The sequence below is a fragment of the Microplitis demolitor genome, chromosome 7 (genome assembly GCF_026212275.2).
Source record: "Microplitis demolitor isolate Queensland-Clemson2020A chromosome 7, iyMicDemo2.1a, whole genome shotgun sequence".
Classification (NCBI taxonomy): domain Eukaryota; kingdom Metazoa; phylum Arthropoda; class Insecta; order Hymenoptera; family Braconidae; genus Microplitis; species Microplitis demolitor.
In genome coordinates this window covers 21300250-21406187 of record NC_068551.1, presented here as the reverse complement: position 1 = coordinate 21406187, position 105938 = coordinate 21300250, and the positions used below count along the sequence as shown (strand labels likewise).

At 29.7% G+C, this 105938-nt stretch overlaps 6 protein-coding genes across 6 annotated transcripts; 4 read left to right on the top strand and 2 right to left on the bottom strand.

The window, feature by feature from the left end:
• The first annotated feature begins 462 nt into the window (after nt 1–462).
• On the top strand, nt 463–49037 carry LOC103579599 (protein eva-1). The gene is made up of 11 exons (XM_053740754.1): nt 463–849; nt 2510–2708; nt 26664–26890; nt 28781–28919; nt 30590–30739; nt 30887–31030; nt 41751–41972; nt 44271–44339; nt 45447–45678; nt 46211–46317; nt 46402–49037. Exons 2-11 carry the CDS (start codon nt 2639–2641, stop codon nt 46548–46550), a joined length of 1509 nt encoding a protein of 502 aa, XP_053596729.1. The 5' UTR covers nt 463–849; nt 2510–2638; the 3' UTR covers nt 46551–49037.
• A 10496-nt stretch (nt 49038–59533) lies between these two features.
• LOC103579587 (protein tipE) lies at nt 59534–64500 on the bottom strand. Its single transcript, XM_053740657.1, has 4 exons — nt 64468–64500; nt 63942–64338; nt 63032–63359; nt 59534–59814 (listed from the first exon to the last, which is right to left on the bottom strand). Exons 1-4 carry the CDS (start codon nt 64498–64500, stop codon nt 59733–59735), a joined length of 840 nt encoding a protein of 279 aa, XP_053596632.1. The 3' UTR covers nt 59534–59732.
• Nucleotides 64501–67088: 2588 nt separating this feature from the next.
• On the top strand, nt 67089–70374 carry LOC103579588 (85/88 kDa calcium-independent phospholipase A2). The gene is made up of 2 exons (XM_008561018.3): nt 67089–67291; nt 67495–70374. Exon 2 carries the CDS (start codon nt 67624–67626, stop codon nt 70000–70002), a length of 2379 nt encoding a protein of 792 aa, XP_008559240.1. The 5' UTR covers nt 67089–67291; nt 67495–67623; the 3' UTR covers nt 70003–70374.
• A 946-nt stretch (nt 70375–71320) lies between these two features.
• LOC103579589 (sex-determining region Y protein) lies at nt 71321–75144 on the bottom strand. Its single transcript, XM_008561019.2, has 4 exons — nt 74941–75144; nt 72464–72641; nt 72072–72159; nt 71321–72008 (listed from the first exon to the last, which is right to left on the bottom strand). Exons 1-4 carry the CDS (start codon nt 75035–75037, stop codon nt 71406–71408), a joined length of 966 nt encoding a protein of 321 aa, XP_008559241.1. The 5' UTR covers nt 75038–75144; the 3' UTR covers nt 71321–71405.
• Nucleotides 75145–76292: 1148 nt separating this feature from the next.
• On the top strand, nt 76293–79266 carry LOC103579590 (myrosinase 1). The gene is made up of 7 exons (XM_008561022.1): nt 76293–76365; nt 76440–76707; nt 77492–77625; nt 77804–78061; nt 78132–78312; nt 78381–78778; nt 78855–79266. Exons 2-7 carry the CDS (start codon nt 76482–76484, stop codon nt 79254–79256), a joined length of 1599 nt encoding a protein of 532 aa, XP_008559244.1. The 5' UTR covers nt 76293–76365; nt 76440–76481; the 3' UTR covers nt 79257–79266.
• A 3732-nt stretch (nt 79267–82998) lies between these two features.
• Nucleotides 82999–93838, top strand: LOC103579591 (transcription factor Sox-8). The gene is made up of 5 exons (XM_008561023.2): nt 82999–83801; nt 86113–86259; nt 91066–91483; nt 92080–92384; nt 92518–93838. Exons 1-5 carry the CDS (start codon nt 83557–83559, stop codon nt 92774–92776), a joined length of 1374 nt encoding a protein of 457 aa, XP_008559245.1. The 5' UTR covers nt 82999–83556; the 3' UTR covers nt 92777–93838.
• The last annotated feature ends 12100 nt before the right edge of the window (nt 93839–105938 follow it).

Below are 105938 nucleotides of genomic sequence, written 5' to 3'. Positions count from 1 at the left end.
AGAGCAAATTTCGAAAAGGGAATCATGATAAATAACTTGGGGTTCCCCGTAAATTTGATATTTTCAGAGTGAAAATAAAAATGAATTTTGAAAAAAAATGAAAATTTGTAGTTAAATGTTTTAAAAATAATTCAACATTCCTTACATATTTATTGTCACATAAGTTTGGATGATTTAACGCATAAGATGGGGGTTCGAAAGATAGATAATCGAGTGTAAAAGTCTGAGTGGAATGTGCGGTTGTGGAAAACGCGTAAAAGCTAGTGGTATAAGTTTTCTTAGCTACATTTCTCAACTTTGCTGTATATGTACTTATATTTGTACATATATATATATATATATATATACATATATGAGGTTTTATTCGTTACAGCGCGCGCTGATTCTCGTTCCCGACAGACGTGACGTCACGCGTTGCCAGGTTTGAAAGATCCGGCGCCCGAACTAGTCTCTCACCGACTGCCGCACGGTTCGGTCCACATCTCAGCTTATAAAAAAAGTTTATTTGTCACATAAACAATAGTCTTTCTAAACAACAACCCCGTATTTACCATCGATCCACTCACATTAATTTTTTTTTCACAATAATAATTAGTGTTATTATTATTATCACACTTGACAATAGTGAGAAAAAAAAATGGTGGTAAAATAAATAAAAAGTAACTTTTTGAAAATTACAGTGTGTGTTGTGTTTCAAGTGTATTTGTTAATTATTTTTAAAAAAATTAATGAATTACAAGAATAAAACTAACGAGTGACTATTTCGAGTGATTTTTGTGAATTTTTTAATTATTTTTATTTGTGATAGTGATTTGAATTTTTTATTTTATTTCTAATCAAAGTATAGAGGTTCGTAATTCCATATATTTGTACATAGATAAAGTTTTTTTTTTTTTATGGATAAAGTTATTCACGTAACTCCAAATTTCGGTAGTTCAATATCGTGTGCATGTATCGATAGCAAAAGTTATTTGGATATATGGATCAAATATAAAAAATAAATTCACATAAAAAAAAAAAATAATAAATGGAATAAGTTTTTTTTTTATTTTTTATACTTTTCTAATAAAAAATAACGAATGGAGCAGAAATGAATAATTCTCTAATGGATTTATTTTTAACTGATAGTAATGTCCACTCAATATGAATGTATATTGTGAATATACTGTTTGGATCATAGATATATGGATACTTTGATAAATTAATTTCAACGCACATTTATATTAATTAAATATCAAATTTTGAATCCAACCGTTCCGAGCAAGTAACTGCTATTTTATTTTCAATAATTGAAAATTATTAATTAAATATATTTTGGAACATATGAAATTATCACGGTTTCAAAATTAGTTGATAATTAAATCCTCATAATTATAACAAAAAAGTACGAGCTGGTCGTAACGTAAAATATATTAAAGTAGCATTAATTATTTAAATTTATTATAGAATTTATGGAATTTCCAATAACTCTAAATTAGTTGATAATTAAATATTTGTACGATATAATATAATTAGAGTCAAGAATTTATTTATTGAGAAGCTACGATTCAAATCTTCAATAATTTTCCGACAGATTTATTTCAAAAATTCATGCTATCAAAATTTACTAGCAAAGAATCGAGAAATTATTTTGGCAATTTTAATTTATTATTTATTAAAAAGTTTACATTAATTACAAAAGTTATTGAATTAACATTATAAATCAAAACTATATATTTTTGGTCATTATACATTTTTTGGCAGCAATATAAATTTTATAAAAAAATTTTCAATCACCATAACAACCTCTAGTGGAAAAATTGAACCTCTGTAGCGCAGAAACGCAAATAAGAGCTACATAGAGGTTCAAATTAACTTCTAGAGTATTTAGTAGCAGCCCAAAATTTAAGATTAAAATCGCGGTTCAATTTTTCGACAAATTTTTCATCAAACAAGAATTTTAACAAAAATATTCTTATACTGACATACTAATAGTCATATAAATTACTCAAATAGTTGAAATTTATTCCATAATGAAATTTGGTCATTATACATTTATTGACAGCAATATAAGTGTAAAAAAAACTATTTGCTAATCACTCATACAAATATTATTAATCAATTTATATAAAGTCATCAAAGCCTCTGTTGATTTTCGTAACATCAATTAATATTATACATTTGCCGACTACGTATTATATAAATTTGCCATAGAAATCGTGGATTCACTTAAATTATTATATAGATTTCGTTTGCATAAGTATAATAAGCAACAAGCAAATAACGCATCCCTTTCATCAATACGGATTCTCTCTAGAGCGCAAACACTGAAAATCTCGACGATAATAATTTACGCTAATTTATGAAGCTCTTTCATCATTAAACAGATTCATTTATTGTTAGTATTTAATAATTAATAATTAATAATAATTATAATAATAATAACAGAACGGTTCAATTGATCATCATAATTGTGATTATTATTGAATGTAAATTAATAATTTAATAACAAAGTAAAAATTTTGTACAGTTGACTTTGCGGAAAACTCGTAAAGGCAGAGCGATGAATGGGTCCCGTGGGTCTGGATGATAATTTGAGAAGCTTCCAGCGGCTACAAAGCTAGACGCTAGACCAAATACCACCAGCTAGTATCCAACCATGTCTGAACTACTTCTTGTGTTCCTCATATTTGGCCTCCAGCTGGCAGCTGCTTACGCAGATAATTTAGGTAATTATTCTATGTACATTATTTCTTGTTACTATTATACTCTACCTTCGTCTTCATCTCTATCTCCATTTCCATCATCATCACAGACCTTACGTTTAGCTAATCATAAATTATTATATTCGGTTAAAATGAACATGCGGAAATGGTAATGGGCTAAAATACTGCCGCCGTTGGGGAAAATTAAAGAAATTTAGAAGATGAATGAACATTTTTATTAGTAATGAATAGGGGGAAGAAATGGGTTAATTTTTTATTGTGTATGACATTAAATAAGTGAACAGTTATTTTTAATGAATATTCAAATGAAAAAGGCCTGGAAAAGTTTGAAAACAAAGTTCTAAACAATGAAAACATTCGTTATGAATTTTTTAATAACTCGTGGCTTTCTTTGGTTATAAAAAAGTTAAATCACTTGTGTATTTAATTCGTTAGTCGCTTTTGCGAATAAACGAGCGTTAAATTTATTTTAAATGGCCAATAATTTATTTTCGTTGCATTACAAGTTGATGAGCCAGAGCTGTAATAAATAATGACGCTGAGAAATAATTAATTTTTTATTTCTTTTTAAACTAAATTTTACAACATAAATATTGTTATTCTTTTCAATAAAATTTATTCAGGCTCCGTAAATAATTTTAGTAAAAAATTTCATTTCTAAAATTTTCATTAAAATTTTAAAAAATTATTAAAAAAAAATTTCGTGAGTGAAAACAAAATTTTTGATAAATTTCACTTTTAAAAATTTTTTTTATCAACGAATTTTTTCATTGGCTAAAAATTTCTAAAAATCATAACAGAATTTCACTCCACAATTTTAAATTAAAAATTATAGTCATTCAACCCCTCAGTTATTCAAAAATCGTATCCCACAGATAACAGATCGACAAATCACCCGAAAAGTTCATTGTACCAAAAACCACAGTTCCCACCACCCGTCATATAAACTCAGCAAAATCTCATTTCATCCGTTTCAAACTCTCCCACTAAAATAACAAATTTCACAACGATAAAACCTACAAAAATATTAGCACTCTCATTCATTCAAAAGTATCATCTGACCCTCTACTCGGCAAATCGCAATCCCAATAACTTATTTCCGTGGGAAAGCTCCCAAACAAGTATCCTTCATAATTCGAAGAGACATTTTTCAACGGATTTATTCTTCAAACTTAAACCCACTCTAAACTATATATCTTCCCAAGCTATCCTGCCACTTTACTTACTTCAACTAATTTTTTTTTTCTCAAATCCCTCAGCCCTCAGCCCTTAGCCCTCAAACCCTCATGCTTCTACACTAACCAACACGTATCGCTGTTTTTATAACCTCCGTTTATTCGAGTTCACCCGGCACCAGATAGTGCACTAGTCTATTTTCCTACCCTGACTACATACATACATACATATATACATATATACATATATATGTACTCTATAAACCGAAGTCCGTTCGACTTGAATGTTATTTGAACTGATATCTAAAAGTTATATGTCATTGACACAAACTTTCTCTACACCTACGGTCTCCACTATCTTCCAATCATCATTTGCTGTTTGTATTCCAAAATTAACCGCCAACAAACATCCATTTGTTTTATCGCGAATATCATATATACCAAAGATCCAACGATACAATACCGTTACAACAAAAAGATCAAATATACGTCTCTATTCAGTTTCTTCTCTCAGCTGACATGTCGTTCAATCAACAGTTGATCAGCTAAAATTGCCAAAGGATTAACTCTTTTCTTCTTTTTTCTTTTCTATGTTCATAGTTAATTTAAAAAAAAATGAACATGAACAAAAGTTAATTAAATAAGCGAGAGGACATGAGCTTTTTTATTCTCTTTAATGGGATGTCGATTTATTTTCGTTCCTTAATAAACCGATTTTAAAATGATGGTGCGTCAAACGGTGTAAAGCCTGAATTTGACAAAGAGATGAGTTTATCCGGTGGGAATGGGAAACTGGGTGAGTTTGTACGGCACACCTAGCCGTTAATCCGTCGTCTTTGCAGCTCGTCAACGTGATCAACTGCAGCAGGGTATCGCACACCGACAAAGTCGTTAACACCGATAAGTACTTTGTAGGTGCGGCTAAAGAGTTGTGAGCGATATTGTGATGGAATATTGTTATTATATTATTTTTTATTAAATTATAATATATATATATATATATATATATATATATATATATATATATATATATATATATATATTGTGATATGGTATATATTTAGGATACGGTATTTATAGAGACGTCGAGTAGAGGGTCGACGGAGGCTAACGGTCTTAATTATTTAGCTTTTCGGTACTTGTCTGCCGGGTCTGTTGATCTATTTACTGATAAGCAGAGCACTTTAATGGCTTATATCCATGAGGAGTCCTTAACTGAGCCATAAATTTCCTTATTACCTGGATATTAATATCATCGATCGGCGTCTTGAAGATTGGGAACCGCGTCGTGGATATGTCGGTCGTGAATGGCTCTATGGTATGAAGATGAAATTCAGTAAGTGCACAAACTGAATCAACGAGTTCAACAAAGTTATCGGATAAAATTACATCTAGGTTTCTTTCGTGGGGAAAATATTATCTGATGCTGTATAATCCACTTTCGTCGCTTTTTTACTTTTTGAGGAAAAGTTTTTTTGTCATTTCTTTTCTTGTGGCAAAAGTGAGCGAAGCGTAATGGAGTAGTTTTTAAATTTTGTAAGACAAAATGTCATGTTTTTAGTGCATGTTACTTATCAATTTGGAAAATGTTTTCCTAATTTTTTTAGGAACTTAAATGGTAGAGTTTTTGAAGAAGATTGGAATAGGGTTTAGATGAATAGTTTTTTTGTGGTCAGTGGGATTTTTCGGAAAATATTATTTTGGGCGAGGGCTGGGCAACATTGGAGACCGTGAAAAATAAAAAATTTCGGTGCATTTTATTTATGTTTTTGGGTAGAGGTACTTTTGAATACTTAGCGTTTGAAATTTGAAACCTTTGATTTGGGTAAAGAAAATTTGAGCGAACAAAAAATTATTAGAATAATCGGGATTATTTTTCATGCTTTGAAGGCTCTTGAAAAAAAATTCTGGCTACAGAATTTTGAAAAAATTTCATGCAATAGTACCTGAAAAAAATCATGAATTTTCTATTAAGTACATGATCTGATAAAAAATATTTATATATATTCATATATATTTCTGTTTGAGTGCAAAATTCCATTCTATTAAAGATCAATTTTTTTTTAATTGAAAAATAAAATTCATAAATTTATTATTTTATTGTTTTATTAAATTCTTGCAAATCCATGCATTCAAAAAATATATATTAATTCCATTCAACCAAAATAAATATTTTGAAAAATGTTTCAATATTCTTCATCAGAAATGAAAGCCCAATCGCCACAATGCCCTAATTTTTTAAAAGCATATCCTTCATAAAAAACTTTCAAACAAAAATTATTAAATTCACTGAAATAGCATTCATCGAAAAATTTTAGTTCTGATTCTTTGTTTTCGCCGGCTCCAAAAATTAGTGATTCGCATTCTCCAAAGGGTGTATCTATTTTCTCAATCCATTTTCCAAAAAAAAAAAAATGCCCATTATTTCATAGTAACGCCGACTATTGTTAGAAAAATTTTTATTAAAAAAAGAAAATAAAGTTCCCTGTACTTAACTCCTTGACTGTACCCTCAACGTCTCGATCTAGTTACGCTTTAAATTTAAAAAAAACTTTCCAGCTTAAAAGTTTATCTTTCAATGTTATGCATGATACTCGAGCCAGTCTTCTTAGAACTGAGGTCACGTTAAAACTTTCAATATAATATAATATAATAGTCGTGCATACTGCGATAGCACATATGCACACATATACACATACATATACATATGCATACTAGGCTATGCACGGCTTAACTTGAAACACATGTCGGCAAACTAAGCGTTCCATAAGAATCCGTGAGCACGTTGTCCAGCTCCCAAGCATTATTACTTAAATTTTAACGATTCGCTCAAGGTCCAGTCTAAGTCTCAAATTTCTCAAAGGACCTCGACATTTCCACACAATACTTTTCTTTCCTCTACTGAAATATATAAAACCCCTTATCTGGCCACATGTTGAAAATAATTCTTTAAAAAAATTAAACATCTCTGTGATGTGAGTAAATTTATAACCCGGAAAGCTTATAAATTTTCCGCTTTATAAAACAAGAGCCTGAGTGACAGTTAAAAATTAAAATCCAAACAGATTTTTATTTTTACTGAAAAAAATTCCCGGAGTTAATAAGAAACATTATTTATTTACTTTTGACCGAAAATTACTACGGGTTTTATTTACGAGCTCCGATCGGAGAGATTATTTTGCGGTTTTATTTATATATTTTTGATTTATTGGTAGCAATTTTACGAGGACTATCATAGTAATTTTAACCTCAATTTAATGCCAATATTACAGGAGTTATTATTTATAATTTATTGATTTAAATACACGTGATTGTTTGTAGTTGTGATTATATTTCATTTCCGATGGCAGCAATTTCAACAAAGTGTACATTAACACAGTATTTATATAAATAAATAAATGTAAATACTAATCGTCATTTAATTATTTGACAAATATTAATGAATATTTGTTTATCTTGTCCATAAGCGCAATCATTATTAAACAAATTTTAGGCCAGTAAAAAAAAAATTGATTATTTAAAAAAAAAATGTTTACGTCCGACTTGCCGGAAAAATATTTAAGAAATTATTTAGTAGGTTATTTTTTTGGAAATCACTTGAAATTTTTATGATACGCAAAAAAAAGGATTTCTTCGAGCAAAAAATGTTTCCTTGTTTCTAGAAAATTTTTCGATTGTAAATTGCAAAAAGTTTTCTTGGGGCGAAAAAAAATTCTTAGGTCAAGAAATTTTGTCTTTTATTCAAAATGAAAAATATTTCTTGCATCAAAAATCCTTTTTATTGTGTAGAGGGCGTGTACTCAGTCTCTATTTCAAATTTTTAAGACATAATAATACTTGTAGTATTTATCCGGGAAAAAATAATTCAGATCTACGTAGATCCACCCCTGCAGATTTACATAGTTCCAGAATTTGGAGTAGATCTCAGATCTGTGATGATTATAGCAGATCATCTATGGTGATCTCAAAAGATCTCTACTGATCTCACCAGATTTTCCAAGAAATCAATAGAGATCTATTTAAATTCTACAGATCTACTTAGATCCTCAATATATAGACATCAATTTTTGTTATTCCGCCTACAGAGATCGTCGAACTCCGACAGCATCCGTGAATTTCCCCAAATCTTTATAGATCTCTTGAATAAAAATCCCTGACAACTATGATCTAGATCTCCGTAGCTCAGCTAATTTTTTATTAAATAATATTTTCAAGATGAATTTTTATAGATCTAGTGATGTCAGATCTAAATTATTTTTTCCGACATCACTCTTCAGTTACTTATCACGCCGCGTAGTAACAAAACTGTACTTGGAATCACGGAGCTTCTAGAAAGCTTCGAGACAAAAAAAGAACATATACAAATTTATTTATACTGGTGCTCATAAGTCATCACTTATCAGCTATCGTCCAGCTTGTTTGTTTTTGTTGTTTAAATAATATTTTTTCAACCATTTTATCATCGAGCTTGGGCAAATGAAAAGCACTGCTCGGTTTTCCTCTCAGCCACGTCATTTGAATATTGGATTGTTCAATGGCTAACAATAGTTCGTCTAACTGTCGGACTTGAATTTGCACCGACCGACTCACCTATACCCTGACGAGCGCTTGTTGTGTTCGACCAAAAAAAAAAAACATCCATGCAAAAAAAAAAAAAAAAATTATTGTATGCGCATGCAAACGCCACTTGTGTATTGACGCAAACTGCTATATTTCGTAGCACAGTTAATGATATAAAATGCGTATGTCGTATGAAACTATGCAAAAATCACTGATCAACAAATTGCATTCATGTTTTTTGACCGCACACACAACTAATGCTGAAAGTCAATCACAAGGATCGTTTACTCCCTTCAACATTTCATTTTTATTGGAACATTGCATTAAAAAAAAAAAAAAAAAAAAAAAAAAAAAAAAAAAAAAAAAAAAAAAAAAAAAAAAAAAAAAAAAACCTCTGTCAGAACAAAAGTAAACAATCTCGTATCCTCGTCCGTTATGTTTCGTGCCGAGCCGAGTTTCGGGTAATCGAGTAATGCCTCGTATGTACGTCCCTCGGAGCACAAGTAGCGGAACAACTGCTTGGTAATTCATAGGACGTACTGCAAGTACTACACATGTACACTTACATATTTCATGTATGAAGTATTACATAACCTATTATTTCGAATTAAGATATAAAAAAGTAAAATATGTGCATTTGTCGGAACTCTTTCTACGATTCATTTCCTTTTATAATCTTTTTTTTTTCTTTTGGTTCCAGTCTCATTTCCTGGAGAGATTGCTATCTAAAGATATCAAAGTGAACTAAAAAAGATTTATTTGTTACGTTTTGTAAGGATCTTTTGTTTTTGTTTTTTTTTTTTTTTTGTAAAAAAAAAATCTTGAATATTGTGTTTATCTAAGTGGAATAATTAATGGAACTTTAACAACGCTTTGTCTATTCCTGTGCTGCGTTGGTACTTTATTTTCCAATAGATGTTTCCTTGTTAAGGATATTTTTAAATTATTTTACATTGCTCACATTCCAGTCATTCATTGAGTTTTCTTTGCGATTTCATTATTAATAGTCTTGCAATTATTATTACCACTGTATTTTCTTAAGTCAAGTTTCCTTTTCGGATCTAAAGACATTACGCTATTTATTAGCTATTTTTTTTTTTCATTTTATTTCAAACTTTAATTGGCCGTTTGAAAATTTGGAAATATAGAAATTTTGGTTAAAAATTTTTTTCATGATTTCATGTCTCATAACAATCGTATTTTTTTCAAGTAAGTCATTTTATTGAAAAAATTTCATAGAAAATATTGAAAATAATTTTTTTTATTGACTATTGGGAAATTTGACAAGATCGAAATTTTAATTAAAAATTTTTTTTTGTGACTTGGTAACTCATGACGATTGTATTTTTTTCAAATTTGAAGTGTCATTTTAGTGAAAAAATTTCATAGAAAATATTGAACATACATTTTTTGGAGTAACTCCATTTTCCCTGATGTTTTTTTTTTTTATTCAAATAAGTGTATTATTTGTAGAAGCATATAAATCTTGTAAAACATGTGTTTTTATGTTCTCTTATTACAGCAATAAATTTTTTCGGGCCATATGCTAGAAAAACATAATAAATTTTCAACAGAATCGGTCAGTCATAAAAATATTTTTTTTTCTCCTCGGGAATTGAAATTTTCAGAATTTTGGGCTTTTGATAGGGATTAAAAAAATGTGGGCGGTGGGTATAAAAGCTAGCCCATTTTACCCCACCCCTTTAATTTTTTCAAAAAAATGTACGAGAGTGTTTTCGAAGATAAAAAAAAATCAACTTATTCTTTATATTTTTTTATTAAATATTAAATTAATTACTAACTTGATACTGAAAAAAAGCAGGTGATATTCCACGAATATTGAAAAAAGAAAATATTTTAAATTAATAATATTTTCACACAATTGTCAATTTAGTAGAGTGAAAATTGCTCAGTGACATGAATTTATTATTTTTTTTTTATTCAGAATATTAAAAATTTTTGCCTTTATTTTAAAACCACCTGATTTGCAGCCGGAAATTTATGTAAATTACCGAGAAATAAGCATTACGTGCTATCAGTCAATTTATTAGTTCGCTCTATATTTTTATTTCGAGATTGAATCGTACAGCGAGCCAATCAATAATCAGAAAAAAATAGACTGTATTAAAATTTTCGTTGGCTTTTCAAATAACAGATTTTAAAAATTCATTACAGTATTTAATTATTAATCAAACATAAATATTAATATTCATATCACTCATAAACGAACTCTTGATATTGTAATCCACTGAATTATTTTTTAAATTATTTTGTTCAATTTTAATAATTTATGACCAAAATCATTATTTATGATAAAGAAAGCTACTGAAAAATTATTTTTTAAAATATTCATTACAATTAATATTCTATTATTAAAAAAAGTTTAGATCTACGCCCATCTCTATAGATCTATTGATCGAAAACTATTCAAAAATTTTATTTTTCCATTTCGAAATTTTTTAAAAAATAAAAATTTGAAATTTTTCATTCAAATTTTTTTCCAGCATTTTCATAATTTCTTTCCATGTTCCCCAATTTCCATAGATCTAGATCTACAACTTAGATCCTAATTTTTTTTAATCTTCGGAATTTTTTCAATATCAAAATTCGGATCTTTTATTTCAATATGTTGCCTTTTTGCCGATCTCTAGATCGTCACATCTGTATATATCTCAAAAAATTTTCTTAAGTCTGTTCATCTAGATCTCGATCTTCATAAATAGAAACTTTTCCAAATAATAATTTTTTTAATTAAAAAAAAAAAAAAACTAAATAAATAAACTCAAGTTCTCTAACGATCCACTTCGCCCCGCCTCAGTCTGCATAAATAAAATTTTCTCAGTCAACGTCGTTAAATTACGATATCCAGCCTCGCCTCGTTTATTTAAAAAAAACATTTCTTAAAAAACCATAACCGGCAATTTCCTCTCCGAGTTTATGCTCACACACCCTTTCATCAACTAATTAACGACTTACCCTTTGTCGATATTACTTCTAAAAGAATAGTGGTCACGAGCCACTGAACATATCTAACAGTCGGATTCCCAGCTACCGCCACAATTTACGCCCGACCGTACCCACACATACATTTAACAATAGTTATTATAATTATCATAATAATAACTATAACAATAACAATTAAACCCCCTTCCCCCCCCCCCCCACACACACACACACACACACAACGTAATTTATTAAACCATAAGTTAATAAAATTAATAATGATTAATTTTCACCCAACAGAAATAGCTTCAGAGCAATGAATAATTAACGTAAATTTTGAGTGATGTTACGTTCAAAATTAATGTCACTATTTAAATTGTTTTAAAAAGACCGAAAAGACATTTGATAAACGTGACAAAAAAAAGTGCCAAGTGATCGCTTATTCTTCGTGATATTCTTAGCCAACGGAATGTCACGCCAGCGCGGAAGTAAAGACTTTTTAATAATAACTATTTTTTTTTTTAAATCTTTTTGTTATAGAGTTTTTTAAACTTCTATATCCGGGCTGCTTATTCTTTTAACTGTCACCGAAGTTTTTAGAAATAATGGTTGCCGTGACAGGTTGAATCTAATCAATTCACAAATTCCTATTTTCAGTTCGTTGATTCGCTCGTCGTGTGACATTTTTGTGTGCGTGTTTATGTGTGCGGGGGTGGGGGGTGTGGGTGTGGGTTTCGGGGGTAGATAGGCGGATCTAAAAGTGTAGATGTGAGATAGAATATATAATAGTATATAATAGTAGAGAAGGCATTATATAGCGGTGATGGTTTGAGAGTACAATGAGTTTGCAGCAGAATATTTCATCACATCTCTTCATCAGAATTTACGTCGTAAATGCCATTTTCTCTTCTCTATACACACTAAACTAGACTACAATATATGCGAATCAGCATTCATGGAATCGGGTGTACCACTTGCATATGTAATTGCTCTACATGACGATACTTAGTGATTCGCTGTGATTTAACAAGTGATTAATAACGAAAAAAATTTCAAATGGAGACGCACTGAGGGAAAATCTTAATTGAGAGAGAAATAAAATAAATTATATAAACAGTGTGCTATGTAATTTTAATTGTGGAATTTATTTTATGATGGTCAATTACGCATTAAAAATTGAGGCGCCCGGAAATTACAGACTGCGGCTGCAATTAATGTGCGGGCATTTATTTTGAATTAAATAACTACCGAGTAATTATTTTTTAATGTATTTAATATTCGAGGTGGAAGTATGCGGAAAAAATTTTATGACAATTATATTATGTTTTATATTAAAATAGAGCCGGCTATGAAAATCAATATTATGAATGTTAATGTTTTAATAATCCGAGTATTTATGGTGATGAATTTTTAGTGAGAGTATGAATAGTTTTAGTTTGTTATTATTTTTAATTATTTATTTTTGAATATTTGACATGGTGATAAGAGATGACGGATAAGTGAAATGGCGATGGAAAAAATTTTTAAAAAAGCGGGAAAAAATTTTTAAGTCCGATAGAGAATTTTTAGTAGGAGATAAAACGAAAAATTACTGATGAGGTGATACAAAAAAAATTCTTTTAAAAATAATAAATTTGTTATCTCACTTTTAGTGTCATCACTCGGAAAATCAAAAGTTTTATCGTATAAATAATTTTTTAAAAAATATTTAAAATAATAAGAAACAAAAAATATTAAATATCCGAATTTAAAAAATTATTGGGTATCAAAGCATTTATATTTTAGCTTGTGAATGAAAAACATTTTGTTGGATAGTTTCGTATTTGATATATCTTGCATTATTGATTACGGAAGAGAATTTATTAATTGTTATGGATTAAATTAAAAATAGAAATGGGTATGAAGATCAATATTATAAATATTATGTCGGATGATGGAGTATTTATGACGATAAAATTTTGATAAATTATTTTTTATAAAATATTTATGCCGAGTGATGACGCAAGATGATGATAATTATCATCGAGCAGCAAAGACTCTGAATGAAGGAACTGAATAACCTACTGAATGATGAAGTAAAAGACCGGCTGGATAATTTAAAACTTTTATTTTATACATTCTTCGCTACAATTTTGTATGGACGAGTGTCTATTACTTGCTGTCAATTATCTCAACATAGTTTATCTAATTAAAACCCACCAATTATTCAAGTGACTACAATCTGTTGTATTTAGATTATCTTACTTTTTTTTAAAACCCACATTAAACTTTTTTTTCCTTATTTACCTCGTGTGATATTTTTATATTCACTCACGTGTATCGAGTATTTGATTCACTTTCCCACTTATATTTTTTGATTTATTCATATCTACACTTTTGGTCGATGTTTCATAGTGTGTAGATCATTAAAACTATCACGCTCATAAAAATGATTGTTATAACTGTGTATTTCAATATCAATAATGGCACTCGATAGATATTGCTCACTGAAAATTTAACGATCATTCTCATCGCTCCACACCAATTTTTAATGAATACTGCACAACGCTTTTGAACTCCAGTGTCATATCATTAAATATAATCTTCGGGAATCAGCTCTTAAAATAATTATACAGCAACTCTGAACCAACAATCACTTGTATTATTCATATAAATATTTATAATCAACTCGACATCATTTCCTCAGGATTCATGTTATAAAATTACTCATTTATTCAATCACCTCAATATTTAAAACTATTTTTTTTTTACGGGAAAATTCATTTAGAATTTTACTGGCGCATTTTTCTCCGCAAGATTTTATTTAAAATTTATTCTCCAAATTGCCGCCATTTATTGTCCGAGTAAAATTTAGTGACAAAAATTATTTAAAAAAAAAAAAAAACCAAGTTGGTGATTCATTTTTAAAAATAAATTTAAACGATAATTTTTATATCTCAACTCACTCATTTGAAATGAAAAATTTCTGTCCTGTTTCCCTTGGCCTTTAATCAGTTAACATTAATCATTAAAACAGAATATTAAAAGCCATCGATCATATGAAATCTATTCCAACCCAGAAAAAAATATTCCGGATAAACTTTTTTTTGTTCTAGATGAATAGACAAAAATCATATCTAATATAAAAATTTTCTCATACATATATATATATATTGAAAATTCTAAGACATATTGAATTTTAATAATTCCATTTGAAATTTCATAATACTTATTTGAAAATTCAAATGCTTCTATAAAAAATTTCTGCGCATGACGTGCTGAGCGTTTGGTAATCAAGGATACACTGTTAAAAAAATTGTTTGAATTTTCAAAACATTGTATATAACGCAATAAACATATACATTTGTGTTTCGAATTTCATTACTTATTTCATATAGAATTTAAAATACACGTTTTTTAATTTTCAAATTAGTACTTTGGATTTTCAAATACTTTTTTTTTAATTTTCAAATAAACGCTTCAGATTTTCAAATACATCTATTTGAAAATTAAAAAAAAAGTATTTGAAAATCCAAAGTACTAATTTGAAAATTAAAAAACGTGTATTTTAAATTCTATATGAAATAAGTAATGAAATTCGAAACACAAATGTATATGTTTATTGCGTTATATACAATGTTTTGAAAATTCAAACAATTTTTTTAACAGTGTAGGTCGAGCAAATGTTTAAAAGTAAAACTTTAGAATAAAGCCCGACGATCTCAACTCATTTCATTTTCCGTTGATAATCTCTCCCTCGTCAAAACTTGCAGATAGCTAACGTAAGTTTCAGTATAGTAAGGAATTTCACCGTCTGTTTGAAAACCCTGACACTTTTAATTACGCTATTATTAACTCAAATATTTTGTACCCTTCGGAGCATCACCAAAACTGTACATGTACACTCGAAACTGCTAAATATCATCCAGCGTTAGATGACATATATATACATATATATTTATATATGTCCTGTGTATGGCGCAGTACAGTCTCCTATCTCACATTATATATAAAGTATTTAACTCAGCATCAAAATGCTCTCGCATTGTCTCAGTTCCTTTTCCGCTTTTGTGTTCCTGCATTCCTCAAAGTTACCGGAGTAGAGCTTGAACTCAAGCTCAAGTGAATAAGTCGTTATAAAATCCATACTGCGTATCAAACAATGAGACAAACTTGCCAGCAGTTAACGCCGATTACGAAACGTAAATCTGATGAGAGTTTAAGAGCCATTAGTGCTGATTCTAAAGCTGAGTTATGAACAAGAGTATCAGCAAGAATCACAGGGATACTGAGATCCCTCGCGAATCGCCAACCTTTTATTTATTCAGCTAAAACTTTTTAAATTTAATCCTCATGCTCCAGGAATATCTTCTCTTGAGAATAAGTATAAATACATAAGTATGGAAAATAAAAATAAAAAAACATGAGATTGTTATTTTTATTGTTACTTTTTATACTATATAAAAAATTTTTTTGTCTAACTTCAGCTGATTATTTTTTCACGGCAATTAATTCGGGGTATAATGAGACGCCATTTTTTTTACTGATAATTTTAAAATTTCTATTCACCAGACCAGTCAACTTGCCCCGTATTTTTTTTCAAAGTCGTAACCAAGAATTTTTAAACAAAAATTTTTTTCGGTAAAATTGTGTCCCATTTTATTCTATGGCCGCTTAATACTTCTCAATATTCGGTAATAATTTTTGGTTGACGTTTGAGTTATTTCAAGTTTGTAGATAATAAGAACAGAAGTCAAAATCGTAGATCAGGACGAGGAAAATAATTTTCGATTTAATCGTAGAGATTATTTCTTAACGCGGACTATGTGCGCTTAAAACATATGAGTAGATATTGGTTATGGATGGACGGACAGAGGATAGAGGATTGGAAACAGGAGCTGAGAGGGTCGATGAATAGATGGATGCATCGCACAGCTAGTCGGGATATCGCGATAGCCGTCGATAATCGAACTGAAATACCAATGACAAATGGCACTCGCTACTGTGCGCATTTAGAGCTTGGAAACGCTAAGGAAATCCGCAAACAATTCGCTCCCAGTCGATTTAACCGTAGGCGTTATCAATACTATCCTATAGCTACTCCTCACTTGATCGGACTTTTGCTGATTGACGACTATTTAATTTATTGTAAGCTTCGGGAAGATAGCGAGAGACCAAACTCTTTTTTTAGCTTAATGATGGGTATTCAATTGGATTCTAATTATTAATGATTTCGTGTCAAGGTTCAAATTAATGAGAAACGCGATGGGGATTGGGAGTAAAATTATTCTATGGGATGAAAATTTAATGCTTAAGAAATGGTTAGTTTTAAAATGGCACTGGTGAACGAGGTAAAAAAACCAACCCTTGAAAACGCGAGGTACGATATGTGAATTTAAATTAAGGAGAAAGAAAGCCGTGAGGTTAAGAAGATATCGTATTTTGTATTAAAGTCTGATTACTTTTATGTAAAGTGTTACATGCACATTTTATTTCATGGGTTTTAAAGTGTTTTGTAAAGTTTTACAGATTTTAAATTGTCTTTGAATTTGTTACTGTGACAGACAGGTAATTTTTCGGTGACGATTAATTTTAGTTTGGACGTGTGGTAATTTTTAAAATGCCGAAATATTTTTTTAAATAGATATAAATTTATAAAATATAAAAAGGGCTGGATAAAATGGATAATTCGATTATGGTTATTTATAATTTAAAAAAAAAAATTTTGTAAAAAATACGTAGAGAAGGGGAAGGGGCAAATGGGCCCATGAAGAAGAAGTTTTAATATTTGTTTTTCTTAACCTATTTAACTTTTTTAGTCTTCTGTCATGTATTCGCAATAATATGCTCCAAAATTAATAAATTTCAATTTGGGGCAAAATGGACCTCCAAGAAATCTACTAAAATTCGGCTATTATTTTATTTTATCTTAATAGTATATTACACATCAAGGGTGGAAAGTAGCGAATTCCAAACCGAGTATAATTACCTACCCAAGCCGAAGGCAAGGTTCGCAATAACTCGAATCAGGCTTTTCTACATTCCACCGTGTGTGTATACGATTTTTCACCAGATCTACACTTGAAAGTTTAAATTTTTGCCTCTGTTTGTAGGAAGAACTGCGCATGAAGTATTTTCTATCATTCGTTTTCTCATAAAAGAAAAGAATGACTAATTTTTGAAGGGCCCATTTTGCCCCCAGATATTTCAAGGCATCCAAAATTTTAAGCACCCCATTTTTCCCCCTCTCCTCTACTTATTTTTTATTTTTTGATGATACCCCATTTGCCCTCATTGTGAAAAAAAAAAATTAAATGCTCGGTTCTTCGCATCTAATTGCAAAAGAAGCATAATATAAATCTGGAACTCGAAAAAAATGCCTCAGTAAAATTATTACACTGCGAACTGTAACAATAAATATCGACAATTATTATAAAATTATTGGCTCCGTAAATAGAATTCTCTTTAGGGACTAAATAGAAACGTCATTAAATATATCATGCATTTAAACGAATTAATGTACTTTAACTCCCTAACCGCGGAGTAAAAACCACAAAAGTACATTTGCACAGTAGTGTAAACATCAAGTGTTACGCATGGATGTTTTTACATGCAATCCAAAATCACGATTTAACATTTCCAAGAGAAAGAAGAAGTATTTATATTACTCTATTTGTAAATGCAACTGGCATACACCTGGTAAACATACGGTATCCATGTGTCTTCTCGCACACTCACAAAAATATATGTCTGCATACATACATATATACATATATATATGTATATGTATTATATAAACTAAAGGTACAAGACTTTGTCTCTTATAAAATTCGATTCCCTGCTGAGAGTGCTGTTATATGCACTACATGACTACCTAGTTTTCCACGTGAAAAAATTCACTGGACCATATGTGATCCTCAGTAAAAACTATTTTTATTTTTTTTTTATTTTTTTACATAATGTTGTACAAATAAATCCAAAGCCGTATTTATACCTGGCTTAAAAATTTTTTTAAAAATTGATTATTCAACAAATTTACATACTTTTGTAATCTGCATGTATATAAATATCTACAATTACTCACAATAATTTTTGCTGAATCCGCAATATCCAAAATTTTGCTTAAAGTTAATAATATTGGTTAGCTGACGTCTTATAATTTTTGGATTTAAAAAAAAAATGATAAATTACACAAAAAAAATATTTTCAAAAATTGCACCTATAGTTTTTTAAATTTTCTACCTGTGCATATTTTTATTTTTTTTTTTTTTTCATAATTAATTTGTTAAAAAAAAATCCGAAAATTTTTAATTGTCCATCAACTTCAGAATCATTAAAATAAATTTTCAAATTTCAATCCACTATTCTCAATAATTATGAATTATTTAAAATCTTGAAATTAAAAAAACAATTCATTTTTTTTTTTTTGACGAAATTTTGGTCTGTAAAAAAAAGTTTTTCCCAGCAAATAAAAATTTGTTTTATTTATTCTGAGTTGAAGTAAAACGAGGAAGATTTTGTGTATTCGAGTTTACGAAAGTCCATTATTTTCTCAGTCTTCACTTTACCCGCACCTCCCCCCCCACATATACAAATATATACATATATATTTGTCGAGATTAAAATGTAAATGTAAACTTGCAACGTAATCAACTAGAGTAGATAAGTAAAGAAAATCAAGTTTGTTATTGTACACTCACGTTAAACATCTTCCATACAATAGATTGTCACTAAAAATCAATACCTTTTATTGCCGGATAAAATAGTCGTCTCCATTAACAGAAATGGAGCAAATTTTTTTTTCAAATTCAATAAATATTGTAAACATTATTAACGTGATGATGTTGGCAAGCAAAGCTGGTATACTTGTACAGCAAGTTAAAATCAAGTAAAGTCTAAGTGGTTTACCAGCAGCACCGAGTTTCGCCCGGTTGCAGCGACTTTGTAGTATAAGTAGGTATAGAACTAAACCGGGACGGGCGCATATGGGCGTCCATACCAGCTGCGGTAGAATTGCTCGACTCGAGTCAAACAATTAAGCTGAGGATAGTTTATAAAACACTTAAATAATATTGTTCGCAATGGGTAATGGGTAATTCAAAGAATATTGTACATCATGTGAATATTTTAAATACTTATAATTATTTTAATTTATTTGGATGCCTCCGTCAAAATCCAAGGCATATTTTCAACCTAAATAAGCATTTAAATCCATTGTGAAATGGATCTACTTAGACTTACAAAGGCATGAATTAGACTTACCAAGGCATAAATCATGAAACGAACGTAACTAGAGTTAACAGAAGGAAGAACTTGAAAGAACACTACGAAAAGTTAAAATTGAAAAATTCGCAGACTACTGATTGATGCAAGTGATCACGCTATCTCTCCAGAGGGCTAATGTCACTCAAGGGTAGATTTGGTCCCACTGGCAGTCTGGGTCTAAGAGAGGCTCGATTTTAAAAATTTTAAGGCTAATAAAAAATTGCTGAAAGTTATCCAGCTTATCAATAGATTAATGACATCTAGGAGTGGAATAGGACCTAGAAGCAGACCGGGACTAATAGTGAGTCGATTTAAAAAATTCTTAGTTTGTTCGTTTCACAAATTATGTCTTTGCAGATCTAATTCATGTCTTTGTAAGTCTAAGTAGGTTCAATTCAAACCTTGGTAAGTCTAAGTAAGATTTAATTCAAGCTTTTGTTAGTCGAAGTTGATTCATTTCAAGCTTTTACAATGATTATTTTCTCATAAGTCTAATGTTTATTTCGGTTCAAAGTATGCCTTAGATTTCGAAACGGGTAAAAATATCCAATTGATTTGACGTAAAAGTCATGAGCGTCTTTTACAGCCGGTCAATTGTCTCAGATAGAAGAGACGTCGAACAAACGAGCAGTCATATCGGATCAATGGGAGGCTGCTTGTTGCAGTCTCTTGTCTTAAAAACATATTTTTTCTTTTTAGTCTTCAATGTTTCTTTACAATCGTGACTTAACTCAAGTAGTGGAGTAGTCGAGACCAGCTAAGCGATCGGTTCTCTTGAGGCAGATGTTTCACCATCTACAAAATGCGATACTTTTACTGTCTGTTTTTTATGTGTACACATATATATCTATAAATATCTTTTAAAACTTACGTATTGCTACCCTAAATATAAGTTGAGAGTTATTTCTGACTTATTTTTCAATAACTTTAACGTTTAGTTTTATTCATTTTACAAATCTCTCAGGAAATTATTCTTAAAAACTATGATTGAGTATTTAAATAATATATCTGCATACTAACGCAGTACTTATAAATTTACTTTAAAATTTCTTATTAACGTCACTCATTTTTTCTTTACTTTTATTTCTACTCATAAACGCGGATATTTATTTTTTTTTTTTGCGATCAGAAAGTAGACGTCTTGGAGGGCCGGTAAAAAAATACTGACTCGATAATTTTACTGACTTTAATATCCTACGCTGATAATCGGTTTTTAATTCGGCGCCGCGGGCTCGAAACCTCGATCTGCGTCAAAGTCAGTAAAAATATTAAAAACAATAATACATATTTAATTTTTTTATTAGATTCCACTCTTCTGATTAAGAATTCAAAGATTTTAATTTATTTTTCAAAACCAAAATTCTATCTTGCCGTAAAACAACAGACTAAATTCTACTAGCGGAAGAAGTTGCGCCAAATTGCCACCTAGCGGCGATTTTAAAAACTAATCCAAAATATTAGTTCCTAAAATTTCACTAGGGCGCGAATTTTTCAAAATTTGTCCATAAGTAGAATTCTACATTTTTTGGCCTCACGAATATTTTTTTTTTTTTTTAGAAAATGAAATTTAATTCAAACAATTAAAATAATAAATTTTTTATTGTTAGATATGACTTTTTTTTTTTATAAAACAATTAATCAGTGACAGAGATTTCACTCTCAGCATTTCTTCGACAATAAATTTTCCTTCATTTATCTTTTTTTTAAATTTTTTTTAGGTCATTTATTTAAAATATTTTCTGCACGAATTATCTCACACCCGGCAAATAAATTTAAATAATTTATTATCAAAAATAAACAAATTAAAGAACAACTATTAATATTAAGCCGTATTTTAGATAAAACTCATGAAAATCCGATGATATAAAATTATTTAACCGATTGGATCGATACTTTTTATACACTTAGCTAGAATAATGAATAAGAAGTAGTGAGTTTGAGTTTTTTCGTGATTTATATTCGTCGCTGATTCAAACAGAGTTTAGGCAACAAACTTTGTCTTTTACTCTACAACATACTTTATGGACAAAAGGATTTATTTTATCTATAACTATTGTATTTAAATTACAAAAGGATTAACAAATTGCTACTTTAAAGAAACAGGACATGAACAATAATAACAACAACAACAACAACAACGATTAAAGTTAAAACAACGGAATATATATGAAAATAATCTCTCGAAAAATTTAAAAAATAATCATGTTATCGAAACATACTCTGCGCTGTCAAAAATTTTACACGTGCGAGCGAAGCCATTAGAAATTTAATTTAAGGTCAATATTATGAAAATTAATTAATTTTTTTTTAATCGCAACAGTTCCTGTCACATAACAAAAAAACAAATTATACTGAACGTAATTTCGATTAGAGAATTTTACTAAAGGGCAAAATAAGTCACCAGAATTTTTCAAACTATATACAGGGCAATACGGAGCTCAAGGGGTAATTTGAACCGCCTTCAATTCTCCCGTTATTAAAAAAAATCAACAAAAAAATTTTTGTTCGAGCAAATAAATTTTTTCAATTTTTTGGGTGGGTCCATTTTGCCCCATAGTAAAAAAATTTTTTTGTGGCTGGGGTATGTCGGTATCGAATATTTGCCTGGTGTTAAATTAAAATAAAATGAGGTAATAAAAAATGAAGTTTTGTAAATTTTATAGGCGGGTTCAGATTTAAATTATTTATGGCGGGCAAATTAATGCTCAGTACTTCGATAGGGACACAATAATAATTGTCGTATCGATCTGATAACCCTTTACGCCGAGTGATTTTAATAAAGCCCAGATACTCTTAGGGTCGAGCACTTGAAATAAATCACAAATTCATTCAAAATTTTTCACAGAGATGAATCCAGATAATTCATAAGAACGATAAGAAACTTAAGCACTGTATAAACTTCCAATTTATCAGAATTTTTATTTATTTATACTTCTTGAAAATAAATTAAATTTCTCATTACCAAAAAATATTAATTTCCAAACCGAGTTGCCTCACAGTAATTTTTTTTTATCCACCCATCTTCTCAAAAAAAAGTATAATTCAAAATTAACGTCAGCTTAAAACCCTGAAAATTTTCGTACAAAATAACCAGCCAACCCCATCAGCCCCAATAAATTTCTGCCAAAAAAAAAAATTTATTAATAAAATGCATAAATGTACGTACTACAAATTAGATATTATCGATGCCTGGAGATAAATCTTCTACCGATAGTTTTTAATGTAATATAATGACATCGTGATAACGTAAGTAATGCGCCATCCGGGCTCACTAATCCGGCTTATACCCTACTACATCTACACATCTATATCTATATATGTATATAAATTTATAAACGTATAGAATAGTTAACTACGTAATATGTAGGTTGTGCATGTAGCTAATTAATTACCTTAGTAATGGCTCAAAGGTTAATACAAGTACTTACAACAAAGACAAAGCCAAAACTAATAATAAATTGTAGTCGGAAAATTTAATTTATTACTCTGTGGTAAAAAATATACCTGATTAATTGTGATGCTTTTAAATCTTGGATTAGTCTAGATTGTTTACCAGGGTTTATCTTATTGTTTCAAATTGAATTCACTATCATCTATCTGGTTATATATATATATAGATACAAGAAACAGATTTTCCAAGCAGCTCCAACGATCTTATTGTTGGTAATTTAATTTTATTTTTTAAAAAATCCGTATCTGAGGTTATAATTTATTTTTTTTTATGATCATGTAGAAAAAGCTCATTGCAGTTGAATCAGATGTTTGCCTTGGTAGGATTAAACGATAAAACGTTTTCGAGATGTAAAAGAGAGTTGGAAGTTAAGTATTTGAATGGGAATGGTAAGAAAATGGTTGGGATATTAAAAATATGTAAGAGGCCAAAGACCGATAGAGGGAAGAGGAGTAAGAGTATACGTCGGAGTTGCAGGAGTTTATGGTGGAGCAAAAGAATGAGCTAAGAGAGTTCGTGAGACAGAGAAACTTGGCATCAGATCCAGATTTTAGTTGTCCAACTTGGAGAATGCAGGAACAAGTTGTAGAATTGGCACACGAAGAAGAAGAGGAAGAGGAAGAAGAAGAAGAAGAAGAAGAAGAAGAAGAAGAAGAAGAAGAAGAAGAAGAAGGAGTTGTCGAAGGAGCAGAGGCAAAGGCAAGTTTAAAGGGATGTGAGACAGGACAGAAGATAGTATTCCTGTCTGTCGTAAAGGAGGTCGGGCCTCAGCACGTCTTCCGGTTTCCGTTCTGTTCCGGCACAAACGAACATTGATCGGATCTTTCTCACTACTTTGCTTCTGCATACTCCATCTACATCTTAGTCTTTCATATATTTATATATATACATGTGGATAGATATATATTTTAGTGTAGATACGTGTAGAGCCACTCTGATATTTTGAGCCCACATGTATTTATGGAATAGATTTTTACCCTTAGGACGATCAATATTCAATACTGATGACAAGCGCACTCTGAATGAGTACTGTGGGATTGCTTTTTGAATTATGCTTTATATTATGTTGGACGTGTGCATAAGAGCTGTTTGGGCGCACGTTTTATTTAGTGGGTACTAGAACCAAGGCTCGAGTTATTTTTTATATACGTTATTTAAAATTATTTATGTGGAGATGGTGAGCCCGGGAAACTTGAGACGTTGAGGGAATAATTCACTTTAATGCGCAAGATTTTTCACTCTTAACTTGTATTTGAGGAAAAAATATATTTATTTTACGACATTTGTGAAAAATTTCGAGCACAATTCGGTGACTCTAAAAAGTTGATTTTTTTTTTTTTCATTTACGATGAAATTTTGTCACGGAAGTGATTTAGGATTAATTTTAATGAGAAATTTCATTTTTTATTGCTGTTGATGATAAGCAAGGAAAAAATTCCGTAGCCTAGGGTGACGTATTCAGTCCGCGATTTTTCAAGATTTTGTCTAAAAAATTTTCAAAAATTTTTTATGGATTTTTGATTAATTAAACTACTTTGACAGTTGTAGTTATTTATGAAATATATTAAAATATAAAAATAAGAAAGTTTGCAGCAGAATAGCAGCATTCAGCTTTACTGGCAATAAATCCATCTAGTGAGTAAAATGAATAATTACCTGTCTTGTAAACATTTTAACAATTTAAAAAAAAAAATTAGGTGTTCCATTTTGCCTGACGTTAAAATTTTTTTTCTATTTTTTTTACGGTGATGAATCTTGTCAATCGTTGAATTTAAATACGGAAGAATGAAATTTTTATGGACTGGAATAAAAATTTGGAAAGGAAGTAGAGTAATACAGAAAAACAAATAGAAAAACAATAAATCTCACAAATTGTCAAGTCAGTTTAAATTTTTTCAATAAAATATCAAATTAATTTTTTTTTATGCCAAATAATTTATTTACTACTCGTAATCTTTTTAAGTTCAAAAATAAATTTTTAATTTTAACTTTAGTCATAATTTCAATGTCTCAATAATTTAGTCGAAGTTTGAAAAATTGAAACAAAAATTTTTTTTCAAACAAAATTACAAAGTGGAAAAAAAAAATTTTTCTCAAAGCGAGTAAAAATATTTCGCGCCAAAAAAATTTTTTTTATATAGAGCAGATTATAAAAAAAAAAAAGTCGTCTCAGAATTTACAGCTGATGCAAATAAAAATCAGAATAAATTTAATGGCACCGTAATAATTCGTATACTAAATAAAAGTATAAAAAAAAATAGTTGCTGCCTTATTTGCGTCAAGTTTAGCCCTCACATTTCAGGATTTGTTGCCAGACAAATTAAACCGGATGATAACAATAGTCGATTATTATTACTACGAGTAAATCCAATGAATAATTACCTCAAGCGCATTATTTAATATATATTTACCTTTTCGGAGCTCGCAGCCACTGGAATGTATCATTAAATATACATCCATTTTTTTGTTCACCTTAAAATGCTTTGTTGTGAGGCAGCAATAATCGTGATTAATGCGGGAGCAATAAATAAACTGAGTTAAAATTAAACTTTACTCTCAACTCTGTTCCCACGTTCATTTTATTATCACTCGAGTTATGATTTTTGTTGCAGTTAATTCTAAAGTACCCTTGGAATTGTTTATCATGCAGAGAAAATAACTCGAGGATAATGTGCCGGGTCTTATTAAAATTAAAGTGCGTTAAGCACCTACTTGACTACTTCACACGTACACACTTTTTTTTTAATGATCAATTATTTTAACAACTTTACAAGTCTATACTGTGGTTATCTAGCGGATATTTTGATCCGCTAGCGTCTCTGATAAAAAAAAATAACAAAGATAACAATAAGATTACGGGGGATTTTTTCAAGATGGATGACGATAGAAATTTTCTTGGTTAGGGCTTCTGAGGAGAATCCTCTCCAGGGAATTTCATGATAATCATTATTATTTTCAAGTTATAAAACAAGACTTACAGCTGGTCATTACTGAAAAGTATTATCGTTAAAAAGAGTGACGGCATTTATTATCGAATAATTTTTTTAGGCGCCACTTAACATCATTAGTTTTTCATTATTTTTTAAGTCTAATGATCCCCTAATTTATTATTCATAACCACAACAATCAAACCTAATTTAAATATTAATTACCGCCCGCAGCTAATTAATTGACTGGAAAATTAATTAAATAAAATTACGTCATTGAAAAAATGTGGTCCTGAGTTTTCCGGCCCAAAAATTTACTTCTAATGATTAAAAAAAAAAAAATAAGCTCTGGTATTTTGGAGCGTAAAAGAAAAACAAACTTTAAAAGAACGAATTTTTTTTTTAATCAAAATTGTGAGATGTTCCGGTAATTTTAAAAATTAACTCATTTTCTGTCTAAAAATATTAAAAATATTTTTTTGTTTATGAAAAAAGAGTTTCACCCCAAAAAATCGGAAGTGAATTTGGAGTGAATTCAAATTTTATTTAAATTCGAATTCATAGACTGAGCAGATCGAGATGTTTTTTCATCAAAGTGACTTCGGAGTGATTTCATATATACTTGTATAATTAATAAAGACAACTATTGTGATTACAGGGTTATTATCAGGTACTTTGAAGATGTACCAACGAGCTGCATGCGACGAGGAAACAATGTCTCTGCGCTGCCCGCCTGGTACTTCAATCTCAATTACCTTTGCGCGTTACGGCAGAGTCAACGACGCCACGGGAAAATGCGCCTCTGATAAATTCCACCCTTCTTATGACTCGAGTGGTTCTAGTACATCAGTTAATGAGACATGTCTCCTCACCCGCGCCCTCCAGGTATGTAAACAGGTTAATCGAATTCTTTTGAACCTCGTTCTATTTTTTTCCATTTTTTTTTCTTTTCTTTTTACCCTTCAAGTAAAGAATCTCTTCCGTATTCTTTTTTAATCACATAAGAAACCACAAAGCCGTGCTGCCCGTTCCAGAGACAACCTACACTCTACAAAGTAGATATATATATATATATATATATATATATATATATATACATATATATAAACTATACAATTGTATAAAAAATAATCCCAAGAAGAATTGTTTCTCATCTGGAAGCTTTGTCAGTGTTATCATTATTATCATTATCATTTTTTTAGCCATCTATCTGGAGACATTTGAACGAGCTTTTATCTTTTCTCGCTCGTGAGCTGAATTAACGAGCGTTTTTCGGGTCAGCTACCATTCGCGAATAGGAAAAGACATTTAAACGATGAGAGAAGAGAGATTTTCAGAATGTGCCAAGTGTTTTCCTTTCGGTCGCGCTTTTAAGCTTTGCTTGCCTACCTAACGTTATACCATAGTCGTTGTCACAGTCGTCGTTGAGGAAATGTATCAACCGACCCAGAAAAACCTAAATTATTATATTTTTTTCATCATATACTTGCTCACCTTAAGTAAATGAGTTCACGGGTGGTTAATTAAAATTCAAATACTTGAGCGAAACCGAAATTCACCCGCTCAAAGACTTCAGTGCTGGAATTTTCAGTGAAAAATTTCATTTCATCTCTTCATGTTTTAAGTCTATCAACTGCGCTATAGCTTACTTTTGAGGCTGAGTAATTTTTTAGTTAGAAAAATAATTAGATATTTATATTTAAACTGACACAAATTGGGCCGTAATGATATTTGTTTAAGATCACAAATTTAAAACGAAAAAATAAAATTTCCATGTGTCAAATTTTTTTTTTTAATTTCATTAGTCCATTTGCAATAGCAATTAAAAAAAAAACCCTCTAGGGGCAAAGTGGACCGTCTAAAAAAATTTCCGGTCAGTAACCTCATTATCAATAAAAAGAAATTATCATCAAGTTATTAAAATAAAAATTTTGAGTCCATTTTAAATTTTTTGTTAAAAATTTTTGTGGCCCAATTTGCCCCGACAGATATTTTACTTTCTCGTAAAATTCAGAAAAATTTTTACTTGGTTGCTGTGGCCCAACTTACCCTTCTGATCGCAATATGTCTATTTGATTAAAAAAATCACTAATCAAAAAAAATACAGAGCAAATAAATTTTTTTCAACCCATAATTGATTTTGCAACAATTGATATACTTTTCAACAAAACTCACACTTGGCACCCAAATACAGTTTTATATTTCAGAAATAACATAAATTAAAAAGTTGTTTCATGACTTTATTTATTTATACTCTATTGAACATACATTTATATAAATATCTATATCTATTCATATTTATATATAGTAAATAAATTCAAATTCAATACTAATACGATACATAAACACGATGAATGGTTAGCACAATTTCTTCAGCTCTCAATATAAAATTGAAATGAATTTCCCGCGAACTCTAGGTGAACCTCAATAGATTCAAATTATTAAAAAAAAAAAAAAGTAATAATAAAAACTCTGGTTAAAAATATTCAATGTACTCCAATACTGTATTGCATCTAAAATTTTTTGTTATACTCGACAATTTTTTTTTTTCCACTTTTTAAAAATGATGTGAAACTAAAATTAAACTTTATATCCATCGAAACTTTATAACAAAACTTTTATGTACCACTAGCCATTGAACTATAAATTTATAGTTGATACAATGAAAAATAATAATAATAAATTTTCCGTTGGTAAATTTTTTTTACTTCCAATTTATTAATTAACAATAAAATGCCCGTTAGCGAAGAACAGTTTGCTTTAATGACCCGATAGTATTCACTGTTGCAGACTGTCGTGGAAATTTGCCAGAAGAAGAGGAACTGCAAATTCAATACAAACCCGAAAAATTTTCAGTACGATCCGTGTCCGCAGTTGCCAAAATATACTGAGGTCGCTTACAAATGTCGTCCGTGTAAGTTTTCATTTGATTATTTTTTACCCATTTTAATCATCAAAATTGCTTCTGTTGAACTGAAAAATAAATAAAGTTTAAAAGATTTTTGTTTGACAATGTGAGTCCATTTTTGCCCGTACATCGCGTGACAGATGTCATGAGGGCGTGTTCTGTCAAAAAATACAGACAAAAAATGATAAAGGTATAAAAATTTTTTTCGTGTCCGTTGATATATATTTTTCATTCAAAAGTAGACATATCAATATAGAAATTTTTTTTTTATTTTTATTTTACACCCTTATGATACCGAAGTTAATAACGGGAACCATGATAGCGTGCAATTTTTTTTTTTTAGTCAAAACATTTAATCAAAAATGGAAAACATTTTAATTTTGTCACTTTTTTACAACTTTTTTATTTCAACCCAAAAATAGAGTAAACGTATCGTTTGTGGCCACTGTTCCATTTTTTGAAATTTAATACTTTATTATAATTAATGAAAAATTATAAAATTAAATTGCTATTGTAACAGTGAGATAGAAGTATCTTTGTACAGGTTTGAGAAATAAATTACAGTCGAAGCCTGGTCCGTTTAGTTTTGTCCCCTACTACCCGTTATAAGTCTGTTTTATTTTATACACTGTAAAAAATCGGGAGTGAATTCGGAATAATTTCGGATTTTATTCAAATCCGCATTCACTCCGCAAATTTTTTACAGTTTAATAATCGGTTGTTGGAGATAACTCGCCATTTATTTTAATACTTTAGTATAATAGCGTAATACAGCCGACTACTTGTCATAAGTCTGGTCTAGGGAACGCAGGGTAAATTTTTCTTGGAATTTTAGTCTTCCCGCGATCTTGTGTTTAGTTTTATCCTCGACTACCCGTTATAAGCCTGTTTTATTTTATATGATTTTAAACGTTACATTTACGTTTTGTTACAATCTCCGGTATCCCGATTTTTCTGGTGCTCATATTGTTGAAATAAATACTTATTTTTTTACACTAATAATAATTGCAATGAAATAAATTACAACGATAGCGGTATTAATTACAGTAATAATAATAACAATTTTATTGATGAACATAACGCTCATTAAAACTTTTGAATTGTAACCGAAGCTTTAAATGTAATTTATAATTACAATTATGAACCATAAATTACATTTTACTTAAAACTGATTAAATTATTCCCCGCGAAACATAGATAGTAAATTTTGATCATTATTTTGCCCTATTCTTGGGTTATAATTTTGACTATTTTTACGGAGGCTTATAACGGACTGTCTGGTACGAGACTCAAAATAATGGTCAAGTAGGGGAAGCTGTTTGAACTCAGTAACTGTCGATTTAGGGGAATAGGCTTATTACGGGCAGGCTTATGACGGGTAGTCGACTGTATTTAAATTTTTCAAGTGTCCAAAACTGGCCTTGAAGTGCCCAATAAATAAATATATAAAAATAAATATAATTACAATATATAAATATTGCCTGAAAAAAAAAATTAAATTCTTAATTCTATTGAAAGAAAAAATTTGGTAATTTTGAAAAGAAAATACAGTAACAAAGAGATTTATTTATTAACCCGTTCAATTGAAGTATTTCCAGAAAAAAAGTTAAATTTTATTTTCATAATTTTCCAACAAGTTTTGAATAACAATAATAATAAGATAAAATATTTATTAGATGAATTTCGGAGCAAAATATCATGCGAACACGACGCAGTTAATTTAGTATGCTATCCGGGTAAACGTGTAGCTATTCTGAGTGCATCCTTCGGAAGAACTGAGTACGAATCCTTACAGTGTCCTCAACCGCACGGAGTCAAAGAAGAAAGTAAGATATTAATTCATATTATTATTATTATGAATGAGTGTATATATATATATATATATAAATATAAATTATATCAAGGAAATTTGTCGTATAAATTTTCAGCAGTTTATAGTTAAATAATAACAATAATAATAATAATTTTGATAGCATGCACAACGCCACACGCAACGGAAATAGTAATTCAATTGTGTCATGGAAAAAGAAAGTGCTCAGTAACCGCAAATGGAACCACATTTGGCGACTTGTGTAAACCAGACACTCGACCATATTTGAAAATAATTTATACATGTGGTAAGTGCTTTTCATATATATTTTAGGTTATACATATATAGCGTTACTTAATTTCGAAAGGAAATTTTTTTATTACCAATCGTTTTGGAGATTTTAAAACTAAAATTTGAAAAAGTAAAAAAAAAAAAATATTTTGAAAGCCAAAACACCGTATAATTTAAGTCATATATTCTTTTGGCTTTCAAATTTTTAGATTCAAAATAAGTCGCCAAAACGATTGACAATGATAAGAAAATTTACGCCCTTTTGGATTTAGAAAACTTCTTGAAGCCAAAAGGGCGTATAAAATTATGAGCCGTTTTTAGAATTAGTAACGCGATGTGAGTTATTCTATTCATTGAAAAAAAAAATTAGTTTTATAAAAAAAATTAATTCTGTATCCAAGAAATTACTGTTTTTTTAGTAGTGAGGTAGCCCCTATACCCGCTCACTTTTCATTGGAGTGAGATTAAATCACTCAATATAAATTAATAAATAAAATGAAAAACCATAATTTTTTTTTTATAGTTTTTTTTTTTGAAGATTCGAGTATTAGAATAAAATTTAAGTTTGAAGAATAATGTTGACAATTAATTATTATTAATTTTTTAAATAAGGTCCTTGAGTGTACCCATAGTCGCTCAAAGACAATATCAATTAAACTACGATAAGTTTATTGATTTGGACAAATAATTTATAAATTATACTACTTAATTATTTCATAATATAAAATTTCATGAATTTTAAAAATGTATTTAATAAGATATAGTTGTAACAATTCTTAAAAAATTTCACGTAACCTAAATTTAATCTAACGAATGAACGTTAAAATGAAAAATGCCCGGCTATGCGCGATTTTGAAAACAGTCATTTAATTTAAATTTATAATCTATTATAAAATAATTTGATACATCATATTTTAATATATTTAGATTCACAAATAATTATTTATCAATAATAATATTTTTAATTGTAATTTTTTTTTATAAAAATTATAAAAAAACGTCTTAAACAGTCAAAGTGAGCGACTAATGGTATTGAGCGAGTATAGGGGCTTTTACCTTAATTTTTTTTTTTTTTTACTAATTCCAAAAAGACTTATATTATACCCCCATGTATTAATTTTTGATTTGCCGTTAATGATGATAAATTAATTGATGATGGTTAATTTAATTTAGTAATGGGATAAGTGAAGTTGAGCTTAAATATTATGTGATAACGAATAAGTATTTAACAATGAAAGGAAGTGTAATTGCGGGCGCTTTAATTAAATTAAAATTATTATCCTTTGGCTACGAGCTCATTTGAATAATTTTATGAATTTCTCAAAATTTAATTATTAAATTCAAAGTTTTTAATGTGTATTCCAAGTTATTGACGCCATTTGATTAAATGTCGCGGTGATAACTTTTTGACGTTTAATTCGTTGAATGACAATGGGATTTAGTGGTGCACTGCAATTAAATTAACCGCGAATGTGAAATGTTAAATTTTGATTAATATTAAATTCGTTGGATGATTGGATTGGAGATAACGACTAAGCATGAGTTCAATTGTCCACTTTTTCAATATACCAACTTTTTTTTTTTATTTATTTGTTTGTGGCGGGACGAAATAGTCGGTTCAAATACAACCACAAAGGAGTAGATTAAATTATTGAAAATATTTTCGATATCGATCCAATTATTTGGAGCCAACTGGAAATTACAAAGAACGGCAGTAAATTTAGTTGGGGTAAAATGGTCAGTTGAAATTTTCAGTGTTAGATTTAAAAATTGTTTTTATGAAGTTTCGTAATTTTTTATAAATTAGATAATTTTTATAATTTAGTGGACAAAATGGTCACCCCAAAATTTTTTAGCCTCAACTTTTTAAATTTTAATATCAAATTTCGTAATTTTTGAAAGCTGCATAATACATTTTTTTATTTTAGTGGAGCAAATAAGCCACCCCAAAAATTATAATAGAAAATTTTCGTTTCACCTGAAAATGGACTTTAAAATGTCACAATTACTTGAAACCAAAATAATAATAATAATGTTCTAAACAAAATATCTCATAAATTCCTGAATAAATATTACATTTATACACGGAGAGAAAAGAATAGCTCTGGTTCCTATGCTAGCATAGTAACCATTACTATGTTACATAGAAACGAAGATTTTTGTGAAAATCCTGAATGAATTTGCTGGGAAAAATCTTTAGAATTGTGGTAAAAATATAAATGATAGGTCAGACTTTTTTCAGAAATTTTCTCCTCTTTAACGATCTTTTTTTAGATTTTCGATATCGCTTATAGTTATTGAGTTATTAACCAAAAGCTAAAATGCTGTAATTTGTTTATGTTTTTTGTTAATAAAAAACTGTAATTTTGATAAATAAAAAAAATAAAAAACAAATTTTGCTCAAAATTTCATTCCGCATCGAATGAGCTATCATTTTTATTCTTGCCACAATTCTAAAGATTTTTCCCAGCAAATTCATTCAGGATTTTCACAAAAATTTTCATTTCATACAACATAGTAATGGTTACTATGCTAGCATAGGAATCAGAGCTATTTTTTTCTCTCCGTGTATCCTCAAGATATTGCTTTAGCCGACAATTAAAAGTTAATCTCGATCTACCATCAATCCCAATCGTCGACGAATTAATTAATAGCCCGAAGATTTATTAACAATCGTCAGATAAACAAAGTACGGGTCGTTGGAAGCAGTGACAGATCGAAACCTGTTATTGCGCGCGTCAGAGCGTTAACTTGAGCAGAGGGTAGACAAGAGATAGTTAGATTGCTGTTATGTTATATTTATACGACTATTATTTAACCTACAATCTATATAACGCCTTGTAAATTACAACTCGCATAAACATTTGCATAAATTTGTGTCCCCGTGGCCATTTGCCGTAAAGTATTTTGCAGGATTTAATTTAACCAAAAGTAATCAAGTTTCTCTCGCTATAATTTCGAGTCCGACTCAAACTTGTAATGCAACATTACTTAGCCTTTCTTGTAGCGTCACACAACCTGTATGCCGTCTTTAGACGGCTTTAATGTAAATGATACTAAGACCAGAACCTTATACGGTATTCAAGTAGTCAGCAAGCTCAGCCAGTTAACCAGTTAACCAACCAGCCAACCACCCAGTGCCATTCAGGTTCAGCTCTTCTCCTCTTCATCCTCGTCCACCTCATCCTCATCTTCACCTCCACCCCCGTTCCTCATCGCCCTCTTGCTCACTCAAATAAACTTTCTCTCAAATAGCGCACTGACCTGGAATAATTGCAAAGCGCTCACGGATGATAATCTAATCTCAAGCGACTTCCATGAGAAGGGGTCCCAAGCTTTGAACCATTCGCCGACTCATTCAGATTCATTTATAAATGAGCAATTTAATTTATAAATTATACTTTACCACTTGGCTTTTTAAATTTTTTAAATATATATAAATGTCTTTTTTTAATTAATTTCAAATGTTTGACCATTAGATAGCCGATGGAAGAATAACACTTGGAATTTTTTTAAAAAAAAACTTTATCGGTTTTATGAAGTTTATATTGTGCATACTTTGAATTGCAGAGCGATATGAAGTATCTGGGGCATTATGGGTAATGGAAAAAATTTTTTAGATAAATTATCTTAAGAATTCTTTAGTTGGGGGCTTCGTGGTGCGAAAATAAATTAGAGAATTTAGGGGAAAATGGGACACAGAAAAAAATTTTTTTACTAAAAATATTACTAAATTTTTATAGATTGAATATATATGAGTAAAATGAAAGTATGTCCAGTAACATCAGAAAAAAAAATAAAACAAAATTTTTTTTTAAAATTCAATTATGCCGCGAAAAATTTAAAAATTTAAAACTGTTTTGAAATAGCGACTACAGTAATTAATTACTTGAGAAATGTCATGGTGGCCGGTCCACTTGATTTTAAATAAAATAACGCTAAAGTCAAGTCAGGTGGCAAAAATAATAAAATTTTTTTTTGAGGAACAAAAAAAAGTGTGCAGGTTATTCGGACATCGGTAGTTTTTTAGCCATTTGGTAGGTTGCGATCAATAAATCGTCCGGAAATTTATGGACAGAGTTTTCGACTCGTTGTACAATGTGGTGGCCGATGACTAGATACTCAGCAGCGCGCATGCGTCTGCGTTATCCGCGAACAGATTTACTCGTAGAGTTAGAGAAGAATAGAATAGAGCGAGACGGTTGCGGTAGAAGTAAAAGCTACTTTCTTACCACGGGACGCGGGATGTCGAGCAAGTAAAAAGTCTTATCCATATACATGGAGCTAAGAGATGAGATTTTGTAGAAAAAAAAGAAAAAAAAAATAACTAAAAAAGGAAGAATAGGGTCGCGAAATTAGTTCGCAATATGCTCGAGTGAAATGTTTAAGTTAGAGGAAAATATGCATATAAAATAAAAATAAAAAATTATGCTAATAATAACAGAGAGGAGTTATTAAAAAATATAAGACGAGGGCGGTAACTTTTTTTAGTACAACAGCGATACGACAAGCATCAAAATTCCTACAGAATTCGAGCATTGAGGTGCGCTCTTGCGATAAATTCTATCACGTTTATGTGGAAATTGAATTCTTTAGTGCTTCTCATTTTGTTCGAAACACGGTGACGTTGTCTTCAAAATGCTTTATCGTGTGAAATTTAGACAATATCGCACTCTATGGGAATTTATTGAGCTTTTTTTTTCGTGAAAATACATTTTTTTCAACTGAAAATTCGATAAAAAAAATCACCCGCATATTTTATTAAACATCAGAGATAGATGTTCACTTGATACTCTCACACGAAGGAAAAATTCATTGTCCGAAGGTATGTTCGTATAGAATACGTCAAATCCAATTGTTGAAAAGTCACGGGCGCTTAAGCAATTAGGAAATTTTTGAAAGTTTGTTACTTTTCGACGACTCCAAGTGTGGGTCTCAGAAACTATTGATCTAATGGAATTTTTACCGAGACCAAAGTTGTAGGCAATTAAATTTCCTTTCCAATGACCAGTGCAAAAGTTTATTTATCTTAATTAGTAATTAAGATACTGGCAATTTAAGATAAATATTTATTATTGTCAAAGTAGAGCTTAACTTAAATTCTGTTACTTTATTTTTATTATTTATTTTTTTCATGTCATGAAATGAAATTCAGCATTTAAAAATATACATACGTATATATTTTATTCAAAAGTTCTATTCGCGTAATGGTTCGTTTCTCCTCGATGCACTCGGTTAATCCATCAGCATATTTCACTTTATGTCCACGTGGCTGCCATAGCAAAAGGGTTTTCTTGTGCCGTGGATACTGAGTTTTTTTTTTTTTTATCAGGACTGAATGATCACATGGTCAGCGCTGAGTTTTTTCAAGCTTGATCAAAGTGAATATTACTTTAGCTAACGCTTATTTATCCCCCATTAATGGATATAATGAGTCAAGCCGACGTACGATGAGTTATGTGTAAAGGATAATGAACGCGTTTGAGCATGTAATTTTTCTACCGGTGTGCTACGATACATTAGTATTATACTTATAAATTTCTATATATATCAACAACTAGGGTGATGACCTCGTTATTTTTATCACACATGGAAAATTTATCTCCGTTTATTTTTGTTAAATATATAAAAATATATTTTATATAAATAGGTAAATTAATTAATTATTATTATAAAAATAGAAATAAAGTTAGGGGTGAAATGGATATAGAAAAGTATCAGAATTTTATGAAAGTTCTGAAAATTATGAATTTTATTTTTGAAATATTAAATTTTTTTTTTTGTACACGATAAAAATTTTAAGTAGAGGTAAAATGGGCCAGGTCAAAAAAAATTTTTCTATTTTTATTTTAAATATTAAATTTGATCTTCATATATTTTAAATAAATTTTTGTCAGTAAAAAAAAAAATTATTTTGTTTCTATACAAAAATGAGGTTTCAAAATTATAAGAAAAAGAAAATTATCCATATTTTTTAAAAAGTTTAAAATAAGTTTTAAAATTGAAAAAAAAATTTTTAAATAAGTTACAGATACAGAAAACGGCTACTCAATTTCAAAACACAGTAACTGACAAATTTTTAAAAATCAATTTTTTAGTATTTTTAGTTCCAATGAAGTCTCGTGAACTTGATTCAATGCATATTTCAAAAATTTTTTTTTTGTCAGTTACTGTGTTTTGAAATTAGGCAGCTGAAAATTGCTTGCATGTAATTATAAGAATATTAAATTACAATTCGAAATTATGTGAAACAAAATTTTCATACTTCATTTTGCCCCGTATTCTCTATACAAAATATGTCAGTAAATTTATATGATCTACTTTGTATCCATTTTTGAGTGATGTTAATTATTACCTATTCTACTTAATTTAAATAAATTTTCTGTATAAAATGGATTAAATTTATCGTTAAAAATTACAATGAATATCGTAACAATAGCAATTAAGTTTGAATTACGTTATTATATAACTTGATTATACATACTGCGAAGTCAATCACTGAAAAACACAATGCACTCGCATAATACATGAAGAAATAGAAATATTAATCAAGCCTTACAAAAATTCATATTGTTATTTTATAGTGTGAAATAAAATCGCACATAGGCAGCTAAAAAATAAAAAAAAAATAAAGGTATGAAATATGAATCGATGCCAAGATGTCCATAGGTCAGTCTCATAAATAATCCCATAAATTTCTTTTAAAATATATTTTTATCAATAAAAGTCGATTTCGCTTTTCAAGTATCGATTTATTAAAATCGGAAAATCTATATAAATTTGAAAAATTTTAAATTTTTATTTCCTCACGCAAAATTTTATTTGAACCTAATTTATTTTAATTAACTCTGCGCAGCCTTTCGCTACTATTAATAATAATGACAATATTATAAATATTTGTGGTGTGCCAGTAATTTTTTTTTCAGCCTTGACGTAAAATTAAAAGTTTCTCTAGACTTTTTTTTATTTAAAATTAATTAAATCGCGCAATGAACAAAATTAATTAATAAAAATATTTTAACTCGAGGCTGAATGAAATCCTGTCTTTAATGGGTCTCTATGAGACAGTTCATGTCAAATCTATAAACTAGCTTAAATGGGTGGTGTAAGCCAACAATTATGAGACGTGTGTAGGATCGAGTGGAAATCGGAGGACGAATTTAGGCAGAGTCAACGACCACGTGACATATCGGAACTCAAGCCTCGTTAATGTGTTATGGTCGCGTGCGTTAGTGGCCTCAAACCTAATCCAGGAAGGAGGTCGTTTGCCAGCCAGGAATTCACTCTTGCCAGTTGGCACCAACTACTGCCCAACACATATATCAGGCTGTTGATGCCCGATGGCTCGCTAACCTGTGCTTCCATTCTCGCCCTCACTCTCCCATTCTCTCACTCAAACTCACCCTATACTACTCGAGGTGGTTCAATGATACTACTATACCATTCTATATGTAATATCGCCTCTAGACACTTATGCATTCATCACTTTGAACACGATAATAACGACCCACTGACGCAATTTGCCTGCACTCGCTTGCGTCTATGAGATACGTTTGTCACGTAAAATTGTATTCCTCTAACTCTACATACTCTAAACTCACTATACATATCTTTGTACTTTGTACAAATACCTTCTCTATACATATCACTATATACATATATATAGATATATATATATAAATATACAGGGGTTGGAGGGCAAAACGGACTCCTTTAGGAAATACTTTTGAGGGCTCGAATACGTTAAATTTTTTTTTTCTAACGATGCTCAAAGTGAATAGAAAAAATTTTCATTTTTCACGAGCAAAACTTCGTCCACCCCTTACCCTGTCATAAGCTTAGCCTAGGGGATGTAAGGGAAATTTTTCATAGAATTTCAGTCTCCCCACTATCGTACGTTTAGTTTTGTCCCTGACTACCTGTTATAAGTCTGTTTTATTTTATACACTGTAAAAAATCGGGAGTGAATTCGGAATAATTTCGGATTTTATTCAAATCCGCATTCACTCCGCAAATTTTTTACAGTTTAATAATCGGTTATTGGAGATAACTCGCCACTTATTTTAATACTTTAGTATGATAGCGTAATACAGCCGACTACTTGTCATAAGTCTGGTCTAGGGAACGCGGGGTAAATTTTTCTTGGAATTTCAGTCTCCCCCCGATCTTGCGTTTAGTTTTATCCTCGACTACCCGTTATAAGCCTGTTTTATTTTATATGATTTTAAACGTTACATTTACGTTTTGTTACAATCTCCGGTATCCCGATTTTTCTGGTGCTCATGTTGTTGAAATAAATACTTATTTTTTTACACTAATAATAATTGCAATGAAATAAATTACAACGATAGCGGTATTAATTACAGTAATAATAATAATAATTTTATTGATAAACATAACGCTCATTAAAACTTTTGAATTGTAACCGAAGCTTTAAATGTAATTAGTAATTACAATTATGAACCATAAATTACATTTTACTTAAAACTGATTAAATTATTCCCCGCGAAACATAGATAGTAAATTTTGATCATTATTTTGCCCTATTCTTGGGTTATAATTTTGACTATTTTTACGGAGGCTTATAACGGACTGTCTGGTACGAGACTCAAAATAATGATTAAGTAGGGGAAGCTGTTTGGACTCAGTAACTGTCGATTTAAAGGAATAGGCTTATTCCGGGCAGGCTTATGGGTAGTCGACTGAATATATCCTGGGGTATAATGAGGTAGACTCAAAAAATTTTGTATTACTGGCCAAATTTTTTTTATTGTGTTGCGAAATGAAAATATGTAGTATTTGTTTTTCATATAATAATAATTCTACACCCGGAAATTATTTTATTGTTTACTCAAATTGAAGGATAATATTTATTTTTCATTGGTAAAAAATTCTATTTATTGAATAGATTTTTACAAATAAAAAATTGATGAATTTTTTATGGCGAGATTTAATTAAATTTATTTTAATAAAAGGGTTTCTATGGAAGTATGATCTCGGACGCGTTTATGTAAAATTGAAAATTTATTTTAATTATTCAATTTAATTAATTAGCTTAATAATTCATTTAATTAAATAACAAATGCACAATTTACCTCTTGTTTTTGAAAGGAAAATTTTATTTTAATTGAAAGCACTCGCAGTGTAGGGAAATTGCTGCAACAAAATCGACATATCAAAATTTCGCGCAAACATTTTGTCCCACCGAAATTTTATTTTCTAAACCGTCTCATTTTATCCCAGCTGTTCTACATTTGTACTTAAATTATAAAATGATATTTAAATTTTCAATAAATGTTTATTTTGAGTTAATTAATACAAAAAATAATTTATCTCAAATATCTTTTATGATTCAAAAATATACAGAATTTCATAACTGATATTAAATAAATATTTATATTCCTCTATATAATAGAGGAAGGGGGAGGACAAAAGGGGGTAGGGTAGGTAAAACGGGGTACCTCTAAGATTTTATATTTAAAATGTTTTTTAAACATTTCAAAATCACTTTTGTAAACATAATAGAGTATTATTTAAAATTTTTTTTTGTTAAACTTTTTCAAAAATCGAGTTTCAGTCAAACAATGCTGATGGCTTTTGATTTATGATAAAAACCAGTAAATTTTCTTTTTCTTCTTTTACATCCAATAATTGTGTAAAATGTAATGTTTTTCAATGTAAATTGCTCACAAAAAAATTTAATTTGATCAATTTTATTTGATATGCAGAAGTTTTTTTTTCGCCTTTTTTAGGGGATACCTCATTTTGCCCACCAAAGAAATTTTTCTTTCCCCCTTCTCCTGAATATTTTTTATACGGATAATTTTCTTCAAATAAAATAATTTCATTTTTTATAATTCCTCACCAGAAAAACACAAAAACATCAAAATGTCAAAAACAGACACGATCCTTCTGCAGTCAGTAATTATCCTGCTACTTAATGATCCATAACTCGAGAGCTTTGTCTCAAGAAATCAAAATCCATCATATTGTTACACAAATTTCTAAAACTGTCTAAAGTATGTCAGCGAATCTAGAAACTGTCTAATTATCATAAAGTTTCAAAACATTCCATCAAATCAAGATCCTATCAATGATCAAAAATTAATTGTCAAGATCAAAATTTTTTTTTTTTTATTAAAAACAAAATGTAATTTTTTGACTGCCGACATTTCTCACAATAAAATAATGGCAGGTAATTAAGCTATCGATAGTTGTATATAATATAATCCTCAATTGACTGCACAGTCGCCAGTAAAGCGAAGAATAATTTAAATTAGCAGGAATAATTTTTGTTTTGTATAAAAAAATACGAACTCTGGAATAAAATAATAAGTTGAGTCAATGAAAGTTAAAAAAAACTTTGTTAATTAGAGATAGTTTATTATTAAACAAAAAAAAAAAATTTAAAACTGATTACAGCTGTTTAACTTGGAATTTAATTAAGCGATCCGTGCTTATAAATTTAAAAACTTGTCCATTTTATCTAATCCGTTTTGTTTATTTATTTCAGTTTCTCTCCGCACAAATAACAAATTTTTTTCTCATGTAATATTTAAAATAAAATTAATTAATATTAATATATAGACAAAGTAATGTCGGAGAAACGTGGAGTTTATTAATGTAAGCGAGTAAAACAGCTCGAGGCTTCAGAAAGTATAGGTCGCAGCTGGATTAATATTAACTTTTTAATAATGACTGGCCGATAAATAAAACAATAACTTTGTTTTGTGTAGTGCCCCGAGGCGTGTTAAGAGAGCAATTTGTCGGCGACATTGAGCCGGATGAAGTGGATCTTGTACCGGAGTTTGACGAAGGCTTCGACCGAACGGACTTCAAAACGGAATTTAGTCCAAGTCCAAATTTAGAAAATCCTGAACCGCCGCCCAGAACCAATGAAACTCTTGATGCGACAACTGTTGACTCAACTTTACCTCGGGCACGGACTAATAATGATCGTAAGTTTTATTATGTATGCATTTTATTAGTTAATTAATTAATTAATTAATTAATTAATTAATTAATTAATTGGTTAATTGATTGACTTAGCTATTAGCGATGGAAATTTTGATTACTTGTAGTGCTTGATAATTAATGGCTCGTTTATTATTTACTGGTTTGATGATAATGCATGAATGGAAGTTATGGCAGTTCAGCGAAATGAAATTTTTTTTTTTTTTTTTTTTTGTCAAAATTTTTATTTGTGGTCTGAAAGTGGGTGGAAAAGTTGACTCCATATATTGGGGTTACTCAAAATTTTTTTGATGTTTGACAGTTGAGTTATTTTCCAAAATTAGGAAAATCAAAACAGATTTAAATTTATTGAAGCCTGTTTCGACAAAAAAATCCAGGGAAACATAATTAAGATCTATGTAGATCTCAAATTTAGAATAGATCTCACTGACCTACGGAGGTCATCGGAGACCGATGATTTTTGTTAATCTTCCCAAATTTTCGTCGATATCTCGATAAGAAAGCCCTGGCAACAATAAAGTCTATGTTGATCTCCATAGATCTGCTAAAAGTAACATAGATCTAATTTTTTGAAAAATCTTAATTATTTTTTCCCGCGTAGTAAAGTTTTTTTAAAGGTTTCATTTTACCCAAGACGGAATTTGTTTTCATTGCCAAAATTTCCGATGGTTTAAAAAAAAAAAAAATTATTAACGAATATTAAAATTTTTTTTTTACTAAAAATTAATTAATTAATTAATTTTTTACTATTTTAATATTCATATATATAAATATAAATAATATTTATATATACTTAAATGGTTCAACATCCGTTTAATAACACTGATTGGCACATCAATTAGTTTATTATTTAATTACGTGTACCTACAATGAATTAATATCAATTTATTTCCTCAATGGACTTTTTTTTTTAACTTTTTATTATAAAATAATAAATAGAGAACTGTTAAAAGGTTCTCTAGTTCATTGTAGTATTTCATTTAATTAATAATATTATTAAATATTTTCAATTGAACAACTACAATTTTTTTTTTTTATTATAATTTCTGAGTGCACCCATTAAATTAAAAAATAATAATTTCCGTTAACGATTATTACGCGTACGAATTGCCATTTAAATTTATCAGTTCCAATAAAATTTTAATAAAACGTAATTGGATTGAAGACATATACTGAAAAATTTTAATTCATTATTTATTATCTTTATTAAACAATTAATTTAAAAGTAAATGAAAATAAAGGAACAAAGTGGATTCAGTTAATAATTAGCAAATATTTTCATAATGATAATTAATAATGAGTACTCAGGATAACAGCAATAATTCAAATTTATTTGGCTTTGCTTTAAATTACCGGGATTTCAAAAATATTAACAGCAAATATTAACACTATTATATTATTATTTTTAAAAAAAAAAAATTTAATTCCACAATGTTAAATTTTCAATTTAATTATTAAAATTATTTTTTTTTTTAATTTAATCTAAAATATTTCAAAATAATTATTCTAATAAATTAATTAAATTAATTAAATAATAAATTACTAGTAAAATTCAACAACTAGAGGAAAATTATTAAACTCCAATCTAAGTATTAAATTTTTTTTTTAATTATCAAAATTATTTATTTGCATACAAAACCGTTAGTTTTAATTAATAATTATCTTAATTAAATTTATCCGACAATTAAACTATCAATTAATTTATATATATATATATATAAGAGCGGCAATTAATTTTTTCAAATTTAAATGTCCGAGCGTAGTAACAAGGGAGTAAAAAAAAATATTTTCCTTCAATTCCTTAGAGAATGGAAATTAAATAAAATAAAAAAAAAAATTTAAGTCATACTCTGGCACTGACGTGACCTAAATTTTTAGTGCTCGCTAATGCTGTCCCTTATAATCACTTGCATTAATTACATGTATGCATCTCTATCTTGGTAGAGTAGTCTCTAGATAAGAGGAATGAGCAACGAGGAATGAGGAATGAGGAATTCTTGATATGCATGCGTTATATTTTAGCTCCGTCGGTAGGTACGACGAACTAAGCAGCGTTTCTTCTTGTCAACGGACGTTACTAAATATTTTTATTGAAATAACTTTTACTGATAAATGATAAATTGCAATGAGATAGCGGGAATAAGTTTAAATTTAAATTTAAATAAATTATTTTATTTATTGGGAAATTTTTAAAAATTAATTTATCTTGATACAAGTATCAATGATGATGAAAAAAAAAAAAATATATATATATATATATTACAAGAAGATGATCTTGGCAGTTGCAGAAGAGGATCTTGTGATGGTCGGCTATCTCAATGAATGGATTAATGCATACTCATTTATCACAAGTAAGTTTATTTTAGTTACAGATAACTAAGTTGTCAGATATATGTATATGTAAATATATATATGTGAGTAAAGGGTAAGCCAAAAAAAATTATTTCATTTTTTTCCTCTCTTGTCCTTCAGAAAATTAGTAAATAGAAAAAAGTCTGAGCTTAAAAATTCAAATTTTAAACTTGCCAAAAATTTGAAAATTTTGAGCGAAAATTCAAAATTTATTACATGGCGAAATGTTTAGATTTTTTTCCAGTATCAAAAAAAAAAAAATTGAGAGACAAAAATTAAATCTTTTAATATTTTATATATTTTGAAAATTACGAGCCAGCTCTCAAATTTTGGTTTTTTTTTCTTCTTTTACTGTATAGTAAATTATGAAGGGCTGTAACGAAAAAAATCAAATTTTATTTTTGAGCAATCCAACATATATATGTGTAAATGTTTGTGTATTTATATATATGTATATATATATCTATTATTGATCGGTGGGTATTTTCGTATTTAAAACGTTATCATATCGACACATTTTAGTTATCTACAAAATAGTTATCGACAGTATTTGGATGATTTATATTCAAAAAGTAGTATATCATAATTTATATACTAAAAAATATGTAAAATGATATATTGATTAATGAATATGATGTTTATTGCTTACGATTGCATGCATGTTGTTTGTAAACAGTTATTTACCGATAAATTTATTTATAAATTTATATACCTTTCATATATTTGAATGCTCTGTCTATTTAAATTTACTCTCTAAAAAAAACCTGCGTATCAATAACTGACAGTAATGTTTTGTTTATTGAAATTTCCCAATTTCAAAAGGCTCAATCCCCGACCCACCCACCCCCTCCCCCTACCCTACAAATAAATTATATTGAGTCCATTAAAAAAAATTTATTTGCCCGCTAAAAATTTTCGCTCGGATAAATAATTTTTTTGATTGAAAAAAATTTAAAATTATTTTTATTGATAATAATTATAATGATACGTAAAAGTATAAAAGTTGAATTGAATAATTCAAAGAGCGAAACGAAATAGAATGAGAAAAAATAAATTGGGCAAGTGGCCTTGCCTTAAATATAAAAGTTTGTTGTATTTTTCGACAGGAAATCAAGAAAAGTTCTACCTCTACATAACAATTTCGGTGGCGGGTGGGGTGATGCTTTTCCTAGGTCTTGTTATCGGGCGACTACTAATTAGTCGGCATCGAGCTAAACGGGAGACTAAATTCCAGGAGAATAACGAAACTTTGCCGAATGGATTTACTGATGAAATTTCCGAGATTGATGCGGATATCGATCTGTCAACCCCCGTTCCAGTTCCGATGCCCGAGACAAGGTAAATATCTATTATGCAGTTAAATATCCTCTCGGATCTTAAACAAGACAACACAATCATCTCAGCCCTCACTTTACTCGATAATTAATTTTATTGGAAATGCTAATTTTTATCTGAAAAATTTTTTAATTATAAATTATACAACTAAAGAATGATCGGAAAGTAAGATTGGGAATTTTCAGTGGGAAAAGTAATTATTCGAGAATTCAAATTTGAAATTTTAATGTTAAACAGGAGTTTAATCACTAGGCGGAATAAACTTAAGATTTTTAATGGAAGATTTAAATTTTTTAATGAAATTTCAAATTTTATAAAAATTTAAATGAATTATTTTTAATTAAAAATTCAAATCTTTATTAATAATTATAATTTTGGTTTCGTTTTAGTCAAAATTTTATTTTTTATTTAAAATTATAAGTTTTTCTCGGAAAATAAATTTAAAAAAAAATTATCAAAAATCAATTTATTTACAAAATCAAAATTTCCCATTTTCTGATTATTTTTCTTAAATAACAAAAAATTTTTATTTCAGAATACCAGAAACGCAACTTTCAGAACGACTACATTGTTCAGGTACAGATTGTTATTATACCGACCCGCGAATGCCGATGCCTTCGATGATAGTCAGCGGGGGAATGGGTGGGGGTGGGGGTGGCGGTGGCGTAGGCCTAGGGGGAGTTTCTGGAGTAGGTGGAGTTACTGGAATGGGTGGCGGTGTCGGAGTACCAATGCATCACCAAATGTCAATCCATCATCCCGGAGTTCGTGTCGATCTCGGTAATCACATGATCGGCGCTGACAGCCTTCACACAATTTTATCAACCGAAAACTTGCGAAATATACCGACGAACAAGAGCTACTATTACGGCTGACAAGAAGACGGGGATGTTCCTCTCCAGCATCAGGGACATCCCCTCTCTCTTAGCCACGTCCACCAAGTCAGCACCCGAAAGTATTGTTTTTAAATAGTAAATAATTTATTAATTAATTAATTAAATAAAATTAATACATACACTGTAAAAAATTACGGGGTGAGTGGAGTCGACTTTTTATTTATTTAATTCCCTCGGAGTTCATTTTACTCCGAAGGGAAGTTTCGGAAAATATTAATTATAAAAAAAATTACTAATACATAGTGAGCTCAGGTCTTTGATATTTTGACATTTATATCGAGTACGGAAATAATTACGAGTTTCCTATCCATATATTCACGCGAAATTATTTTTAAAAATTATAAGCAGCTGATAATAAAACTTTAATAAATATAATTCCACTGAGTCACAAACTGTCTTATGACTTACATCAACTATACCACGAGATAACATTTCATATTGTACCGAAATATAAAATATTCCCATAAAAACTATGTCACTATAGCTATTCAATAATTTAATATTTTCACTATGTATTATATATATGAAATTATAATTTAGTGAGTTACTAAAACATTTTATAAATTAAAAACATAATATTTTAAGTTTAATTATTAATATCTGAACGAATTATTTATTGAAATAATTATGTTTCTAATTAACAGCTGTTTCTATTAAATAAAAATTTATTCAAGTATTAAAACTCCGGACCGAAGTGAATTCAGATTGAAATAAAATCCGTATTCACCCCCGATTTTTTACAGTGTAGTACATAATTAACATCTAATAAAGTAAAAAAAAAATACTTTTATTTTTATCTCAAAAGCCACAAGAGCACCTGGTTATGCGACAGTGTAAATATATGCAAGTATGCGTGCCTGATTTACGTGAGATTTAAATTTAAAAAAATAATAATAATAATAATAATGTGTATAGAAATATTGTAATTTGCATTGTTATGTATATCAATGTGTTGTCTATTGCTACTTGAAGTTAATTTTATTGTAATATGACCGGCAATATTTATAATTTATAAATATATGTAAATATTGTCACTCATAACACACACAGACACATCTATCACACAATCATGTTATGTATGTTATCGAGATACGATGGATTAATCAGGGTAGTTGCTATAAAAAAAAAAAATAAATAAATAAAAAAAAATCGTATCGATCTATATGACTGTACATTTACTGCCAGAAATATTTTTTTTTTTTTTAACTTTAAAAAAACGTTTGTACAGAAAGGGCTACTTAAAATGTAAATGTGAGATTGTAAATAATAATAATTATTATTATAATTATCAAATAAAAATTATAAAGCTAATTGTATAACGGAGTATGCGAAGAAAAAAAAACTGACTATAAATTGATAATTATATTTATGGATTCGATTAGTTTATATTTTTTGAGATGTACGATCTAAGCTTTCTTATACTTATGACTGAGAAAAAATAAATTTTTAATTTTAATATTAAAGTATGATGGGAATTTGTAGTCGATAGGTCTTTAGCCTGTCGGGTGTGTCCGGAAAATAATATTTTTTGGCACCTGCGCAGAAGTTAATTCCTGACCTGTTTTGTCATTCGAGGTTAAATTTTTTTTGCTAATGAGGGAAAGTATGCAAATTAAATTTACGTATGGATCAAAACTTGGATGAACGATAGTAAAATTTTTAATTTTTCGGGTGCAAATTTGGAAAAAGTGCCAGTCAATCCACGTGTTCTGATCCCGCCTTCGGCTCGGAAAATTTTACGCGTAGGTCAGAAGGTTATAATTTTTTCCGTTGGTGTGCAATGGCTCTGGTAGCAATTTTGAGAAATGTTTTATGTATAAATGAAGTTTTTGGAGCGATTTGCTCCAAATTTTATCAAAATTCTTACCAGGGTATTAATTAAGAGATCAAAATTAATTCCACAGGCCGGAAAGGAAGTGGAAAAATTATGTTTTCAATGCAAAAATTGAACTCTTGTATAATAAACTTCAAGTATTTTATAGTTTGCGCTGCCATTCACGGAAAAAAATAATCAGTAGTATCTACCGATGGACAATGGGTAGCAGCTACCGACTATTTTTCCGTGGCTGCTACCGAAATAATCGGTAGCAGCTACTGAAAATTAATTGGTTGCAGCCACCGATTATTTTGATACCCGATATCGGTAATTACGATTGTAGACGCCATCTTTTACAGTTTCTAATGTACAAGAAAATCTATTTACTATTAAGAACTAAAAAAAAGTCTTGTATGTAACTATAATGTCTCAAAAATAATATCATTGTTACATTTTTCCAGTAGAGGGGCTTTGTTGAGATTTAAAACTGTAATTGTCCCACTATATTTTTTCCGTGGTTTCTTTAAAAAATCGGTACTTGAAAATATTTTTTCATAATTATTTTGAATGATATATTATTTGTACAATTGTAGTAGTGACTGATTCAATTTCACAATTCCAAATTTAACGAATTTATAACTTATCGTTTTTTAATCTTCACTCATATATTTTTTATGTAATTAGTTGCTTTTAAATTTTTAAAAAATAAAATGAGGATTAAGAATATTATTAAACTATGTTTTAACAACTTTAATTAAAGTTTAATATGGAAAGTTTAAATTTGTTCGAACAAAATTAGGTATAATGCGATGTAACATTATAACATATTTTTTAAAAGAAATAAGCAGCTTTCCGATATCGGCGTTCGAATAAATTATCGAAAGTTTTATGTTTTATAATATTTAATGAACCTGTAGAAGTTTATCGTTTTCTGAAGGGCTTATTGATAAATTAAAAGTTAAATAGCTTAGATTGTACATTTCAATTATGTATATTTAATAAGTACACTTCCATACTACTGTATTAAAAGAAGTATTATCTGCGGAGTGCCTGATATTTTGACGGTGTGACGAAAGTTTTAACGATTTATTTTTTTTTTTTTTTTTATATGGAGAAGAAAATTTGAGGTTAATTTTTTTTGGAGTTGGATTAGCGAAACTTTGAGTTTCAGATCTGAAACGCAGTCTCGCTAATTAAACTATAGAGGCATTTGGGGTAAGTGGGCGCACGATTACTCACAACGCACACTTGCCCCACATGACTACTGCAATTTGAATTTGAATTATTTGTTTGTTATGAGAAAATGGACGGTCTTAAAAAAATTTAAAAGTGAGGCAACGCAAATTCGAGCGAAATGGAGGAATCAGAAAAAAAAATAATTTAATTGAGTTGTCAGACAGTTAATCTGGGTAACTTTTGATTGGTCTAATATTGTCTGCACAAAAAAAAAAAAGACATGATCTAAATAATTTTTTTTACATCCATGTAATTAACAGGCGGCTTGAAATTTTTGGCGCCTTCAAATGTAAGAAAAAGTTTGTTTGTTAAACGAGAGAGGAGGGGGTAAATTTGGCCAAAGATACTCAGGTTCACTGTATATATATATATATATATATTATTTATATTATTAACATGATAAAATTTTTTTGGACCACTGAGCAGTTTTTTTAAATTTTAACAGACAGAATTTTTTTTGTCATCAACTTTTGAAATATTCTCGGATTAATTTAAATTATAAAAAATAATTTATTTTATTTGTACTGAGTCAGAAAAATGGCAGTGGCCATTTTTACGGTCATCTAATTTTTATGTAAAAAAAAAATGGAAATCTCGATTGTAAATTGCAAAAAAAACCCAAGCAATTTTTTATATTTTATGAAGATTTGAAAGCCAAAAACAAAAATTTTTCAAAAAAAAAATTTGAACATTATTATTTTAAGATTTTCTATAACCAAAAAATTAAAACTACTGATGTAAAATTAACACAGACCTCTATACTGCATTTAAATTAAAATTTTTTACAAAAAAAAAAGTAACCAAAATAGACTTAATTAATAAAAATTTTTTTTTTATTAATTAAAAAAAAATGACCCAATTTAAATTGTAAATATAATTTAAAATATTAAATTATCAATTACTTAATAAAATATTTAGTTACATAGTCAACTGCATCACTAATTTAAGTACTCGCATAATTTTATTTTTATAACTAATTAATAAACTTAATTAATTACTTTTAACAGATAATTAATATAAATTGTCACACTGTCATACTTATAAGTATAATGATAAATAAAATTACTAAGTGATCTTTTTTATGAATATAATTTTAAAATAAAAATCACAATCGAAATTAGTGACAAAAAAAAAATTTTATTTTACTCATTTTTTATAATAAAGTGACAAGAAATATTTATGTCTACTTAAAATATATGAATGAAAGGATAGTAAATAAAGTAACTAAGTGATCTCAAAGTAAATTTAAAATAAATATATATATATTAAAATGTAATATGTAATAAAATTTAAGCTGGTGCTCAATCACAATTATGTCGATGACGTGAAGCAATACTATATAAACAGTTAATTCATACTCATTCTATCATAATTATATCACTGGATCATCACTCATTAATAACACTATTGTCATATTACACACGATGATTGATTGATCAGCTGTTATATTTAAAAAAAAAATTATAATAAAAAAAATGAGATTATTGATATATAACACGATTCATTTTTTTACTGCAGTTTTTTTAAATTTTATTTTTCCCGTTGTTGCAAGATGGATGGCGATTGAAAGCACAGTGCAATAAGATGGATGATAATTGAGGCTATCAGCTGGCGGAATTAAATTTGAGTACAGAGTGAGCTAAAAGTCAGTTACAAAAAATTCTATTTCAGTTTTTATTTTTATTAATTTATTATTATTTGATATTTACTAATTATTGGACACTTTAATATTTATTTATTCAAACTACTTGGGTATGAAATTTATTTTTGCCATAAAAAATGGCCTGATTAATTTTTTGAGAGAAGAAAAAAAAATTTTAGCTGCGATGCCAATTTTTTTTTTTTTTTTATTGGAAAAAAAAATTACTGATGGAACTAATTTCGCTTTAGGGGAAACTGGTAGCTGAGTTGTGCAGCAGGAATCATTGAGTCTATTACAGCTTTCATACATCGACACAATCTAGTAGCAATCAATTACTAACAGACTAGCCAACGGTTTGCACTCGCCCTTTTTTCAAAAAATTATTTTTTTGTGATTGAACTGATTTCGCCTTAGGGGACACTTTGATAGCTCGATTTTGCAGCAGGAATAAAGAGAGGCAGGAAAAATTCTCTATTCATTTTGAACAAAGTATCGACAGTTTGGTCTCGCACTTTTTCGTCAACACTAAGCGAGGATAGATTAACCGCTTTTGTACCTTTCAAGAACTTATTTTGAACATTTTGGAAATTTTCATATGATTTATACAATATAAAAAAATATTACAGATGCCTTCATTGTATTCAAAGGCACTTTCAATTAGATATAATTTAAAAAAGTTATTACTTAAACTAATGACATTGCCATAAAATTTAATTATATTATTTAAAATTTCCGTTGCCGTAAGATGGATTCAAAAATGTATAACAACGTTAAATATACTTGGTGCATATATTTTTAAAATAAGTATCTAGATCTACAGTAGTCTAGATACTGGATAAAATTTGGGTAAAAATCCTTAATTTTTTTTTCGCCGTAAGATGGATTATAAATTTAAATTTGCGCGTCACTAGATTTAGCGCACGCGCGTTGAGTTTGATCGGAAAACTTCAGTCTGCGTCATCCATCTCTAAATTTACTACACTTCAAAATACATTTCGCCGTAAGATGGATTATAGATTTAAATTTGTGTGCCAGTAGAATCAGCACGTGCGATTTGATTTTGATCGGAAATCTTCAGTCTGCGTTATCTGTCTGTAAGCTTACTAATTTACTATATTTCAAATCGTATTTTGCCGTAAGATGGATTGTAAATTTAAATTTACGTATTAAATAGACTAACGCATGTGCTTGGAGCCTAATCGGCAAACGTCGGCTCTGTTTTACCCGACTAAAAAAATGATCAACTTACCATACCTCAAAATACCTATTTTGCCGTAAGATGGATAGTAAATTCAAATTTACTCTACGGAGTTGGTACTCAAATTAAATGACATAAAAATTGTTGAATGTTTAACTCACTACAAATTTATGAATTCCACAGATTTCAAAATAATTTTTCTGCCGTAAGATGGAAGTTGGGTCACGTCGTCCAGTTCATGATAAATATAATTGTGTGATATTAACTTCCGAGTATTTAGGATTTGCTGAGCAAAGAAAAAATGTAATACAATCTCTTACTACAATATCTTTTTCTTCTTTTATCAAACCTACAATTTAATAATTCAACAATCGGTGAACTATATTTTTTCAAAGATTCGATAAACTGTTATCTGTTCTATTGTTTTCGTTGCTAAACTCAGCAGTAGAGTAATCAGGTCACAACCTATATTTCATAAGCTCAAGATACGATCTTGATAAAAATGATAATAAAAAAAAATAAAAAAAAAAAAAAAAAAAGTAGCCTCAATTGGGAAAAATAAAGAAAAACGATAACAATGAAAATTTTAAGCACGGTCAGATAAATAAAACAAAGGGATAAAGATAAACATATATATATGGAATAGAAACAATAATAATTTGTATAACAATAAGAAATTCAAGAAATATTTATATATGTAAATATGTTACAATATGGTCAATAATTAGCCTGATTCTCACTTAAATTTTTATGAAAAAAAATTATCCTCATAAAAGCTCGAGTTTCTTCTTTTACAACTTTTTTTTTTTTTTATTGTTATTTTTATTTTTTTCCATTCGCGTCACGACACCTCGGGTAATGAGCGATGCAATTAGTCAGAAGATACATCGCTGTTGTGTTTGTACCTGCACGTACTCTTCGCGTGTAACATTTCTATTGTCTGGTTTTTTTTTTTTTCATCATACGAAAAAATATGTTGAAGTAAATTAAATAAATGCTTGATACATAAGCAGAATTTTATTAATAATTAAATCACTTGCTTTGACATTTCAATTATATATTTTTTATCGCTCATTCATGAGTTAATTTTACAGTATTTACATTTTTTTTTTTTTTACATGAAATTATTTTCAAAAATATTTAAATAAATTCGTGTAAAAAAAAGACCTAGACGTAATTAATTTTTGTAATTTTACTGAGGAAATTAATTTTTTTTCAAGATGAAAAAATTTAATTCAAAGGGTTGCAAAAGTTAACACTTTAATTTAAATAAAAATCACAAGTGAATTTTTTTTTTAATTAAAAAAAAAATTAAAATTAATAAATAATTAATTTAAATTGATTAAATAAAAATGTGTACTGAGATTAAATTTATTTTATGACCGCAAAAAATTTTAATGAGCTTAAAGAAACTATGGATTATAATTAACATTAAAAAATTTATTTGAAATGAAAATTTTCATAAAATACTAAAATAAATAAAATTTTTAAAAATTACATACCAATTAAGTTGACCGAGTGGTAGCTACAAAATGAATGTCAAAATTACGAGTAAAATAAATTTATCAAAAGTCGGTCTGAACTGAAATATCAAATCGCCTGCAGGAAAATTAATTAAAACAAGGCCTAGAGTGGAATAAATATTTAAAAAGTACTCGAGGATAATTAATATTTAAAATACCAAATTAATTAAATTACAAGTTTAAATTACAGTCGACCATTAATCTGGAAAGGGTGACATTGAAACCAAGACCGCTGCAATACAACCACCTAATTTTTTTAGCTTACCCAAGTGCGGAAAAAAAAGAAAAAGCAATCTGTTAAAATCCATATTAACATAATTGAGCTGAGCTTAACACTTGGGGAACTTAACATCAGCGATAATACCAACAAACAACTATAAGCCCTGGAGTGAAATAGTTGCCAGCTGGGCCGCGACATACCACCCGCGGATCGATACCTTCACCGATCTAACCGGCAAATGTGTGCGTGATACAACGGTTTTATGTGTACTTGAAAAACTAGAGCATCGAACTGACGATAATATATTTGAAAACTAAAAAATATATATGTTTTTAAATCGATATTCAGATTCCGCGGATCAGTCCGCAGATTCTATTCACTCCGCGGTCTCGGGATCCTACGGAGTATCAAATCATTTTTTTCTGGGAGTGGGAAAATTTCAATGGGTGGAGATGAAAAAAAAAATGAATGGTAAATTAGCATAAACAATAACTGGGATCTCATTATTCCCAATGCGGGGTAGCATGGCTTGATGAGCGTGACAACTATCCGAATTCAAAGTAGTCCGCTGACGTGATATCTTCTCATTCTCCATAATGTGTTGTAACTCGCCCTTTACTTCTCCAGCCCCTTTATTCTTGTTTGTATATATATGTAGGCATGTTGGTATAAATGTATGTATGTAGGTAGAGACGGATGCATGTATATGACAAGTAAATATTCAACGCATACATACGAAATAACCACACAACACTGATAACGGTCGATTTTACAAGCTTTAATACTAATGCTGAATAATCGAGGTCAAAGTTGATGGTAACAGTGACAATAGAGTTTCTCGGTCATTTTGACGCGCCTTGTAAAAAAAAAATAAAAACTACTTATTTTTTTTTTTATTGGTTTTTAATAATTAATGATGGTGGAGAAATGGTAAAATCTGATATGAGGTTTTATTAAATTTTAATCGAAGCCATTGTAGTTTTAAATCCTATTTAATGAATTAAAATCATTTTTGAAATGTATATATGATTATTTTTAGAAGAAGACTTAAAATGGATGTATCTGTTAAACTATTGATTTTAGGGTCTTTTTTAAGGAGACCAAAGTTATAGGAAATTTAATTTTCTATAATTTTTGTTGATATAAAAAATAGTGTGGGATGAGCCGTTCAAAAGTTACAGCCGTTTTAAAAATTTTGAATTTCAAAATTGCGTATTTATTTCCAAAAATTTTAAACTGCTATATCTTGTAAAGTATTGATCCTAGAGTATTTTTTATAGATACAAAAAATGTTGTAAATTTAATTTTCTACAAGTTTTGTTCTTATAAAAAAAAGCGTAGACCCAGTAGTTTAAAAGTTATAGCCATTTGAAGTATGTAAAAATTTTTATGTATATAATTATGCTCAGACTTAAATTCGATATGTATATATATTATAATCTATCAGTCAGGGAGAATTTTTTAATCTAAACTCAAATCATAAAAAATAAAATTTCCTTTCCGTTGTCCATCCCCAGCGTGAAATTATTTTAAATGGACTCAAGGGAGCTATCAATCAAAACTTACCTTTCTAGTCGAAAATTTTTTATCATAAATCATCAGAAAAAAAGTTAATAAAAATAATTTGGGTCATAAAATAAATAAAAATATTTCACTTCCACCCATAAAACAAAAATTAAATCGAAATGAAAATAATAAGCCAGTGGGTTAAATAAATTAATTATATATTCCTGCAATATAAATATGCAAATTGATATTAAGGGATTTTAATATAAATTAATAAGCTTTGGTAATTAAATGTTATAAAAATAATATTTGTAAGACTGTGGGTACAAAGCTTGGGAAGGATGAGTAGGAGGAAAAGAAAAGGTGGAATAGCATTAAATATTACCGAGTCAGTGTCACATATTTCCTGCAGTACTTCACTCAGCTTGCAGTACTCTAATAAATTACTGTAAAGCGACGTGTTACCCTTAATTCATTCCTATTCACTGAATGATCAATGTCATCCTTTGAGCATTGTTCTTACATGACAAATTCTTCTTCCGTCAACTTCTTAATAAAGAAAGAAAAAAAAAATAATAAGAGCTTTGAATTTTTTTCTTATTAAATAATTTAATTTCAAGGGCATCTATAAATAATCGATTAAAATTATTAATCATTATCGCTTTAGTAAAAAAAAAAATACTGATTTAATAATTGGGGTAAAATGGGACAGCTAATTTATTTAAAAAATTTTTTTTGCCAAATTTTATTTAAATCAAAATTTACTCCGTTATGAAATTTCGGAGTTAAAAAAAATAAACAGCATAGGAAGTAAATAGGGATTTTTTTTTTAGCGGAATGATCTGGATTTTAATTAAATTCGCATTCAATTCTATCCAAAATTTTGATGTTCAAATATATTTCCCTTTTATAATGAATTTTACTACAAGTGTGAATAGAGCAGATATCGGGCAAATTTAAAATTAAAGATAAATAGACTAAATGATAAAAAAAAAATATTTATAAAAAATGCACTTATTAATTTCAAAATTTTTTAAATGCCCATTTTTTAAAAATTTAATTTTAGTAATTATTTACTCTATTTATTAATGATTTTAAATTTGTCTGATGTATGCTATGTTCACACTTATAATTTTATTTTCTCCGAATTTACTTCGCGGACACTGATTATTTTTTACAATGCAAATATATAAGAAACATATTATCTAAAATATTTCAAGAAACAAAAAAAAATTTTTAGTCAAATAATTAACATGCCTTAATTTAGTGAATGAATAAATAAATAAATAACAAGATTGATTAATTTAAAAAATTAAATTTTTTATTCTACTTTTGTTAGATGTTACCAACTCGTTGTTAACTATACAAACAATATTTATATATAAATATACAAGTACGAGAAGTCTATATTTAATATTTAATATTTTTATTAACAAATTATAATAATTTATTTTTTAGTCCTTAATAATTTTAAATAAATATTATAAAACTGATAACGAGTTTTGATTATACAAGATCAATTGTCTGTCAACAAGTTTCATTTATTTTTGATTCGGCAATATATATGTATTATATATAGATATAAATACATATATCTAATGTTATGTAAATTCTTAAGTTTAAACAGTTGAGGAAGCGCATTATCCTATTTTTGTGTTTTAAATCTATGAGACCCTGTCAGTAATAAATTCCGTAAATTCGTTTTTGAAATAAAAAAAAAAATAAATAAATAAAAAAATAATAATTTAAAAAAAAATGTACACAGAAAAAAAAAAATAATAATTTAAAAAAAAATGTACACAGAAAAAAAAAAATTTTTGGCGCGAAAAAATTTCATTTGCCCCAAAAAAATTTTTTTTTGTGTAGGTCATTATGATGGAGACTGAGGTTCAAAAAACTGTAAGTCGGGAGTCAAAATTTTTATTTTTAAAATTTGAAAATAAAAAAAAATGGAAATTTAAAAATTTTTTCCCCGACTTTGAATTTTTGAAATTCTTATATATTTGATGACATTTTAATTTATGTACTAGTGTATATAAATAAAAAATAAATTTTTAACAACATTGAGTATGACTAAAAGTAAATAAAAAGCTCCCTTATTGCACAGTAATATTATTTATGTTTTTAGTACTTATACAATCACAATGAACACCACTGGCTCTATGTTAAAATAGTTTTGTAAGCCGAGTTTAAATCCACAAACGGTGATTTTATTTATCATTATTATTATTTTTTTTCTTTCAATATATTGTATACACATATATCTAAAGACTATTTTTTTTTTATTTTTTCATTTTTCGTATACAAGGATATGAAGAACAAACTACTTTATATAATTGTATCCTCCTTTTTCGAGACTCCAAAAGTATCATTTGATTTTTATTATCTTATTATTATTTTTAATAGTCATATTATTGGTATATATTTTTTTGTCGTTAATTAAATAGTCGAAATTTTAATTCGAAATTAGAGATAATTTTTTTTAAATTTACATATTTAGTCCTTTGAATTCAAATTACGGTTAAATTATAAAAAATACGGTAAAAATGTATGAGTACAAATTTATATAAAATTAAATTTTCTACAAAATTGATCTCATGTATTTTTATCGTATCTTCAATAGTTTGCTCAGAATTTAAATTCAAAAATAAAAAGTTCCGTTTAAAAAATTAATTTAACTTTTTATAAATTTATTTATTCAATTTAAAATTCTAGCTAAACTATCAAAGATATCGAAACATTATGTATGAACAAATTTATTACAAATTAAATTTCCTAAAAAATTGGTCTCTTGCATTTTAGTCATATTTTTCATAGTTTAGTCATAATTGCCAAAACAATGAGAAAAACTGCACTATAAAAAGAGCGGTGTTAAAAATGGACTCAATTTAACACCACGCGGTGTTGAAATGAAATAATACCAGTGAAGGCAGTGTTAAAATACCGGTGTTAAATCGGTGTAAAACAAAATTTCACAACAATAAATATTTTTAACACCAAAAATATTTTAACATCAGGAATTTTTTTAACACCGGTAAAAAATATTTACACCTACGGTGGTGTTATTTTAACACCAGTACAGAATATTTTCACCTTCGGTGGTATTTTAACACCACCAAAGGTCTTAAAATTTACCACTGAAAAATATTTTAACACCAGGAATTTTTTTTAACACCGATAAAAGATAATTTACACCTTCAGTGGTGTTAATTTAACACCGCTTTCAGTGTTGAAATTTAACACCAAAAATTTTAACACTTACACCGCCTGGACTTACTCTGGTATTTTTTTAAAGTGTGAAATATCAGACAATAAAAACAAAAAATGACTTTTATCATAATTATAATTTTTTCAAAAAAATAATAATAATTATTTCAATTATCATAGAATCTATCTATCTATTATGATTATTACATAACGACAGCGCTGACATATATCGTAATTCACGGCATCCCTCACCATCATTATTATTGCATCAATCAATACCGGTGCAGCACACTCTCAAGCTCAAGTGCGATTTCATACATATATATATATATATATACTCATACATATATATACCTTAATACCAAGTATATTTTATATTGTAAGCCCACTAACTTAGCAGTCACCTGCTTTTTGATTCCTATATATTATTATTCTTCATAGGTCCTAATTTCGAAATTAGTCACAAACTAAATAAATAGACAAATAAATAAATTTATGAGCTAACTTACAAACTATTCACTCCAGTTTGAATTTAATAATGTTTATATATGTCACTTTTAATAAATTAATTAATAGTCAATAGTAAATCGTCAATTACTGACTAGCCGCAACAATTTTTCTTAACCCAAGTGGAAGATCCAAGTAGACGTTTCATTTTTTTAAGTTTCCAGTACTCAGTGTCCAGTATTTAATATTTTTAATATTCAGTATCTAATAATCAGTATTTAGTATTTAGTATCTAGTGTCTAGTATTTAATGTTAGAGGTCCGACTGAGATGTTGCTATGACACTTTCAGCCGTTTCCTCCCTTCGTCATAACGGCCGTGTAACTTCTCCGCAGTCGCAGTGGGCATGATGTCCTCTTCGGTCCACTCTATTGCTTATCGATTGATCGCTATAATCAAAATAATATATGTCACTTGGTTTTTATAATTGATAAATCCTTGGGGCCATTTTTTACAGCCACCGCGCTGGGAAATTTATTGGGAGAAGGCTTGGAATTATTTGGTAGTGAAAAGAATTAAGTTGAAAGATTAAAACACTTCCCGAGGGAAATTAAATTTTTTTTTATTCCGTCACATTGGATATGGAGCATCGATCTGATCTAAGCTGCTAAAAAATTTTACTGCAGGGTATTTTTAGAGCGAGCAAAAATTATTACATATATACATACATACATACATATATAAACTTTTTAACCAATAATATTTTTGGAACCTACTGGATCAATTATGATAGATTATGACAAAATTCTTTGGAAACTCCACCATGAAGACAAATGCAAAAAATAAATTTCTATGAAATCTACTAAAAAAAAAAATTTTTTTTTTTTTTTGAGCTACTCCATTTTGCCAAAATTTTTTCCGTCAATTTCTAAGCGATTTTTGTTCAGCGACTAAATTTAATGGAGTTATGATATCCATTAAATATTAAATAACAACAACAATTACTAATTGCTAATTGTGCACAGTGCTCTAATGCCTAATGCCTGATTGAATTCAAATATAACAAAAGTAAAACTAAATGTGCAGGTGAAAACAAATGGAAGTAAATGTGTTCTCAGTGTGAGAAGTGGAAATAAAATAAAATGGGTCATGAATTAATTAAATTGGCTGTCACAAACAGTCGGTGTATTGATATTGATATAGATATAGATATAGATATACATATACATACATATATATATATATATATATATATACGTATAAGAGGCGTTGCACCTTGTATTGACCGTAAATAAAGTAAAGTACGTATGCACAAATATGTAAAGCCAGTTTATTACATCAGGTGCGTAAATATACATATATATTCATATATATAAAAAAAAATTTTTTTTTGCTGCAAAATAAATTTTTCTCGTCCCAAGAAAATTTTCTTGAGGCGATAAAAAATTTCCCCTTCAAGAAATCTTTTTTTTTTCTGTGTATATATACAAGGTATAGTTGTCCCAGAGTGGATGGCTCAAGTTATTGGTTATTAGTTTATTACAAGTTCAGGGTACTTTTGATATAATATGCAAATATGCGTCATGTAACTCGACCTCGGAAACTAAACAATAAGTACAAGTCTGTTAATATTTAGTTTTATTTTTAACCTTAGGTAATTATTGTTTATAGTTAGTTTTTATATAATATTTACTGCGTTATAATAGAGGGTAAATGTCCTAATTATCGACACTATTATAATTATTAATATTTATTACTGAGATTTCCTGATTATTGTTATAGGCAGAGACGAAGGTCTTGGATGAAATTTTCATTATTAATGTCCCAAGTATTCATGAGCAAATAACTGATCGTGTCCTTATTATCCGCGTGACCTTATCGCTGACATTGTCCTAGATTTTTTATTTTCTCATAAGAGCATTTATGGTAAATAGTTATCAGCAAAAATATGTCAGTGGTTACGTAATCGCATTCAATTGAATAATTATAAATAATGCCTAAATCTGCACCCGGTCATTGCGCTCCCGATGACCTAATTACTGACCGACCCAATTATTCATCACTACCTTATGATTAATGGCCCTATTTATCAACACCGTCCGTATTGTAGACCGTTACCTTAATACTGATAGCCTCATGACTGATGAGCAGTTCTAAATTTCTAGCCTGTTTCTGACTGACCCAATTGTTGACCGTTTCCTTGGAGATGCTCTATAATTGATGGCCTTAACTAGATAGTGTGATGATATTTGACAGTGACCTAACTATCGGCATTGTTATGGTTAATCAGTTCCCTAATTACTCATAGTATAAACTTGGGCACTGTCTCAGTTTCTGACATTGTCCCAATTATTTAGATTAATTTAACTACTATATGACAAATTATTAGACTTTTTTTTTACAAATACTGTCCTTATTGTTGACAGGATTGATATTCTTAATAATTTATGGTCCTTATTATTGATAATTTCAAAATTTCTACCCTAATTATTTACAGTGACCCAGTTGTTAACTGTCCCAATGATTGATAATGCCGAAATTATTAATGGACTAAATCTCACTCTGCTACTGATAGTGTCCCGGTTTATAACATCGTCCTGATTAACGACCGAAATTTTGACATTTTTATAATTTTTTCTTTACTACAATTATTTAAAAAATTGATTTTTGAAAATTTTTCTTTTAATTACACTGTCCCAATTATAAACCATATTTTTTACAAAATAAATTTACTATCAGTTCAAAAATACTCAACGCCAATATTCTGTTTCTTTTGTAAAATTCAAAATTTGTATAATCTGTCACTAATTTCGCAATTAGTAATTACCAATAATTTGACCAAAAAAATTTTACTATTAATTAATTTTCTATTAATTAATTTTTCTAAAAAATACCATTTCTGTTAACAAATAAATTTTGAATTTTTTTAGTCAAAATTATTAAAATCTACACTTGTCTCAATTAAACATTTGCTGGACGCCGGTATTCTAAAGTCCGCGGTTCGAATCCCAGCGCCGGTAAAAAAATAAAAAATTCAAATTTACTAAAAATTTATATTGTCATAAATAATTTATCCACTGAATTAACGTCTCAATAATTAGAACCTTGACCCTTCAGCCCTCACTTTTATCAGCCCCCAGCTTATAAAAAAATTTAAATAACGTAATTAAAATTCATATTTAAAATCTAAAGCTAAACTACAGCTTCGCTACTCGAAAAGCTATTTAACAAGCGTTTATTAAAATTAAATTACCAGCACTTGGAATAAATAAAAAAATAAATAAGTGTAAATAAAATAAAAAAGACAAATAAAATTTTTTATTAGCAAAAAAAAATTTATTTGATTAATTATTATTATATTTTTTTTAACTCTCAGTCAACATATCACAGTTCACATTTAATTAAAATTTTATTTGTACAAATATAATAACAAATAAATAAATAAATAAATAAATATATACATATATATGTACAGTATAAAGTATACAAAGATAGGTATAGCAAAATAATTAAAGGCAAAGAATAAAAATAATTTTAATGACTATCGACTGATGGAAAAGTTGCGCAGTAGGAAAAAGCTTTGAGTTTTAAATTAATAGGGTCTACTTTTTTTACTTTTTTTTTTAATATTTATTAAGTAGTTTATTGTATTTATATTTATTGTACCTGAGATTATTTATTCGGATTTTTCTCATACCACGTGCATGGCGAGGGGAGGGTGCCACACATCGGCAATCGCAGTGCATAACACAAAGTGCAACACTTGTCGCGAGTGTCACTACAAAGGGCGCCGCGAAAAAATGAATTATTATTTCAAGCTGCGCCTCGCGATTGTAATTAGCCATCACTATGCTCCCATTCACGCGGCTGTAGTGACATGGAAATTTAGCACCTTCGTAGCCGAGCTCGCGGGTGAAGTTATCACAATCAACTACCGGTGGGTAACCACATCCTTTTATGTTAACCTTCAGCACTGCTTCCACTTCCGTTAGACCTAGAAAATAAATCATTATTTTTTTTTACTTTGGATTATTCCTCGGAAACTATGGGGTTTAGAGATAAAGTCAAAGAACCCTTTTTTGTAGGAAATTTAATTTGCTAAAAAATTTTATGAATGATATTTTTTTGTATCTCTGATAGTTTTGACGTAATTTTGATTTTAAGCACGGAATATTTTTTGGAGTCAATATTTCTGTAATTTTGACATTTAATCTTTTGAATTTAAATTACGGCTTAATTATTCGAAATACAGTAAAAATGTATAGAAAAAAAATTGTAGGAACTCTAATTTCCTACAAGATATAATCAGAGTATTTTTATCATATCTTTGATATTTAAGCCACAAACTGAATTTGAAATTTAAAACTTATTTATGAGACTAATTTTGAATAATTTATATCTCGTAGCCAAAAAATAAAAATTCTGTCGAAAATATCATAGATACATCAAAAATATATGAGACAAGATCTCTCGAGGGAAAAATTTCCTATAAAAAAGTTCAGCAAACTTTTGGCCTAAACCCATCAGTTACCGAGTTATCTCTTAAAACCCAACAATAACAATAAAATGAACAAACCATCATAAATATTTTTGTCAGTCCACAAACTACTGTTGGTAAAATTAAGTTCCGGCGAGTAAGTAACATAAATGTGAGTACATCTGTAAACATCACTAGTGCATCCCTCTCGACAAGAACTCCAAGTGCAATTAAATATCCCCAGTATTTCTTCCCTCCTCAGCGTAGTACAGAGCACAGGGTGAGGCGAAAAGTCAGCAGCGAGAGTGCTTATCGCAGGATCAACATAAAGCGGAACTAAAAATAATAATGCAGCACCACCGGAGGTTGCAACTAGTGCCAGTGCCGAGGTCGCGTAAAAATTAAACCGCTGACGGCAAGTTCGCCGTTGCGGCTGGCGCCTGGAAGCGCCAAACCCGAGCTCCAACAGTTTGCGACGACGTAATTCTGCCTGCTCCTGTTTATCGTATATGCCGCCACTACTGCTGCTGTTGTGATTATTGTTTACCCCGCTGTACAGATTGTGGATCGTCGTCGTACCCGTGATCGTTCCAGTGGTCGTTGTTCGATGACTTTGCCCGCTTGCATCCAGCAATAATTCTGAACTGCTGCCACGCATTACCTCCTAAAATTTAACACTCGCTCTCTTTACTTCTTATCTAGATTTTTTATCCAGCAAATCTCGAGCCTCCTTCAGCTTTGACGCCACCGATTACTTATTTTCCTCTCCAATTTAATTACTCACTCGAATCATGCCACGCAATACATCATTAATTGATAAATTAATCAATTAGTTATTTAATACAGATAATTAATTATTAAATACAATCCCGTATGATAATCTTCATAATTAAAAACTTAAAGTAATTTAACTAAGCCAAATAAATATTTTAATCCATAAATACTGAGTGGTCGCAATATTTAATAACTGTGAGTGCTGTATTATTTGTTATTATTAATTTAAGCCCAGCTTTCGAGTACATTTTGCTGGTTCAATTATTTAATAGGCCACTGGGGGTTTGTTATATATTTATTTTTGTTGTTGTTGTTATTATTATTAATTATTTATCATTAAAAGTCGATAAATTTTTAAATTCGGGCAATTTGGGATCAATAATTCATGTTGCCATGAAATTTATAATTTATTCAAATTAACGGCCCGAAGACCTCGCCAAAAAATATATATATATGTTTATAAAATCCTTGCCTCATATTTATTATTATGGTTTTTGATATTTATAATTAAATCAGCGATTTGCTTGAGTGTAAAATTATTTTTTGAACTTCGTCACTGGGTAACAAAGTGGTGAGTTGCAATAACGAGTCGCGTTTTTTAAATAATTTTATTATTGTTGTTGTAATTGTAGAGTTTATTTTTTCATTTGTTTGATGGTCAGGCCACGCGAACCGCGAGTTGAAACACGACTAGCATTATCAGGAGCAGACTCGGTTAAGGGCGCGGTTCAAAGTGCGCCGACGCGAGCCAACCGTTCGCCACCCACTGAATACACAAGTGTCCTCTCGTTAAACCCGTCGTCTATACCACCTTGAAGGCTAAGCAACCCTGTGTACTGTACCATTTTTTTATTTTCTTGCTTCTTAAGTCGCGTTGAATAGATCACCTTCTTATATATATAAATATGTATATACAAGTACATGGTATATGTCAGTATATATAGCCCACACCCTTTAATGCTCTTTATAAAGTTCGTAGGCGATTAAAATCACATATTTCAATTTATGAATAGCTAATTACTATAATTAAGTCGGCGCTTTATTGTTATTATTTTTAATCATGCTACTTTGCTTGTCGAGCATTTTAAATTATAATTTACAATTCCTATAGACTTTTTTTTTTTTATAAATTACGTTGAAAGACTAATTTATATAAATTATTATTATTATTCTTGTTAGACTGTAGAGAAAACTGGGGTAAGTCCAAGCGGTGTAGGTGTTAAAGTTTTTGGTGTTACATTGACACCGCAAGTGTAAATATTTACCGGTGGTAAAATATTGTTACTTACGCAACCACTGCACTTAAATGGTGTTTTTATTAATTAATATAATTATTAGTGATTGAAATGGCGGGAGTAAAATTATGTGATTTTTTAAAAAAATTACGTATAAGATAAACAATTATTTAATTAAGTTTATAGCAAAATTTCAATTTCCACCAGATAAAATTCATTTAATTTTTATATTTTTTTACATGGGGGAAGGGGGGAGGGCAAAACGGGCCCTAAATGTTTGTAGACCCATTTCGCCCCCCTATCCCTATAATACATTTTTTTTCTAATTTCTCTACGTGAAATTTTTTCTCCATCGATTTAACACTGGTCTTTTAACACCGCCTACACTAATTTTATTTAATTTTATCACCGCGCGGTGTTAAATTGAGTTTATTTTTACCATCGCGCTTTTTACAGTGTATTATTATTATTTGTAAAGAATTTTAATTTTTATAAATAAATTATATTGGACTTTTATTGATTCACTGCAACTTTAAAGTTACGAATCGGGTTTAAAACTTTAATTTTATTCTTAATTAGTTTTAGTAAAATAAATTAGCTATGGAGTAAGTTGAGACTATTTTTAATTGAAACATTTTTTTTTTTTAATTAAGAATATTGACTTGAAAGAGGGGGGGGGGGGCAATTTGGTCAGTGCAGAATTAATTTTTTTTTTTATTTTAGACACTGAAATTTTTTAATAATTGACGTACCTAATTTCGGATATTGACTTTTTTTATTTTATCATTCTAAAAAGTTCTAATTAATTTATTTTACAAAATATATATTTCCATTTTTTTCTATCGACAAAATTATTTTCAATGCCCTCGAGGCTCAAAAAAATTTTCATTGAAATAAAAAAAAAATTAAACATATTTCAAATCGTCAATAAAGTTCTCAGAATTTTTAATTACATCAACAAATTAATTAAGTAAAGAATTTTCATTAACAAAATTTCAAAAAATTACGAAATGAATTTTCTACAAACAAAAACTCATTAAAATTAAAATTCAGAAAAAAATATTAAATCGCTATGTATATAAAAAGTTACCATATCTAGCCGTAAACTACTGACAGCAAGTGAGCTAACCACTGTCCGATCATACAGGATGTCTTCAGAATCTCGACTCAGCCAGTGCTGCCATCTCGCGGTCTCCCTCAGAACCTCATTCCCTCACGCTAAAGATCAATGCAAACTCGTGCGAAATTAACTCAAGCTCTTACGTAGTCGAGTAAATTACAGCTGACTGTCAACACTTGGCCAACTTGTTTGTGAAAAATAGCAACTTCACTTTGTCCAATTTACAAAAAAAATAATTAATAAACACCAGAGTAACTCTTAGACACCACGCGAAAAATCATTGCCGACATTTTAAGATACGGAGGAATTATGTGAACCAGGTAATGCAATATTTATAATATAAATCATATTTTTTCACTATTTCCAGCCATATATATATATATATATATATATATATATATATATATATATATATATATATATCACTATTACTCATTACTTATTACTCACTGTATTGTGCATTGTAATATATCAAAGTTCATTCGGCACTCGTTCAATGTCAACTTACATAATTATTTTTCAGATTAACTATAATTCATCAAAGTTCAAGTTCACCAATATAAATTATACTCCCACAGCAATTTACTGCCATCAGCTAATAGCTAAAAGTTTAAAGTTGAAGATTAAATTTAAAAAATAAGGATATAAAATCATGACATGGTTGGGCGACATAGCAAACAATGTATTCCGCAACATAGTATTTGGAGATACGCCTCCGAATGTCGTGCTGGAAGTGCGCTCGGACAAGTACAGCAATCGGCACATCCACTGCCGTGAGGAAGGAATAATGTTGTATGGCCCCGGAGATCGAAATAATGACAAATACGAGATAGTATTGCACAGGCCATGTCAAGAAACCCTTTCCCAGTCGTTCAGTTTGTTCCGTTCGGAGAGTCTGGAAGTCGCCGAGGTCCGATTCACGGTTTACAAGGACAAGGTCCCAGTTCTGGTCCAGCTTTGCAAGGATCTGTGCAACGTGACGCGGATCCAGAAGCTTTGCGACACTTTATCGGACCATCCAACCTGGACCCTGGCGCACTTGGCAGCCCATCTGGCGCTCTATGACGTGTTCAAGCACTTGGCTGTGAATAAGGATCTCAATACATCTGATCAGACCACGGGGATATCGCCCCTGCAAGTCGCGATTCAAACGAACAATCTGCAGATGGTTGTGCAGTTGATCAATGAGCGGGCGTCCATCGAGCACTTGGACTACACAGCGAACACGGTCTACCACTACGCCGCAGGATCTACCAAGGACATTGTATTCGCATTGGGCCCCAACTCGCCCAATGTGCTGAACAGCCGCAACAGCCAGGGACAAACTCCGTTGCACGTCGCCTGCCATAATGACAAACCGGAATGCGTGAAAGCGTTGCTGATGATCGGAGCGGATGTTAACATTTCTGCAAGCGAGTCGACTGCCAATGGGCCCAGTTACGTGAGCGACTTGATGAACGATAATGCGAAATCGCTGTCGCCGGAAGATATGAAGTTTGGAGGGACTCCACTGCATTGGTCATCGAGCCGGGAAGTTGTTAACGCGCTTATTGAAGTCAATTGCGACATAAACGCGCTAAATTTTGATGGCAGAACGGCGCTACATATTATGGTGATGCGGAAACGCTTGGATTGTATAATGGCGTTGCTCAGTCACATGGCGACGGTAAATATTGCTGATAATCAGGGTAACACTCCGCTACACTTGGCCGTGCAGAAAGGCGGGTTGCTGCCGATAGTTCAGATGCTGATTGGATTTGGTGCGGACATTGACGCGAAGAATTTCAACAACGAGACCCCGAGACACTTGGTCGACTTGAAGGGTGAGGGCGAGAAGATTTTGTACGCGCTCCATGCGGTTGGGGCGAAGCGCTGCGACAGTACCATGAAGGATTGTGGGTTGGGATGCAGGCAAGGTGAGACTTTTCATGGAATCGCACCGCCAGAGCCACCTACGTCGATACCACGGACTATTTTGGACCAGATGTTGTATGTGGCGAGTATGGCCAAGATGGCGTCGCAAGGAAATAGTAAGTTGAAAGGTGGTAGGCTGCTGTGTCTAGATGGCGGCGGTATTCGTGGACTAGTTTTGGTCCAGACCTTGATCGAAATCGAGGCCGTGCTTCAGAAACCTATTGTGTCGTGCTTCGATTGGATCGCGGGAACTTCTACTGGAGGAATCCTAGCGCTGGGGTTGGCAGCGGGTAAGAGTTTGCGCGAATGTCAGGCTCTGTATTTTCGAATTAAACAAGACGCATTCGTGGGATCGAGACCCTACAGCAGCGACAGTCTTGAGAAGGTTCTGAAAGATTGCTTGGGAGCTGACACAGTTATGGCAGACATAAAAGTACCAAAACTCATGATAACGGGAGTACTTGCCGATAGGAAGCCAGTAGATCTTCATATTTTTCGTAATTATCCATCCCCTAGTTATTTGATGAAGATTCCGCCCAATCCTAAATTCAAGGCGACTTTGATGCCAGAGGAACAACTGCTTTGGAAGGCCGCGAGAGCCACTGGAGCTGCGCCCTCGTACTTCCGGGCATTCGGGCGCTTTCTCGACGGAGGCCTGATTGCCAACAACCCGACGTTGGACGCGATGACGGAAATTCACGAGTACTGCTTAGCTCTAAAGGCTGTGGGTCGCGAAGAAGAGGCAACTCCGCTGTCTCTAGTCGTTTCTTTGGGCACCGGAGCGATTCCAGTGTCGCCGCTTAAAGACATTGATGTTTTCCGTCCGGAAAGTCTTTGGGACACCATGAGACTCGGAATGGGAATTTCGGCTCTAGGGACCTTGCTCGTGGATCAAGCGACTGCGGCCGACGGGCGCGTAGTTGACCGGGCTAGAACCTGGTGTTCCATGGCCGGAATCCCGTACTACCGCTTCAATCCTCGGCTGTCTGCTGATGTCGTCATGGACGAAAAGAATGATGAAATTCTCGCTGATATGATTTGGACCGCCAAAGCGTTCATGCACGCCAATAGGGACCAGGTCAAAGAGCTTGCGGCTGTGATGTCCAGAGATCCATAAATTTTTATCTCTTGTAATTTTATTTTTATCTTATTGATAAAATAGCTCTAAGTACCTCTAAGAAATCTCACTCTCTACAGAAAGATCAGTTCTCTGATTGGTCCTTCCAAAACATAGCCTAGAAATTCAACAAAATATTTCATGTATGAAGAATCTGTTTGAAAAAAAACTAAAGCCTAAGAAGATTTCTATGAGTCCGTAAAAGGGTCATCTTTTTTCCCGCCATTTTTCGAAAATTAAGCCATTACTGCGCACCCGCATTAGTGAAAATTCATGCACTTCATCATAGCCATAGTGAAGAAAGGACCATGCTTTTGCGGACTTGACTATACGTTAACTAGAATAATATTTTTATTTATTTTTTTTTTTTTTTTTCAGTCTATGTTTCTGCAGGACCAATTTTATGGCCAGCCCAGCGAGTAAGTCACCGTCGGACATTTCGACTTGTAATGATGATGTGCAGTAGACCTGAGATTAAAATTTTCACACAGAGTAAGTCGCCGTCGGCAATCATCGGGAACTTTTCTAGCCTAGATTTTGATGGGTGAATTTGATTGTAGCGGGAATATTTAAAAACCGACGCTGGCTTACTCGCTAAAGGCCCTGGCGGGTCCGAATTATGATTAATTACCTCCTTTTGCCGTAAAATACGGTATTTCTACAGCAAATTTGCCGCATTTTCTGGCAGTTTGCGGCCTTTTTACCGTAAGTATCGTGTACTTTTTTTATTTCTACAAGTTTTACAGAGCAATATTTTACTTTACGGTAAAAATACCGCAGGCGTGCCGCAATTTTACGGTAAATTCCGTTCGTTTACTGCAAATTTGCAGTTAAAATGTCGCAAATTGCCATACGTTTGCCGTAAATTATCGTATTTTACCGTAGAGTACCGTAATTCAAATCCGCCAGAGGGACCATAACCTAGAACTTTCGTTAAGTAAACATGCTTTGTATATATTGATTATGTAAATGAATTATTTAACGAGTTAATTAGAAAATTAACAAGGCTGTTAAATCTTCCTCAGTTTACTCATTAAATTACTAACCTTCGAAAATAATTACTTTTTAAAAAAACAATTATGTCATTGAGTTTTTGTACATTTTATAGACTTTAACCTCCAAATTAACATTTAATTCCTAGATATATAAATATATGTGCATTGTTCAGATTTCATATAAAATATATACAGTGTATTCATGTTAAAAAGATAAAGAATATCTTACACAAATCAGTTAATTTAATAAATAAAAATATTTTATTTCAAGACCTTAAATTCTTTTCTATTTATTAATTTTTTTTTCTACATTTTTGGCGCTTTGATTAAAACCAGTAGGTTATTATTGTTGTTAATATTAATAATTATAGTTTTAGAAGTATTTTATTAGTTGATTGTTTTATTTCATTATCGCGGGCCCATGTAATACGAAGGCTGGGCCATTGATGCAGAAATATAAGGATAGAACGAGTGAGTCGGCATCGTTTGGCTCTGGTACTCGTTGTCTTCGTGAACTGAGTAAGCATCTGGTGCAGGATAATACTGCGTGTGCATGCAGGCGTAAGATTTCTGAGCATTTGTAACCTCTGGGTACTTGAATGCTGCGTCAGAGGGAGAGTAACTTTTAACCTCTGGGTACTTGCTGACCTCGGGCCCGTAACCCTTTGACTGTAGCTCCGGGTACCTTGGCCCGGGCTCCGGGTACTTGGTGGGGACATCGTGGGCCTTGGGGTCGGGGTAAATTTTGCTGGGCAACTCATACTTTGGGACCTCGTAGGTGCAGTTCTGGTGGTCGGTGCACTTGAGACTCTCGACGTACTTGGGATGCAACTCGAAGGGCTTTTGGCTCTCGTAGGCCAGAGGTCGCTCGTACGACTTGTTTGGCGAGTCGGGAGGGTAAATTCTCGTGTAGGCGCACTCTGTCGGCGAGTCGAGGGGTGCAGAAGGTTGCAGCGGCCGGTTGAGACTCATTTGGTCCTCAGTCTTTGGTTTTCTGCGACGTGGCTGGTACTGGAATGATAGATTTTTTTTTTAGATTTTTTGGAGTTGACAGCTGATTGTTGTTCTATTTACTTTGTAGTGTGGGTGCTGTTTTTTATGAGCGTTGCGCAGTCTCTCAGCTTCTTCGATGAACGGTTGCTTTTCACCGTCGCTCAATATCCTAAAATTATTATTATATTTTCTGGCATTAATTATTTAAGGCAAATTCAAAAATAAAAATACATCTCCTGATATTAAATTAAATTTTTTTTTCTAGTGTAAAATTAAGAAAAAATTTTTTCTCTGTCTTTAATAAAATTAAAAAATTAAAATTATAATTTTTATTGAGAGCCAGACGAAATAGGGATAAAAAATTTTCTTAAATTTTTTATTTTCATTTTTAAGTCCGCTATTATTTTATAAACATTTTTGGGTTTAATTGACTTGTTTATTTAAATATTTATGCTGGTAAATTTTCTTTTTACCTCCATAATTTACCAAGAGTTTTCGATAGCTCGGCATTATGAAGCTGCGGGTACTGATCTGCGAGTTTTCTTCTTGCAGCCTGGGCCCACACCATAAAAGCATTCATGGGCCTTTTTACATGTGTGCTTCTACGTCCTCCTGTTCTTGAAGTCACTGGTAATAGTGTCCAGTCATATCCTAATTAAATAAAATTTTTTTTACAATCATTAGTTAATTAAATTTAAATTTATTTTTTCAATAATTTTACCCCAGTTTTCATGAGTGCGTAAAAAAATTTTGATTTTTTTTCAGCAACCAGAAGCTCAAGTTCATCGAAATTTATCTCCAGTAAATTCATAATTTAATAACTTTATTTTTATTATATTAAGTTTAATTACTCGATTAAAATTCCTAAGTAATCGTCAGATAAATTAATGCCTTGATAATTTATAATTTTTATCTCTTACATAAAAAAAACGATGAGCGTTATCGTAAATAATTATTACAGGAAGTTGTCAATTCAGTAAAAATGATCTTTTATTGATAAAAAAAAAAAATTGAAGGAAAGTAAAGTCTGGTACAGAATAATTAGCAAGGCGGCTAAAAAACACGTGACGTTATAATTATTAATAATGGTAGAGTGTCATCTTCAGTTAATTGCCGCGGTGACACGGTCTAACGGTGCGGCCTCTCTGTCGGGTCCCCTCTTTAACGAGATCCTTCTTCGTTAGCCCCATGTTTTACGGCGAATTGTTTTAATTTCTCGAATCGCCAGGAATATATTTCCGCGTATGTCATTTAAAAAAAAATAATTTATTTTAAAATTTGCTGGAAAAATTAACATCGATTTGCTAATTAATCAACGCCAAGTTATTGTCGATAAATAAATTGGCTAGTTAATTAATTAGTTAATTAATGTATGGCGGTAATGGATAAAGTGATTAACTAATGATGAATTATAAGTATTAGAGACTAAATTACAGATTGCCTTTGATAATAAAACAAAGATAGTTATTAGTGACAATAGAGGATTGTCCAGTCGGTGAATAAACGAGTGTTTTGTAACACTGGTCGCGTAAATCCCAATCTGTCGTCTTGCTGAGTGCTACATTTATTTGATTACAATATTAAGTCTGTATTTATTTTGTATCGCGTCAATGTAACGGGTCTTAAATTTTACGTCGCCAGCTTGGGCTTAATATTTTTACTGACGTGTGCCAACTGCCATTAATCATTAATTCAACATATTTATTGGGTATTTTTATTAATAACAATAATGAATCTGTTCGAAAAGTTCATTCATTACTTAGTTTGGGAAATTTTTTTACTTTCAAAGACTTAAAATTGATATATCTCGTAAAATATTGGCTCTATGAAAATTTTTTAAGAGACAAAAATTGTCAGAAATTTGATTCTCTATAATTCTTGTTTTAATAAAAAATAGCGTGGGATGACTCATTAAAGAGTTAGAGCAGTTTGAAAAATTTGGGAATTCATGTAAGATGTATAATTATTTCCGAAGACTTAAAATGAATATATCTTGTAAACTTTCGACTTTATGGGATTTTTTAAAGAGATCAAAGTTGTAGGAAATTAAATTTCTAACATCTTTAGTCTCAACAAAAATTTGCCTCAGATGACTCGTTGAAAAGTTACAGCCATTTAAAAAATTTGGGAATTCATATAAAAATATATAATTATTTCCAAAGACTTAAAATGGATATATCTTTTAAAATATTGATTTTATCAAATTTTTCAAAGAGATCAAATTTGTAGGAAATCAAATTTCCTATCTAACGACCATTTATGAATTCTTTTTTGATTGTCAATAAAGTTAATACCAAAATATATTTTTTTTCTCCATAAAATTTTCGATTTATAAATAAATCACTGATAACAAAAATTTTTGACTAAATGAGCGCATTTTTGGTGGTTGATTAAAAGTTTTAATTAGCCAAAGAAAATATCAGGCGATAGCCATCAAAAATTATTATGAGTACTCGTGGGAAGAAAAGAAATAGTCTCGCTCATAAATTACATCGGTACGCTATTGCCTGTACGAGATGTGTCAGATTTAATTCGGTACTCGCATAATTAGTGTCGTAGAGCAGTTTCGCTTGACTCGCAGCACCTGCTGAGCGATCTCACCGCGACTCATTCGTATATTTCAATTTTATTATCTTTTATTTTTCCCAGCATTAGATGATCATTATATATTACTTATATACATTTAATTTTACTCTAAACCTCTGCGCGTCCATACTCATATAAAAAAATACTCCGATTTTTTTTTCTAAACCAAAATCCAGAGAACAAGAAAAGAGAATAAATAAATTTTAATCACTGAGATAAATCCGGTGTTGAGGATTAACGACGTGAGCTTTCAGCGCCAATTATAATGTCTATCCCAAAACAACTTGATAAATATGTCAACATTTATTTAAATAAATTTAAAAAAAAAATCCCCTAATTTTTTTTTTCCAAAATTTTTTTTTACCTTGCAGTAATTTTCCAACAGCATCATCCAATGGATTTGATTCATTTGATGGTCCAGATTTATCTTCAACTATACTATTATTATCATTTATTTCCATAATTAATTTTTTTTAATTTTTATCACAACGCACTTTTTGATTTTTTTCAAAAATTAAGACACCAAAAATTCACTGCGCACTTAAAAAAAAATTTAATTCAAAATAAATTAAAAAAAAAAAAAAAAAAAAGTTTTGAGACGAGTTTTTAAAAAGTACCGAAATTTTGTGACTTGAACCCCCCGCGGTCGCATATGCACTGAATGTGTAACTGGATGACAGAGTAAAGGTGAGTACACACGCGGACAAAGTACTAAAGTACTAAAGACAAAATTTCGTGAGTGTAAAAATGTTGATCTCTGCAGATCTGTATCCCACTCGTCGGTTGAGTTCCATTTGGTTTTCTTGGGATGATAGACAGTGCAGCAGAACACAGGATAGGACTCGAGGAGACTCGAGCTAAGATAATACGATGGTGGAGATGTGGAGGCGGTTCCGTGGACCACCACCTATTTCGCGAGTGGGGGAATCTTCTTCATCTTGTCCTCGGTCCATTATCTGTGCCGCTCACTAGTCACTACACGCTGCACTGCTTACGGCAACGTCAACTGGTGAACCTCGACAGGCAAAACTATTCTTGTCTTTTTTCTTCTTCCGATACCCGGCTCTACTCGGCTCATTTTCTTTAAACATTTCAGTGTACCCGTGCGCCCACGTATCAATTTATTTTTGTCCAACACCAACTCGCTGCATTGCATTATATATATTACATATTTATAATATACATATACATATATTTATATATGACTTTAAATTAATTGACATTGTGTCACAAATTTTGTTGGACCGAATCACTAGAAAATTTTGAACATTTATTATTAATATTATTAATTTTCGGAGTTTAAATTTAATTTCCCGGGTTTCATTTTTTTTCTTTTTTTTTTATAAATTTCCATTACTAACAAAAAAGTTAGAAAATTTTTATCAAAAATATTAAAGACAAGCCCAAATTTTGGAAATTAAAAATTAGTCTAGTCAAAATTTCTCTCGAAAAAAATCAATAGAATTTTGACAAAAAAAAATTTTTAATGGATATCAAAATTATTCAAAAATATTCACAGAGAACACAATGGCGGGTAAAAAAAATTTTGAAATTTTTTTTGAACAAAATCGTAAATTTCGGTGTGAAAATAAATTACTAATTTCGAAAAAAAATTCTTGTATTTTTTGAAAATTAAATGAATAATATTTAGAAAAAACTAGACAATAGAAAAAAAAAATTAGCTTCCGATACGGTTATCAATATAATTAAACAAATGATCCATATTTATTATCAGGTTACACAAATGATAAGGACGTATGTACGATAAACAAAAGTTTATTTCTTGCAGGTAACTCATTGCTAGTCAGCAAAAATAAAATTTAACTTTAACAATTAGTGCACACGATTTATTTTTATTGTTAGTTTAAATTCGTCAATAAATCGCTAGTGGAGTAGAGTAAAACCATGTGGGTCTTGGGAAATCTTAACATAATAATGGGACTCATGGAGTCATTGACATCCATGATGCCCGAGTTTCCCGACGATGCTCTTGTTAATTACAAAGTTAATTCGCGATCGCTCGTTGAACTCGAAAGAATAAATGCCGCTAAGGACGGACACTTTCCTGATGATTTTATTTTTGGTGTTTCAACGTCTGCTTATCAAACTGAAGGAGCTTGGAACATTTCCGGTATGTAATTATATTTTATTTAATTACGGTAGAGGTACTGTTTTTGGCCACCTTAGGGCCAGTTTTGGACACGAAAAATTTAAATTAGATAATTTGTAAAAAACCCAATGACAATTAATTTTTGAAATGTATGCAAAGATACTTTTATCTCACTGCTACATTGGAAATTTTATTTTATATTTTTACATTAATTAAAATAAAGTATTAAATGTATAAAAATGAAGCAGTGGCCACAAATACTACTTCTACCCTACGTTCCATGTCAAAAAAATTCACTAAAAATTATCATAATGAACTTGCAAATTTTAGAAAATTCTGAACTTCAAGATCATTTTTTAAATTTTAATTCTTCTGACCTTGTTCTTAAATAATTTTGATAAAAGCCGAAATCATCTGTAGGTTCAAAATTATTTTTTTTTTAACTTTTCCATTAGCGAATTCTCAAATTAATTTTTTCGCTTAAAATTTTCCGAAAAAAATCAGCCTTAGAAGTACTCAATTCAAAATTTTTTTATACTTTAATTTTTTTCAAGTTTCAAAAATAATCAATTCAAAGTAACAGAACTGTCTCAATTTTTTCAATTCACCATTATCAACTTTTTTGTAACAAATTTTTTTCACACGAAATTCGGAGTGACTACGGATTTAATTTCTATCCAAATTCGCGCTATCATTCGGAGTTCTGAAGTTTTGGAAAAAAAAATCCACTGCAAATTTAATCCGCATTCGCTCCAAAAATTTTTTAGTCATTACTTTTTGTACAGTAACTAATATTTGAATCCAGGTAAAGGAGAGTCAATATGGGATTACGTTACTCATAATTCCCCAGAAATAGTCATCGACAAATCAAATGGTGATATTGCTGCTAATTCATATTATATGTATAAAACGGACATCGATCTAGCTAAACAAGTTGGTGTAAGTACTACCCGTATTCAGATTCCTGCATAATCGAGGTACCAACTTGGTCACCCAGTTCCAAAATCACATCCAATTTTTTCAGTAATGCCAAAGTCCTTAATGTCCTTGTCCTCATTCGACCGGACCCTACTTCGAATAGATAGAAAAATAAATAAATATAAATTGGTTGGTGTAGTCCAATGCCTTCAGAATATCTTTATCGTGGCCAAGAATTTTGCCAACCGGTTTTCCGAACCGTGTCAACGCCGAAGGTATCAAGCATTACAACGACGTTATCAATGAAATGATCAGCAAAAATATAACGCCTGTTGTCACTCTGTACCACTGGGACCTACCCAAGGAATTAAATGATCTCGGCGGGTGGACCAATCCACTGATCGTTGACTGGTTCGTTGACTATGCGAGGGTCGTTTTCCAAGCATTCGGTGATAGGGTAATTAATTAACTAATTAATTAAGTAGTTGACAGGCTTGGAATTAACGATAACTAAATATTTTTTTAAGGTAAAATACTGGATGACTGTTAATGAACCAACAGTTTATTGTGTTTATGGTTACGGAGGTAAGATGGTGCCTTTTGTGAACCATTCGGGTATAGCTGACTATTTATGTGGGCATCATATGTTACTCGCACATGCAAAAGCACATAAAATGTATAAAAATGAATTTGCTCAGCAACAAAAAGGTGAAAAAAATATTTATTTTTTTTTACTAATAAAAAAAATTATTAATGATAATGATAATTATCTATAGGTAAAGTGGGAATATCAATATCTGTACCCTGGGCAGTAGGTTCAAACCCAGAAGACGTTGAAGAATCAGAAGGAGTTGAAAGATGGTTCAGTTTCTTGGCCTCGTGGTTCCTCAACCCGCTCTTCAGCTACGATGGCGACTACCCGGAAGTTATGAAAAATATAATTAAGGAGAATAGTCTGAAGCAAGGATTCTCAAAGTCGAGATTACCGAAATTTACTACCGAAGAAGTCGAGATGGTTAAGAACTCGACGGACTTCTTGGGATTGAATTTTTACCACGCGGTGAGAGTTGAGAAGTGGACTGATTACGACGTCAATACTACAGTGTCTTTCTTTGGGGACATTGGTATGCTGGAAGTGCCGGCTAATGAACACGCGGCTGCTTTTAGTGATCGCGTAAGTTTTTTTAAAATTATTTACTCGCGATTACTTGCCCTCGTAACCCGAGAACTAAAGTAAAATAAATTTACAGAGCACACCCTGGGCCTTTGTCGCAATGATCCAAAAAATAAACAAAGACTTCAACATCCCAATGATAATGATAACCGAGAACGGTTACTGGGACCGCGGGCAACTGGCCGACATTGGCCGAGCCAAGTACTACCACCAGCACCTCAGCGAGCTCCCGGGTCTCATCGCCCAGGGTATCAACATCCGCGGCTACTTCGCCTGGTCTCTGATCGACAACTTCGAGTGGGCCGCCGGCTACACTCAGAAGTTTGGTATTTTTTCCGTCGACTACACCGTCCCCGAGCGCACTCGCATTCCCAAGATATCCACCAAAGTAATCAGCGACTTCTACAAGACGAAAAAAATTCCCCTCTTCCTCTGGTCGCTCAATGAGGTCGAGTTCGACATCAACATCAGTCAGTAATTTGCCAAAAAAAAATTACCCCACTCTCTGTCTCTATCTCCATACCATCTAAATTAATTATTTAAATATAAATATATACATATACACATATATATATATATAAATATATATATATATATATATATATATATATATATATATATATAATCTAGGAATCAAACGACACGAGTCGTTGGTAAAGAATCAAAGGCTATTGTCGAAAAAAAAATGAACGTCTCGCGTGTCATGTGTCTCGTCTTATAACGTCGTCAGGATCAGAGAGCTCCAGCCTAATTATACACGACATATTTAATGAATGAGCGATCTAGAAAAGACAAGGGAGCTTTTAAGAACGCATATAAACCACGGTCAATGCCGTGCACTGGGTACCAAGTGCCGGGTGCGACATGCCGGGTCTTGTTTCTACATCAAAGAGTTTTTATTCTTTATGGATCTGTTTATTCGCACCCTCAACATTTTACCCGGCTTACAACTCACTCTTACTCTGCCAGTTACATATAAGTCGGGTAAGAAGTTAACAGTGAGTGGATTAGTCTTGATATCGGTATGGAGATGTGGGAAAAATTAAATTGGGTTTTGCTGATTTGGGTGTGGATGGGGTTGGGTTCAGATAAGATGAGAACCTTGTATTCTTTATTTTTTATTTTTGTTATTATTTTTAAGTCGAGTTTAATTTTACCCTTGATAAAGTTTATATTTACGATTGTGGAGGTTCAGTAGATCGAGTACAGATTTAGATGATGAACTGCGAACAATAATATTGATTTGAGGCAAGACGGAATTTAGCTTTCGTGAGGTAAACATCCCGTCGCACGTGCCAACAGTATGTCGAGTACTTTTTTTTTTTTTTTTTTCGTTTACTTTGACTTCACATTGTACTCGCGATTTTTTTTTTTTTAAGTAAATTAGGCTACAAAAATTCAGCGATTTATAAAATATATGATGGAATATTTGTATTGAAAATTTTTTAATTATTTATAAATAAATATAATTTTTGATGATTAATTATAATAAGGGGAGGGGGAGGGGGCAAAATAGGCCTTTTAAAAAATGAGTAGTTATATATAATATAAATGTCAGCCCATTTTGCCCCTCCCCCCCTTCCCTTATATAGTAAATAATTTTGCAATTGAACAGGCGTTAATTTTTTTTTTTTAATAAAATTATGAAAAAAAAATCCAGTGAATTTTTTTTAAGCCTGAAAATTTTAGTAAAAATTTCGAAGCAGATGTAAGTAAAATTTAAAAAAATTTGTATTGATATTCTAAAGATTCAGAAGAATAAAAAATGCAGTTACTAAATAAAACGAGTCCTGATGGGTCGGTCACTTGAAAGCCAATCTCTGTGTCCGCGGGGGCGGGTGAGCGGTCGACTGACACATGTAGCCCCCCGGGATAAGAGACGACCCGCGAGTAGTTATGGACCCCCAAGAGCGCGGCGAACCGCGATATCACATTCTGCATTGTCACTGGCCACAGACGTAGTGACGCGTGCGCTTCTCAACATTCACAGCTCTATACATTTTACAATCCCTTCCCCCACCTCATCCCCCATTCCTCCGGTCATCTTAAAATTTTTCTCCTCCACATTTATACACAAATATCTAATTAAAAAAAATTTCAAATTACATAATATGAAAATGTAAAAATATCAACTTTATAATTAATCATAATTATAATCAATCGATTTTGTAATAGAAAGCTTGCAGTTTTAAAACAGCTATTTCATCATATATACATTACTAATTATCCTTTATACATATATATATATATACATATATATTTTACCTACACGGAAATAATTTATCTCATAAATGATTTGTGGCTTAGAAAAAAAAATTTAAAACCTCCCGGTCAATGGCATGCTAAGAATTCAAAGATGATGTTGAAGATGATACGCCAGATGTGTGACAGAGAAATAAACTAAAGCTTTCTTAAAATGCTTTTTTTTTACTGAAGCAAGTTTTGAAGTTTAACCAATCATCTGTCAGATATAGCCGAGTGTCAACCGAAAACCGTCAACACGTGGACCTTGTTAAGATTTTATCCTGAGACCTAATTTCGCGACTACTCTATTATACATATATTTGTATTCATGTGTATGTATATATATATATATATATATATATATTTATGTGCGGGATGGGGAGTAGAAATGTATGAGTGGGGAGTTTTTATTGAGGAAGTGGATAAAAGCTAGTATAATATTATATAAGCATAGGACGTAGGATCATACAAGGAAAAAGATTATAAATTATCACGTGAGAACTGTCGAGTTTATCTTTTTATTTAAATAATCATTTTTGGTATGATTAATAAAATTAAATAGCTGGGATTTAATAATAAAAATTATGTATATGAGTATGTATATTATATATATATTTATGGAAATGGAATTTCATTTTTTCTTAAATTTCAGAAGTTGAGTTTTAAATTTAAAAAAAAAATTGTTTTAATTTATTTATTATAATTAAAGATAAACGATTCTTAAATAAATTAAAATGAAGCAAAATGAGCACTCATTAAATTTTGAACAAAAAAATTTTTTACTTGAAAATTTAACCACTCAGAATTTAAAATTTTTATTTGCCTCAATTCAGTACGAATTTTAAATTAAATTTTTGGTACTAATTTTAATTACAAAAAAAAAAAAAATTGACCATTAAATTTTTGTATTTTCAAAATTTTGATTTTTCTTTTTCATACCAAGTTAGCCCAAAAAAAAAAAGTGAATTTTTTTTTTAAATTTTAGACGGCCAAATTTGCCCCAACCATTTAAATATTCGAAAAAGTGATTATTCTGTAAATTATAATAATTATAAAATTAAATTTTATAAATGATTATTTTAATTAAATGATAAAAAAAAATTGATCAATAATTACAGTAATTAATTACTAAAGATACAAATTTAAAAGATCTTAACAAGCATGTTACTATTGCAACAGTGTAACAATAATAAAAAAATGTATAATCAAATAACCACACAAATAAATATACACATTTAGCCCTCAATGATCCCAAGACAGAGCGTCTTTTATTTACTAACCACATCCACATAATATAAATTATTGAACAAAGGTGTGTAATATAATTAAACGTAATCGTCTGGTAGCATCCAATGAGACGTTGAAGCGTAGGAGGTACGCGTGCACCGCGCGAGTAAGTGCCCAAGTGGGAGACCCGCAAGAAACCGATTGGTCATCTCGACCGCGGATACCGTATCCATGGCAACCGTCATTGCACACACTCACATATCGCCTGCACCTAAATATAGCGCATCGAGTGGGGAGTCAGTAGGCCAAAACAAACAAATTATACTATTTAATAAATAATTATAACCACATCTAAATAATATTTATAAATTACACTTCAATATTTAATTATTTTTTTTTTTTTTATTTTATCAAATGGAAATTTTTTTTTTTAGATGATTAATTATTATTCGATAAAACATTTTATCGATCCACATATATATATATATGTATATAAGATGTATATATATATATATATATATATATATATATATATATATATATATATATATATATATATACATTTTTTTTTAATTCCCCTTTTATAATTTCTACTTAAAATTTATTAATTTAATTTAGTACTTAGTTTTAATATTATGGGTCTGTAGATATTTATATATATGTATATATATGTAAAGAAAGAATATAAGCAACAAGTGTCACGATATTACGCCCCGCCTATTTTATACCATATCCATTCGGGCCTTAAACCGCGTGGTGGAAACAGCCCCGAGGCAAAATCCAACCACTTCACTTGTGCGCCGATCGCGCTCTAGCATCAACACATTTTTAAAAAGTGGGACCTTTTACTACTAAAGCTCATTGACACTAACAGAAAACCTAAACCACGTAAAAATTTTTTTACCATCACTTGGGTAATTAACTGCGTAAATTTTAATTATAAATAATTTATTTATTTATTAATTCTGTGGGTTTGACAGTAAAGTGACGTTTGGTGACATGTGAGGTGATGAAAATTTATATTTAATATAATATATGTATATATTGAATAGAAAATTACATGAATACTTAATAATTTAAAAATTTAAATGGATTATTTTTAATCGGAGCTGCTGAGGAGGAGATAACAATTTTATTTTATTTTATTTTATTTTATTATTGTTGCTCGAGTGTTAATGATAGCAACGAACAAAGATATATTTAACTGCTACGGATTTTATTGTTTTAATAACGCTATTGCGAGCGGTAATTTATTAACGCTAATTTGAATTTGAATTTACTCGAGTGATTCTTTTATTTAAAATAAAATGAATGGAATTATGGGCGAGTCTTCTGATTTGATTTCTTCAAGTATCGCGAATAGTATCGCTAATAATAATAATAACAATAATAGTAATGTCAGTAATAATAATAATAATAATGATAAAAATTTGGTAACAAAAAGTGTAAATGGTGTAAACGAATCCCCCGGTATTAGTGGGGGAGAATTAAGTGAAGCCGTCGCAAAAGTACTTGACGGTTATGATTGGACACTAGTACCTGTTGCTACCAAGTAAGTAAACAAATTATTTAAATTTTGATTTTTGATTAAGAATACTGAGGGTGAGCATTGAAATGTTGGTGATGGGGATTTTAAACGGGCGCGGGTGGATACGGAGGCGTAGGTGTTTAGAAAAAATAAAAAAAAATAAAATGGAAAAAAAATGAAGATGTTAAGTTAATTATGAGGCACTCGTTTTCCTCGGCCTGGGAAAAAGAGACATGGAAAAATGTCCTCGGCTGTCAATTAACGCAAATTAGCTAATTAATACCCGATCGGTTGGGAATAAGTCTGTGTAGTTGTCAACAGACTGCTTGACGCGAAATTTTAAACGGGAATTTTAGGTGTGGTTTTTTTTTTTTTTGAAAATTTTCGGGAGGGAATAGGAAGTTGAGAAATTTTTATTTTCATATTTTGAAATTTAAGAGGATATCTAGATATATATGTAGAGTGGAAGATTAATTTCTGGATTGGGGAAATAAAATATAAAAGGAATGAAAAAAATTTGGAACGGGAGACTTTTGAAATTTTAGCTGAAGACTTTAATCGGCTGTATCTTTCAAACTATTGGTTTTTTGTTATTTTTTAAAGAGACTAAAATTATAGAAAATTTAATTTCCTACAATTTCTGTCTCATACGAAAATAGCGTAAAACTGATAGTTACAGAGTTAGAGTCGTTTAAAAAATTTGGAGCAATGTTTAATTATGAAAGTAGTTTCAAAAATTTAGAATGACTGTAATTTTTAAGCTATTGATTTTTTGTAATTTTTTAAAAAGACCAAAGTTATAGAGAATTTAGTTTCCTACAATTTTTGTCTGAAAAAAAAATTGCGTAAAACTGATAGTTACAAAGTTAGAGCCGTTTAAAAAATTTGGAACGACGTTTAATTATGAAAGTAATTTCAAAACTTAAAAATGACTGTAGTTTTTAAACTATTGACTTAATGATATTTTTTAAAGAGACCAAAGTTATAGGAAATTAAATTTCCTTTTCCACAATGCCCCATAACGCTTTTCTCAATTATATTTTAAAATTCATTAACAAAAAAAATAAAAAAAATTGATAAATTTTTGAATAAAAAACTGTATTCGTTGTTCCAGTTTAAAAACTTATTATTTTTATAAAAATATCTAACGATAGAGTTATCAGACATTAATAACATAATAAAAAAATAAAATATCAGTAATTCCCTCGCGTGATATAAGGTACCAATGATAAAAATGACAACGTGGGAATATACAGCCAGCCCGACAATTGATGCCATTTCAATTTATTTACTCAATAAACAAACACTTTTTTTTTCGGTAACCCCATACGTTTACACTGTCCATTTAATTTTACTCACTCGCGTAAAACGGAATGTAATACGTACATATGTAGAAATATGTCCTGGGTATATTCTCTATATAATCTTGTTAGTAAACTTACGCTAATTATCAACAGCTTCTCGTCGTTTGCCTTCGAATTTAACACCCCCGTTAGCTACCATCCAAAAACACATTTTTTATCTTAAAAAATTTTTTCTTACTTGAATCAGACATGAAAAAATAAATTAATGAATTTCTCAATATTAACAATTTAAAATTTTTTTAATTTTTTACTCAGTCATCGAGTTCTTGATTGTAATAAAATATACATATATACATATATATAATAATGCCATGGAGTTGGGGTGGATTCGATGTCAGTCAAAACTACATCATCCTTGACATAACGTACAAGTGTATACATATATATATATATATATGAAACTTTTATGAAGTCATCTTCTGAGAAAGAAAGGGCTCAGTACACTTGTGTCGTGTTATTTTAAGCCTAGAGTATCCACTCGAGTGGTTACCAGCCACTAAAAACTTTACACGATATGATTATCCTTTGCAACAAATTATACAAGTCACCCTTCAAATATAAAAATTAATTTTTTAATTTTTTTTATTCATAATTTTATTTATTATTTAGTAATTTACGTCATCAAAAATATTTAAATTCATATATATGTATAAATATGCGGTCAAAAATCGGGACTTGATTCAAAGTGATTTAAAAAAAAAAATTTTGAAATTTATTAGCAAAAAATTTGAAATTTTTCTGTGAATTACTGCTGTCTTTTATTGCCTAAATAAAATTGAAAACTGATTACTAGTGAAAAATTCTATTGACTGATATTTTTGATAAATATGAAAAATTTCGTATTAAAACTGGGACTAGAATTTCAAAAAAAATTTTGAATATTTATTATATGATTTAAATTATGAAAAATGAGACCTGTTTGTTTTTTTGGATAAGTAAATATAAAAGAAAATGTGTGTTGTGATTTTCAGAGGAACGAGCGATAAGAGAACGGCACACGTTAAAAGACCAATGAACGCTTTTATGGTTTGGGCACAAGCTGCAAGAAAAAAACTAGCCAAACAGCACCCCCAGCTTCATAACGCCGAATTATCAAAAACTCTCGGTAAATTATGGAGGTAATTTATTTCCTATATATTTTATTTTATCATAATTCAAAAATTCAAAATTTCCCGCTTAAATCTCCGAGGTCTCAAAGTGGCCTCCAACCCTGCGGCAATAAAATTTTTTTTTTATTTTCGTCTTACAAAAAATCTAAGTTTCCAATTAACCGAGCAGTTAAAAAAAAAAAAAAAAAAAAAAAAAAACTACGAGCTCAATTTCTAGACTTCAAAAAAAATTTCATGTTTCTAAGTAAAAAAAAATTTAATTTATTAATTGGAGCAAATAAATAATTATCATTAAAATAAAATATACCAGATTTGTTTTTTAAAATGTTGATATGTTATATAATGAATATAAATTATATAATAATTAAATTATGCATAAAAGTGCATGCGCCATAGAGAAATGGGCGTGGATATACGCACTTAGAAACGTAACGCTCAATTTATACTGACACGAAGAAACTGCAGATTAAAATGGTGGAATAGAAGAAACACACATACATATATGATACATATTTTATATACGAAGCTTATTTAGAATCCATGTATCATAAAAGCTCGCGAAGATGGACCCGATAAAGTTCTTAGTATTTAAAATACTTAAATCCAATAGATCGTTATATTAAATAAATAAAATTTAAATACCAGCACACGTGGATTCATTTAAAATCTTCCCAGTCTGAGACCCTGAGTAGACGCTCTCAGTAAATCAGATAAATAAAATTCTCACAGGTTTTAATTCCCTCAGTCTGTACTTCCTCCATTACATACTTATACTTACTTTAGATTCATACTACTGCCGCTTTCTCTATCTTCTGCAGAATTGCGTTCGTAATTTCATTACACTCTACTCTGTACCCGTGGAAAATAGTACGACTAGTAGAACTTTTAAGTTTGTAGAAAATTTCAGGTTTTCTTAATTTTAATACTAGGGAGCTATTGAAAAATTTCGATTACTGAGCGACAAATCGGATTTTCATCAATTAAAAAATTTTTAATTTTAATACTGATTAGTAATAAATTAATGAATCTTTTCAAAAATTTTTTGTTCAAAATTTTCATACTGAGAGCTATCTCAGTATCTGTGATATCAGAAATTTTATAAAAGTTTTCATCTGAAATTTGAACTTTTCAAAATTTTTTTACTAACAGCTATAAAAAAATTTCGAGAAAATTTCTACCATTTTTCCAACAAGTCGGATTTTTTTCAATTAAAAAATTTCTAATTTTAATACCGAGTAGTAATAATTGATAAATTTTCTTAAAATTTTGTTTTCAAAAATTTTGAATTTTTTTTTAAATTTTGTTCTTAAAAATTTTGAATTACCGTCAAACTTCATCCCATAATTAATTTATTCTATTAGAAATTTTATAAAAGTTTTCATCTGAAATTTGAACTTTTCAAAATTTTTTTACTAACAGCTATAAAAAAATTTCGGGAAAATTTCTACCATTTTTCCAACAAGTCGGATTTTTTTCAATTAAAAAATTTCTAATTTTAATACCGAGTAGTAATAATTGATAAATTTTCTTAAAATTTTGTTTTCAAAAATTTTGAATTTTTTTTGAAACTTTGTTCTGAAAAATTTTGAATTACCGTCAAATTTTATCCTATAATTTATTTATTCTATTAAAAATTTTATAAAAGTTTTCATCTGAAATTTGAAATTTTCAAAATTTTCATCTGACAGCTATAAAAAAATTTCGGGAAAATTTCTACCATTTCTCCAACAAGTCGGATATTTTTCAACTAAAAAATTTCTAATTTTAATACCGAGTAGTAATAATTGATAAATTTTCTTAAAATTTTGTTTTCAAAAATTTTGAATTTTTTTTGAAACTTTGTTCTGAAAAATTTTGAATTACCGTCAAATTTTATCCTATAATTTATTTATTCTATTAAAAATTTTATAAAAGTTTTCATCTGAAATTTGAAATTTTCAAAATTTTCATCTGACAGCTATAAAAAAATTTCGGGAAAATTTCTACCATTTCTCCAACAAGTCGGATATTTTTCAACTAAAAAATTTCTAATCTCAATACCGATTAATAAATTGATAAATTTTCTAAAAATTTTTCGTAAAAAATTTTAATTGCCTACTAATTTTACCCCCTGACTTACTCATAAGAAATTGTCATAAAAGTTCAAATCTAAAATTTAAAATTTCGACTAGTCGACTTTGAAAAATTGTGTTGTTTTAATTTCTGTACCTGAAAGAAAACGTTTGTTATTGTGGGAGTTTAATTATATATATAATTGGGTACTAGTGAGCATCATGAGCAGAGATGTCAATATCAGAGAATGAAATGGTGAAATATAAAATAGAGTCAAGCTGTCGGTGACTGGACGAAACTAATCGATGTCCTAATAATAAGTCGACAAAAGGATTGATGAATAACAATGAGAATTAAAATAATATATAATGTGTAATGGTAAAGAGTTTATAAGATGAGAGTAAGGAGGAATAATGATTTAAGTTTTCTTTATCATCGACAGAGTTAACGAGAATCCCCATTGGGTAGAAGAGAAACCCGCCGACAGAATATCCCGCTGTGTATTATTGTATCATTTTTTTCTTTTTTGTATTATCTGATCAAATTATATCTATATATATAGACATATAGATATATAGATGTATATCGTCATTGGATTATTTTGATATTGACAATCTGTACATTAGTCATTTAATATAACGATGAGAAAGTTATATTTATATTTATTTTTAAAATTTAATCTGGGATTCATTTTGTTCCGAAGGTGAAAGGTGAGAGTACTTTTTATTTCTCACGTTATTCGGAAGTTGTGAGTTTTGGAGTAAGATGGGATAAAGGTATGATGTTTTATTTAAGAAATATACTCGTTATTTAGCACCTTGAGGATAAATTTTACCGGCACTTAGCGACCGACAACTGAAACACGGAAGATATTTTTGTTGATTTTAGTTTTTTTTTGTTTTGTGGTATTGCCAAAAATTTTTTTTTTTGAGAAACATGGGCTGGTAATTTTTATAGAAATTTTACTGGGGTAAGATGACACAAAATTATTTTTTTTTAATAATTGTCTTAATTTTAAATAAAATATTGGAATTGTTTTGAAAAAAAAAAATTTTACTGAAAATTTTTAAATTTGTACTAAAATAAAATAATTTTTTTTTAGACCAAAAAATTTAAACGTAAATTAAATTCTTTTCTCATTTTCTAAAATTTAAAAATTTGTGACTCAACGTCTAGATTTTAAAAAAAAATTTTTTTACAACTCAGACATTTAGGCTTAAAAAAAAATAATAGAGTAAACTAAGATTAATTAAGAATCTTAAAAAAAAAAAAAAAAAATTTACTAAGATTGAATTTAAAAATTTTTGTAAAAAATATTTATTTTAAATTTACAATTATTAAGAAAAAACTCGCGGGTTATTTAAAAAAATTTTAAAATCAAGTAAATGTTCACTGCGGCCAAAGTTGGATTGCAATAGAAACGTTTGCTGACTTGATATATATACATATAAATATATATGTTTGTTTGACTATTTCCTATTTCCACCCTCTGTATATAAAATATGAAATATAAATAAAAAAAGATACGCAGGGATATTATTTACTGTAAAGGAACAAACTGGTATCGGTATCAGTGATCCTCGGCGCGTGCTTGCAGCTGCTGCCCAGGAAACTTCTCGATAGTGATGATGATGATAATGATAAGAATAGACTTTATATCAAAACATCACCCGAGCTCGTTTCTTTAGGATTCACAATAAACGCGTTGTAGTTCGTCAGGTGAATCTTAAAAAAATATTTTGTGATAAAAAAAAAAACTAAACAGGTAGTCGGGTTTTATTTCACAAGAGATTTTGAGAGTAGGTCTGTGTGAACGACCCACGAAAATTCTTTCCGACATCTGATATAGACGACTCACTATCGGGCTGCTCTGAGATTGAACCCGACCTTAGTAGCTGACCCTGCAGTGCATCATCTGGGAGCAAAAACTTAAAAAGTAACCGACTGCCTATGCCGCTATCAGGAGACGGAGAAAAAATCCTCGAGTCCATTGACCAGATGGGCTGGATTTTTTCTCACTTGCTACTTCAAATTCTTATGTTTGAATAAAAAAATTTGTTTATTTTCTCATTACACTCTTCCGTTAATTAACAATACATTTAAAGGAAAATTCAAATTTTAAATTTTTTTAAAATTAAATTTGAATAATTAAATGAAAAATTTTTTCACTCAAAAAATTATAAAATTATTTTTAAAATCATTCAACTTGAAAGTATAAAAAATTAAAAAATTGATTTTTTGAAAAAAATTTGAATTGTAAATTTTTAATTTCTGCCTAGAAAAGTACATTTTAAAAAAATTTTCAAGCCACCAAATAATTAAATGAAATAATTATTTAATATTTTAACATCCTGCCAAATATTAAAAAAAAAAAAAAATTTGCAATTGTATGATTTGAATCAGTGGGAAAGCTTCGTAGACTAGCAAAGAGTGTAATAATGCGTGACAAGTGACACATTACATTACACAACACAAGTAATGTTCAAGTAGCCCTTAACGCTTTGTAACACTAACCAGAAACCCTTGAGTGGTGGACTCGTCTCAGCAGTCTGAGGTCTCAGTCTCATATCGACTTATGTATGACTCGAGTATACACCGGATATCACAAAATGTTTTATATGCGATCTTAATCCTTACACTCCAAAAAATCAGGATTAAATTCTGTTTCTTACTCAGATTTCGGACTCCGGATTTAATCCGCGTTCAGATCAAAAATTTTTGACAGCGTACCATCTTAACCCGTTTAATAAATTTCTATTGCAGACTACTGAAGGAAGTCGAAAAAAAACCCTTTATCGAGGCAGCCGATCGCCTGAGAGTAATTCACAAGCGGGAGCATCCCGACTACAAGTACCAGCCGAGGCGCAGAAAGCAGAACGGCCCGGGTCGCGAGAGTTCGCCGTCCAGGAGTTCAGCCAACAATAATCATCACAATCTCAGTCATAGTCATAATCATAATCTTAATTTAAATCATAGTCTGAATCACAACCATCAGCAGCAGAGCAACGTTACGTTCAATGTATCGAACCCACTGAAACAAGAGGACTTGAGTCCACGTGGTGGCCAAGGACCCAACTCACCGCAGAGCAGAGTGAGTTCTTCACCGCCCACGACGCCAAATCAAGGCTTGTCACCTCCTACACCACCGACGACGCCTCGAGGGCACCACTTTGTCAATCAGGTGTGTGATTAAACAGATCTCTGCACTTGTAATATATCTAGTTTATCGTTAATATATTTATAGATTTATCATGATAATTCTTAATTACTTTTCACTGATTCTGTCAATCATTTTTTTAATTGTATATTTAGTCTTTTTTTTTAATTATTTACTTTAGATCGACCATTTTACCCCCCATTTTATTATTAATTCAAATCATGAAAAAAATTTATTGCTAAGCTAAATAAAATATAACATATATAAATTTTTAGGTATTTTTCAACAAAACTTTAAATGACCCATTTTACCCCAAATTTTTAATTAAATCGTATCATAAAAAATTAATTGTTACGTTAATCAAAATATTGCGTACAGAAATTTATATATAATTTTTCACAAAAATTTTAGATGATCCATTTTACCCCAAAATTTAAAATAATTTCAATTATGAAAAAATTCAATTGCTACGTCAAATAAAATATAACATAAATTTATATATGTTTTTTTTTACCGAAATTTTAGATGATCCATTTGACCCCACATTCATTAAATAATTAAAAAAAAAAAAAATGAATATAAATTTTCCCAAAAACAATAATTAATATTTAAAATTACAGTCACTCACACATCAGCAACACATTCACTACCACCAAGATTTGTCAGCCTCTTCAATGTCCGACTCCTCTCAACAACACGGGACCGTGGACCTTAGCAGATTTATCGACGTCACCGAAGTGCCTCTCGCCGACGAGCCTCCAATTAGTAGCCTCAGTCCCCTGGTGAACCTCAACCTGCCCCTGAATCTTCAAGAATGCGAAGTCGAGAGCAGCGAGCTGGACCAGTACCTGCCCTCGCAGCTGCTGGTTCACCAGTACCAGAGCCCGCCCCAGCAGTCGAACCCGTCTCCCTGGACACTAAATCGGTAAGAATCTAACCTTAATATTTTAACCCTCTTATCAATTATCCATCAATTCACGCATTCGCTGAAAACGAAATTTTGCTTACCTCGTAGCTTTACTATATTTAAAATAAATAAAATTTAACTGTTTGATCAGATATGAGGAAGACAATGACAGACAAAACAAAAGATTTTGCAGCGAATCGATACCCGAAGTTTCTTGGGAAGATCGTCAAGACATGATACGTTATCACGAATTACAGCCGCCTTTGCCGCCAGTACAATACATTTCCGCGCCTCATCACTCGCATTCAAACAACAACCAGGTCACCCATTCACATGTCAACCCTTCTTACATGCAATACGCGACACATCGCTACGTACCTGGGATCGAAACTTGGCCTAATTATTTATAAGAAAAAAAAATTTTTTTTAATTTTAAAAATTAAATTTTTATTATTATTATTATTAACTTTATTAGTCACCTAAGTACCACTAATTAATAAATTGCTATTAATCACGTAAATAGCGCGATAGCCAAAAATGTAATTAATAAAAAATAAATAATTATAAAAATTATCGATGTAAGTAGACATGAGTAGGATTATTTCTTAAGCTTATATTTTTATGTATAAATGTATGTATGTGTAATAATACCACATGTGAGTACGTAGTTCCATGACATGACATCATTCCATGACAGCCGTAGTCGATGCTTTTATTTTTTACTTTCATTCCAATCCTGAGTCTTTCCAATGTCACTTCATGAGCGCGGTTTTTAAGCCTTCGCTTAAATATAATACTTTTTTTTAGCTTTGATATATTTACTAACGTCGTTATTGACTAATTGTTGGACCGAATAACATTTTAGACAGAAATGATGTCAATTTTTTTGTTATCATTTACTGCATAATTTTTTCTGATCGGTTTTTTAACTGCGGTATAAATACGGTCTTTTTAAACAGCCAGTATGTGTAGAAAAAAAATTTCAATATATTTATTGCAGATAAATTTTGAGAGACTAATTATTTGTATTGATAATAAATATGATATATATTATAAGATATCAAGACAGGAAATTTAAATATATATATATATTTTTTTTTATACAAAAATGATTGGTTAAGATTTTTAGAATTGGGGGTGAGTTGGTCAGCCTGAAAAGCGCGACTTCTTTTTTTAATTTTTGAAAAAATTTGAACACTTGAAAAAAAATTTTACGCGCCATTATTTTTGAAAATTTGAACTGAGTATTTAAAAAAAAAAAAAGTGAATATCTTTGTTTTAAAAATTTTGGATTCCTTCATATATTTATAATAAATGGAGTATTGCGACTATATCTATAAATATATATATATATATAGATATATATATTTTTCAAAAAATGTATATATATTTTTTTATAGACTCACTATAATTCTAATATATATATATATTATATATATTTAGTATATTAATGCCGTCTTTATACCAGTAAATAATACCGTGGAGACCTTCTTTGGGTACTTATGTAATTACATATATATATATATATATATATATATATATATATATATATATATATATATATATATATATATATATATATATGTATAGATATTAATTATTTTGAAAATAATGTATAGATTTGTAGAAATATATTAATAAAGTTTTTGTTCCGATACCAAATAATTTGTGTTTTTAATTATTCATTAATTATCAGTAATTAATTATAAATTTGTGTGTTAATTTTTATCAATTAATTTATCATTCAACTGTTGAAAAAAAAATTTTTATTAATTGACATAGGATTGTGAGAGCAAATATAGAGTTATCAAAAAGTCTGTCTGAGGCCTAAAGAACGTGGGAATGTTACAGATTTTGTGCCACTTATCCGCGTCTCAAGATTAAGAAGATATATAAATATATACACAACAAATATATATAACATGTGCATTTATTAAGTTACGCAATACTATTTTTATTTAAATATTCTACTAAATTTACAAAAGCTCACGAATTAAATTTTGATTTTTAAAAATTTGACATTTAAGTTCCGAATAAAAAATATAATTCGAGGAATCATTTGCGATAAAATAATAATGATCAGACAAATTACAGCGAACACTAAAACTATAATCCATTTTAATTACTCCGATTTTTATTTTTTTTATTTTAGGTTCATATTTTAATAGATTTTTTATCTTTTATCTTTCCAAGAATATTCTTCTTTAAATTGCCACCGTTTTATAAATCTTTTAACTTTTTTCCCAGCGATAACGTCCAATTCTACGGACTATTAAAAAATATATATATATATGATCTATATTAAAATGCCATCATTTTTTTAGTACTTTTTTTACACATATATACCACATATATTTAAAAAAAATATATATCACAATTAAATATGTATTAAGAAACTCATTTTCATAAGAAGAAAAAAAAAATTCGTCCTTCGAAAATTTGTTTTTTTTTTACTCCCATTTCCATTTCGGTCATCCTCCACCCGATTAATTATTAATAAATGAATCATGGAAAGGGTCCAAATTGTTTCTTAACAAAAAAAAAAATAGTATAAATTGATGACCTTTATTTCATATATTTTTAGCTGGGTCGCAAACGTACTGTCAATATTTGTTCTATTCCTGAAACCGGAAGAGATAGTCTCGATAAATTTTGACAGTTTAGTCATTCATAACAATAATCTAACTCTACCTTTATATATATATATATATATATATATATATATATATATATATATATATATATATAAAATCCCTTGAATTACGATTTTGCGTCAAGCGGAAGAATAAAGGATCATAAACTACAGCTGTCTCGATTCCCTTCTTATCAAAAAAATAAAAAAAATTTTTTTTTATCTTCCCTTTATTGCTGACATTAAAATAAAACGTTTTTTAAATTTAGTAATAAACCAACTATAAACAATAAACTTACTGTATAATTAAAAAAAAATTATCTCATATTAATTAAATAATAATTCGTTAAAAAATTTAATCAGGAAGGTTTAAATTTATTCATTAATTATTTATATAATTCTAAGGAGTTCAACGGGGTCATACGTGAAATTTGCCATGTGACATACCTATTGATTACATATATAATATACATAGAAGGCAACGACCGCGGATGGTTATTTTATGATTTTTTTTTTTTTCATATATTTTGGAATCGCAGTAGATATTAGAGTTGTGTGACGTAGAAAAAAAGTAAATAGATGATTAAATAAAGTAGCCGAGTAGATTGTCAGTTAGGTTACCATGGAAATTATGAAGGAATATCGATAATCGGTCTTTACTACGAATATATATATATATTTATATACATAGAGCTAAAGGTAGAGCAAAAGGGTACGCGAATTGACTCTGTGTAAAAGATGATCTATCTTGTGTAGATAAAAAATATTTATCGATATATTTTTTATCATTTACCCTATATATATTTGGATAGTAATAAAAAATAAATATGGTATTTAAATATACGGCGAATAAGGCAAATGATTCTACACTGTAAAAAATCGGGAGTGAATTCAGATTTCATTAAAATTCAAATTTTTTTTCGGAGTGGTCTGGATTTTATTTAAATTCGAATTTACTCCGAACCAGAGTTTTATTGAATTTTATTTGCGTTCACTGCAATTTTTTTTCGAGTTAAATTATAAATTTCTTTTATTATTTTTTAAATAATTAGTAATATAATTAGAAGCTTAAGGGAAAAAAAGAAAGATGTCTTGACACATGAATTTGTTGACAATTTGAAACTAAATGAGTTTTTTTTCGTGAATATTTTATGATATGAAGTTGGCATTTGTCAAATAATTTTTGGAATTTAAAAAAAAAACGAAAAAATTAAAAAAAAAATATTTAAAAAAATTGCACTTGTAGTTTCTTTAATTTTCTACATGTGCATTTTTTTAGTTTTTTTTTTATTTTGTAATTGATTCATTGAAAAAAAAAATCCAAAAATTTTTAATTGTCTGTTAACTTCAGGATCAAAATATTTCAAACTATTTTAGCTTAGGAGGTCTTGAAAATTATCAAGGTATGATTACTTGTAGCAATGATAAGAGAAATTTGTCTATTTTCATTTATAAAATGGACTCTGACTCCTGCAGGACATTTTTGGGACATGTCTGAATAAAGTCTGTAAGTTGTAAGAAAAAAAATATCAATTAAAATTAGACGAGGAAAATTAAAAAAAAAAAAAAAAGTAAATTATAAACTGACATTTAGTATGACAATAATTTAAGTAACTGATGTAAATTTTATTATGTATAAAATTTAAAAGCCTCAAACATGAATTTGTTGGACCAACATAAGTCATCTAGAATATTGTGAAATACCAGCCGATATCACACAAGTGGTTTAGGAGGATGGGAGCGTAAACTCGGGCGCTGCAGTGCAATCCGAGGTTTAGAATCCCCGATCTCATTTTTATTACATTTTTGTTTTTATTTCCACTTGTTACGCTCGTAAAACCGAGTAGGGTACAGAAGGGGAAAAAAATATAATAATAAAGAGAAAGAAGGCAAGTTGAAAATAGTTTTGCTGAACGATCTCAACGAGCCATAAGACTCTTATACTTAACTCCTGCAGTATATCATTTGTCGAGCCCTCGATTTCGAGAACGTGGCTTGAAATACGAGATCGGGACTGACGGACGCGTGACCGACCAGCTCATATTCGGTTTTACTTTTTTTTTTTTAATTTACTAGGTCTATTTTTTTTTATTTTTGTCTTTTGGTAAACATCTACATCAGAATGCTAAACTGTAAATATTTTTTTATTTTTTACATGTTATATATATTTATATTAATTTATTGTTATCGATATTTTAAATAATTCTTCAAAAAATGTAAATAATTTTTTTTTTTTAGGATTTTATTGTTGATATATTTGATATATATATATGTATAGGGAGAAACCAGAGTACGACGACGCCTTTAAGCTGCTAATTATTTTTAGTGACTTTTGGTCACTGAGTACGTTATCTATATCTATCTCGAAATTCAAATTAATTTTCCCAAAATTTGAAAAAAAGAATTCCTGGTCACCCCCTCGAAAAATATTTCCTATGGTAATTTTTTAAAGGAGTCCGGCGTGCCCCTGTCTCTCCTATTCTTCAGACAATAAAATTTTTTAGTAATTTTTAAAAATTCTGAAAAATAAAAATATAAAAAAATATGGAAGCTCATTTACTAGCTGTCACTATTTACAATATTAATTAAATAAGTTGTCTTTAGACATTATTAATTATTAATAAATTCTTTAAGTGAACAATTAATAACAATTTAAATATAATTAATCAAATTTAATAAAAAAAATTTGAAAAATTATCAATCAGTATTTTGATGCATCCAAAATATATGAGTCATCCTCAATAATTAATAATGCATCTACATTATATATACATATATAAATATATGTTAAGAAGGGTTGAGAGTAATAGACATAAAAAAAGATAAATAAAAGATTTTAAAAAAGAGAGGGAAGATGGACACTAAGTTTTAAAAAAGTTATGGATTTTTAAAATAAAAATAATTAAAACATCGGAAGTCATCTTAATTTTTTACACAATACTCATCATCATTATTCAATCATTAATGTACAAATTACGTGTTGGCGCATTATCAAGGGCGGTGATTAAATAAAAAGTAATTTATAATGAAAAACAATAAGAGTGCAGTGGATAGGATAAGATACTGAAATAAAACCGCGTAAACTTTGACCCAACGGAAGGAAACTCGAGACTATCGATTTATAATCATTGGGTTTATTTTTATCTACCAACAACTTTACAAACATATATATCACTTATACATATTATTGTGATAATATTTTCAATGCAAAGGGATTGGAATAATAATTTAAAAAAAAAAAGTTCAATTAAACTTGACCACCCGCAGTTGAATTAAATCTACAAGAGTAAGATAAAGCTTTTTAACGTCTTCTCTTTCTCAAGTTTATGGCTCATGTATATGTATGTATGTCTATATATTTATAAGTATCATCTTGTGGTATAGTTTTTGCAAAGTGCACATGTGGTAATTCCGCGGTGATTTTTTAACGATAAGCATACACACTAAAGAAAAAGACTATTAAGAGTGAGCAGTACGTAGGGTACGAGAGGAAGAATAAGAAGAAAAAGATAATGATAAAGATGAGCTGGACCTTACGATGATCTTACGAATAGCTTGAGCGAATCGTAAATGCGATGGTGCGCACATCCGTAATTTTATATATTTTATAAATTTATTTCATTACTTTAATTACAATTTTTTTTTTAAATTCATTTTCTATTCATTTAAAGGTCGGGTTGAAATGACAAAAAAAATATTTATTTGTACAGATAAATATTTAAATTTCAGGTCTTTTTTTACGGGGTAAAATAGACACCTGATAAAATTATAATTAAGGTAAAAGCCCCTATACTCGCTCAATACCATTAGTCGCTCACTTTAACTGTTTAAGTTTTTTTGTAATTTTTATAAAAAAAAAATTACAATTAAAAATATTATTATTGATAAATAATTATTTGTGAATCTAAATATATTAAAATATGATGTATCAAATTATTTTATAATAAATTATAAATTTAAATTAAATGACTGTTTTCAAAATCGCGCATAGCCGGGCATTTTTCACTTTAACGTTCATTCATTAGATTAAATTTAGGTTACGTGAAATTTTTTAAGAATTGTTACAACTATATCTTATTAAATACATTTTTAAAATTCATGAAATTTTATATTATGAAATAATTAAGTAGTATAATTTATAAATTATTTGTCCAAATCAATAAACTTATCGTAGTTTAATTGATATTGTCTTTGAGCGACTATAGGGTCATGTGTTGATCGAGTAATGGTACATGACAACTTTTAGTGAGCGACTATGGGTACACTCAAGGACCTTATTTCAAAAATTAATAATAATTAATTGTCAACATTATTCTTCAAACTTAAATTTTAATCTAATACTCGAATCTTCAAAAAAAAAAACTATAAAAAAAAAATTATGGTTTTTTATTTTATTTATTAATTTATATTGAGTGATTTAATCTCACTTCGATGAAAAGTGAGCAGGTATAGGGGCTTTTACCTTATTTTTGATTTTTTTTCAAATTTATAAATTTTTTTTTTCGTTGCTTAAGATGACCAACTTACCCATTTTCAGGTCAATATTATAAAATAGCTGACTAGGGTAAAACGGTCACTTAAAAATTAAAAAAAAAATTGTTTATTACGCATGACCGACTTGCCCCATATTCTTAGGGTACGTAAATAGTACCAAAAATAAAAATAATTTTTTACGATGTCAGTTTTACCCGCCCTTATTTATTTGTTTATTTAGAAATAAAATTTGTTTTGAGCTCGTGAGAAAAATGAATTTGTTTTTTTTTTTTTTTTTAAATAGACACTTAATGAAGTGTAAAAAAATGAAAATGGTAATAAAAATTAGAAAGGTAATAAAAAGCTGTTTTCCCTAAAAAATTATGTAAAATAACTAAATTTAATATTTTTACGAGCGTCAAGTGGTTCTGCATTGGACCGGTGATTAATTTACGAGACGTTTCTAAACAAGTTTTTTTAATAATTTTTATGGCACTCGAACCCTCTGCTCGTCAAACAGAGTCCAGGGTCCGTGATCCTGGTCCGGAAAATTTCACTACTGTCGTAAAAGTCTAATGACACACTTATTTCCTCGTAAATAAAAGGAAAAAAAATAAAATAAATTTTTTACTCAGGGGTCTGTTGACGATGACTCAATAAAGCTCGATACGAGGGCTGTAACAAACTCGGGTATCGTAATACGACCCGATTATTTTGTCTAATCGCTTTACTTACACAGCTCCAAAAGTGAGAAAATAAAAAAAAATTTTCTGAGGACCCTCAGTTTAGTTTACACGTCAAAATACACCCTAATAAATTTATTTCAACTGTTTGATTTTTTTTTAAGAAATAAAACAAAAGTTTGAGATTGTAGCGAACACCTGTAAGAACCTGGCTATTTTTTATGGACTTAAACTTTGGTTAAACAGGTGACGAATTATTTTACTGAACTAATGTATAAACGTACCGACATCCGTTGTGATATATGTGTGTATATAAAGTTTTATTTTTGATTGACATGACCACCGCAGTTGCTAATATTTAATGTGTGTTCATTATTGTCGAGTGGGTGATTATAACCAGACATATCTACTTTTAATTATTATTAGAAATTTTTTATTTTTACATTTTTTTTTTTTAAATTTTTTAAATTTTTAGGAAACGCGGAAACGTGACAATGACGGTTTTGAATTTAAAAAAAAAAATTGAGGCAGAAAAAACGGATCCTGAATTTTTATTGGGAAATTTGCTGGGGCAAACTGGACATGGGAAATTTTTTTCTAACACTGAAAATTTCGAATTTCAATGAAACATTTTTTTATTTTCCGACAAAATAAAGTGGCCTCAAAAATATAAAAAAAAAATTTTAGACAGAAGAACATGAACCTAGAATTTTTCCTGGGAAACTTGCCGGGGCAAGTCGGACATGGGACATTTTTTTTACCCACTGAAAATTTCAAATTTCAAAGAAATTTTTTTTTTTTTATTTTCCGACACAATGGAGTAGCATTAAAAATTCAAGACAGAAGAAAATGGATCTAGAATTTTCATCCGTAAGCTTTCTGAGGTAAATTGGACATGGAGAATTATTTTAAATTCTAAAAAATAATTCTAAGAGTAATAATTTACATAAAAAAAATGTAGACCAGTCCTATGCATGATAAAAAAAAGAATAAGAAAAGGATTAAGTGGAAAAAAAATGTAAAAATTAAGGATAGCACGCATGATGTTCATCTTGAAGCTGTCATCTATGACATGAGGATCTTTTGAGCCTTTTAAAACCATCATCAGTTGTTCATCCAGCACAGTAGTCTAGAGTTACTTTTTTCCCAAACCGATCTCAAAAACAAAAAAAATTAAACGATCATCTTAAACCTGAGGCTTCTTCTTAAGCATTCGGTCCGTTTGACACTTGATAGTTACCAAGACCAAGGGGTTTTATATTAGGCCCACTGGCCGACGTCGCCAGTCTAAAATAAAAATCACGTGTTAAAAAAATCACACGATAGTTAATAAATTAATAAATAAATATTCTACATATATGTGATAAATTCTAAATTCCACAGCGACTTGTTATATTAATCGTAGTTAGTTATTTCTTGTATAGTAGCAATGCTTCAAATGCCCGATAGGATCTTTCCCGTTGATAAATCACTACCGGAAATACCGACAAAAAATTTCTATCCTCATTGCTCGAACTCGACTTACTCATATCTTGCTCTAGATGTTTAATTGGCAAGCGCCCGCTACATTACATAGTTACTCTCATATTTTTATTAAAACTATTTGAAAAATAAATAATTACATTTATGGGATCGTACCTCAGGAGACCGGCCCTTACTGCAACGGCCGCCGATGCTCTGCATAAAATAAATTTTTATCTGGATTAATTAAATTAGTTGAGATGTTTAAAAAAAGCTCGTCTGGTTTTAACTTGAGAAAATTTTTTAAAACCCCGATACGAGAATAAAATTAGTGCCCTTGGCGGCGCACGACTACGAGGGACGTAGCGCGTGCTACGCTCAAGATCTCACACAGTGGCTTCTTTGTACAGCCTATTTATTTATCTGTCAACAATTACACCGGCCCGCGACCCAGCAAGAAACTTCGCTGGACTGCTATATATATATGCTGCCAACAAAAAGATCTTAAAAATAAATAAAAACCATTTGGAAATTTATTATCCGTCAATATGGTTATAAATATATCTGCGAGATAAATAATCAGGAGTGAATTCGGATTTTATTTCAATTTGAATTTATGTTCAAAATAAGCTCCCCTGCGCAGACACACAAATTTGTTCGGATTATTTTTGGAAATCTGTAATTTTCAATACAGACTTAAATATCATTTTTGGCCACTGTTACATTTGTGGACATTTATTATTTTATTCAAATTTTTCAAGTGCCCAAAACTGCGTCAAAGTTGCCATAAACGGTACCTCTACCCTATGTGTAGAAATTCATGTATAAAATTGAATTTTAGAAGTCATGGAATGGAAAATAAATGAAAAAAATTAATAGAAAATTTTTCATTTATTGCATGTTCAGTTTGAATTGCCATTAAACGCAGTCAAATGTGGGTTAATGTCGACTCATTGTGTCCCTACGGCTAAATTTATCAGAATTAAAGCTATTTTCGAATTAACTTTAACCTTTTTTTTTTAGCAAATTGTGGTGAAATCAATTTCCGGCATTCGATGTAGCAAATGCCGAACTCTGTCCGATAAAAGGTTTTATTTTTGCCGACCTAAAATCGTTTGTTAACTTGACATTCATAATTTCTAAAATACTTTCTTATAAGGAGACTAAAACGTCTGAAAATAACTTTCGTTAGAAATATAGAGAGCTATTCTGAATTTTTATATTTACTGAGCTTCTGACTTCGAGATTCTGGAAAAAAATGGCGAAAGTTTCTATTTAGTTTTTAAGAGTTTAAATCGAGAAAAAATGTAGTTTTATAAAAGAGATTGCGGAATCAATAAATCATCGGCTAATTTGACATCCAAAATTCAAATTTACAAGTATGCATTTTTTTTTTTTTTTTTTTTTTTTTTTTTTTTTTTTTTTTTTTTTTTTACAATAAATTTCAATACAATTTTAGAAAGTCGAGAAATTCCAGAATTTCTTAGATATCGAAAAAAAAAACCTGAAATTTTATTGCAAATATAAGACATACTTCACTCTTGTTACGTTTTCCAAAAACCATGCAATAAGAATATTGTTATAAATTTTTCTAAGCATGTTTGACACAGGAACTGTTGATTATGGAACAAAATCAGCTTTCACAATGATCTCAGAATCAAATCCATCTGTCAAATCATTGTGAAAACCAGTTTCGTCTAGAAGAATCGCCAAAATCCAATGAGCACCATCTGAAAAATGAAATTCCTCAAATAAATTCCTGAAATAATTTTCAATGAATAATTTAATAATTACTAATAAGTAAATATATATACAAAGAGTTATCGTTAAACAAAATAAAATGAAAGCGATAAGAAAAAAATAAAAGTACTTTTTATAGACTCGAGTAATAATCTTATAATGAACTACCGTTAACGAGTACAATATTGAGAACAAACTCGTATAATATTTCGCATGCTTATTATCGCCGTTGGTAGACGTTTATATGGAGTGATAAAGAAAATGACCTATGATCCGATGGGTTACTGCAGCTGGAAATACCATATTTTAATCCATTAAATTTTTAAGTCCCGACGTCTCCAGTTCAAGTCTCAAGAGCCATTTTTTCGAGCGCACTATTTTTTTTTTTTTTTTCGATGTAATCCAGCTCACTTGATAATCCTTGATATGTTTTAACGACTCTCTCTAAGCGTCTTTTTGAATCTTTCTTTTATTCTATTATATCAGAATTATTTAAATGCTTTATTACGACCGCTATTAACATTCATTTCTCAGAAATTATTAGTTTATCTTATTAATGGGCCATTAAGACTACAGTGTAGCAGAGTAAACGTCTAATCGTTAGTTTTTATTATTTTACCAATTAATGAGTTATCTCAATTATTAAATATTTATCAGCTTATGCTCTGAAGATTTGAATAGTCACTAAAAAGCAGTAAAACCACTATCCGTGGTCCCGCCACAGTCAATATGTCAGTTTCCTATTTTTATCACTACCCACGACCGGTAAGCACGATCACTATCATAACCACGCATCGGTAAGTTATCCCGAGTGATAACACCGTCAGCCGCTACAGCAGATATTCTTTTTATCAGCAGAGAATTCCTCTGTCGGTATTGTAGAAAATGATAAAAGAATATTGTTCAAAAATACTTATTTTTCCATAATTTAAAAAACTGACTAATTTCGACGGCAAAAATGAGATTAGGCGAAAAAAACCAGTTAAATTTATAGAAGACTGAAAATGACATGAATTATCATCGAGAAATTTTCGGGCATGAATTTCAGGAATAAAATTTAATCGTGTAAAAGATGAAGGAAAATTGATATGAATATAAAAAAAATGCAATGTAAGTGTGAGTCTGAAGACTATAGACTGAGTGTGTAGCTGTAGAAAATCGAAAGGAATGAGGATGGGAAGAGAGAGGGGAGGATGAGAAGAGAGAAGTGAAGACGTATACGCCATTCAGACACATAACATTGCACACTATAATACTCTACACTCTATACTGTAGTGTATATAGTATGTAGTATATAGTATATCGTGTATAAGCTACCTACAGGCTGTATAGTAATACAACGGCGTCCGGACCATTGATAGAGGCGACCAAGCGAGGTCAACTATTTGTACGCGTGACAGACCCCTCCTATCCAGAGATTCTCAGACTCTTTTATATTGCGCTGTTCCTATCGTGCTTAAACTATCGCAGACGTACTAAACTATACTATACATAACATCACTTATAGCATACATATATGTATACATGTGTATCGAATTCAGGAAAAATTTATGAAAACGTTTCGAGCGTAATGAAATAATTGTGTGAGAGCATTCGAACAAATATTTAAACTTGTTAGGCTTTTAAAAATATGTAACTTGCAGATAAACAATTATTGCGTAATTAAGACGTGATAAGTGATGAGAGAAAAAAACTACTGGAAAAATTTAACAGTCTGGCAATGTATGGGGTCGCAATGCGTCATGCCACTTTATTTTATTCTCAGACAGCTAATTGTTATAATTAAGAAGATCGCAACTCGAGAATAACTCGGCAAAGTTATATTTGTACGTATTTAAGTAACCGCCTGCACATTCCTCAATTTCCACGCTATTTTTATCCGAGATATCACACTATTGTCAGCTCACATTTTATTGTCTACTTAATTTTCGACCGACGCTATAATTAATAATAATCTTTCGTTGTTTTTGCACGTTGCGATATACTGAAATTACGTGATAGTAAATTATTCATTTCATTACTTTTTGCTGTTATGTCCCAATCAACTGATTACAGGTCTAGTCCACTTTGGAAAATTTCGAGTCTAATTTAAAATTTTTGAAGATCTTCGAAATTTGTTTTTTTCCCGCCGAATTTAAATTCCAACTTATTTTCAAATACTTCGTACTTTTTCGAACTGAATAATTTTTAAAAACATTTTAATGACAACTTACATAAAAAAAAAGTCATAATTTCGAAAAAAAAAAGACAAAGGCAGTAATTTAATTCTGCTAGTAAATTATGGACAATTTACAATAAAAAACTTGGGTTTAAGATAATAAAAACAAACGTATCTTAAAAACTTGTGCAATAGCTGAAGATCTATACTTCGAACTTCAAACATGTAGCGAACTTCATAAACTTCTTTTTATAGATATTTATCCATTACAATGTTCATTGTAGGTTATGTTAAGGAAGCTGGCGCAGTCGCAGACAGAGTATACATTTATACATCTACACATATATATGTATATATATATATATATAAGTGATCGGGGAAGCCTTTACTTAAAGAAGAGTAAGAAGTATGGAGTAAAAGATGGG

Excerpts from the sequence above, each read along its gene's own strand:
- LOC103579587 (XM_053740657.1), bottom strand. The coding sequence starts at position 64,500 with ATGCGTGGCAGCAGTTCAGAATTATTGCTGGAT. Across the intron at positions 63,360-63,941 it reads TGACAAAAATATTTATGATG|GTCTAACGGAAGTGGAAGCA; the intron begins GTTTGTTCATTT and ends TTTATTTTCTAG. Across the intron at positions 59,815-63,031 it reads ATCCGAATAAATAATCTCAG|CGATCAATCGATAAGCAATA; the intron begins GTACAATAAATA and ends TTTTGATTATAG.
- LOC103579588 (XM_008561018.3), top strand. The coding sequence starts at position 67,624 with ATGACATGGTTGGGCGACATAGCAAACAATGTATTCCGCAACATAGTA.
- LOC103579599 (XM_053740754.1), top strand. The coding sequence starts at position 2,639 with ATGTCTGAACTACTTCTTGTGTTCCTCATATTTGGCCTCCAGCTGGCA. Across the intron at positions 30,740-30,886 it reads GCACGGAGTCAAAGAAGAAA|CATGCACAACGCCACACGCA; the intron begins GTAAGATATTAA and ends TAATTTTGATAG. Across the intron at positions 44,340-45,446 it reads TGCATACTCATTTATCACAA|GAAATCAAGAAAAGTTCTAC; the intron begins GTAAGTTTATTT and ends ATTTTTCGACAG.
- LOC103579589 (XM_008561019.2), bottom strand. The coding sequence starts at position 75,037 with ATGGAAATAAATGATAATAATAGTATAGTTGAAGATAAATCTGGACCA. Across the intron at positions 72,160-72,463 it reads ACTCTTGGTAAATTATGGAG|GATATTGAGCGACGGTGAAA; the intron begins GTAAAAAGAAAA and ends TAATAATTTTAG. Across the intron at positions 72,009-72,071 it reads AACAGCACCCACACTACAAA|TACCAGCCACGTCGCAGAAA; the intron begins GTAAATAGAACA and ends CTATCATTCCAG.
- LOC103579590 (XM_008561022.1), top strand. The coding sequence starts at position 76,482 with ATGTGGGTCTTGGGAAATCTTAACATAATAATGGGACTCATGGAGTCA. Across the intron at positions 77,626-77,803 it reads ATCTAGCTAAACAAGTTGGT|TCCAATGCCTTCAGAATATC; the intron begins GTAAGTACTACC and ends TGGTTGGTGTAG. Across the intron at positions 78,779-78,854 it reads CGGCTGCTTTTAGTGATCGC|AGCACACCCTGGGCCTTTGT; the intron begins GTAAGTTTTTTT and ends ATAAATTTACAG.
- LOC103579591 (XM_008561023.2), top strand. The coding sequence starts at position 83,557 with ATGAATGGAATTATGGGCGAGTCTTCTGATTTGATTTCTTCAAGTATC. Across the intron at positions 83,802-86,112 it reads CTAGTACCTGTTGCTACCAA|AGGAACGAGCGATAAGAGAA; the intron begins GTAAGTAAACAA and ends TGTGATTTTCAG. Across the intron at positions 91,484-92,079 it reads GGCACCACTTTGTCAATCAG|TCACTCACACATCAGCAACA; the intron begins GTGTGTGATTAA and ends TTAAAATTACAG.